We start from the raw sequence: 144179 nt of genomic DNA on the forward strand, positions 1-144179 counted from the left end.
GTGACATAGTTAAAAGTTGACACGATAAAAATATAGCCGATCAGGCTAGGAATGATGTGATGGGGTATAAAGCTTCCCAGTATCATGTATTAGGTGTAATGCCAGAAGGTAAATCAGAGTAGAGGTTGGACGGGGGAAATGATTTGCAGAGGATGAGTAATTTTAACTTACCCAATGGGATCAAGGAGGAAATATGGCCGGGACCATAATTGCAAGGGATCCAATTTACGATACCATAAGAATTCAAATGATTAAATATCCTTGCAAGAAGCTTTCATGATAAGTTTCACACCATGTCCGTGGGCATGAACACAAAGGTTCAGGGTCGACTGCCACTTCTACAATGCATAACCTTTCATTTTACTTCTCGCTCTTGATGAAGTTGTAGTATTGAAATTATATCTGATGAAAAGCCAGTAGAGTAAAATCCGCATAACTTTCGAGTTCACACAAATTAGGGAAGGCATAGGTTCAACCCATCGGGGCATCTTAGGAACATATATCATAAATTTCGAGAATAAATAACACAAGCTCGGTAGTAGAGCATGCTTGAGAAAGCAGAGGATACAATTTACCAAAACCATAATGTATCCAAGGAAAGTCTTACAAGCTTATTGAATATGAAGGACGTTGTCGGATAAAATCTGAAAAAGGGGGAGTCTGGTGGTCCACAAGGGATCTGATGTGAGCCTCAATATCCAATCAGAGGAAGAAAGAATGCAAGGAGATCAGATTATAGAAACAACTGACTAACTCAAAGTTTAATTGCAAAGGAATTATGAATTCCAAGACAAGGGATCAGAAGCAATGCTCTGATTAGGGATGGATAGGTAGAATAGCCTTAGGTTTACAATCGATGGCAATTTGATTGGTCGAGACCCAGCTCATGTTTAAAATGGCGTCTGAGCTGGTGGAAAGAATTCTAAGATTCTTCTGAGGATTGCAAGAAATCGCAACACATTGAATCAATGGACTCAAAATTATAATGAGAATGGATGCCAATAAGATTACCAGACTTATGGGATTAACCATAATGCAGGCAAGCAAGAATTTCAAGAGAAATAGCTTGCTGAGGATTTTTGAAAGATTGAATAGCATTTCGAAGACTTTTGTGAACACATGAACAACTGGGGATAAACAAATCCTCGGGGAGGGTGAGGATTAAGTTGTAGATGTATTCAGGCAACAAGGAACTACAAGGCAGTAAGCACAAAGATTTCTCAGAGCATTAGAGAGGAGTTTGGGGTATCTTGTAATAACAAGATCAACTTGGAATAAAATTAAGAACGACGGGTGTATGTATTTATCCATAGGGGTATTTTAGGGGTAGGGAATCACAAAAGCAACGGGCACAAAGTCTTGAAAGAACATCAGAGAGTATCTTCGGAATCTTCTGGTGCAACAGGCGATCATCTGCAATAAGGGGCTCTCCGGAAGGAAGTAATTACAAGAACCTAGAGTTAGAGTTAGAAAAACCTTTTAACCCGAAAAGAAGAGAGATCAGAGTCCCAGAGTATAGACAAGGCATAAAAGATCCTAATACCACCCAAATGGCGATGTGGGCCCGTAAGGCACACAGGCATGTTAGTAAAAGTTTTTGTAGTGACTAGACTCAACTTCGGCCAAGGAGTTGGAAAGGGGGCTACCTACAGGCAGTGGGCTCTGATACCAACTTGTGACTCCCCCGATTTGACCGTACACTAATCATACATGCAAATGTGTAGGATCAAGATCAAGGACTCACGGGAAGATATCACCACACAACTCTAGACACAAATTAAAACAATACAAGCTTTATATTACAAGCCAGGGGCCTCGAGGGCTCGAATACATAAGCTCAAAAAACACAAGAGTCAGTGGAAGCAACAATATCTGAGTACAAACATGAGTTAGACAAGTTTGCCTTAAGAAGGCTAGCACAAAAGAAACAACGATTGAAAAGGCAAGGCCTCCTGCCTGGGAGCCTCCTAACTACTCCAAGTCGTCAGCGGTCTTCATGTAGTTGTTGGCATCCTCCGGGTAGTAGTAGTCATCAGTGGCGTCATCTGGCTCCTGGGATCCGTCATCTAGTCGCAACAATCGGGTATGGGGGAAAAGAAGTAGCAAAGCAACCGTGAGTACTGATCCAAAGTACTCGCAAGACTTACATCAGATCTAAACTAAGTATGCATCTGTATCAAAGGAAAGGGTTGTATCTGTGGACTAAACTGCAGAATGCCAGAAGGGAAGGGGAAAGCCTAGCCTATCAAAGACTAGCATCTTCTGGAAACCGCCATCTTGCAGCAACAGGAGGGAGTAGAGTAGCATAAAGTAAAGTAGCAGTAATGTCATCAACCTCGGCCAGAGATCCTTTCTCGACTCCCTGCGAGAAAGCAATCCCAGAGCCATACTATCCAGTTATCATCTCATATCCAAGTCTCATCTCCATGTCTCATCTCAAGTATCCAGTTCTAGTTGTATCGATCGGGATACAACTCCAAGTGTCCGTTACCGTAGGACAGGCTATCGATAGATGTTTTCTTCCCTGCAGGGGTGCACCAACTTACCCACCACGCTCGATTAACTCCGGCCTGACATACTTTCCTGGGTCATGCGCGGCCTCGGCCAAACAATACGCCTCAACCCGACCTAGGCTTAATAGAGAGGCCAGCACGCCGGACTAAACCTATGCCCCCAGGGGTCATGGGCCATCTCTTCGGTGTGATAGCCTGGCTTATTAGGGATGATAGACTACTCATATCAATAAGGAATTCCTTCTTTTCCGGGAGCCCATACGGACAAAACTCCAAAGTTAAGTGTGCTCAGCTTGGAGTAGTTTTAGGATGGGTGACCAACCGGGAAGTTGCTCCCGGGTGCGCACGAGTGAGGACAAAGTGCGTAGAAAAGACTAGTATTGATCTGTGGGGCCAGTCTAGATCCCGCCAGGAGTAACGACCACCGGCGGGTGTGTCCGGGGAGTTACAAGTTGGTATCAGAGCCGACCCTCGCGGTTACACGGATGGTTGCGGACAGGTGTGTGGTCATGTTGTTCATGACGTTTGTGACCCGTCGTGGCACACGGCATGGCACATGTACTAGACTGGAAGCACAAACGTATGTGCCAAGAGGGAACGTTCCTGTGGCCCGACGAGGACGTCGGTTCCTCTGAGTGGGGGTGTATGTGATAGCCTGGCTTATTAGGGATGATAGACTACTCATATCAATAAGGAATTCCTTCTTTTCCGGGAGCCCATACGGACAGAACTCCAAAGTTAAGTGTGCTTAGCTTGGAGTAGTTTCAGGATGGGTGACCGACCGGGAAGTTGCTCCCAGGTGCGCACGAGTGAGGACAAAGTGCGCAGAAAAGACTAGTATTGATCTGCGGGGCTAGTCTAGATCCCGCCAGGAGTAACGAACACCGGCGGGTGTGTCCGGGGCGTTACACCCGGGAACTCCTGCACGTTGCGAACGCGGCAGGTGAGCAGACGTAGCTACCTCCTTCAACAAGGTAGGTGCTTTCCAGTCCAACCCGGCGCGCGCCGCTCAATCACTGATGTCTATTACGCTTCGGCTGATGCATACGACGCAGAACCCCCATACTATGCCCATGTGATGGTTAGTGCTATCAGGCCAGAGGCCCCTCGGATCAAATATCCAAATCGTAGTGGATTAGGAACGCGCGGTAACAAGCAGAGACTCATGAAAGATGTGACCCCGTTGCCCCATCTCAAGGACTTGCGACAAGGGCTAGGAATGCCCGACCACGCCTCGTAATTATCTCACGGGCACCCTCCAGGCCAACCCGTCTCCACATCACTCGCAATTAAGCTCGCGCGGGTACTCCTCAGGGTCGACCCTTCTTTCCAAGTAACAGTGGTAAAGTACAAGTATCCGTGTGTCCAAACATCAAGGGGAAAACTCGAGGAATCACCCCCGATGAATTCCACTAGATGTAATTATCAAGGTGTACGTAAGAGCAATCACCCCGAGGTTCACACTTGAGGGGTTGCACGACAGAGTCGTATCAAAAGTGGTTAAGGAGGAAATCACCCTCGATGACCACGACCGAATGACTACACTACAGGGTTAACATCAGAAGTGCTGAAGAGGTTCACCCTCGGTACTCGATGGTAACCCAGTAGTGTCGATCAACTAAGGGGAAGTGATGTGCGGTGTCGGGGCCTGGTCTTCGATCACGTAGATCGAGTCGTCGATGATGAAGCAGGGACAACAAGGACAAGTGGGGGTCACTGATGGATCTCTAACCAACCTATACTAAGCAGTTTAGGATAAGCAAGTAGGTAACAATAGCAGGTTACAATAAACAGGCTATGCAGGAGAATAGGAGCAAACAATAACAGTAGCAAAATCTAACGCAGGCATGAGAGAATGGAATGGGCAATATCGGGATGATCAAAGGGGGGCTTGCCTGGTTGCTCTGGCAAGGAGGGGGTCGTCGTCGACGTAGTCGGTCATAGGGGCGGCATCGGTCTCGAGGTCTACCGGAGAGAAGAGGGGGAAGAAACGGTAAATACATAGCAAACAGAGGTATCACTAAGCATGACATGACGATACGTAGCGCTAGGCATGCTCTAACGCGGTGCTACACGATACCGGTGAAGGGGGAAGTCACCCGGGAATGTTTTCCCGGTTCCGGACCTGTGTCAGACAAATGACCGGAGAGGGAAAGTTCCATGTCCATATAGTTAGGGGCATGTGGCAGACGAACGGATCGCGTATTCGGATTCGTCTCGTCGTTCTGAGTAACCTTCATGTAGAAAACTTTTTCATCCGAGTTACGGATTAATTTATATGATTTTCCAAAGATTTAAACAATATTCTGAAATTATTATTAATTCTAAAATGGGGTTATTGCATTAGCATGACGTTATCAGTCAACGTTGACCATTGACTGGTCAAACAGGGCAGTGGGGCCGTCTGTCATAGACACATTGAAACTAAACAGGGTTAATTAGACTAATATGCAATTTGATTAATTAAACATAATTAATTAGGGTTAATTAACAAGATTAATTAATTAATTAATTAAATTATTATTTTTTATACATATTTCTTTTTGTTCTTTTTTTAAAAAAAAGGGGCGGGCTACACTGTTAAGTGGCCCAGGAGGCCAAGCGGGTTAACGGGCGTAGGGGCGTTGCGGGGCTGCGGGCGATGGCGCATGGGCGCCCGTCCGAACGCAGCACGGCTGTGTGGGCGCGCTGGGGCGCGGGCTGGCCAGTGAGGAGCAGCAGCAGGGGCGAGTGGCGGTGCTCGGCAGCGGGCCAAGGGGCGGCCGCTGGTGAGCGCGAGAGCTGCGGGAGGCGCGGCGCGGCGGTGTGGCACTGGGCACGGGCGAGCGAGGTGGCAGGGCCGCATCGGGGCAGTGCGGGGCTGCACCGGAGCACGGACGTGAGCGGGTGAGGCCGGGAGCGCGTCAAGCAGCAGTACGGGGCGGCGTAGGGGAAGGGGTAGGGGGAGATGGGGTCATACCCCGGTGTAGGGTTTCGTCGGCGAGGCGCGGGGAAGTTCCGTCGGGAAGGGGACGAGGACGCGGTAGGCGACGACGATCTTGGTCGGCGACGGCGAGGTAGAGGCCTCAGGCCGGTGACGCGCAACGGAGCCGACGTGGGAGAGGTGAGGAGGCGAGGCGATGATGGCGGGGCGGCGCGGGATCGAGCCCCTTCCCTGATCCATGACCAGGCGAGTGGGGTTCCGAGGAGGAGGACGAGGCAACAACGGCGAGGAAGGGGGGCGTCTCCGGGCGGCATGGTCGGCAATTGGCGGGTTCAAGGGAATCGCCCCTCGATCCAGAAACGGTGCGGGGAGAGGGAGGAGGAGTGGGGAGTGGGGAACGATGGGAGTGGTGAAAGTGGGGATCGAGTGGGGGTTAGGGTTCGGGGAGGTGGCGTTATACCAGGGCGCCAGGTGGGCCGGTCGGACCTGGTGGGCTGCCTCGGCCATTTGGGCCAAGCCTAGAGGGGGAGGGAGCTTTTCCCTTTTGGTTTTTCTATTTTAATAAAACTGCTACTGTTTCCTATTTAGTATAGATAGTAATTGATTTTTGATTTTTTTTTGTCGGAGTTCAAACTATGAACAAAAATGCTATGCAATATTCTAGGGCTACACAAAAGTTTTTGAGGCAATTGCAAAGGTTGAGAAGATTGCTTAATTGAAAAGGCCCATTTAAATGCCTTTGGACGACTTATTGAATTCTTAGGAATTTATTTGTGAGTCAAATGAAGTTGGATTCAACTTGTCAAAGGTCAGGAGAATTTAGAGAATATTATGAACATTTTAGTTTGAACGTTCGAAAACTATTACCGTTCGACTTGATTTTAAATTTTGAATTCATACAGGATGGAAGCAACGTGAGGTTATTAACAGAAATCATGGTGATGTGGCAACATTAGTGGAAGGTTACTGTAGCTTAAATATCCGGGAGTCATAAAGCAGTCCGGGAAGGACACGAGGGCTCCACGAGGGTGGAGGGCGCGCCCTACCCCCCTGGGTGTGCCCCCCTACCTCGTGGGCACCTCGTGCGCTCTCCGTACTCCGTTTTCTTGCACATTATGTATTTTGGTTGGTAAAAATTCATTATATAATCTCCCGAAGGTTTTGGCCACCGTATCACGCAAAAATCTCCTGCTCTTTTTTCGAGCTATTTTCTGCCAGGGTTGTCAAAGCCAAGCATCATGTCGTCTCCCTCCTCCTCCAACAGTGAGGGCAACGATGCTTGGCTAATGAAGAAAGAGCTGAAGAGAGAAGAACCCATGGAGATCAACAAGGATGAAGGGATCAAGAAGGCTACGGAGGACCAAGTTCCGGCAACAGAAGACATCCTTCAACTTGATCACAATCTTCTTACCCCAACTGAGATCGAAGCTTTCAAGATGATTGAGTTAGCTCGTATACAAAACAAGTATCTCACATGTGAAAATATTTTGTTGAAGGAGCAGATCATCGCACTCAAGGGAATTATCCGCAAGTTGGAAGACCTCCTACGCTCGATGTGCGACTATCCATCATCACCACCATCTTCTTCACCAACAAAGGAGATATAATCACATGGGTATGGGCACTCCCCTTGGCAACTGCCAAGCTTCGGGGAGTGCCCCGGTATCGTATCACCATCACTTTTATCTTTACCGCCTTTCTTAGTTCGATCCTTTTGATAATATTTTGATCTAGTAGAATAAAAGTTCTTAGTATGTTCTAGTTGTGAGTTTTCCTTTATGATCCTTCTATGTAATCGAGTCCGTGAGCTATATATAATAAATATTAGTGTTGAGTCAAGGGCTTGATTATTTTGCCATGATCTTGAGTGAATAAAATAAAAGAGAAATAATAAAAAGAAATAAAAGAGATCATATGGATCTTATGGAGAGTAATGAGCTCACTTATAAAGAGTATGATGATTAAAAGTCGTTGAGAGTTGACAAACATAGTTTTGGTCATCATTGCAATTAATAAGAAGTAATAAAGAAAGATAGGTCTTCACATATAAATACACTATCTTGGACATCTTTTATGATTGTGAGCACTCATTAAAATATGACATGCTAAAGAGTTGATGTTGGACAAGGAAGACAACATAATGGGTTATGTTTTCTTACATCTAAGATAAATTATATTATAATGGATCATCCAACATGATTGAGCTTGCCTTTTCCCCTCATGCTAGCCAAATTCTTTGCACCAAGTAGAGATACTACTTGTGCTTCCAAACACCCTTAAACCAGTTTTGCCATGAGAGTCCACCATACCTACCTATGGATTGAGTAAGATCCCTCAAGTAAGTTGTCATCGGTGCAAGCAATAAAAAAATTGCCCTCTAAATATGTATGACTTATTAGAGTGGGAGAAAATAAGATTTATACGATCGTGTGATATGGAAGAAACAAAAGCGACAGACTACATAATAAAGGTCCATATCACAAGTGGCAATATAAAGTGAGGTTCTTTCGCATTAAGATTTTATGCATCCAACCATAAAAGCGCATGACAACCTCTGCTTCCCTCTGCGAAGGGCCTATCTTTTACTTTTATCTCCTACCTTTCATAAGAGTCATGGTTATCTTCAACCTTCCTTTTTAAATTTTATCTTTTGGCAAGCACAACATGTTGGAAAGATCCTGGTATATCTGGCTAATTGGATGTGAGTTTTCATGAACTATTATTGTTGACATTACCCTTGAGGTAAAATGTTGGGAGGCAAAACTATAAGCCACTACCTTTCTCTGTGTCCGATTAAAACTCCATACCCATAAGTATTGCGTGAGTGTTAGCAATTGTGAAAGACTATATGATAGTTGAGTATGTGGACTTGCTGAAAAGCTCTTATATTGACTCTTTCCTATGTTATGATAAATTGCAATTTCTCCAATGACTGAGATTATAGTTTTTTAGTTTTCAATGAAGCTTATGATTCATACTTGAAATTGTGATTTAATTGTTACTCTAGCATAAGAGATCATATGACAAGAATTATATAAGTTGTTGTTCTAAGAATAATCATGATGCCCCCATGTTCGTATTTTATTTTTATCGACACCTCTATCTCTAAACATGTGGACATATTTTTCGATTTCGACTTTCGCTTGAGGACAAGCGAGGTCTAAGCTTGGGGGAGTTGATACGTCCATTTTGCATCATGCTTTTATATCGATATTTAATGCATTATGGGCTGTTATTACACATTATGCCACAATACTTATGCCTATTATCTCTTATTTTACAAGGTTTACATAAAGAGGGAGAATGTCGGCAGCTGGAATTCTGGGCTGGAAAAGGAGCAAATATTAGAGACCTATTATGCACAGCTCCAAAAGTCCTGAAACTTCACGGAGGTCATTTTCAAAATATATAAAAAATATTGAGCGCAAGAAGTTCCAGAGGGGGCCACACCCTGTCCACGAGGGTGGGGGCGCGCCCTACTCCCCTGGGCGCACCCCTTGCCTTGTGGGCCCCCTAGTGGCCCTCCAATGCCCATCTTCTGCTATATGGAGACTTTCGATGAGAAAAAAAATCATAAGCAAGCTTTTGGGACGAGACTCTGCCGCCACGAGGTGGAACCTTGGCGGAACCAATCTAGGGCTCGGGCGGAGCTGTTTTGCCGGGGAAACTTCCCTCCGGGAGGGGGAAATCATCGCCATCGTCATCACAAACGATCCTCTCATTGGGAGGGGGTCAATCTCCATCAACATCTTCACCAGCACCTTCTCCGCTCAAACCCAAGTTCATCTCTTGTATCCAATTCTTGTCTCCAAGTATGGGATTGGTACCTGTGGGTTGCTAGTTGTGTTAATTACTCCTTGTAGTTGATGCTAGTTGGTTTATTTGGTGGAAGATCATATGTTCAGATCCTATATGCATATTAATACCCCTCTGATTATGAACATGAATATGCTTTTTGAGTAGTTACGTTTGTTCCTGAGGACATGGGAGAAGTCTTGCTATTAGTAGTCATGTGAATTTGGTATTCGTTTGATATTTTGATGAGATGTATGTTGTCTCTCCTCTAGTGGTGTTATGTGAACGTCGACTACATGACACTTCACCATTATTTGGGCCTAGAGGAAGGAATTGGGAAGTAATAAGTAGATGATGGGTTGCTAGAGTGACAGAAGCTTAAACCCTACTTTATGCATTGCTTCATAAGGGGCTGATTTGGATCCATATCTTTCATGCTATGGTTAGGTTTACCTTATTACTTTTATTGTAGTTTCCGATGCTTGCAATAGAGGTTAGTCATAAGTGGGATGCTTATCCAAGTAAGGGCAGTACCCAAGCACCGGTCCACCCACATACCAAATTATCAAAGTACCGAACGTGAATCATATGAACATGATGAAAACTAGCTTGACGATAATTCCCATGTATCCTCGGGAGCGCTTTTCTCTATATAAGAATTTGTCCAGGCTTGTCCTTTGCTACAAAAAGGATTGGGCCACCTTGCTTCACTTTATTTACTTTTGTTACTTGTTACTCGTTACAAATTATCTTATCACAAAACTACCTCTTACCTATAATTTCAGTGCTTGCAGAGAATACCTTGCTGAAAACCGCTTATCATTTCCTTCTGCTCCTCGTTAGGTTCGACACTCTTACTTATCGAAAGAACTATGATAGATCCCCTCTACTTGTGGGTCATCAATTTCCTCTACTGAGTCTTCTCTATCATCCGGGTTCAGTCCGAACCATTCTGGCGGCGCTTCGGCACCATTCTCGTTCAGCATAGGGACGAAGTCACCAGTGTTGGTGTACTCGGTGATCGCTGAGGCACGATTAGTGAGGTCACGCTCCACCGCCACCAGCTCGGCGCCGGCTTCCTACCGAAACGTGGCCAACTGGGCTAGATCTAGCCCAGGATACCACGCCTTGGCAAACTCCAAGGCCCGTAGCGCTCCCGCTCGGGTTACGAAGCCCTTCCACGCCTCAAGACGGTCGGCGGCCACTTCCAACCAGTCGGCGATCTGACTCTGGGTGCGTGGGGCTTGCCTGTCTGGCTAGAGGGCGGCGATCGCCTGAGCCCCAGCATGGTGCAGCCGGCGGAGCATTCGGTGGGCCAGCTGGAGACGAGCTTGAATGCTGAGGAGCTACTCGCCAAGCGTCTAAGGGGCGTCGGCAGCTAACTTCGCGCCGCCAGCCCGTCGTTCCTCACGGTGAGCCTCAATGGCCTCGTTGGCAGCGATGGAATGTCCGGGGAAGAAGTCTGCATAAGCAAACAATAAGTCAGGAGTCAGAAGCTAGAAGCCAGCTCGCTCGGCTGCCAGCAGTTGAGAGAAGAGAAGAAAGCTCACCGTCAACTATATCTTCGATCTGGCCATAACCAGCGGTCAGTGTTGCCTCTGTCTCGGCCCAACCCGAATGCTTGGTCTCGAACTCGGCCAGGATACGGGCTTCGTTGTCCTACGCCTGCTTTAGGGCCGCCTTCTGAAGTTTTGCCTAGTCTGCCAATTCCTTGACCAGGCGATCATGCTCCTGGGCCACCCTGTTGCACTTGTCCTCCTTGGCGCGCAGTGCGGTGTTGGCTTCACCCAGTTGCTGCTGCAAGGAGGCATTGGTTTCTGAAAGAACAAGAGATGAACGATATCAACAATCAAGAAAAACGAGAGGTACTTGCTGGGAGATCCGGCCCGACTGCTCAGCATTCGGCCTGCATGTCGGGGACTATAGCCTGCGGGTGCGCTAACGTGCCCCCACAGAGAGAAGAAGATGGAGTGATTATTCCGGCTTTCCGCCAAGTCAGCGGTCCGTCGGTCCATCTCTCGGACATGGGCATTGAAGCTGGCCGCACGGATGTTGTGGTAGTCCTGCAACAAGGCAACAGAAAGATAAGTAAGTCAGAAGCTTAGGACCCACTATGAAGTTCCAGGCCGCCTGCCCAACAGCCGGCCCAGAACTCGGGGACTACACCAAGTGGGTGCGCTAGCGTGCACCCACCGCAGATTACAGGAAACAGTAACAAGAAGCAAGTCAAGTACCCGAACGGAGGCCCGCGTCTTTACAACACCTTCATCCATTGCGAGAGGGCGGCGGCTTCGGCTCTGAGATCGGCCTGGACATCCTGCGCCGCCATGATCAGGGCGCTCGTCCCGCCTCCGTGCACCCACTCTGTCGGTGCAGCGCTGCTAGCTTCGGCCTCAGGAGCCGACGAGCTGGCGCTCCCAATCTCCATCGGCCTTGCTGCCGACGCCACTTTCTCCACTCGGCGGTGCACTGGAGTACAGGCCGTGGGAGCCGACCCCAACACTAGCTCGCCTCCGGCTGGCGGCACCAATGGGGCAGCCGGCTGGATGCCTTGTGTATCTGCGGCGGGCGGTTGCGGAGGCGCTTCTATCTCCGGCAAGATGGCATCCCCGCCATCCCTCTCCATGACCGGCTGCTCGTCACCAGCTCCTCTAGCTAGCGCCGGGATGTCTGTTGCTGGTGGCGCAGAGCACAGGGGGGATGATGAGTTGGGGGCTCTGATGACGTGCGGCGTCCTCTGCACATTTCTTTGCCGCAGCGTCGGCTTGGGCCTTAGCCGCGGTGTCTGCGTCCGCTTGCGTCGCCTTGTCGGCCTCCGCCTTCTTGGCCGCGGCTTCCTTGTCCTCCCGCACCTCTCGTGCGTTCCTTTCCCGCGCCTCCCGGAGATCGGTGGCCGGGTCTATACGGCTAGTATTGGTGGAGCCCTCCGCCGCCTTGATGACGCAGGCTGAGGTCGACCGCTCAAGAGAGAGCGGGGCCCTGCACCAAAGAAAAGGTAAAAAGGAGATTCAGAAGGAATCGACAAGATAAAAGAGTAGAAGACACGAGGAAGGTTAAGAACTTACGCTGACACCATCGGAGGCTGCTTGGGGGCTTTATGGAACTTGGCCGCCTTCGATGCGGCCTCATGCCGCTTGGTCGCGGCGGTCGTGTTCTTGGCCGCAACGGCCGAGTGTTTGGGCTTCTTGGGGTGGCTGCCAAATAGCAGCGCGCTTCGGTGTTTGGGCCCACCGCCTGGTGCAGTCGGTGCGGCTGAGGAGCTTGGACCCGCCTTGTCGGAAGGCGGCGGACAGCACGACACCTCCTCCTCCTCATCATCATCATCTGGCCAGTCCTCCACAGCGCCTCCTCCTACGGAGTTGCCTGCCTCGCCACCACCTGTGGCGTCGTTCTCTAGGGCGGCCGCCCCCAAGTCAGGGTCCGCCACGTCGCTCACATACCGGTCCGGCTGGTAGTCGATGTTGGCCTCCGGCTAAGATGGGAGGATCTGCATCATGGTCAAACTGGTCAGTCGGCAAAATAGAACCCGGTAGGAGGGAGAGAAAAGAATCAAGAGCTTACCGCAGGCGGTGGATTAGCACGGGAGTATGGCCGCTTACCGAACCGACACTCCTCCTCCTCGAGCTTGAGGTCCAAGATCTCATTCACCAGGAGGGCCACCTTTGCAGTCGGCATCTCCTTGGTGCACATCTGGCACGGGTCGCGATGCCCGCTCATCTGCCTCATCATATGAGGCCGGCCTTGAAGAGGGAGGATCCAGCGCACCACGAAGGCGACAAAAAAGTCGGACGCCTTGAGGCCCTCCGACTCTGTCATCACCTTAAGGCGGGCGATGGCGGCGGAGGCGTCATCCAACAGCGGCTTCGGCTTGAAACCCCAATTGACGCGGGGCACAGTAGGCGGACCTGCCACATAAGGCGGCAGGTTGATGAAGTCGTTCGCCGGGTCGATGTTCTTCACATAGAAGTACGACTTCTGCCACAGCTTCACTGACTGTATGAACTTGATGGCTGGAAAGGTGTTTCCAGAAACCCGGACGCCGCACCGCTATGAAAGCTCCGCATTGGGCTGCCTCCTCCTTGGCGGCGGTGCTGACCTTGGTGTCGAAAAAGGCCCCTCAGAGCTCGATGGTGGGCAGGACGCCAAGATAACCCTCACATAGGGTGACGAAAGCCGGCAGCAGCACCAGCGTGTTTGGTGTGAGGTGGTGCGACTGGAGTCAGTAGAAGGTCAAGAAAGAGCATAGGAAGTCGCTCACCGATAGGACGAAGCCACGGAGGAAGTGGGAGCAGAAGATGACGTGCTCGCCTTCCTCCGGCGCCAGCGAGATCTCGTTGGCAGGCGGCGCGCGCACCCTTACGCGATCTGCACCGGGCAGTCACTGCGTGTCGCGGAGGAACATGAGGTGGTCTTCGTGGACGTTGGAGCCATCCTAGTCGCCGAAGCGCTCCATGACGGCTCGAGCTCGACGAAGGCGAAGGGCGGTGACGAGCGCGTGGGCCCACGATGGAGCAGAGAGAGGGCTCGGGAAGAAGAAGCTCAACAACAACGGCGAGCCGCGTCAGCACTTCAACGGAGCGTGGAGTGCGGCGGCGGCGAAGAAGAAGAAAGGGCAAGAAGAGATGGGGGAGAGGAGGGCGCGCGTGCGTCTGCCACACTCCTCCTCTCCCTACTTATAGCCCCCTGGCTGCGAAGCCGAGGGGACGGGGCATGGGATGGTGGGATTAACTACGCCCACGACCCCATGACCCTGCACTTACCGCACAGTAACGACGCATGGTAAAAGCGTGCGGGATCCCAACTGCCCACCCCGGCCGTAGCAGATCCGCGTGTGTGCCGAGGCCCAGTAGTGGCGGGCCCGGACTGCAGCAACGTCCCATCAAGCGTGGGATGGCAGGCCGGCCCGGCTAGCTGATGCCGCGTGGCGCGCGTGCGGCGGGCGGCGAGCCTAGGCGCCTAGCTAGCGTGCCGCATGGCTCCCACCGTGACGGTTAAAATTTCACAAGTCGGCTTGCTTGACCAGGGCCGACTCCTGCCAATCGGCGTTCCAGAGGACGGGCAAGACAGGCAACCAGGACTTCAAGGAGTAGGAAGCTGCCGGAGCACCCCGCTTTGTCAGCCGCGGTGACCCACAAGCTTCAGGGACTACTGTCGGAGTTATTGGCCATGGGTAGCCTCATCTGCCTCCCATGGCATTTCAAGACATCGGGGCCAACTGTGCCCCTCGAACCTCGAAAGCTTGACCGCTGCCTTCTTGACGTCGGCTGGTCCAAGCGGCCGGCTACCGGAAGGAGGACGACCCTAGAAGACGGCCACGAAGCGGGCTGCCTCCTAGCAGGCGGCCTCTAGAGAGGCCAACTCCTAGCAGGCGGCCCCAAGCGCCCTCAAAGTCTCCTCCCTCTTAAACTCGACGAGACAGGGCATGGCTACAGCAAAGCCTGCCACCCTCGAATCCACGGCGGGTCATGGCCATAGTACACCATATCAACCGGAGATCTCCCGCATGGCGCGGCACTGTGGCCTTTCCACCCATGATATCACCCAAGTAAGAAGGGACCGTGCTCCCACGACGGGCTGTCGGTACGGCCTGCGGGCGGCGGGCCCTACCTACCCGTGAGAAACCAGAAGGCGGTTAGCCTCGGCCAGACGGCCATGGGGGAGGCCGGCACCTAGAAGGCGGCCCTCCCCTTCCAAGGAGTTTGTGCGCCATTAACCAGAAGAGGTGGGGAATGGCTACAGTCAACGCTCGCCAGGCGGCGGGGCTGTAGCCACGCCTTCCCCGACAAAGCAAGTGTCATTAGAAGCACGGCTAGAGTGATGAGCAGCCAGCAAGACCTGCAAGCGGCGGGCGCGGCCTGTCGGCCAAGTGCATGACAACGGGCGGGGCCCACCAGTCGGCAGGGCCCAGTGGTCAGTAGAGTGGCCGGCCACAAGAGACACTGACGGCCTGGGCCTACACCCGGCCAGTTTACCATTGTACCCCTAGGGGGTAGGCCTATATAGACCCCCCAGGGCACCCATGCAAAGGGTTTAGATCTTTAGCAAACACGCCCACACATAGAGAGAGTAGAGAGCTAGCCCTGCCCTTCTTCCTCCTCTAGGAAAACAGCTCAAGGAGCAACTTGTAGCACTTGTTGAGATAGTGATCATGCAGAGACCCCGCAGAGTAGGACTAGGGGTGTTAGCTCCTAGGAGAGTCCTGAACCTGGATAAGATCCGCCGGCGTGCATGTCTTCGCCTCATCCTGTTTCCTGGCACTGACGACGTCTTATTAGCCCCCTCCACGATAAGCCATCCTTTGGCATATGTCGAACGACACCCCCGACAACAATCCTTCAAACAGTCCACCACTCCCTAGCCATGGTTGCATGTTGACTCCGCTAGAGTTGCCGATGTTGAGAGGTAGTAAGATTTCATCCGATGAGCAGGTCAGTCATGGAGTTTGATCATGTAGTACTTAGTTATTCCATTTCCATCTCGTAATTTCTCCGCTGCCCATCGTCTTATATATAGGTCTGGGTCGGTGCCAACGAAAATTAGCTTGCATACCTCCGGCCGGACACCACCATCATTTTGCACAACATCCATAGCAGTGCGGCCATTCTCGTAGACCCCTTCTCAACCATTGGGATCGGCCTTCCAGACTAGCTGCGCTTGAATACGTATGATGATACCTACATGAGATTGAAGAAGATAGCAATTGCGGACCCTCCGACAAAGCGACGCGGCTACAACGATTACTATCTCATCGTGGTGTTCAACATAAGGATTGCCATCAATGCAAGAGGCAGTAACGGTAGAGGCTGGCGCATGTTGGCCGCGACAGATTTGTACCCCTACATGTTCGAAGACGTCGTGCGCCATCTAGGCCGCATCTTCGCGGTGACAAACCAGGTGACTTGTTTCATCTGGTTGCCATCCTACGGTATGGGAGATTACAAACGGAATGCACAAACCATCATTTGCATCCCTACGGTACTCCATTATTTTGCAGGGACTAGTCATCCCCCCATCAAAATAAGATCGTCAATCCTGGATGTGCATTTGCATCCGCGATTTGGTCTAACCTGGAATCTTGTAGCTGACTTTGGCATATTGGGATCAACTATCTTAGCAGTCGTTACACATGGTACCACTGATGTGCAACATGGTCACACAATCTACCACGATCGGACCGTCACCATCTACCCAGGTATTCCATTTAGTATTATATTTTTTAACTCTCTCGCCTTCTCTTTTGTTGTTGTACTGCTTACTTACTAGTACTAGTAGGAGTACTTTTTACCTTGGAGGACGCGTATAGCTAGCTAGGCCCTTGAAGACTTGAACCCACTAGCTGCCACCATTTTCATTTTTCCATGTCTTACTATCTCATCCATGTAACCAAGAGTGGCTATATATAATAAGCCGGTTATTTTACTTCCTCTATACCGGAGTAGTACTATTTGCTGCATAGTATTACTGACCGCCATATTTGAGCACAACATTATTATGCATGGAGCTTGACTGTGTACGTCACCATGTCTCCAGATCTGAGATGCCGCGTGTACCAGATGAACGGCGCCAAGTTCTACCCCCGTGATGCTACGTGGGTGCCGAGGAATACTCTTGGCGAGGACTCGCTTTTCATTGGGGACAGCTAACCCATTTTGAAGCGGATGCCACCATCCGTGCACGACCCTGAAGGCCTGCCGTTCATGAAGCATGGTTGTGTCTTTAGTGCGCACCACCGGATGAACGACGTGTCGGGACATGCTATCCCAGATTTGTGCCGCTTCAGCTTGGATGACTCTCAATCGTGTGGAACCGGACTCGAAAGTTGCGACAATGATTCCCGTTGCCCACCGCTATGGATCGTGCCATCCATGAAGAACACCTACGACTGGAACCTAGAGGAGGACATGTAGCCCATCTATAACGTGTAAGTGGGGTATGGTAAATTATGAACGGTAGCGCTGTGAATATATGTAAACTAGTCGTGCACAAATTTATCACATGAATTGTAGATGAACTTGTGTGGGATACTGTCATTTGTCCTTTAGAATTTATTACTAGTAAATGTGTTATGTGTACGTGCGACTTGTGTGGTTGTTGCAAGGGCTCCAACACGCTCTTTGAGAGAAAAAAGGTGGCACATCTTTGGATATAGGTGACGTGGCGGCATCATACAGTAGCATCGTTCGCTATAGTTGTAATACTCCTACTAGGACGACAACTCCTATAAAACCTTGTACTTGGCTCTTTGCCTCTTCGGGAGGTTCAACAGTTTGTACTCGTGTGAACCTCTTGCACTTGGCTCTTTGCCTCTTCGGAAGGCCCAACAATGATGATACTACAGTACAATATGCTTCTGGCAATCTGACACCGATTGAACGGCTGCACGTCCACCGCGAGGGTGAGCGAGAGGGAGAGGGCGCTGTAGTCAAAACCCTCTCCTCGTCCTGCGAGCCACCGCGCGCGTGGGCGAGGGAGAAACGTAGTAAGCACGCTTCTCTTCCTTCGGTGATTTGACGGGACACATCAAAGCAGTACTAGTATTAGTCCTTTCAGGTTCATATGGCTTAATTTGAAACGAGAAAATACATTGGCGGTCAACGTATGTAACAATACGCTCTTTACGGTCACTATATATTGTTTTGCGGTGATTATACGATCACTAGCTCATCATAGAGCACCATATTGCACCCTACTAACCAGCCACATAGTCAACGTGGCACTTTGTTGACAGGTTAAATTGTCACCTGTTTTCTGGGTCCCACCTGTCAGTTGGCAGAGCAAAGAAATCAGTTAAACAAAACTTTACGCAGGCACGATAGGAGTCCAACTCTTGCGCGCGAACCACCCTGACTGTGTATGTGAGTGCATGCATGTGTACTCCCTCAGTCTTCCAACAAAGAGTGTACATCGGCTAAAAACAAAGAGTGTACATCTACACTTCCAATGCATTTAGCCTTTAATCTAAAATCGATATTGATTGACTGATGCACCAAATTGTGCTCTAGCTATAGCCTACATGTCTATCCTTAATTACAGCATGCAACAACCTTCATTTAATCTTCTTCTCTCAATGGTCACATGCACACATAAGTCTGCTACTTTTGGGCGTTAATTATGCCCTGGTCAATGTGTAAATCTCTAAATGTACAGTCTTTCACGGACATAGGGAGTAGGTTGCTCACTTGAGCATGAGCCTGTGTATTGCATCGTGTGTTGTGTGCCGCATGGGTGCGTGAGTGTTGTGTGTGTCCTTGTGTATGTGTGAGTGTTGCATCTTGCATGCATGCATGCATGAGGCTTTTACTCCCTCCCATTGACATGTTCATATTTCAAGCTTCCTATGTTCCCTACATATGATGATACTCCCTCTGTTCCCAAATACGGAGTAAAAGCCTCCCTCTGTTCCCAGATATGGAGTATTTGTCTTTCTAGAGATTTCAACAAGTGACTACGTACGGAGCAAAATGAGTGAATCTACACTCTAAAATATGTCTACATACATCCGTATGTACAATATTTAGGAATGAAAGGAGTAGCAGATAAACATTAAGTTCTCTTGTTTTTCCCTCCTTGGTCACGGTGCACAACCAAAGATGACTTATTCACCTGGATGGAGGGAGTAGATGGTCAAAGTTTGACACAAAATTAATGCATTGGTAAACATAATTTTTTGAGGAAAATGAGTGCATTAATTGAGTGTTTTTGCAAACTATAAAAATTATTCCACCACTCATCGTCTACCTTGGTTGATGAGATTTTTGAATTGAGCCATATAAACTGGAAAGGAGGTAATACTAGTACTCCCACATTATTGGCACCAGGTGCCTTGGCCTATGTTTCATCTTGTTGGACATGATGAGGCTACTTCCAATGCATCGGTGCTTACATGGGGTGCTAAGCACATTAAAAACTTTAGCAACTAAAGCTCCCGATGCATAGGTTCTTAACTTGTTGATGCTAAGCATCCTTTATTTAATGATTTTGTAACTAAAGTTCTTCATGCATTAGTGGGATTCTTCCATTTTAAGTCTTTTGTCTAGGTTCTCGCGCTTAGTATTTGTAACGCCCTCGATGCGGCTATATCTCCCACGTGTCGAAGCACGACTTAGAGGCATAACCGCATTGAAGGCAATGTCGCAACTGAGGTAATCTTCACACAACCCTAGTAATACACACTACACCACAACACCGATGTAATGGCATGTAATATGCCAGGAGAAAGCCATTAAGAGGGCAGATAAACTGCCGGGTTCTCCCGGCAGATAGAACTGCCACAAGAACGGCTGCCGGGGATTAGTTCTCTCGGCATATAAAATTTTCCTGGCAGTTTATCTGCCAGGACACATGCATTTGCCGGCAGTTAATTTTCTCCCGGCAGACTGGCAGTAGCACATGAACTACTATTACCGGCAGTGGAACTGCCAGCACAAACATGTCTACCCGGCAGTTTGTTTGCCATCACTTTGATTTCACTAGCATTCAATATCCATTCACTATGTTTGTCGTCACTTTGATTTCACTAGCATTCAATATCCATTCACTATGTCAGGAAACCAAGAAAGAACACTCAAATTATACACTTCAATCAAAGTTCCATATATACCTCACCCAAAACCTTAAACTTTCAAAACCATTCACAAACTAAAAGTTCAGTACGAATAAGCTTATTTCCGTACATGTGTTTAGTAGCATCTAGCTACAACGGTTAACAAAATTTACATAAGACGATAAGATTTTGTGTCCTTAGACTGAGCTACACAAATGGTTTAACTTTAGTGCATAGCTGTAGCCATGTCCACGAATACAAGTTGCGTGATTACTCTTTTGTACATTTCTGTTCAAGTTGTTTCTTTGATGGAATTAACATATTCATCTGAATACCAAACTCACACCATCCAATGAAACTGCATTATTCGAAGATGGCCACATGTCTCCAGCAGAAGAGTTACGAATTTGTAATGCTTTTAAGATGTTAATACGAAGAGAAGAAACATCATGTAGAAACATCTTCCAGTGATGATGCCAACCTGAATAGATAAGATGGTTCAAATGCCATGAGCTAATAACTTTGGTAAATGATATGTACTGTAGCACACAAACAAAGGATATAGGCTCAGACAGCAAATACATGCTTGCATAATAATCATTTTGCAAGCAAAAAGCAAACCATAGTGATGTTTTTAAAGCAAGTAGCTTACAACTACATATGGCAGCTGACATGTATTCCTACTGGCGTATTTTCAAGCTTCACATATATATCTATACCAATATTATTGTGGCTTTAGTATTAATTCACAAACATTGATACCTTCCAATATAGTTCAAGCTATGTATAAACATTTGAAAATACTAGAGATGTTTCCTTTCACACAAACAACACAGGTTCAGGCATAATGTGTATATAATTATGAGAGATAGATTATACAGGACCATGAAGAAATTCTGGAAGCAAGATGCAGTTGTTGTACGAATCAAATGAAAAGCAAGGTTATACATTTAATTGAATGAAAGATAGCACAATGTGTGGTGAATTAGGAACAGTAGCTGACAGCACAGGCAAGCATTGTTTCATGTTCATACTCAATAGGATCAAGCAAAAGTAGTTTGATTTTCACATCTGAGTTCTGCTATATAATAATCCTGGAACATTTAGTTGTGAGCCATGACACTAAGAAGTCGAACTTCACAAATTTGTGCAAAATGCTAGAATGTTGAGATTCTGGATTGATTACCCCATGACCAAATTTGTGCGAGAAGCAATGACTCGTAACCAAATTTGTGCAAAAGTTACTGCCTGTTCGGAAGCTCTCCAGATTCTCAACTCCGCTCCGCGCGAGGAGCCGGGTTCGAACTGCTCCGCGCGATTGTGCTGGCACTCCCTCCGCTCCGGGAGCTGCAGTAGGGGAGCGGAGGGGATCCGAATAGGGCCTTAGTTAATGAACAACCCATATAAATATACAATTGAAAAACTGATGTATTATATAAATGATATAAGCTACAAATCTATATCAAACACAACACATGTATTAATCATGTTTGGTTATAGAATATTTTTTATCTAGGAGATACTTCTAATAGTGCAAACTGCAAAACAACTCTACATTGACAAAGTTACTGTAATAACTGAGACAAGTGTTACCACCTGAAGAAAATGCTATCAGGATCAAATTAGGTACAGGTTTTTGGAGTTATCCATTGAACTGAAGCACATTCACAAGCACAGTGTTCGATGAGAATTCATACTAGAAATAGTACGAAAATATTTTGTCCCAATATTCTCTTTTCCTAACAAGCTTGGGAGAAGCTTGAGAACATATCTATGGAGCAAGGAGTGCCCATACAGATTTAAATATTATGCCATGCACAACTAAAAAAATGCCATGCAGATGTACGTAGAGGCAAGACGTGCGTGTATAAGTTAGTGGATTGATTAAAGCGATGCATTAGTGGGGATGTGACGGTCAGATGATTCGCCAGCCTAGTCTTACAAGGACCAAAATGCACGGATCAATACGGTTTTTTTGTAAAGCAGTGACGCATGCATCAGCCTGTATATATATATATATATATATATATATATATATATATATATATATATATATGGCTGAATACCTGCTTATGTACACATACGTATTTGGGTATTTGTGCCACCGGCCGGCATGCATCTTTTGATGCTGGCGTGGACACTGGCACACCCGCGTTTTATATTTTTGTTAGTGTCAAACACAAAGGCTCGAGCGATAGAGAACAAATGATATCTAGATCTTGCAGAAGCTTCTCAGAGTATCTAATTTCCTGTAACAATGTAGCTGCTGAATTGCTTATAAAGTTGAAAATTATACAGAAACTATTATGTATCCGATGGTATGAAAGTTGAAGCATAATTTATGTCACCGATGTAAACTTACATAGCTCCAAGCAAATATTTGAACAAACTAAATGGCGTAAATGCAGTAACAAACTCTGTCTCACCCTTTCACTCATAATTTAAATACAAAAACTAAATATTTGCACTAAACCAATGGCATTGACATCCCACTCCATTGTCTCAATAATAGCATGGTTCATATAGCAATCAAAGGTGCGGCAATGGCAGTACCACTCAATATAAAATGTAGTGTTGCTTTCAAAGCAAGTAGTTTTACTAGCTTGTTTTCAGACTTCAGTGTGTGTGTATATCTATATCAAGATTACTATGGCTGATTATAAATTCACACATGGTGACACTTTACATTCGGGGTGTATAAATAATAATGAATAGTAAAATGCAGGGTCAACCAATTCTTACACACGAGATCCTCCCTTTTTGAAATATCCCCCAGTTAAGAGGAGAAAGTATATATATTTGGAATAAAATTATGCAAAGGATGGCTTCCACACATGTATACCTTTGCTCCCAAGTCCCACCATCAGTCCATTAAAAAGGATTTCCTGAAAGAAATTGAACTGATATAAGTACAGTAAAGTCCACTTGTGTTCCTCAACCATGTATTTCCTAATTAATAGTGTTGAAAATCAGATTATATGTGTGTAGAGAAGTGTTACCACTCATGAAATTTTTTGTCATGAAGCTGTTGTTTCTTTATTCGTTTGCAAGATTGTTGTTTCCTTCTTCTTTCTCCCTGGAGCGCTCTTCACATGTGCTTTGTTGGGACATCAGATTCCTTCTTCTTTTGTAGTTATTCTACTGCCTTCTTGTTTTACAGTCACAAAATAGAAAATCAGTTATAAAAATGTAAGATGGTGAATATTTGCTAAGAAGCAATGTAGCTAAGGTAGGCACAAAAAGCAAATCCTCAGCTCCGCGAGCTCATGGACAGAAAAAAGTCCAGAGGACATGGTCGCTGGCAGTCTGCGGTAGCAGGAAAAGAAAATCGAACAAAGAAGCTGGGCAACCTCACCTCCTCTAAGTAGCAAAGGAGTACATGGGAAAGAGGAGGAGACTCCAGCATGACGGATCTGAGCAGCGTGATGGATCTGAGCACCTCTCGTGCCGTTGGGATGGAGGGAGCTGTGGTGGGGAGCTCACCCGTGCTCGTTACGTTGGAGTGCCATGGAGAAGAGCGCGCCGGTATGGTGGTGGCGATTTTCGCCACGGGATCTGGGGCTGGAGAGGGAGGCGACGTTGACTTCGACCTCGATGCACCGCCATAGTTGACCCGCCCCGGTGGCGGTGCCGAAGGAAGGGGATGACGAGTCGGCGTCGTGAGGCGCGTACGTCGATGGGGGGCGCACTGGTTGGTGGAGGAGGTCGAGGGCGGAGGGCGGCGGCGGCGGCGCTGGTCTGGGAGGAGGACTTGTGGAATAGGGTTCAATTTGGGGCAGATCTGGTTGGGCCGGCGGCTATAATTCATTTGGTGCAAAATTTCCGGCCTTTCGCGCGCTCCCCCTCGTCTGCGCACATTTGGACCCAATAATTTTAGTCTCGCGCCACACCGACTGTCGCGGCAGATAGTGAGCCATGATTTAGTTGTGCCGGCAGATAAAATGACCCAAAAGTTGAAAATAATTGCGGGCAGTGCGTGTGCCCTCCTTGCTCAACTTCTGCCGGCAGTTTCTCTGCCCTTACGTTCTACTACCGGCAGTAACAAGATTCCCGGCAGATAATTTTCCCCTATGCTCCTATTTCTCCCGGCAGTTAATTGCCCCCAGTTAAGTGTTGTGGTGTAGTGACATAAGGGAAAGAGACACATAGTTGGCTTACAATCGCCACTTCACACAGTTACATGAATAAAGCATTACATCATCCAGATACACTCAAGGTCCGACAACGGAACCAAAATAAAAGAAGACTACCCGAAATGCTACACAGATCCCCGATCGTCCCAACTGGGCTCCACTACTGATCAACTAGAAACGGAAAAACATAATGAACGAGATCTTCATCGAGCTCCTCCTTGAGCTTGGCTGCGTCACCTGCACGGTTCAACGGCACCTGCAAGCTGGTTTTGGAAGTATCTGTGAGTCACGGGGACTCAGCAATCTCACACCCTCGCGATCAAGACTATTTAAGCTTATAGGAAGGGTAAAAGGTATGAGGTGGAGCTGCCGCAAGTGACTAGCATATATGGTGGCTAAACATACGCAAATGAGAGCGAGAAGAGAAGGCAAAAGCACGGTCGAGAAACTATGATCAAGAAGTGATCCTAGAACAACCTACGTCAAACATAACTCCAACACCGTGTTCACTTCCCGGACTCCGCCGAGAAGAGACCATCACGGCTACACACGCGGTTGATGTATTTTAATTAAGATTAACTTCAAGTTTTCTACAACCGAACATTAACAAATTTCCATCTGCCCATAACCGCGGGCACGGCTTTCGAAAGTTCAAATCCCTGCAGGGGAGTCCCAACTTAGCCCATCACAAGCTCTCACGGTCAAAGAAGGATATTCCTTCTCCCAAGACAATGCGATCAGGCTCGGCATCCCGGTTACAAGACATCCTCGACAATGGTAAAACAAGTCCAGCAAGACCACCCGTTGTGCCGACAAATCCCAATAGGAGCTGCACATATCTCGTTCTCAAGGCACACCTGATAAGCTAAGCGTACGGGAGCCAACATAACCCAAGTTGCCAAGGGACGGCGCCGCACGGTGCTCTGGGTTGGACCAACACTTAGAGAAGCACTGGCCCGGGGGGGTTAAAATAAAGATGACCCTTGGGCTGACCGACCCAAGGGAAAGAAAAGGCTAGGTGGCAAATGGCAAAATCAATGTTGGGCCTTGCTGGAGGAGTTTTATTCAAGGCGAACTGTCAAGGGGTTCCCATTATAACCCAACTGTGTAAGGAACGCAAAATCCGGAAACATAACACCGATATGACGGAAACTAGGGCGGCAAGAGTGGAACAAAACACCAGGCATAAGGCCGAGCCTTCCACCCTTTACCAAGTATATAGATGCATTAATTAAATAAGAGATATTGTGATATCCCAACAAATATCCATGTTCCAAACATGGAACAAGTTCCAATCTTCACCTGCAACTAACAACGCTATAAGAGGGGCTGAGCAAAGTGGTAACATAGCCAAACAACGGTTTGCTAGGACAAGGTGGTTAGAGGCTTGGTTTAACAATACGGGAGGCATGATAAGCAAATGGTAGGTATCGCAGCATAGGCATAGCAAAAGAGCGAGCAACTAGCAAGCAAAGATAGAAGTGATTTCGAGGGTATGGTCATCTTGCCTGAAATCCCGCAAGGAACAAGAACGAGTCCATGAAGAAGACAAATGGACATAGTCGAACGGGTCCTCACAGACGGGACGTTACCTGAACCAACCCGAAGAAGCAACACCGGAAAGAAGCACACATCATAGTAAACAACCAACACATGAACATGGCATTATATGCGAGATGTGGTATGCGATGCATATGCATGATTTGGACATGAATGATTGAACCTGGCCTCAACTTGGAAATCCAAGAGTGCCACTGGAAAGGGGAGGTGATTTCGGTTGAAATCGATATAGAGATCACCAGAATTGGCTGCATGGTTTGGAAATGGCAAGCAAAACAAATATGGCACCGGTCTGCGATAAACAGCAAGTAGCCATCTAAATGCATCAAGATAAATATGCTACAACACTCAAACATGGCAACAAAATACATGGCAGGAATCCACTCACGATGCTTGACAAAAGATGAACACTGAGCTACGGCTAATTCATCCATTAAGAGGTTCAAACAAGCATGGCAAAAGTGCAAATGATAACAGGTTTCAGACTTTGTGAACTTAACACAAGTCTGGAATTTAACATCAGGAAGCAATCTTTAGAGCATGAAAACTACATGCTACAGGAACATATCATGGCAAAGAAAGGCATAGCATGAAGCTACTCAAAGCATTTAACAAAAGTCCCTTAGTGACCATGAGCCAAAAGGGATCAGAGAAAACAATTGCAAGCATGTGAACATAGCAAAAATATAAACAGACTCAAACTTTGTGAAAAACTGGAGCATGGCAAAACAGATTAACAAGTAGGCATGTTTACGAGCTCGATGCAGTCACTACAAAGCATGGCATGACAAACTAAGCATACACACATCAAGAAGACATGGCATAGAAGCTAGACATGGCAAGAACAACAACATAGCATGCAAGGATCAATAGCAACATCCTCGGCAAAATCGCTAAACATGTTAACAATCTGCCAGGAACACTTTATAGCAAAAGTAGAGCTCGATTGAGTCAAGCTAGGGTGCTCCATAAATGCAAACAAAGACATGGATGGGTAGAGCACCACAATATTAACAAAACATCCTCATTTATCATCCTCAAAAGAGGCACGGATCACTAGGAATCAACATGAACATATGGCATAAAAATAATGACAGGGCAAGGACTTAGTGAAATTTTAAGTCCCTGAAAACAGCATCACGGAGTAAGCTACTTTGCATGCTTGTGCTAGTCACCACAAAGATCACAAAAATACGTGGCATACACCCTTGTAAAAATTTCATGGCATATAACAAAACACATGTAGAGCTCAGGATCATAGCATGCACACAATAATCATGGCAAAAATGACAAAAGGCCATTTGCTGAAACAGATCTGACATAATCATCACATAGCACTCTTCCAGCAACATTTCGGGTATCAAGATGAGCTCAAATAAAAATGATACAATGAGATGAAATGATGTGATCATCGAGACGAACATTTTGATATGCTACACGCACGAATCGGAGCTACGGATGCAGAGTTATGATGCGATGAAAATGCCCAAAAAATACTGGAATCTGGGGGGACTTAGTGAAATTTTAGACCTCTCGGGAAAGTCAACGGGACTGAGGGATCCGGGACGACGAGATCCGGGACGCGGGGCGGTGCTTGGTTCAACTCCCGGTGGATCTGATCCCACGCGATCCAGATCCGGAGCGGACTGGGTCCGGCGACGGCGAGGAGGCCGGAGGCGGGGGAGATGATGGCGGATGTCGACTCCGGCGAGGAGGTCCTCCGGCGCGGCCGCGGGCGGCGTTCGGTGGTGAGGCAGCAGGGACGGCGGAGTAGTTTGCCGGCGGCGAACTTGGATGGCGGGCGAAGCGCGCGGCGGGGCGACGAAGCCGGCGAGGCATGCGGCGAGCGGAGGCGCCGGCAGAGACAAACAGCGCGGTGGAGGCGGGCGTTCCGGCGAGGCGGCGGCGAAGTCCGGCGAGCGGAGCGCTCGTCAGCGGTGGGCGTGAGGCGCGGGGAAGGGCGCGAGCGGCGGCGGCCCAAACTGGCCCGGGGCGGGCCCGATCTGGGCTCCCTCGGGCCCGGCGGCGGGGAGGGGACCGGGGGGCGACGTGTCGCCTCCTGGTTGGTCGCGGGAGGCGGCGGAGCTGATGTGTTGCCTCGCCATTGGCCGGGTGACGTGGCGGCGGGGTGGACGCGTCCGCCGGTGAGACGGACTTGTCTGGCGGCGCTGAGGGAGGAGTTTTAGGGTTTCGGGGAAAAGATCCGAAAATGAAAATGAAGGGGTCTATTTATAGAGGTAGAGGGAGCTAGGAAGCTCCAAATGAGGTGCGGTTTTCGGCCAGGCGATCGTGATCGAACGACCGAGATGATGGAGAGGGTTTAGGTGGGTTTTGGGCCAAATTGGAAAGGTGTTGGGATGCAACACACACGAGGCCTTTTCGGTCCCTCGGTTAACCGTTGGAGTATCAAACAAAGTCCAAATGGCACGAAACTTGACAGGCGGTCTACCGGTAGTAAACCAAGGCCGCATGACAAGTCTCGGTCCAAACCGGAAATGTTTAATACCCGCACAGGAAAATAGGTAGAAAGGGACACCGGGTGACATAGGAGCGCCGGATTGCAAAACGGACAACGGGGAAAATGCTCGGATGCATGAGACGAACATGTATGCAAATGAAATGCACATGATGACATGATATGGAATGCATGACACGCAAGCAATGACGAGGTAACAACAACAAATAACTGGAGGACACCTGGCACATCGGTCTCGGGGCGTTACAGTACTGGGGTCACCACACTTATCTCTCTCCTCTTAATTACCTTGCCACATCAGACTTTTTGCCTACATGGCAGCTTTAGCACCTGTACAAGGCGGACGACTGGGAGTTGCCTAAGCATACAGGCATAGGGATACTGTAGATAGGAAGTCTTCGCGATCCATTATTCCCCATCTTGGACAGAGAGAACTATTCAACTAGTCTTCACAGTGAAGTGACAACACAAGTTGCAGCAAATGGGACACTTAATTAATAAGCTGAACCAGCGTGTTGGTATTACTAAATCAGCCTTACCCAGTACTGCTATCATGTTTGCTAGTGGAGCACGCTTCCACAAATACGACCACGCACGTCTCTCCTCCATTAACTAACATATGGGTCCTCTTGAGGTAGACCCACATGTCATCGACGTAACTATTTACACTCCAAAGGACGGTATATCCTGGTAGTAGTACTAGTAGAATTGAGATTTAATGCACTTTCTTACCCGTGTTTCACTCTTCTTCCTCCTCTCTTCTTCTTCCTCCTCTCTTCCCCATCGTCGGCCGCACACCATTTCCCCCCGCTCACTGCTCGCCCGCCCGCGCCATCTTCCTTGGTAGCGCGCGCGTACCATATACCCCTGCTCACAGCTTGGCCATACACGCCATCTTCTTTGCTCGCCCGCCCAAATCCACTTCCCCGCTGGCTCGCAGGCCCCCAAAACCCCAGTCACTCAGCACCCAAAAAAACTCTATGGAAGAACCGACTGACATGCAGAGCCGCGATTGGAATTCCCTCCCCGATGTTCTCTTGGAGCAGATCTGTAATCGTATGGACCTCCTCCGCACCGTCCGTCTGGCGGCATGCTCGGTGTCTTTGTACCGTCTACTCGTGTGCAACTGGTCGGCTCTTTTCAAGACACCCTGCTTGCTAATGTCTGATCCTCGCAGGTGGCCCAAACACCGACTTGACGATCCTACAGAGGTTGTCGTGGTGCCCCTCGACATGCTACCACTACAGTCTACATGTCCTTCATGCGCGACCACTACTGGGCGGGCATGAAGGCCAACTGGATCGTCCTCATCCGCCAATCCGGTAGTCCGTGGCATCTCGTGGATATCTACACCCAGCGAGAGATCACCTTCCATCATTGGATACCGCCGCTATCGAGCCTCGCGGCCTGCCGGACACTCGTGCCTACTACGCACGAGATGCGTCGAGCTTTTGGCTCAACCTCTGTTTGCTGAAGGTTGTGATCTGCGAAGTGCCCACACCATCAGAAGGCTACATGGATTACAAGCACATTGCCATGTTCAACATGGGATTAGTCTATCTGGTCTCCATACATGGTTATGGCTCATCATCAATCCTCTTCAGCCAACATTTATGTCTGATGCTATAGTACACGATGGCATCGTTTACGCGGTCGACGCATAGATTGGCTGTCTATACTGGTGGAATCTATCGTCGTGTAATTGTTCTATCTCATATCATCTTTACCTTATGAATACGACTTCATGTTCATTGTTACAAATTTAGAATATATAGGCATGTTCGGTAATTCTCCCGCTCCGTGAAATCTGAGAATATGTAGAGCGCCTCCTTCCCCACTCCGTAATTTTAAACTATGGCTCCTCCAGCTCCCGGAGCGGAGTTGTGGAGGAGGAGGGAATCCGAACAAGTCTATAGTATGTCTATAACCACATCATTGCTATATGTTCCTCACATTTCCTAGATTTTTATGACCACACATGTTATTGTTAGAGTAGATATGAGAACAATTGGCATCTAATGATTGTTAGAATAGATATTATGAGTATAACCTCATGATTGCTATATGTTACTCTCATTTCTAGGATTTTTATAACAACGCATGTTATTGCTTAGAGTTGATATGATAATTGTAGTAAGTGCTATGGTAGAATATGAGTAGGCCATGTCATATCGGTTTTCCTCTCATTGTTACATGATGTTTGAACCATGATATATTGCTAGAATATGAAAGCCATTGGCTTATTTTTTTAACTTGGAGTATGATTATGACCACGGCATTACAATTCTCTGTCTATGATATGTGTCACTGTTATAATAATCTTAATTCCACACATACTCTGAACATGATTATTTATTTTTGTCCTTTTGGTCTCCAATTGGAATTGTTGCAGCAAACGCAAATGCGCTGACCTTCATGATTCCAGGACCTGGAATCATACCAGCCGATGGGTGGTGGTTTATCGCTTGTTCAGCTGATGGCGGTCATTTAATGCTCATTTTCACGTAAAAAATTGACCAAACCATTTCATCAAACCACATCCAGTACAATGCCTGGGGCATTCGTGACATTGACGGCTATGGCTGCTTCGTGTTCGGGAAAGATCCCGACTCCGTTGGGCCAGGCGTATTCAACTAGAGGTGGGTTTACAGCCTCCGCAACCACTCCATGTTCATCGGGCTAAATTATTTGATCATCCAACCAATCATCGATCATATCACCGGTGATGATTACCGTGCTATGCAACTTCCATTCGCCTGGGGGAACTGTGTTCACACATTATACCATGGGTTTCATGAATCACCATATCCAGGGATTCATCGACACAGCTTGTTGCCAGATAATCTTCAGTGTGTGAAAGGCATCAAGCTTCCATGAGATGGATGGCTTTTGCAAACCCGACATGCGGTGATGTGGTTCATGCCAACAACAAATATGCACAACTTGATTCATACTGATATCTAGACTAAGCCATGTATCCTGCTGTTGTAGCATGACCCTCTTTTGTTGGATATTATGTACTGTTGTTAGTCCGAAGCGCTCCTCTGGTTTGAAGGATAGATACCTTTCTGGGATCAAGTGCATCCTAACTCACCTATGTAGGATGTACTGATAATGATGATGGAGATGTTATGTAGAAGCCATATATATATACACACATATATATAGGGTGGGTCTATTATGATAACACCCTTAAGACTCTTATTCTAATAACACCGAAGCCTTATTCTGATAACACCCCCAACCCACCCACCGACCGACATGAAATAAAAAATAAATAGGTCAACCCACCCACCACCACTCCTCCCACATCTCCTCGTACCCACCCACCACCACCGCACCACCTTCTCCCCCCACCCCCACAACCGCGCCGATCTCCTGCACCCCGCCCCACCCGCGACCTTCCTCCACTCGCCGGCGAGACAACCCAACCCCGACCACCTCCCTTCCCCCGCGCGACGCCTCACCACCGGAGTCAGGGGCGGCGCCCTCCCCGCAACGCACCGCTGCCACCACCACGCCGGCAACCTGCTCCACACCGAGCTAGGATCTGGTAGCACCAGGTCGTTCACCACCGGATCTAGGCCCTCCACCACCCTCCTTCGTTGTTCCCGCGCCGGTCACCCCACCCATAGGTGCGAGGCGTCGTCGGCCGGCTATGCAGCTCCTCCAACCCCCGCCGATCTACTAGGAACCAGCGACCCCATCCTGCCAAGATCCGTCGCCGCCTCCTTCTTCTGGCCGGCGACGAGGTCAGCCCTCTCCTATGTTCCCTTCCTCCACCTCACCTCCTCCGCCGGTAGCTGCAGCTCCCTTCCCTACACCCACTCCTCTTACACCTCCCCTCCTCTATCCCAGAAGCACTGCCGACAGCGCTGCATCGGGCCCCGTGCTTTAGCCTACTCCACTACTCCACTGGGAGGACACCGCTGCCTACCACCACAGCGTGCAGTTCGCTAGTGCCGGGCCCGTGGTGCGGTTGCGCGGGCGTTGCAGTGCTCGGCTCCTCCCATGACGATTTGTAGGGCATCTTCCCCCGACGATGCGGCCACCCTCTGCCCTGACCCCCTCTCTAGCTCTCCTCCTCCCCCGCAGTGCACAAGAAGAGCCCCGGACGGTCCCAGATGAGTCCCTCTCTCTGTTCGACTTCATCCGCCGTGGAGCAGTGCCTACAACAGCCTGATTGCAGTTCATTTTGATTTTTTGAAGCTCTCTAAGTTTTGTTTAGCAGTTCGCCATGAGATCCATGGCGCTGGCCATGCTGTGCCTTCTCCTGTTGCTCTATCTGAGGCTAGGACGGGCTCTGCCACGCTGGGAACCAGGGTGTGGCGTGACACCGGCGATTATGCGCGTCGTGGTTCTCTAATTCCCCTACAGAAGAAGTTGCGGTGGGAGTTCAGGCGTAAAATTGTTGCTTTCCCGTGGGTCTGCAGTCCACCGGCGAATCGTAGATAGGTTCCTGCAACGCAATTCGTTTTGGTTGCTGTCGATGCCATCCCCACTGCAGTACAGTGTGCTCATGACGGTTTTGAGTGTATGTGTGTGTTTTGCGTGGCAGCCGGTCGGGGCTATGTTCCTGTACAATGCAAAATAGCATGAAAATGAAGTGCACTACTGTTGTATCCAAGTTTCAGTTCCTCCTCAAAATACATTGGACATGCAAAAAAATATGCCTAGAGGTTCACTTTTGTCCACAGAGAGGTCCGATTTTATTGTGTGGAGAGGTTCACTTCACTATGCTATGCACTTTTTTATTTTTAGAGGTTCGCTCCACTGTACTATGCATTTCTTTTCATTTTAAACAATAACAAAAAGAATCGCATGCAATCCTCTGTGATGACATTGCAGTGCGTTTTCCCGCATGATGCAGCACACTAACATTGAAAAATATGGTCCACTTAACCCTGTGAAACAAGTTAGAAAAAGACAACGAAAAATTATACGGTACACTTAGACTTGTGTCTCGGTCCATTTTTCGCTTGATGTGGTTCACTTGTCCGTATCTCTGCGGTCCACTCTCGTTCATAAAAAAGGTTAAAAAAGAAAGACAACAAAAACTCGTCTGAGAAAAATTACGTCCGACAAAAGAAATTATGCAGCTTGCTTGCCTGTCCGATGCAGTGCGGTTTTCATTATGAAAGCAGTGCGGTCGACCGGATGATGTTGTTCATCCCGTAATGCAAAAAAATTGTTACGGAAGCAAAAAAAAGTAATGCGGTTCACTTCTTGACAGTGTTGTGGTTCATTTACACCCGATGTGAAGTGCACTCTACTTTCTCGTCCTTGAAAAAAATTATGTTTGAATAAAAGAAACCATGCAGTTCTCTTGCCCATCTGATGCAGTGCGGTTTTCAGTCGGATGAAGTACCCACGTCGATTTGGGTGTCGCGAAAAACAAAGTGTCCGCATTTCGGTAAATTTAAAACTGCTCTTAAACCGTAAGGAATTAGAGAGAGTTTTCTATATGAAAAATTTGTGTCTCGTCGATATATTTCCAACGGCATATCATTTGAATCATTTCGACGACTGGTTTGTAAAAATTTCGCAGAAAACGGCCGCTGCCATTTGTCATCTACCACATGATTTTCAAAATTAACTTAAAACTATAAGGAATCTCAAAACCATTTCTACATGTGAAAGTTGCGCCTTGTCCATAGCTTTCCAACGACATATTACACGCCTCATTTCGACAAATGGTTAGAAAACTAGAGCGAAAACAGTGCTGAAAATTTGAAAAAAATTTGAAAAACCGAATTCCGCGATTTAGTAAATTTGAAACTGCTCTTAAACCGTAACGAATTAGAGAAAGAAATAAATATGGAAAAGATGCGTCTCGACGATATCTATCCAACGGTGTATCATTTGCTTCATTTCGACGAACGATTTAGAAAAAAATGCGAAAAAATGCTCGCTGCCACTCGTTGTGGGCCGCACCATTTTCAAAACTGCTCTTAAACCGTGAGGAGTCTCGAAAAGTGTTCAACATAGCGAAATTGCGTCTAATCCATAGATTTTCAACAATATATTACATGCCTCTTTCTGACAAACGGTTAAAAACTAGAGTGAAAACAGTACCAGAAAAAACACTGCATGCAGTTTTTTGCCACGGGAAGTTCACTCGCCTCAGTACTGTAGCACACTTGGTTCAAACAATGACGTGCACTTGCATTGAGCATGCATTGCGGAAGTGTTATCAGAATAACTATTTTGATAATATTATCAAAATAGACCGGCTGTATATATATATATTGTTGGTGAAAGTGTTGTCCAATGGGAATTATATTTTGTATTACTCATGTAGCCTACAAAGTCTGTCGCACAACCTTGTAACTTCTTACCCCATTTCTAAATTTGTACTAGTCCTCTATACCGTATATTGCGCTACTCGTACTACTACCTCCCTCTTGGTTTACTGGTCCCCTACGTAATTTGTGTCAAATATTGACCATAAATTTCACTAACTAAATGTTAATGCATGTCACAAAAAATTATATCGTTTTATTCGTATTTGAACATAGTTTCCAATGGAAAAACTTTCGGTGACATGCATTGACATTTTGTTAGTTAAACCTATGGTTAAAATGTGACACTAAATACGACTAGTAAGTAGTACAGTAGCAGTACTAGTATACGTCGGTTAACTTATTCATTATGTCCTCACATTGAATTGACGTGACAACATGCAGCGCATGAGGTGACACAAGCCCGGCAGTGTGTTCGGGTATTGTGGACATCAGATTTGGAGTACTACCACTTATCTATCAAAATCTTTCATCATTCCCTTAAAACAGTCGATTCATCATACATTGAGTACCATATAACTGGAATTAACCGATGCAACTCCAAGAAGGATTGGCCGGTGCTGCCGGCTGGCATAAAGTTTGATCCCACGGATCAGGAGCTGATCGAGCACCTTGAGGCCAAAGTGAGTGCTGACAGCACGAGATAACACCCTCTCATCGATTTGTTCATACCAACCATCGACAGCGAGCACGGCATATGCTACACCCATCCCGAGAAACTTCCAGGTAAGACACCGATCGGCCGTCTACTTGCACAAACATATTCCTTTGTTTATAGCTCTATTTTTCTTTTTAGACATAGACGTAGTGAAGCAATTACAATTTGACAGTTAATAAAGAGTGAAACAAGTGACTGCAACATGCCAAAGATGTTATGAAAATGCCAACTACGTACACTAAAACATGTATTTGACAATACTGCAGGTATCACACTGAGTGTCCTAAGCAAGCATTTCTTCCAGCGCAATTCCAGGGCGTTCAAAATGGGCACGTGGACACATCACAAGATACAGTGGGAGTGCGGTCAGCAAAAAGGTTCTGGTGCTACACACCAACGAGAACTTCGGCCATTCCCGCAAAAAAAGAACTTCGACCAGAAGAGGACCAATTGGGTGATGCACCAGTACCAGCTCGGGGATCTGGAGCAAAATAAGGAGCGGGAGCTGGACTTTTGCAAGATTTTCTACCAGACGAACACTAGGGCCAAGACTAAAAAGATTATAAGTTAGTTTGGTATTGGTACTTGTACTACCTTGTCGTCCGCAAGTTGATCTTGCTGTTAATGATCTTTCGGTATGAACTTGGCAATTGCTTCCAACCATCATGCTGAGGGTCCACGTGGATATAAATTTGAATTATTTGTTTTGAAATGAATTTTCAGGCACCTGATTTTTATTTGATGGGTAGCATAAGCACCTGCCATTTGAATTCTCAGTTCTCCAAATTTTTTGAAACAAGTGCATGCACTTATTATCACGATGAAAAAACAATATACTTGTTGCATCCCAGTTATCAGTCTGTACTTATAGAATTCTCTCATTTATTGAGCAGGTATATTGTTTTTTCATGTCAAGCAAGTTACAACTGGGCTGTAGACTGCCCAGGCTTGGTTTTGTTTTTAACAGGCCTAGCCCATGATGACAACGGGGCACAAAGATCCAGCAAGTATCTACTGGCCTCTGGCCCGCCAGCGTTAGTTATATTTTGTCTTACAACATCCACAGGCAGTTTTTTTTACTGAATCAAACACACAGCCCAGTTCTATTTTCCTCTTGAAATGCCATGTCCTACTTCCGTTTTCTAATCTCTACCTATAGTTTTACTAGTACATATACACGTATCATTATATTGAAAATACAAAAGTTCCCTTTTCGTATTTACATCCTTATTTTTGTTATTGTTTTCCCTCCTAGCGTTGATTTTTTTTACCACTGGTTTTCCCTTAAACCAACTCAATTGTCCCACGTCTTGTTTTCTTACAAAAACAGAATGCTTTTTTTGGCAAATCAATAAGTGCTTAAAAATGTTTATCATTTCGGGATTACAAAAATTTGGACTCCACCAAAATATGCAAAATAAGGTTGAACTTTTTGACCGTGGTCCTGGGCAGAAAATGGGTTGTAATAAATTACTTTAGAGTTAGCAAATGGGATGCAAATTATTAATGAAATAGCAAATGGGCTCTATGTTGTCTGCTACAGATTTGGAGGCTGACTTGTGGGCCTACTAAGTTCATGCGTACACAAGGTATATCAAAAAAGAAACTTAGTCAACAATCGACTCTGCCAGCATCAGACCGTTAGATGTCATTCTAACGGCAACCGTGCTTCTTCAGTCTCTGATCTTCCTACTCCAGCCGCCCAAACCAGCGCCAGCGGAACCGCCTGCTCCCGCCTCCCATGGCCGGCTGTGCTGCTGGGCAGGCCTCACGGCCCCACCATACTCGCATCCCTGGCCTGGCTATCCCTCTACTCACCAACACCTCCTATTATTTTCCGGCAACGGCAGCCGAACCAGTCAACCCTCGTACTCCCCACCGCGTGGTCAGCCACTGCCGTGTCTTCCCTTGCTCTGTGTCATTCCCTTCCTTGGCCTCTCCATCGTCCACCACCGTGGTGCTCTTGGCGCGCCATGTTCAACGTGGTCAATGAGCGACATCCATCGGACATGGACTTTACATGGAGAGGCTGACAGCTGGGTCCACGGCCGCACACAAGGAAATGCCTCCTTATTACGCGCAAAATAATGATTCCTCCACCTGACATCTAGGACCCACTAGAAGGGCCTCTGTATTTCGTGAAAAAAATGTTCCCCCCACTGACAGGTCGGACCCACCAGCTATATCTTCGCACGCAAGGAAGTGCCTCCTTATTACGCACAAAAAAATGAATACTCCCCCTGCTAGCTGGGACACAACATTGTGAGAGGCTGACATGTGGGCCTACTAAGTTGACGGGGACGGAGGGCTTTGTAAACTTAGTCAATATGAATGATTCTAGCTCCAGTGACCGTATGATGTCCATCCAACGGCCATAGTGCTTCTTCCACCTATGGTATTCTTGCTCCAGCCGCCCAAAGCAGTGTCGGTCGTGCCGCCTACTCCTGCCTCCCGTGGCCGACTGTGCTGCCGTGGAGGCCTCACCGGCCCCTACTACTCCCACCGCTGGCTAGGCCCTGCGTCGACGGTAGGCTCACATTGCAGCCGAACCGGTGAACCCTCGTACTCCTCTCCGCGTGGGCATCCACTGCCGCGTCTTCCCCGGCTCCGCGTCACCGGCTGTGGAACAATGGTTCCTTCGGCTCCATTATCGTCGCCTTCCCCACGTCCACCTTCTGGTCGCCGATGGTGTACAATATGGTGCATGGGGTTTCGTCGGCCTACAAAGAAAAGTCTGCGACGTGAGACATCCGAAAGGTAATGAAAACGGGAGATTATACATTTATATTGAAGGGGGCCGGTGTGACAGATACCGTGAGGGCGTCGAGCTCAGCCAAAGACGACGCACCGCCTAGCACGTCCGGTGCGGGAGCCGGTGCGGGAGCAGGTGCAGCTGCAGGTGCAACGCTAGTCGAGCTACTCCCCGCCAAGAAGTCAGCAAGGGGAAAGTTCGCTGCATTTTTTCTGCATTTTGCCTGGTCCAATTGAAAACGGCCGGAACCAAGGTAGTAGAAATATCTACAGCCACCTGTTTTGCGGCAGCTACCGCTATTGCGACTGTCTGAGTTGATTTCTTCTCAACCGCAATCTCAACCCTCTTGTCGATGTTTTCTTCATTAAACTCCGTCTTTCCTTTCTCTCCTCCGTGGTCTCACGGTAGTACTTCTTCCACGTGGCGCCGTCTCGGACACCGTGCACACGTCCATACGACGGTCGAGTATCCACCGGTTGTCGTTTCAATATGTTCAATGCCCGGTTGAATGGAGTGTCCCACTTGGGCCTCGCCAATGCCTCAGACGGCGAGTCGCTTTCGGCCGCAATCCTGTGCGGCTCTCTCTGCAAAAGGCACAATGATCGTTTACAAATATGACTAACGTGTGCAGTCGAATTGATCAGAAACTAAAATTACCAGAAGTCTTATGAACTCTGTAATGACCGGTGTTGTCTCGTAAACCTTTTTCACTGGGTCCCAACGGTGCTGGGCCCTGAGGACGTCACGCTCCTGCTGGACGGTGAACTCCGCCAAGGGGTCTGCGATGCCCAGACTCGCGGCTTCCGCGTCCTCCTTGGCCCATTTGGACCTAGTTCCGCCGTAACCACGGCTTCCGAGGTGATGGCTCCCAAAGTTCCTCTCTTGAAGCCCCTTCATGTACTTAGACTTTTTTTGGCATCTTCGGCCTTGCAAGCCTCCTTGAATATTTGAAACTGCTCTTCCGTGATTGTCGGATTATCCTTTACAATCTCGGAGTAGGGTAACTTCTTGTCGATGATCCTTGCTTTCACTCAATTTTTCCAGGCGGCCAACGTGTCGCTAAACTTGGTCATGGCGTGTTTGTTTATCTTCTTCATTGCCGGTTCCTCATCTGGATCTTTATAATCATTCTCATTCCGGCCCGAGAACAAGAATATCTGGTGAAACTTCTTTAGGAGGGAGCTCCTCATATTTTCTATCTTCTGTAGTTTCTCATCGTTGATGGTGGCGATTGTCCGTACGATGTAGCCTATTTGATTGCCGTAGCATCGACGCGCTTCCTCGGGCGCCGTTGGCTCAAAATTGCCGTCGTCCACCTTCGTGACCACCACTCTAGTAGTCCTGAGTTTGTTAGGAACCCGTTGCCTCTTTGCTTTCGGTTCTACACCGGCTCCGCTCCCCGAGGCAGCGCCGGTCTCAGTCTCAGCGCCAATCTCAATGCCGGTCTAAGTCTGAGCGCCGGTCTCAGTCTCAACACCGGTCTGCGTGTCGGTCTCAGTCCCCGATGCCACCAGTGGGCCCAGCAATAACATCGGTTGATCGTCGGTAAGGCTAAAAAAATCGTCTGCCGCCGGTAGGCGTCGTCGCAATCACCAAAACCCTGTCCTTCATCGTTGCTAGGCATGTTTCCTATGATTAAATCTAGTCAATTAATTCTACACCTAATAAAATGAATAATGACATAAAAAGGCCTATTGTTTTGCAGGAATGTTGACTCCTTCCTGGTGCGGCAAATCACGGGCACTCGATATGTCCTAGTTTGTAGCACAAGTCATGCCGAAACTCACGAAAAAATTCGGCATGACCTTTGCTAAAAAGTGAAAAAATCGAGAACCTGAAATTTGCCGGAAAATAAATGAATCAACATTCCGGCAAAACATAGGCCACTAAGTAGCATTCGCTGGAAACAGTGTCCAAATATACACGAGCAACCACATGTCCAAATTTCGCAAGCTAATTCAAAAACAAAGTGTAGAAGAAAATTCATTTAACTACTAATAGAACAAAATTCAGTTAACTTTAGTGCTCTATAATGATGAAAGGAAAAAAATTCAGTTAACTACTAATTTCAATCATTTAGGTTATTCATTTAACATCACCTAATTAACCTACCGTACCACTACTACTAGCAGCACTACTAACCTAATTAACCTAGCAAAACTCTAGTGCCCTAACTAAAAAACATCTAATTAACATCTACTAGTACCACTATTGCCCTAGCCTAATTAACATCTACTAGTATCACTATATACTATACAGGCAGCATCTACACTAATTAAACACTACTGCCCTAACTAACTTTTGCTCTACTAATTTTTTCTCTAAAATGCAGAGAGAGATGAGTGGGGGGAGGGGTGGGGGACTTACAGAGAGGGGAGAGAGGGCGGGCTCGGGCACGGGCAACGGCGGTCCTGGGCGGGCTCGGGCGGCGGTGAGGTGGAGGGCGCCGACGGTGACGTCGAGGGCGGCCTCGGGCGGCGGCGGTGAGGCTGAGGGCGGCCTCGGGCGGCGGCGGTGAGGATGACGGCGGCCTCGGGGGGAGACGGTGAGGTTGCGGGCATCCATGCCGGCAGGAGAAGGCGGCGAAGGGGGCGACGGCGAATTGGGGAGACGGCGGCGAGGGCGAGGGATTTGGGGAAGAAGTGGTGGCCGGGGGCGGGGGGGGGGGGGAACCGTTGTTTAAGTGAAACTTAATGGTAGCGAGTTCCCAGGAACGCGCTATAGCTATGTTAGCTATAGCGCGTTTACTGAAACTCGCTACTGCTATTCCTTTCTCCTTTTTTCCTTTTTTCTTTTATTTTTCTTTACATTTTATTTTTTCCTTTCTCCTTTTTCTATTTCTTTCATTTTCATTTACTTTTCTACTTGTTTTTAACTTTATTTTATTTCCGTTAGCAGCAGCGCCTTACACGTAAGCGCGCTACAGCTAAGGAGCGTAGCAGTAGCGTTGGGCCAGTATATGTGCTACTGCTAGGTTGGCTAGCCATGTGCGCCCAGTTCAAACATAGCAGCAGCGCTTTTCGCCAGTACGCGCTACTGCAATAGTCATAGCAGTAGCGCGGTTTATTTACGCGCGCTGCTACTAATTAGCAGTAGCGTTTGATTTTGTACAGCGCTACTGGTAACATTCTGTGTATAAGGTTTTCCCTAGTAGTGAATACTTATGGGTATGGAGTTTTAATCGGACACAGCGAAAGATAGGGGCTTGTAGTTTTGCCTCCCAATGTTTTACCTCAAGGGTAATGTCAAACGGTAATAGTTCATGAAAACTCACATCCAATTAGCCATATATACCAGGATCTTTCCAACATATTGTGCTTGCCAAAGGATAAAATGTAAAAAAGGAAGTGTGAAGATCACCATGACTCTTATGCAATGTAGGAGATAAAAGTAAAAGACAGGCCCTTCGCAGAGGGAAGCAGAGGTTGTCATGCGCTTTTATGGTTGGATGCACAAAATCTTAATGCAAAAGAACGTCACTTTATATTGCCACTTGTGATATGGACCTTTATTATTGCTTGCACCGATGACAACTTACTTGATGGATCTTACTCAATCCATAGGTAGATATGGTGGACTCTTATGGCAAGACTGGTTTAAGGGTATTTGGAAGCACAAGTAGTATCTCTACTTGGTGCAATGAATTTGGCTAGCATGAGGGGGAAAGGCAAGCTCATCATGTTGGAAGATCCAAGACAATATAATTCATCTCAAATGTAAGAAAACATAACCCATTACGTTGTCTTGCTTGTCCAATGTCAACTCTTTAGCATGTCATATTTTAATGAGTGCTCACAATCATAAAAGATGTCCAAGATAGTATATTTATATGTGAAGACCTCTCTTTCTTTATTACTTCCTATTAATTGCAACGATGACCAAAACTGTGTTTGTCAACCCTCAACAACTTTTATTCATCATACTCTTTCTATGAGAGCTCATTACTCTCCATAAGACTCACATGATCTCTTTGTTTCTTTTTATTTGTTTCTCTTTTATTTTATTACCTTAGGATCATGGAAAAATAATCAAGCCCTTGACTCAACACTAATCTTTATTATATAGCTCACGGACTCGATTACATAGAAGGATAATAAAGCAAAACTCACGACTAGATCATACTAAGAACTTTTATTCTACTACATCAAGATATTACCAAAAGGATCGAACTAAGAAAAATGGTAAAGATAAAAGTGATGGTGATACGATACCGGGGCACTCTCCCAAGCTTGGCAGTTGCCAAGTGGAGTGCCCATACCCATGTGATTATGTCTCTCTTTTCGGGGATGGTGATGTGATGTTCTTGGCGATGATGCCCCTCAAGATACGATTCTCCTCCTCAAGCTTGTTGACTTGCTGCTTGAGGTCCATTATTTCCTTTCGGAGTTTTCCTGTAACAGCCAAAGCTCCCTGCACCCAAGGGTGCTGCATAGCTGCGGGAGAACCAGTGACACTCTTTTTCATATACTCATAAGAAATAAATCTAACATTGGAAGGGATAACCGAGTTTGGAATAGCTGTGCTCTGCAGTTCTCCCATTGTCAATCCAGCTTGGAGGCGGGAATTGACTTCTTGATCCTCTTCCATGGCATTTATCCTCTTCAAATCAGCCTCCATCTCTTCCTCCGTTGATGGCCCAAAGGGGTCAACATGATTGCCTGTCGTTGACCTCGGTGCCAGATGAGACACCCGGCTCTCCCCGACTGACTCTTGCAAAGACATCCTGCTCTTATCTGCAGCAGCAATAGCTCAAAACACAAACATGAGATAATTGCGTGATACGGGAGTCAAAACCTCTGGGAGATTATATAATGAATTTTTACCGACCAAAATAATGTCGTGTATGAAAACGGAGTCCGGAGAGCACACGAGGTGCCCACGAGGTAGGGGGGCGTGCCCAGTAGGGTAGGGCGCGCCCTCCACCCTCTTGGAGCCGTCGTGTCCTTCCCGGACTGCTGCTTATTTTTCTATTTTTCTAAATATTCCAAAATGGAGAAACATTGCCTTAAAAACTGTTTTGGATTCGGTTTACTTACCATACCACATACCTATTCCTTTTCGGAGCCTAAAACGTTCCGGAAAGTGTCCCTTATGTATTCCTCCGGGGTTACGGTTTCAATAACATTGGTTCCAACATTTATGGGATTACCTGAGATATAGTGTTTGATTCTTTTACCGTTCACCACCTTCAGATTGGTGCCTTCGAAATTATTGATTTTTATGGCACCGGAACTGTCAGGGATATACCCCGCGGTGTAAACCGGCCGGAAGTTAACCCGTCTGGACTTGGCGGTTTATCTGAAGACCCCTCTAACACTTGGCGAGTTACTGGCGACCCACCCTGACCTGGCGGTTTACAAACAACCCACCTGGTCATTATGACTCACTGGTGATCCGGCGTGCGGGACAGACGGATGACAAGGCCCAAGACCCAGAAGGCCGGTTCACGTTTAATGGTGGGCCGGTTTAAGAGGAAAGGCATGAGGAATATTTACCTTACAAGGAGTTAAGACTAGGACTTGTATTCGGTTTGTATTAGAGATAGATTAGTCCTAATCCTAATAGGACTCCACATGTAAACCGCCCCTTCAACATATATAAGGAGGGGCAGGGCTCCCCAAAGAGGGGGAAGCTACAAGCAAGAAGAAACAATCTTAGGGCTAGACACAAAGAGGAGAGCCGGTTTACGGCGACTCCCTCGTGATGATAATGAGACCTAGCCTCAAACAACATGTAGGGTTGTTACCGGATGATGTTTCCCGGGGCCCGAAGCTGTCTAAATCCTTGTCTTGCGTGTTGATCCGCCCTGCGTCTCTCGTCCCACTCAACCCCTCTCAAGATACCACATAGATGCGTTGGCCTCGCGACTAAGTCCTGACACTAAGGACATCTGCCGTGACAAACCCATGACAGTTGGCGCCCACCGTGGGGCTTGCGCATGGTGGTGATGAGTTCTTGGAGGGATCTTTTTAGGGTTCGAGAAGCTCGCGATTCGTTAGATGAAAAAGCGCCAGCATGGAAGCATACAGGGTAATCAGGCGCGGGACAACCTCGGTGAAGACATCACATGGGGAGTCGTCGCGGAAATTGTCTCACATGGAGTATTCAAACAGATATTAAGGAATTACTTAAGGGAAGAATCCGGTGCTAAAGCATCCAAATTGTGCCACTACATGACCAGCACAGAGAACAAGAATTGATTGCTACTCCACGTGATATCCAGATTTTTTTTGGAACAACTTGAGATGTGGGCATACGTGGGGTAAACCGATAAGAGGAGTACTCGGTCGACCTTGTGATGGCCGCCTGCAATTCTCTGGCTGAGCCGATTCAACAATCAGATTTGATGGCTACTATGTAATACACCAGCTCATGGCGGATCGAGCCCCGAAGCGTTCAGTCGGGCGTCACACTTTTTCATGTTTCCAATCGACCTAAGGACAAACTACATCAGGATCGGGCTGCAGCTGCTACCTCTCATCGAAACCAACTGCGACCCGGACATGGATAAGTCAAATTAGCCACGAGGGCCTGGCCAAGTCACTTCCACCACCCGTGCCCGGGGCGCCGCTAACCTATAGCTTTTTGTACACATGCAAACTGCCAAGATGCATCCGCCGGGCTGCCGCCGTGTGACCTATCCTTTGAGAAATAGTTCAAGGCTGAATCGGTTTACACACAGGAGCCGAGGCGATTTAAGCTTTATGGCTACTGCTGCCACTTCCGAGCGGCAGGGTATCATTTAGTACCAAACAAAGTTACTGCTGCAGCTCCATGTCAACTCAGAAGGTTCCAAGTCCCGAGGTGAAAGTAAAATCAAGTCCCGATGCAAATAGTGTTAAAAAAATTAATTAAGAGAAGGCTATGTGAGGCAAAAGCCACGTCGGATCAGATAGAGGCTAATCAGTGTCCACGTACAGATCATCTGTCGTTCACAAAACATCAGGTGATATCCAGCTAAATTTATCTTATTAACACTTATTGTTTTTTGTCAAAGAACAATTACTTTGCCCTGTAATATTTTTACACAGGATAAACTTTTTATGCCATTATATCATGGATACGGAGTACATGCACTAGCATTCGTCCATGTCACGCTACTCGAGAGGCATGCGTGCAAGCTGCCGTTCCCGTGATCCAGACCGCGTCAACTCGTCAGGACCGCGTGAATGACCCAATAAGCATGCCCCGCAGTCCGGTTTACATCAATTAGCTAGGACCGTGCCCGTGATTGACTCGCCGTCCGCACGGCTTACTGCACTTATGATTGATTTTTCTGTCTGCACCATTTGCAATGCCGCGGCTGACTGTACCTACTGGCAGATTTTTATGGTCGCCTTATTATCACAACTGGATCGACCTCCAACAAAAACCAGGTGCTATTTACCTTATTTTTAAGCACATATTAATTCATCCAAGCAAAGCTCCTTTGCCCTGTTGTATTTCATATGCAGGAAAATTATCCATCACAAAGTGGCATTCCACCGCGGAGATGAAGACACGCCAAACATTATTTGGCACAGGTGGTTGTCCTTACTCAATGGATTCCTGCACCGGATTACCACGCCGTGGCCGTCTCTCGCGACTGCGCCGGCTTACAACCCTGTGGCCGTCTCTCGTGTCCGCGCCGGCTTACAACAAGGAGGACAACTTGCTCGTCTGCACCACCTTAGAACACCACGGACGACTCGCCCGTCCGCCATGGCCACCGGTTCATGCGTCCACGCATGCGGCCGACTCATTGTCCGTGCCAGTTTACAAACATCACGGCCGACTCACCCGTCCGCACCAGTTTACCACACTGTGGCCGGTTCACCCATGATTAATTTCAGCTTCATACAGTTATCATCAACTTCATGGCGGGTTATTTCTGTCCTAAACACATCAGGTGATACCCATATGAAATATATTTTATGAGCACATATTATTTTTATCAAAGAGCAGTTTATCTTTGCCTTGGTCTGCAATACTGTTTATGCAGGAAAATTGTTCATTACAAATGAGGCGCTATGTTACGGGCACGGAGCACGCGCTAGCAACGTTCTGCACTGGCATTTCGTCCATGTCCTACCACCCGATGAATGGACATGAGAAGGTCGCCGTCCCTGTGGCCCGGTTTACATTAGCTTGCCGGGACCGCGCCCGCGATTAACTCGCCCGTCCGAGCCGGTTTACGACACCGGTGCCGATCTTCCCCGTCCGCACCAGCTTACAATGCTGCGGCCGACTCATCTGTCTGAGCTGCCTCTGATGTTGCGGTCGTCCTTGTTGTCCGTCTCTCGTGGCCTGGTCTACATCAACATACCAGGCCGCACCTGTCTGCATGAGCTGTTTATTGAGTATGAGCAAGTCATAGCTTGTGTAGCCCAGTTTTCTTTCAACAAAATGGGGGAAAATCATCATATACTATCAACCGCCGTCTGCACTGGGGGGTTCAATGGGCAGGTGCACAAATCACCACCACTACAGTTTGGTTAACTTCAAATCACCAGTTGGAAGGAACCATTGGCCGAGTTGCTGACACGGCTCATACGGGATCATTTACAACCCGCCGTAGTTACCTCAACATTCTGTGGATTCACATCGTGCTATCAACACCAATGATATACAAGTTATGCCGGTTTATATCACGGTCAAATATGGAGAATCTCAAGCCAACTCCTCGAGTCACCTTGAGACTTGGGGGCTACAATGATATGACTTAGCAAACGTTGCCGGTTTTCAGTGAAGTCAAGAACCCCAATATGTTGGAGGGAAAGATAACCCCGTCCCGGATTCACATCGTGCTGTCAAAAGATTTCCGGATTAGAAAGTATATGACAGTTATAAAATCCCGGCTCGATGAAGAAGTTCTAGGTCATCAGAAATGACTCCGGTTTAGAATCCGGCTCAAGAGACATCTTTCTCCCACAAAGCTCTGAAGCGCTCAAATCCGGTTTAACAATGTCCAGTTCAAAAAGGAATTAACTTCTCGCAAGTTCGAGTTTAAAGGCCGTCAGAAAATTTCTGGCTGAAAATGAAGATTCTGGTTTAAAATCTGGTTCAAGGGAAAGATATCTCCCACAAAGCTTTGAAGCTCTCTATATTTGGTTTAACATCCGGTTCAAGAAGGATTTATCTCTTGCAAAAAAATAAAAATTGCCGAAGAGGACCTGCTGCCACGATGCGCGGTTCAAACATGGGTATCCCGCCTTACTGGCCTGACATATTATTGATCACATGGGGGCGTCTACTTCATAAAGCGGGGTCTCTGTTCTTTTACATCATGCGTGGTTACACGGAGTTGTTCTGTTTTAAAGCGGCCTCCGGTTTACCCCTTGAAAATTTTATAAACATCACTTGGGGGCTTGGTCGTGTCCGAACCAATGCAATACCTCTTGATAGGCGAGAGCTACCAGATCACTTTGGGACTTGGTCACGTCTGAACCAGTCATGCCTCTTGATCGGCCTAAGGCCACAGAATCACTTGGGGGCCTGGTCGAACCCGAACCATTGCCATGCCACTTGATCGGCATAAATGCCACGGTTTCATTTGGGGACCTGGCTGACTTGAACCATAGCTACACCTATCGGGAGCTTGGTCGTGTTCGACCATGGTAACGCCATCTGATCAGCTCAAATAAGCCTCTTTTGCAAATGGTTTTATCATTGCCTTTGCTTCAATATTTTCCTTGATAACTGTTTCTTTTATTTTTGTTGCATTTTTAAACTGACAAAGTTTTAAACGGGCCCAAACTGTCAATTACAAATTGACGGAACACGGTCAAATCTTAATCCGGAGACTATCTGCCCGGTTTGATTTTCTGTTACCATCCTATTATGGAGTAAACCGGTGTTTATCACAGCCCGACACGGTTTTATCATAAACCGGCACAATATGGAAGGAGTTATCAGTACTCAAGATTGGGGTTATCACCTTTACTACAAAAAGTTGGTAAAACCAACAATGTGATTCAATGTCATAGGTATGATCTATTTCACATTTGATTATTCTTAAGGGCAGCCTTGGTTATAAACCCGGGTTATATGTTGGGCATTATGACCCGTCCGGCGGTAAACCGCCAGGACACTTTAAACTTGTTGTATGTAGAAACAGGTTTGTTAAACCGGCCTGGCTTTGGACTATAAGTCGCCAGTATATATATATTTGGATTGCGCCATTGGAATCATGCACTTATAAATCATTGGGTCATATTATTCAAATAGCCAAACTTGGTTGAATTTTCATTATGATATTGAATGAATAAGGTTTTCATACCGGATTATATTATCTTGAATAGCCAACATGGCTGGATTTTTTATATTAATAACCGGTATTATTAAGTTTTCAAAGTCGCTTTAGCGCAATGGCTATTATTTTATCAAAGGATATGATTTATTCTACAATGAAATGAATAGTCCCGAGTCGTTGCAGACTTACAACCCGGCATTTGGGGGCTACATTATTCAAATTGAGATTATATGCAAGTCTCATGTCGCTGCAAGCATGCACCATGACACTTGGGGGCTAATGCAAAGTCATTTTTACTAGTTTTATTGAAGACCCGACTCATGATATTATAATGAGCCGGCCCTTGGGGGCTACCAATTGCTCCTGTCAACAATTCAAGGTACACAAGTTTTCGTCCATAATATTGAAGAATCCATTGCTCAGTCGGTAAAGCACAAAGCTATTAACCTTGTGGACGTGGGTTCAAGCCCTATGATGGAAGCTACATTATAATATGTTATTTTCATTAAAGTATATATATCAAGTCCCGGTTCAGTATTATCTTACTACGCCGGCCCTTGGGGGCTACATGTTGCTGTTCAAAGTTTACAAGATTATATTTACAAAGTCCCTGCTCATTATTGCATAATGACCCGGCCCTTGGGGGCTACACTGGTAGAAGTTTTTATGAGCATCAAGCAATTACAAGTCCCAGGTTGCTGCAAACATGACAACCCGACACTTGGGGGCTACATATATGGAGTATTCAGTTTTGAGATGAACAAACCGGATTTCTTCAAGGTTGAAACACTTATTGGAACAAGTCTTAAGTTATCACTATGTTCTCCTCTTAAGACTTGGGGGCTACAGGTATTATGCGTATAAAGGAGGAATATCTTCATTTTATCAGTTTTGAGCAAATCAGGAAGATCAATTACATAACCCGGTGTTGACAACAATTATGACCTGGTGCCATCAATATTTATAAACCGGCCATTTTGGTAATATTAAACCGGCAAGTTTTACATCTTCAAACCGGCTGAATATCAGATAAGTATTTTCAGACCCATATTTCTTAAGCCGGCGCTTTGGGAGCTGAGTCAAAGGAGTTATTCTTCACAATATTTCTCGGTGACAAACCAATGTCGGCAAATTGATTATGAAGCTCGTCTGTTGACCCGGATTTCCCAGAAGGAGGAAATAACAAGGACTTAAGGATGATCAGGTACCGGTTTACAAAGAATTCTTAACCCGGAGCATAACCTGTCAAATTTGTTCTTGTGTTTATTTTGCAGCATAAGTTTACCATGGATAAATCCAAGCTAAACTTGGGGCCTAATGTCGGGGATATACCCCGCGGCGTAAACCGGCTGGAAATATAACCCGGTCGGACTTGGCGGTTTACTTGAGGCCCGGCTGAGACTTGACGATTCACTGGTGACCCGTTTGGACCTGGCGATTTATGATTCATTGGTAATCCGGTAGGCGGGTCAGAGGAGCGACAAGACCCGGTGGCCCAACGGGTGGTGCATGAAGGTCAGTTCATACTATGGTGGGCCGGTTTAAGAGGAAAGGCAAGTGGAATATTTACCTTACAAGGAGTTACGACCAGGACTTGTATCCGGTTTGTATTAGAGATAGACCAGTCCTAATCCTAATAGGACTCTACATGTAACCGCCCCTCCAACATATATAAGGAGGGGCAGGGCTCCCCAAAAGGGACGAGATGGACAAGTTCCACAAGTTGGACAAGTTAGGTTTAGACAATAGCTCTCGAGATAGAGCACTCTTGTAACCGTGATCATCACCATCAATATCAATGAAGCAGGATGTAGGCTTTTACCTCCACCATGAGGGGCCAAACCTGGGTAAAACATCGCGTTTCTCGTCCCGCTCAACCCCTCTCAAGCTACCACATAGATGCGTTGGCCTCGCGACTAAGTCCTGACACTAAGGACATCTGCCGTGACAATTCCACGACAGGAACAGTAGACCTCCTCGATAACGTAAGGACCTTCCCATTTAGAGAGAAGCTTTCCTGCAAAGAATCTTAAACGAGAGTTGTGTAGCAATACATAATCACCTACATTAAACTCACGCTTTTGTTTCCTTTTGTCATGCCATCTTTTAACCTTTTCTTTAAACAACTTGGCATTTTTGTTGGCTTGGGTTCTCCATTCATCAAGTGAGCTAATATAAAATAACCTCTTCTCACCGGCAAGTTTAAAATCATAATTAAGTTCTTTAATAGCCCAATAAGCCTTGTGTTCTAGTTCAAGAGGTAAGTGACATGCTTTTCCATAGACCATTTTATACGGAGACATACCCATAGGATTTTTATATGCAGTTCTATAGGCCCATAATGCATCATCAAGTTTCTTAGTCCAATTCTTTCTAGACCTATTAACAGTCTTTTACAAAATGAATTTGAGTTCTCTATTACTCAATTCTACTTGACCACTAGACTGAGGGTGATAAGGAGATGCAATTATATGATTAACATCATATTTAGCAAGCATTTTACGAAAAGCATCATGAATAAAATGTGAACCACCCCCAGTCATTAAATATTTAGGGACTCCAATTCTTGGAAAAATAACTTCTTTAAGCGTTTTAATAGAGGTGTTATGATTAGCACTACTAGTTGGAATAGCTTCTACCAACTTAGTAACATAATCAACAACAACTAAAATATGTGTATAACCATTAGAGGAAGGAAAAGGTCCCATATAGTCAAATCCCCAAACATCAAATGGTTAAATAACAAGTGAATAATTCATAGGCATTTCTTGACGTCTACTAATATTACCAATTCTTTGACATTAATAACAAGATAAGACAAACTTACGGGCATCCTTGAAGAGAGTAGGCCAATAGAAACCAGATTGCAGTACCTTATGTGCAGTCCTATCTCCAGCATGGTGTCCCCCATAAGCTTCGGAGTGACACTTGCGTAGGATCTGTTCCTGTTCATGCTCATCCACACAACGTCTAATAACACCATCTACTCTTTCTTTATAAAGATGTGGGTCATCCCAAAAGTAATGCCTCAAATCATAGAAGAACTTTTTCTTTTGCTAGTATGTGAAACTAGGTGGTATAAACTTAGCAACAATGTAATTAGCATAATCAGCATACCATGGAGCAGTATGAGAAGCATTTATGACATTTAGTTGCTCATCAGGAAAGCTATCATCAATAGGTAGTGGGTCATCAACACATTTTCTAACTTAGACAAGTTGTCTGCAACGGGGTTCTGAGCTCCTTTTCTATCAACAATATGCAAATCAAATTCTTGTAGCAAGAGAACCCATCTAATAAGTCTAGGTTTAACATCTTTCTTTTCCATAAGATATTTAATAGCAGCATGATCAGTGTGAATAGTTACTTTAGAATCAACAATATAAGGTCTAAACTTATCACAAGCAAATACAACTGCTAAGAATTCTTTTTCAGTAGTAGCATAATTTCTTTGAGCATTGTCTAGGGTTTTACTAGCATATTGAATAACATTTAGTTTCTTATCAACTCTTTGTCCTAGAACAACACCTACAGCATAATCACTAGCATCACACATAATTTCAAAGGGTAAATTCCAATCAGGTGGCTGAACAATAGGTGTAGAAATCAATGCTTTCTTAAGTATGTAATAAATTAGTCAGAGGCCGAGAAATTTTTGAGAAGTCCTTAATGAACCTCCTATAAAAACTGGCATGACCAAGGAAACTTCTTATACCTTTGATGTCCTTGGGACATGGCATCTTTTCAATAGCATCAACCTTGGATTTATCAACTTCAATAACTCTTTCAGAAACTTTATGCCCCAAGACAATACCTTCTTTAACCATAAAGTGGCACTTTTCCCAATTCAAGACAAGATTAGTTTCTTCACATCTCTGCAAAACTCGATCAAGGTTGCTCAAGAAATCATCAAAAGAAGATCCATAGACGGAAAAGTCGTCCATGAAAACCTCACAAATCTTTTCACAAAAGTCAGAGAATATAGCCGTCATGCATATTTGAAAGGTAGCAGGTGCATTACATAAACCAAAAGGCATACGTCTATAAGCAAAAGTACCAAAAGGGCATGTAAAAGTAGTATTTGATTGATCTTTGGCTGACGCAAGTATTTGAGAGAAACCAGAATAACCATGTAGAAAGCAAAAATGTGTATGTTTAGATAATCTTTCTAGCATTTGATCGATAAAAGGTAAGGGGCAATGATCTTTTTTAGCAGCCTTATTTAATTTGCGGAAATCAATTACCATTGAGGGAGTCCTGGATTAGGGGGCTCCGGACAGCAGGACTATATCCTTTGGCCGGACTGTTGGACTATGAAGATACAAGATTGAAGACTTCGTCTCGTGTCCAGATAGGACTCTACTTGGCATGGTAGGCAAGCTAGGCAATACAGATATGTATGTCTTCACCTTTGTAACCGACCTTGTGTAACCCTAGCCCCCTCCGATTTCTATATAAACTGGAGGGTTTTAGTCCGTAGGACAATAGACAATCAGACCATAGGCTAGCTTCTAGGGTTTAGCCTCTCCGATCTCGTGGTAGATCAACTCTTGTAATACTCATATCATCAAGAATAAATCAAGCAGGGCGTAGGGTTTTACCTCCATCAAGAGCGCCCGAACCTGGGTAAAACATCGTGTCCCCTGCCTCCTGTTACCATCCGCCTTAGACGCACAGTTCGGGACCCCCTACCCGAGATCCGCCAGTTTTGACACCGACATTGGTGCTTTCATTGAGAGTTCCTCTATGTCGTCGCTGTTAGGCTTGATGGCTCCTACGATCATCGATAGCGATGCAGTCCAGGGTGAGACTTTTATCCTCGGACAGATCTTTGTGTTCGGCAGCTTCGCACTATGGGCCAACTCGCTTGGCCATCTGGAGCAGATCAAAAGTTACGCCCCTGGCCACCAGGTCAGGTTTGGAAGCTTAAACTACACGGCCGATATCTGCAGAGACTTGATCTTCGACGGATTCGAGCCCCTGCCTTGTGCGCCACGCGGTCACGATGAGTACGATTTAGCTCTACCATCGGACCGTATTTAGGAGATCGCACCAGCAGCCGCTCCAGCCTCAATTCAGAGCCAGTTGCGCCATCCATGGACGGGTGGATAGACCCCATCACGGAGGCCGTATCCTCATCGGCGATCGAGCCGAATATCGACCTTACCCTTCACGAGAGCCGTGTTGCCAAACTATTGGATCCTTCTCCGGCCACGGACTCCAAACCGCCTGCGCCCGTTCCTGTCGAATCCAATTGGGCGCCGATCATGGTGTTTACCTCCATGGATATTTTTCAGCACTCGCCTTTTGGTGACATACTGAACTCATTAAGGTCTCTCTCCTTGTCAGGAGAGGCCTGGCCGAACTACGTCCGGCAGGATTGGGATGCGGATGACGAAGAAATTAGCCGCCCACCCACCACCCACTTAGTAGCCACTGTCGATGACTTAACCAACATGCTCGACTTCGACTCCGAAGACATCGACGGTATGGACGACGATGCGGGAGTCGAAGAGGAACCACTGCCCACAGGGCACTGGACAACCACCTCATCATACGATATATACATGGTGGACACACCCAAAGAAGGCAATGGCGATGAGACAACGGAGGATGACCCCTCCAAGAAGCAACCCAAGCGCCGGCGTCAGCGGCGCCTCTCTAAGTCCCGCCAAGGAAAAAGTGGTGATACCGGCACCGGAGATAATAGCACTCCGGACAGTGCCGAAGACAACAACAATCCCCTCCAGCAAGATTTAGAGCAGGAGGATGAAGGAGCCAGCCCTCCTGAGAGAGCGGCAGATGGAGAGGCGGAGGATGATAATTACATGCCTCCCTCCGAAGACGCGGCAAGCCTCGACGATGACGAATTCGTCGTGCCAGAGGATCCCATCGAACAAGAGCGCTTCAAGCGCCGGCCTATAGCCACGGCAAATAGCCTCAAGAAAAAGCACCAGCAGCTTCAAGCTGATCAAGATTTGCTGGCTGATAGATGGACTGAAGTCCTGGCGGCCGAGGAATATAAACTCGAACGCCCCTCCAAGAGTTACCCAAAGTGCAGGTTGCTACCCCGACTGGAGGAGGAAGCACCGAAACCTACATCCCCGGCGTATGACACGGCTGATCGACCACCTCGTGGCCGCGACAGAGAGGCATTCCCGCCAAAAGCTCAGCCCACACCCCGACGCCATTCAAATAAAAAGGCATGGGGAAATACGCCAGACCTGTGAGACGTATTGGAGGACAAAGCAAAACATGCAAGATCGATCTACGGATCACGAGGGCGTGCCACTATGCGAGACGATAATCGTCACGCTGGATACAGTAAAAGTAAGTCCGGTTGGGCCGAACACAGCGGGCAAGACTCATTCGAGTTGCGTCATGATATAGTCCAGTACAGAGGCGCCGCACACCCCTTATGCTCCACAGACGAAGTAATGGATCATCAAATCCCAAAAGGTTTCAAACCCGTAAATATTGAATCATACGACGGCACAACAGATCCTGCGGTATGGATCGAGGATTTCCTCCTACACATCCACATGGCCCGCGGTGATGACCTACACGCCATCAAATACCTCCCCTAAAACTCAAAGGACCAGCTCGGCATTGGCTCAACAGCTTGCCAGCAGATCTGGAAGCCGCATTCCTCGACAACTTTCAAGGCACTTATGTGCGACCACCAGATGCCGATGACTTAAGCCACATAATTCAGCAGCCAGATGAATTGGCCAGGCAATTCTGGACATAGTTCCTAACAAAGAAAAATCAAATCGTCGACTGTCCGGATGCAGAGGCCCTAGCAGCTTTCAAGCACAACATCCGCGATGAGCGGCTAGCCTGACACCTTGGTCAGGAAAAGCCGAAATATATGGCAGCCCTCACGACACTCAGGACCCGCTTTTACGCGGGAGAAGACAGCTGGCTGGCTTGCAGTAATAACATATCAAAGAACCATGGTACTTCGGATACCAAGGACGGCAACGACAGGTCACGTCGCAACAAACATAAGCGCCACATTAACAGCGACAATACCGAGGATACGGCAGTCAATGCCGGATTCAAAGGCTCTAAACCCGGTCGGCGGATAAAGCCATTCAAAAGAAGCACTCCGGGCCCGTCCAGTTTGGACCGTATACTCGATCGCTCGTGCCAAATACACGGCACCCCCGACAAGCTAGCCAACCACACCAACAGGGATTGTTGGGTGTTCAAGCAGGCCGGCAAGTTAAATGCCGGAAACAAAGACAAGGGGTCACATAGAGATGACGAGGAGGAGCCCCGGCAGCCAAACACCGGAGGACAGAAGAGGTTCCCCCCATAAGTGCGGACGGTGAACATGATATACGCAACCCACATCCCCAAGAAGGAGCGGAAGCATGCGCTCAGGGATGTATATGCGTTGGAGCCAGTCGCCCCAAAGTTCAACCCATGGTCCTCCTATCCAATCACCTTCGATCACAGGAACCACCCCACTAGTATCCGTCATGGAGGATTCGCCGCACTGGTCCTAGAGCCAATCATTGACGGATTTCACCTCACTCGAGTCCTTATGGATGGCGGCAGCAGCCTAAACCTGCTTTATCAGGACACAGTGCGCAAAATGGGTATAGACCGCTCAAGGATCAAACCCACAAAAACGACCTTTAAAGGTGTCATACCAGGTGTAGAGGCCCATTGCACAGGCTCAGTCACACTGGAAATGGTCTTGGGATCCCCAGATAATTTCCGAAGCAAAGAGTTAATCTTCGACATAGTCCCGTTCCGCAGTGGCTACCACGCACTGCTCGGGCGAACCGCATTTGCAAGATTCAATACGGTACCGCATTATGCATATCTCAAGCTCAAGATGCCAGGACCTCGGGGGGTCATCACAGTCAATGGAAACATAAAGCGCTCTCTCCGCATGGAGGAGCACACTGCGGCCCTCGCAGGAGAAGCACAAAGCAGCCTCTTAAGGCAATCCACTAGTTCGGCGATTAAGGACCCGGACAACTTCAAGTGCGCCTGGAGTAATCGACAACTGGACCGCCTGGCACGTTCCGAGCTCGCATAGCAATGCGCCCCCACCTCGGTCCCAGCCAAACGGCGAAATCCATGCCACGCGTACATAATTACGCATTAAAAATACCATGGGTACAAGCGGGGAGGGGGGCACAACGACGGCATGCCCTAATACACGGCTTAAACCGCACTAGGGGCTTCCCGCTCTGTTATTTTTCTCTTTCAGGACTTTAATCTCTGGAAACCTTGTCCGGCATCATGATTGCCGAACACATGATGCAGCAACGAAGGAGGTAGAGAGCTACGTCACACCACGGAACTCCCAGGTGGATTACGATAATGAGTAAAATGCTTGCTTTAATTCTACTCCTCAGCTCGCCCTTGGATGGGACATGTCAGATAGTCCTATTTTTTGCTTATCGCACTACTTGTATCATTCTGCTTTAACGCACCTTTTTGAATAAACAATGCATAGCATTAAGACTATTATTGCATTCTTCCTTTTTATAGATATGTTCATTAATGACATCTAGCACCCATACACTCTGGTACAGCCAATACGCTAGGGGCTTAAGCATACCCCATAATACGGTGTGAGAAGTCCGAACACTTTCGATCGTGCGACACCCCAAACTTATAGCATTATATGCATCAGCTCCGAATCATGTCTTGGGTCAATAGTTGGGTTTGCCCGGCTCCCATGTTTTGGTACCTTACGTTCCGCTATATCGGCTAAGGTAGCACTGGGAGAACTACTGCGATTGTGCCCCGGTTCTGCTAGGCTAAGCACCTCAGTAGAGAAAGCTAAAACTGACTATCATGATAAGGCGAGAGACTGGTCGCTGTTCGAGAGGTTTCAAGTCCCCAAGACTTATGCCGCTTAGAGCGAGGAGTCAGCCCTGTCCGGCTTAAGGCGTGTATCGCGCCCCGAATTCGGCCTTCTGAATACTAGGGGCTTCGCTAAAATTTAAAATTATAGAATTCTATGGCTAAGTGAGAGTGATAACACATTATAGTCCGATTGCCTTGTTCGTTGTGCTGAGCACCTCCCTCGAAGGACCCAACAATGGGAACAAGAGTGCTCAGGTTTATCCCGAACACCCCAGCACTCGTAGCATGGGGGCAGAAGCCGACGACTAGCCATCTCTCAGATTTTGATAAACAGCCTAACAGAAGGTAATATTTTAAATTCAGACAAGCGTTGCATAGCGCATATGAACAAGTTTTCATAGTACAGGATTACACGAGTAAGTTCATTCAAATATTACATCTTTTGCACACTCGTCCGCTACGAGACGGGCACCCTTCAGGACACCCTCATAGTACATCTCGGGGTGGCGATGCTCCTTGCCCTGCGGCGGCCCTTCCTTCACCATCTTCACGGCGTCCATCTTGGCCCATTGCACCTTCACACGGGCGAAAGCCCGGCGTGCACCTTCGATGCAGACGGACCGCTTGATGACTTCCAGCCGTGGGCAGGCATCCACAAGATGCCTCACCAGGCCGAAGTAGCTATTGGGAAGGGCGTCGCCAGGCCACATCCGGACTATAAAGCCCTTCATGGCCTGTTCGGCCGCCTTGTGGAGCTCGACCAGTTGCTTCAGCTGGTCGCTTAGAGGCATCGGGTGTTCGGTCCCAGTATACTGAGACTAGAACAGCTTCTCCGTTAAGCTTCCCTCCTCGGCCTGGTAAAACTGTGTGGCATCCGACATGCTGCGGGGCAAATCTACGAATGCTCCTGGAGACCTCCGGATTCGGGTAAGTAACAAGTAATTTACTTTCACATGCTTGCTTTGCATATAGAATGCCTTACCCGCCGCTATCTTCTTCATCGCATCAATCTCCTGGAGGGCCTTTTGGGCTTCGGCCTTGGCACTCTTTGCACTCTCCAGGGCCGTGGCAAGCTCAGACTCTTGCGTCTTCAAGTCAAGCTCCAACGCCTCGTGCTTCGTCACGAGAGTGTGGAACTCTTGCTGCACCTCGCCCACCCGTGCCTCATGCCTTTCCCGCTCGGTGTGCTCCTTGGATGCTTTGTTTTCGGCCTCGAATAGCGCTTGCTTCAGGGTCGCCACCTCGGTCGTGGCCCCTGGTAAATTTACGACGATCCTGTCATTTTGCAATCGCATTCTTTTTATATATATCCATAGACTAGGTATTACTTACCTTTGTTCTCCTCGAGCTGCCTCTTGGGAAGGCCGAGCTCTTCTTTGGACCCTTCGAGGTCCTTCTTCAGTGCGGCGACCTCTGCAGTCAGTGCGGCAGAGGCCAGCAGCGAAGCCTGCATATGCATATAGACATACTTATATTAGACTCCTACGATATTGTTTGATCCTCTGTTCGGCTTTTCTTTGTGAACACCGAACAGAGCATCAGGGGCTACTGTCTATGCGGTAATATTTTTCCTATATTTCAAATACTTACCTCAAAGCCTATCAGAAGGCTGGCACAGGCTTCAGTCAGTCCGCTCTTGGCGGACTGAACCTTCTGGATCACCGCACTCATAACAGTGCGATGCTCTTCGTCAATGGAAGCGCTGCGAAGCGCTCCCAGCAAAGTGTCCGGTGCCTCTGGATGGACAGAGGTCACCGGCACAGGCGTCTTGCCCCTTTTGGAAGGAGGCCGCCTGCCTGAGTTCGGAACCACTGGAGGTTCCGGCGCGGTGTTCGGCTGAGGGCTGAACTCGGAGCCCTCGGGAGCCTTGCTCCCTCTGCTACCGGAATCCGGAAGGTCGCCTCGAGGTGCCTCCGGGACTGTCTCCCCTTGACCCAGTGCCTCTTGAGACAATACCTCGGCATTGTCCGTAGGGCAAGGGGAGGTGGCGGTCGGAAGTGGATCGCTATCCATATCCGACGAGCCCAGGGAGCCATCCGGCGATACGTCGATACGGGCTCATGGCGGTCTGCATAATCATAATTCGGCGTTAGGAGGAGCAGTGCTACAAAGGTATGCTATGAATTACTCTGGCATCTGAATACTTACGACTTTGCCAGGGGCTTGGCCCTGAGCAGCCACTCGTCTTCGCCTTCGGCGGCGGTGGTGGAGTAGTCCAGAAGGAGAGTCCTTCCCTTCTTGGACCCTTCGGCCCCCCTAGTTGGGGCAGCCTTCCTTTTCTTGTCTCCCCCGACTGGAGGGGGAGCATCTTCATCTTCCTCCTCGTCTTCAGGGGAGGAGTGTGTCGCGGAGTTATCGGACGATGAGTCCGATAACACCTAGCGTCGGGAACTCTTTCGGGTTCGCTTGGCCTTCTTGGTCTTCTCCGGCACCTTGTAAGGAGCCGGAGTCAGCATCTCCGTCAGGAGAGCGTCCGCAGTGTCTTCGGGCAGAGGGGCCGGACAGTTAATCTGCCCCAACGTCTCCACCCAGTCCTGTCAAAGGCATGGAGCTCAGACCCCGCACATGATTAAGCTAGGGGAAATAAAATATCCTACCGGATGAATAGAACTCACCGAATGCGCTGGGCGCTTCGCGCTTAGCCCGCGGTCCTCAGTGAGAAAGGGAGGGACCTCGGCGCTCTTGAACAGCATCCTCCAGACGTCCTTATGCGTCATGTCGAAGAGCTCACTCAGAGTTTGGTGCTGGGCCGGGTCGAACTCCCACAAATTGAAGTCCCGTTGTTGACACGGGAGGATCCAGTGGATGAGCACGACCTGGACTATGTTGACAAGCTTGAGCTTTTTGCTTGCCATATTCCGGATACATTTCTGGAGTCCGTCCAGCTCCATCGATGAACCCCAAGACCGGCCCTTCTCTTTCCAGGAGGTGAGCCGTGTGGGGATGCCGGATCAAAACTCGGGGACCGCCACCTAGTTGGTGTCGCGCGGCTCGGTGATGTAGAACCACGCCGATTGCCACCCCTTTATGGTCTCCATGAAGGAGCCTTTGAGCCATATAACATTGGGCGTCTTGCCCACCATGGCTCCACCGCATTCTGCTTGTTGGCCTCCCACCACCTTCGGCTTGATATTGAAGGTCTTCAGCCACAGACCAAAGTGGGGCCGGATGCAGAGGAAAGCCTCACACACGACGATGAACGCCGAAATGTTGAGGATGAAGTTCGGGGCCAGATCATGGAAGTCCAACCCGTAGTTGAACATGAGACCACGGACGAATGGATGGAGGGGAAACCCCAGTCCGTGGAGGAAGTGGTGGAGGAAAACTACCCTCTCGTGAGGTTTCGGGGTAGGGACGATCTGCCCCGCGGCGGGTAGCCGATGCGCGATATTCGCGGCTAAGTATCCGGCTCCACGTAGCTTCTTGATGTGTCCCTCCGTAACGGAGGAAGCCATCCATTTTCCTCCCGCTCCGGACATGTTTGGAGAAGGATGAGGGGAAGGATGTGGACTTGGGTGTTGGAGCTCAAGTGCGCAAGAATGGATGAGCAAGGAAGAAGAAGGCATGGGTAGAGAATGGTTAAACCTTGTCCCTTTATAAGGGCGGCCGAATCTATGCGCCCCCACTAGCCTGGTAAACTCGCTTATCCCCCAACCGCTGTAATCTATGGCACGGTTGGGTTACCCACACCCATATTGATGAGAATCCCATAATAAGGGTGACACGATCTCTGCTTTGACAAGACATGTCAAGAAACTTGCCCGCGTTATGTGTGGGGCTAGTTAAAGGAAACGGTTCGAATAATCACCCGGCCATGGCATAATGTCATGTTGCCAAAACGTGTCAGCAGATTTGATTTGTGGAAATATTATTCTCTCTACGGTGGTATGTGGAACTTATTTTGCAGGGTCAGCGAGGGAGTCCTGGATTAGGGGGTGTCCGGATGGCCGGACTATACCTTCAGTCGGACTCATGGACTATGAAGATACAAGATTGAAGACTCCTTCCCGTGTCCGGAAGGGACTTTCCTTGGCGTGGAAGGCAAGCTTGGCGATATGGATATGTAGAACTCTTACCATTGTAACCGACTTTGTGTAACCCTAAACCTCTCCGGTGTCTATATAAACCGGAGGGTTTTAGTCGGTAGGACAACATACACAACAACAATCATACCATAGGCTAGCTTCTAGGGTTTAGCCTCTTCGATCTCGTGGTAGATCTACTCTTGTACTACCCATATCATCAATGTTAATCAAGCAGGACGTAGGGTTTTACCTCCATCGAGAGGGCCCGAACCTGGGTAAAACTTCGTGTCCCTTGCCTCCTGTTACCATCCGGCCTAGACGCACAGTTCGGGACCCCCTACCCGAGATCCGCCGATTTTGACACTGACATTGGTGCTTTCATTGAGAGTTCCTCTGTGTCGTCGCCATCAGGAAGGATGCCTCGCCCCGTCTTTAAAGATGGCACCGTTGCTAAGGGAGCTTTGGCTGTCGGCCAAACCCTCCGGCTAGGTGGTTTTCTTATGACCGCCTGTTCGGCTTCTGCGCCGATGATGACCTCTCGAGCCATCGAAAACAATCTTCATGTCAGCTCGGAACTCGCCGAGCAGTTAGATCCAATGGAGCTCTCCTCCATAAACGAGCTCTTGGATCGCTTCGCCGCCTTGGGAGTCGCTACGGATTACGACCAGATTGGGCCTAAACCCGATCTAAGAGAGATTAACTCTCCCCAAGTCACCCATCATGTTTTCCATGGTAGAGGGACAGTGCGGCGACCCTTCATCTATCTTAAGGACTCATTACGTCCGGATTCCCGATCCCTCCAAGCTGGATACCCGCCAAGGGGAGGATATCACTCAAGACCTAAACTTAGAGTCAGGCGACAGGCTGGATTCATTGGACAACATCCAGGAATCCAAATTTTCGAGTTTGGAAATTCCTCGGCCTCTGAGTCCCCCGAACCACACCAAGGAAAGTCCCTTCCGGACACGGGACGAAGTCTTCAATCTTGTATCTTCATGTGTTGGATACTCCAGCAGGTGGCCAAAATTGGCGAAAATCTCCTAATTCCGGAGGCCACAGAAAGCCACGCCAGAGACACCAATACTGTATTAACAGTCTTCGAGACTTTTGCATCAAATAATATGCAAAAAAGGACACTCCGCAGCCTTGCCGAAGTCTACCAAGTAGCAACAATAAACCCATGGAGTGACACGGCTATTACCTTTAACGCCAGTGATGAACCTAAATTCCAAACAGCCCGAGCACCAGCCGCATTGGTCCTCAGTCCAATAGTGGACGACTTTCGTCTTACCAAGGTACTCATGGACGGTGGCAGTGGATTGAACCTCATTTATGAGGAAACCCTTCAAAAAATGGAAATAGACTAGAACCGCATTGAGCGAAGCAGCACAACCTTTAGAGGAATAATCCCCAGTCGAGAAGCGCGTTGTACAGGAAAAATCACACTAGATGTGATGTTCGGCACACCGGATAATTACAGGTCCGAAGAGGTCACGTTCCATGTGGCTCCGTTCAGCAGCGGTTATCACGCTCTGCTAGGGCGGGAAGCATTTACAATCTTCCAAGCAATACCCCATTACGGGTACATGAAGCTCAAGATGCCCAGGCCTAACGGGATCATCACTCTCGCTAGTGATCTGGACATAGCACTCCGTGCCGAAAACAAGACAGCCGCACTGGCCCTCGAGGCACTATCCGAAGCCCTAGCGGCTGAGGAACTGACTGCGCTACGCTCTACGGTGAATAGGGACAATGTGGTACTCGACAAAAGATCCAAGTTCACCTCCTTTAAACCGGCAGATGAAATAGTCAAATTCCAAGTCCATCCAACGGACCCCAATAAAACAGCTTCCATCGGGGCACAGTTAAACCCTGATGTGGACGCCGCACTGCGAGAGTTCCTACGTGAGAACTGGGACATTTTCGCCTGGCACCCTTCAGACATGCCAGGAATCCCACGCAGGCTGGCCGAGCATAGCTTAAATATCCAAACAGGATTCAAACCTGTCAAATAGGCTCTTCGGCGTTTTTCCGAACCTAAGAGACAGGCCATGGGAGAGGAGCTAGCAAAGCTATTGGAGGCCGGATTCATCAGAGATATAAAACATCCGGACTGGCTAGCAAACCTGGTGATGGTACCAAAGAAGGACAAATCCTGGTGCCTGTGTGTTGATTTTAAAGACCTTAATAAGGCTTGCCCAAAGGATCGCTTCCCCCTCCCCTGCATCGATCAAATTATCGATGCTACCGCAGGACACGATTCGTTGTGTTTCCTCGACGCATATTCCGGCTACCATCAAATCAAGATGGCAGAACCAGACCAAGCCGCAATGGCATTTATCACACCATACGACCCATTCTGCTTCAACACGATGCCCTTCGGGCTCAAAAACGCCGGCGCAACATATCAGCGCATGATTCAGACATGTCTGGCAAACCAGATCGGCAAAACAGTGGAGGCATATGTAGATGATGTGGTCGTCAAAACAAGACATGTTGAATCTCTAGTGGATGACTTGAGGCTCACATCTAATAACCTCCGAACATACGACATCAAGCTCAACCCGGAAAAATGCGTTTTCGGCGTTCCAGCCGGAAAGCTCTTGGGCTTCATTGTATTTGGTAGAGGAAATGAAGCAAATCCAGCCAAGATCCGAGCTCTGTCGCAACTGGATATCCCAAAGGACCTCAAACAAATACAAAATTTAACCGGATGTGTGGCGGCTCTAAGCCTCTTTATCTCCTGCTTGGGAGAAAAGGCCCTACCCCTTTACCGCCTCCTTCGGCGCACCGAACACTTCAAAAGGACGGATGCAACCACGGCCGGACTCGACGAAATAAAAGCCATACTGGCAACAAACCCAGTCCTGGCCGCGCCAAACATTGGCGAACCAATGCTATTATACATTGCAGCAACACGTCAGGTTGTAAGCGCAGTGCTCGTCGTCGAACAAGAAGCGGACGGACACAAATTCCCCCTTCAAAAGCCGGTCTATTATGTGTCCACTGTCCTCACTCCCTGCAAATCACGATACCCGCATTATCAAAAGATTGCGTACGCGGTATTCATGGCATCCCGGAAGCTACGACACTACTTTCAAGAGTGTTCAATAATAGTAGCCTCGGAAGTACCACTTAACGATATTATGAACAACCGTGACGCAATGGGCCGGATTGCAAAATGGGCAATTGAGCTCCTCCCGATCGACATAACTTATAAGCCACAGCAAGCCATCAAGTCACAAGTCTTGGCCGACTTCGTCGCAGAATGGACGGAGGCCGAACTCCCTAAAGAGTACGGCACATATTCAAATTGGATCATGCATTTCGACGGCTCCAAGATGTTGGCCGGACTGGGGGCCGGCGTCGTTTTGACGTCCCCCACAAGAGACACAGTTCAATACATACTCCAGATTATGTACATGGACTCCAACAATGCAGCCGAATATGAGGCCCTTTTACATGGTCTCCGGATGGCAGTATCCATGGGCATTCAACGCCTAGAGGTGCGCGGGGACTCGAACCTCGCAATATCCCAAATAAATGGAGACTTCGATGCCAAGGATCCAAAAATGGTTGCTTACCGCAACACCGTCCTAAAAATGTCAGCTCGGTTCGAGGGGCTTGAATTTCACCATATAGCCCGGGAAAAATAATCTGGCGGCAGATGTCCTGGCACGCATCGGCGCAAAACACAATGTAGTCCCCCCCAACATCTTCTTGGAAAGGCTGTTCAAGCCATCCGTAGTATGGGAAGGGGAGCCGAACAATAACAACCCGGACCCAACCGCACTGCCCGACAACGAACATCCTGACACAATCGGAGGCTCTGCCAATGAAATAACACCTTCAGCCCATGTAATAATGGCGGTCATCGCCCCGTGGACAGAACCATTCCTCGCCTACCTTACTAGGCAGGAACTCCCCGAGGACCAAAATGAGGCACGCTGCATAGTGCGGCGATCCAAAGCCTACAGAGTCCACGAGGGAGAGCTTTATACGAAAAGCACTACCGGAGTGCTTCAAAGGTGCATCTTCGAAGAGGAGGGGTGGAACCTCCTGGCTGAAATTCATGCCGGACTCGGCGGTCATCACACTGCAGCTCGGTCCCTTGTAAGCAAGGCCTTCCGTACGGGCTTTGATTGGCCGACGGCCCGGGCAGACGCTCAAGACTTAGTCCAACGATGCACCGGTTGCCAGCTCTTTGCAAACCAAAGCCATATGCCACCCACCACCCTCCAAACTATCCCCGTTACTTGGCCCTTCGCGGTCTGGGGGCTTGACATGGTTGGACCCCTTAAAGGCGGAACCCACAAGAAAAAATACTTACTGGTCATGGTGGATAAGTTCACCAAATGGATAGAAGCCAAGCCTGTTAAGACGGTCGAATCCGGACCGATGATAGACTTTATATCCGGGGTTGTACACTGTTACAGCATCCCCCACAGCATCATCACTGATAATGGCACGAACTTCACGGCCAACGAGGTAAAACTCTGGTGCAAAAACATGGGCATCAAGCTCGATTATGCTTCTGTCTATCACCCACAAACTAACGGCCAGGTCGAACGTGCAAATGGTCTTATCATGAGCGGCATCAAACCCAGATTAGTGCGTTCCCTCAAGGAATCTAACACGCACTGGGTAGAGGAGCTCGACTCCGTACTCTGGGGGCTGCGGACCACGCCGAATCGCACCACCTAATACACACCATTCTTTATGGTGTACGGCGTAGAGGCAGTTTTGCCTTGCGACATAATTCATGACTCACCTCGAGTGCGCATGTACAAAGAAAGAGAAGCCGAGCTCGATCGGCAGGACAGCTTGGACGCATTGGAGGAGGAGCGTGACGTGGCAAAAGCCCGTTCCGCATTCTATCAACAGCAGGCTCAAAGATACCAAAGCAGAGAAGTACGGGCCAAAAATTACAACGTTGGCGAATTAGTTCTACGACTACCGGACAAGAAAAAGGACAAACTCAAGCCCAAGTGGGAAGGTCCCTTCATAATTGACCATGTCCTGACTGGTGGAGCGTACCGCCTGCGGGATGCATCGGATAACCGACTCGAGCCGAACCCATGGAACGCAGCCCATCTCCGAAGATTCTATGCCTAGTGCCGGACTCTGTGTTCGTCTCCTTCCTCTGTCCATTTTTTATATATTTTCTGTCTTACATTTCTCTTCTTCTTCTCTCTCTCTCTTATAGCCTTTAAAGGCTCATAAAGTGACGCGCTAACCGCGCTCATTAAACCTGGGGGCTTCTTTAAACAGAAGCTTATTCATACGGGCTTCATGCCCAACACATGTGTCACACTTCCGCATGTACCTTTTATTCACCATTATATGCATCGATATGACTTAAGTTTTGGCCAAGCTGGGTTGCCTGGCTCCTGTGCTTACCCCTATGTTCTCGATTGTTCGGCTAGGTGGTAAAGGGAGCACCTCTGCGATTGTTACTGCCGGGTCAGCCAGACATGTACCTCAGACTGGGTGAAGCCGAAAGCTAGTGTTCTTAAGGGAATATTCGGTCGATGAACTAAAGATGATCTTTTTTATTTTTATCTATACGCCCCAGATGTTTTTCCTGCGTTTCTTTTCGTAGCATGGACATGCACCTTAGGGCATGCCTCCCAGGGAAAGGAACCCCTAACGAAACTATTCTCCCTGGAAGATGTTTCTTACTAACCATGTAATATAACATAACTAGTCGGGCACTTGTCTGTTCACGCACTAATGACCCCTACGCCTGGTCTCCATGCATTCCCCAATTCCTATATAACTGCATGGGAATTCGGACACACTCCGGACCGTCAGGTCCCGAGGCTGAAGCGAAAAGGTCGGCCATGACAAATGATCTACAATCCGGCTAGAAGGCATTATAAATGTCAATTAAATTACATAGTCATTTTGACTGATTGTATTCCTCTTCAATACCATCTAACAAGCTGTCTAATTTACAGTCCTGCTGGGAATACTTTGCGGCCAACTCTACTTGGCCGTATACTAAGCTTACAGGGATCTCCTTCCCATCGGGCCCTACAGGACCGACCTCGGCCATGTGGTTGGGGTCAGCCTTTGCGTACCACGTCTTCACCATGGCCTAGGCCTCCCTAGCGCCATGACGGCAGGCCGATATCTTCCACAATCGGAAGCGCCACTGTGCTCCCTTTAGCTTCTCCGCAAGCTCTCCAAGACCTTCGGGCATGGAGACGGATGGCCACAGGGCCTGGGCGACGCCTTGCATCGCCTGCCGAACTCGATCGAGCAGTTGCAAGAGCTCGAGAAGAAGGTCACCCGTAGAATCGGGCATCTCCTCTGCAGGACGACCTGTTAGCACACCTACAAACATTGCTCTGTTAGTCGACTTCCCCACCGAACTTTCTTTCAAAGGTTCGTTCAAGCACTTACTAAATATGCCGTGCCGAAGCCGTTGATTCTCCTTCACGGAGTCTGACAGCTGGGCACGAACATCTTTCAGCTCGACGCCCAGCTTGGTGTTGGCATCTTGGAGATCATTCTTATCCTGCCTCACCTTTGTCAGCACCTTCTCACCAGCCTTTAGCTGGCGTAGGATGTGTTGCCTTTCCGGATTCAATCCAGTGCCATCTGCAATTTCATTTGTCAGATTCGCACCCAGGTCGTGCTTCGCAAAATACTTATCTTTCGAAGTGTATATTACCAGAGGGGGTCTCCTTGGGCTCCCCTGCCGCCGCTAGTGCGGCCTCAAGTTGGGCTTTGCACTCTTCCAGCTCCTTGGACAGTAGGGAATTCTTTTCTATAAGAACCTGCATAACAAATGATCCTTAAATCAGTTATTCTAACTGTTTCAAGTCTCGGGGGCTACTGGTATATATATAATTACCAAAAATTTCTTACCCGTATGTCTTTTACATATTGCTCCGTGGCTCTGGCTAGACCATTTTGAGCGGCACGGAGGTACGCATCTCCCGAGTTGAAGGCATCTAACGCCCCTTGGGAGAAACAAGCGTCGCGAAGAATTGTCCGGCGACGCCTGTGGTTCATGGCACTCTCCACCTTAGAGTTGGTGGCAGACAACCCGTCCACATCCTCCGTCGGAGGAGCGTCTGGCGCGCGCCTTGCGTTCGCCTCTACCTCCGGACCAAGCTTTGGAGCCTGGCAGGTGGAGGCGCGATTGGCAGCCTCTCTGGGTATAGTCCGGCGAGGTCTCTTTGTCTTGAAGAGAGCACGAGTGTCAATGTGCCTCGAAGGTATAACACCTGGGATAAGGGGGCGCGCCATACCTTTGCGCTGACGCCTCGGTTAGGAATGCACTTCTTTTCTGCCCACGGGGCCCTGCGGCCCCTTGTTGGCTTGTCACCGCAAGTTCGGCCTCCACAGATATGTCCGGATCCTCTTGAGAGCCCGGGTCGAGGGACCGTCGTGGGTCCTCGGATTGTGGAGGAGGGCTGCTTATTTCCTTAACAGCCCGGCGTAGTTCCTGCGTTGAAGTCGTCAGACTGAATATTTAACAATGGGAATACAAAACGGATGGGCAAGTAAATACGACCGCTTACCCAGCTTGGGGGATTGTGCATAGAGAATCCACCCTGTGGGTTGACCCGAAGAAATTCCTCCTCTTCTCCCTTATACAAAGTGGACAAGATCTTTAGTAGAGCGGCAGCTGAATCCGGCCCCTTATAGCCGTAGCGGGTGGCGTCGTCCTCCCCGTTCAAGTCCCACATGGGGTGGCTTCTATACTGAAGTGGTTGCACCCCCCGCATAATGCATGCGGCCATAACCCCGATCATGGTTAGTCCGGAATGGGCTAACAATCTTATTCGGCCCATCAGGTAAATGATGTCCCTGTAACTTTCCCTCTGAGGGCTCCGTGGATGCCAGCTTAGGCGCTTCTTTAAGGGAGCACTATCGAATTCAGGGAAGCCGATCCGGACAGGATCCGGCAGCGGGACGTCTTCTATATAAAACCAGTATGAGGGCCAGTCTTCGGACGCCTTCTTTGGGGTTCCCGACAGATATCCGGTCCCGGCGATGCGCGACACTTCGGCTCCGCCCACTTGATACATTGACCCCTCCTTAGAGCGGGGCACAAGGCAGAATAACCTTTTCCATAGCCTGAAATGAGCCTCGATACCCAAAAACAGCTCGCAGAGGGCTACGAAGCCCGCGATATGCAATACGGAGGCAGGCGTGAGATTGTGTAGCTGGAGGCCATAGAACTCCAGGAGCCCCGGGAGAAATGGATGGATTGGAAATCCGAGCCCCCTTATTAAATAAGGGACGAGGCACACTCGCTCTCCTTTGGAGGGATTAGGGGCACTCTCCGCTTGCTCTGCGCCATTATAGATGGCAAGGCCGGCTCGAACCGGGACCATATAGGCCGGGGGGAGAAATCCCTTGTTCTGGAGCGTCACTAGCTCGCTATGCGGGATGGAGCATCTCTCCCAGTATCCAGGCTGAGGGCTGGAAGGGCGAGAGGAGGAGTCGCGACGGCTGGCCATGGTGGAATGGACCTTTGTCGGATGCGCTCTGATGAACACTCGCGAAGGAGGGAAGATGTGGTTTGGATCTAAATCCTCGTCCCCTTAAATAGGTCAGCTCATTTACGCGTCTAGGGGTGTGAATGTAAAAACACTCAGACTTTTCATATTCGTTTGACACATGGGAAGCAATGATTATTGGGCGTAGAAGCCAAGGAGCGCAACATCTACAAGAAACCGGACTTTATTCAACTGGTACACGGAATTTGGAGGAGAACCCGCCTTTCAATGCCGAAGACAATCTGCGTGCCGGACTCATCGTCATTGAAGCCTGGTTCGGGGGCTACTGAGGGAGTCCTGGATAAGGGGGTGTCCGGATGGTCGGACTATACCTTCAGCCAGACTCCTGGACTATGAACATACAAGATTGAAGACTCCGTCCCGTGTCCGGAAGGGACTTTCCTTGGCATGGAAGGCAAGCTTGGCGATACGGATATGTAGATCTCCTACCATTGTAAACGACTTTGTGTAACCTAACCCTCTCCTTTGTCTATATAAACCGGAGGGTTTTAGTCCGTAGGACAACATACACAACAACAATCATACCATAGGCTAGCTTCTAGGGTTTAGCCTCTTCGATCTCGTGGTAGATCTACTCTTGTACTACCCATATCATCAATATTAATCAAGCAGGAGTAGGGTTTTACCTCTATCGAGAGGGCCCGAACCTGGGTAAAACTTCGTGTCCCTTGCCTCCTGTTACCATCCGGCCTAGACGCACAGTTTGGGACCCCCTACCCTAGATCCGCCGGTTTTGACACCGACAGTCGGACACTATCCTTGTATTCAAATTCTTCCGTGGTGTATTCGGAGGAGGAACCCGCCTTGCAATGCCGAAGACAATACTGCGCGCCGGACTCATCGTTATTGAAGCCTGGTTCAGGGGCTACTGAGGTAGTCCTGGATTATGGGGTCTTCGGACAACCGGACTGTTGGACTATGAAGATACAAGATTGAAGACTTCGTCTCGTGTTCGGATAGGACCCTACTTGGCATGGAAGGCAAGCAAGGCAATACGGATATGTATATCTCCACCTTTGCAACCGACCTTGTGTAACCCTAGCCCCCTCCGGTGTCTATATAAACCGTAGGGTTTTAGTCCGTAGGACAACAAACAATCAGACCATAGGCTAGCTTCTAGGGTTTAGCCTCTCCGATCTCGTGGTAGATCAACTCTTGTAATACTCATATCATCAAGAATAAATCAAGCAGGACGTAGGGCTTTACCTCCATCAAGAGGGCCCGAACCTGGGTAAAACATCGTGTCCCCTACCTCCTATTACCATCCGCCTTAGACGCACAGTTCGGGACCCCCTACCCGAGATCCACCGGTTTTGACACCGACAACCATCCTATAACATGTAATAATTCTTTGAGGAATCAATTCATCTTTATCATTAGGAACAACCGTAATACCTCCCTTCTTAGGGACATAATGGACCGGGCTTACCCATTGACTATCAGCAACGGGATAAATTATACCTGCCTCAAGGAGCTTTAGTATCTCCTTTCTTACCACTTCTTTCATTTTAGGATTCAGCCGGCGTTGATGATCACAAACTGGTTTAGCATCTTCTTCCAAATTAATTTTATGTTGACATAGAGTGGGACTAATGCCCTTAAGATCATCAAGAGTATACCCAATAGTAGCACAGTGCTTCTTCAGAGTTTTCAATAATCTCTCTTCTTCATGTTCTAAAAGGTTAGCACTAATAATAATAGGATATATCTTTTTCTCATCAAGATAAGCATATTTAAGAGTATCAGGTAACGGTTTAAGCTCAAATACGGGATCACCCTTTGGTGGAGGAGGATCCCCTAGGATTTCAACAGGTAAATTGTGTTTAAGAATAGGTTCCTGTTTAAAGAATACTTCATCTAATTCCCTTCTTTCATTCATAAACATGTCATTTTCATGGTCTAGCAAATATTGTTCTAAAGGATCACTAGGAGGTATGGCAATAGAATAAAGACCAATAATTTCATCCTTACTAGGTAATTTTTCTTCACGGTGTTGTCTACTAAATTTAGAAAAATTAAATTCATGAGTCATATCATCTAAACCGATAGTAACAACATCAATTTTGCAATCTATGGTAGCATTAACAGTATTTAGGAAGGGTCTACCAAATATAATGGGACAAAAGCTATCTTGTGGGGAACCAAGAATAAGAAAATCAATAGGATATTTAGTTTTCCCACACAAGACTTCAACATCTCTAACAATTCCCATTGGTGAAATAGTATCTCTATTGGCAAGTTTAATTGTGACATCAATATCTTCCAACTCAGCAGGTGCAATATCATGCATAAATTCTTTGTATAAGGAATAAGGTATTCCACTAGCACTAGCACCCATATCACATAAGCCATGATAACAATGATCTCCTATTTTAACAGAAATAACAGGCATGCCTACCACAGCTCTAGGTTTATCTTTATCACGGGGTTTAGCAATTCTAGCAGTTTCATTACAGAAATAAATAACATGCCCATCTATATTATCAGCCAAGATAATCTTTAACAATAGCAATATTAGGTTCAACTTTAACTTGCTCAGGGGGTGCATAATTTCTAATATTATTTTTACGAACCACAGTTGAAGCTTTAGAATGATCCTTTATTCTAACAGGGAAAGGTGGTTTCTCAACATAAGCAGTACGAACAATAGGATCATTATAAGTGATAGTCTTTTCTTCAACTTTAATAGGTGCAACTACTTTTACTTCAATGGGAGGATTATATTTAAACCACTTCTACTTAGGGAGATCAACATGAGTAGCAAAGGATTCACAGAAAGAAGCTACTGTCTCAGAGTCAAGTCCATATTTAGTGCTAAATTTACGAAAAACATCGGTATCCATAAAAGATTTAACACAATCACACTTAGGTGTTATACCTGACTCCTTACCTTCGTCGAGATCCCAATCTTCAAAGTTGCATTTAATTCTCTCCAATAAATTCCATTTGAATTCAATAGTCTTCATCATAAAAGAGCCAGCACAAGAAGTATCAAGCATGGTGCGATTGTTACCAGAAAGCCGAGCATAAAATTTTTGAATAATCATTTCCCTTGAGAGCGCATGATTGGGGCATGAATATAACATTGATTTAAGCCTCCCCAAGCTTGAGCGATGCTTTCTCCTTCGCGAGGCCAAAAATTATTTATATAATTGCGATCACGATGAACAAGATGCATAGGATTAAACTTCTGATGAAATTCCAATTTCGATTGTTTGTAATTCCAAGACCTCATATCATCACATAGCCTATACCATGTCGATGCATCTTCCCTCAAAGATAAAGGGAAGACCTTCTTCTTAACAACATCTCCGGGTACACCTGCAAGCTTAAATAATCCACAAACTTCATCCACATATATCAGATGTTCATCAGGATGTTTTGTTCCATCTCCTAAAAAAGGATTAGCTAGCAGTTTTTCTACCATACCCGAAGGAACTTCAAAGCAAGCATTTTCATTTTCATTTTCATTTTCAGTAGGTTTAGTAGGTTGAGGAGCAACTCTTTGCTTTACTGGTCGGGGTGAAGATACCCCGAACAAGCCCCTGAGAGGATTACTTTCCATGGTAACAAGTGACAATAAATTTCAGCACACTATATAAATTTTTCCTTACCAAATTCTACCTATCAAAGGTGCTTCACTCCCCAGCAACGGTGCCAGAAAAGAGTCTTGATGACCCACAAGTATAGGGGATCTATCGTAGTCCTTTTGATAAGTAAGAGTGTCGAACCCAACGAGGAGCAGAAGGAAATGATAAGCGGTTTCCATCAAGGTATTCTCTGCAAGTACTGAAATAAGTGGTAACATATAGTTTTGTGATAAGATAATTTGTAACGAGCAACAAGTAGCAAAAGTAAATAAAGTGCATTAAGGTGGCCCAATCCTTTTTGTAGCAAAGGACAAGCCTGGACAAACTCTTATATGATGTAAAGCGCTCCCGAGGACACATGGGAATATTGTCAAGCTAGTTTTCATCATGTTCATATGATTCGCGTTCAGTACTTTGATAATTTGGTATGTGGGTGGACTGGTGCTTGGGTACTGTCCTTACTTGGACAAGCATCCAACTTATGATTAACCTCTATTGCAAGCATTTGCAACTACAACAAAAGTATCAAGGTAAACCTAACCATAACATGAAACATATGGATCCAAAACAGCCCCTTACGAAGCAACTCATAAACTAGGGTTTAAGCTTCTGTCACTCTAGCAACCCATCATCTACTTATTACTTCCCAATGCCCTCCTCTAGGCCCAAATAATGGTGAAGTGTCATCTAGTCGACGTTCACATAACACCACTAGAGGAGAGACAACATACATCTCATCAAAATATCGAACAAATACTAAATTCACATGACTACTAATAGCAAGACTTCTCCCATGTCCTCAGGAACAAAAGTAACTACTCACAAAGCATAAACATGTTCATAATCAGAGGGGTATTAATATGCATATAGGATCTGAACATATGATCTTCCACCAATTAAACCAACTAGCATCAACTACAAGGAGTAATTAACACTACTAGCAACCTACTAGCACCAATCCCGGACTTGGAGACAAGAATTGGATATAAGAGATGAACTAGGGTTTTGAGATGAGATGGTGCTGATGAAGATGTTGATGGAGATTGCCCTCTCCCAATGAGAGGAGCGTTGGTGATGACGATGTCGATGATTTCCCCCTCCGGGAGGGAAGTTTCCCCGGCAGAACAGCTCCGCCAGAGCCCTAGATTGGTTCCGCCAAGGTTCCGCCTTGTGGCGGTGGAGTTTCGTCCGAGAAGATGGCTTATGATTTTTTTCCCATCGAAAGACTCCATATAGCAGAAGATGGCCACCGGAGGGCCACCAGGGGGCCCACGAGGTAGGGGGCGCGCCCCCCACCCTCGTGGGCAGGGTGTTGCCCCCCTGGTGAGGTTCTTGCTCTCAGTATTTTTTATATATTTGGAAAACAACTTCCATGAAGTTTCAGGACTTTTGGAGCTGTGCAGAATAGGTCTCTAATATTTGCTCCTTTTCCAGCCCAGAATCCCAGCTGCCGGCATTCTCCCTCTTTATGTAAACCTTGTAAAATAAGAGAGAATAGGCATAAGTATTGTGACATAATGTGTAATAACATCCCATAATGCAATAAATATTGATATAAAAGCATGATGCAAAATGGACATATCACCTAGCCCCCTTAATACAAGCGCAGGCTTATGGTCCAACCCGGCGTGTGCTGCTCAGTCGCTGACGTCAAGAAGGCTTCGGCTGATACCATGACATCGAGTGCCCATAACTGTTCCCACATAGTTTGTTAGTGCGTATAGGCCAGTGGCCAGACTCAGATCAAATACCAAGATCTCGTTAAGCGTGTTAATTGATGTAACCACAGACGCCGACCAGGGCCAGGCCCACCTCTCACCTAGGTGGTCTCAACCTGCTCTATCGCTCTGCCACAAAGGTCCGCTCAGAGGGCCGTCAGGACAAACGTCCTTTCGGTCCCAATCCGTGAATCACTCGCGGGTACTCTACGAGCCGACCCGACTTTAGTCACCACATGTATCATATACAATGTATATAAGTATATACCCGTGATCACCTCCCGAGTGATCACGGCCCGATAGTATAGCATGGCAGACGGACAAGAATGTAGGGCCACTGATGGAATACTAGCATCCTATACTAAGCATTTATGATTGCAGGTAAAGATAACAACAATAGTAGCCAAGACAGGCTCTGCATCTGAATAGGATTAATGGAAAGCAGTAACATGCTACACTACTCGAATGCAAGCAGTAGAGAGAAGAATAGGCGATGTCGGGTTGATCAAGGGGGGGCTTGCCTGGAAGCTCAGCCAATAAGGAGGGGTCGTCGTCGATGTAGTCGATCACGGGGGTATCGGCAGCGGTCTCGGGGTCTATCGGAAAGAAGTAACAGAGTAGAACACAATAAATAACAGAGCAATCAAGCATCACAAACTATAGCATGGCAATAAGCGGTGCTAGGGGTGACATAACGCAGTACTAGGTGCTACTGGCGAAGGGGGAAAACATTCAGGAAAGTATCCCGGTGTTAGGCATTTTCAGACAGATGGATCGGAGGGGGAAAGTTGCATGTTCGCTATGCTAGGGACGTGTGGTGGACAAACCCTCCGCATATTCGAATTCCCCTCATCGTTCTGAGCAACTTTCATGTATAAAGTATTTCCATCCTTGGTATGGTTTATTTTATATTAATTTTCAAAGGTTTATTCAATTTATAGATTTATTTATATTCTAAATTTAATTAGTAAATACTTTTGCCACATAATGTAGTGCCAGCTAGAGTGTATGATGGGTGGGGTCAGGGTCAAAGTCAATAGTCCATTACTAGGTCAACGTTGATTGGTCAAACTGGCTGGTGGGACCCAGCTGTCATAGAGACAGGGTAAATTAATAGTTTAATTAAGTTAACAGATTAAGTGGGGGCCACATGTCATTGACTAAGATAGTTTTAAACAGGATTTTAAATGAAATGGGTCCACATGTCATTTTCAATTATTCAACTAAATAGTTTTATTAGGTTCTAGTTAGGTGGTTAAGGGAATGGTTAAACCGGTCGGGCCCACACGTCAGTGGTTCAACCCAGTGTTAGAACGTGCATGCGCATGAGTTCAGAGGACGGCGGCGCACGCAGAGCCAGCGGCTCCGGCAACCAAAAGGGCCAGCCCGGGCGTCAAACGGATAAGCGCGATGCGCCGTGTGGAGTCGTGCCTTTGTCTGGAGCTAGGAGGGGCTGAAACAGCACGGGGGGCAATGGAAGGCTGCGACAACAACGGAGCTAGCGTCAAACAGCACAGGAGGGAACAGGAAGGAGAGAGGAGATGCCAAGCGGAGCCGAATGCTCACATCGTTGCAGAGGAGGGCTCAGGGAGGCCGGATGGACCCTGCCGGTGAGGTCCGGCGGTCGGACGGGCCGGCAGGCGCGAAGCAGAGCAGAGGCTTGGGGAGGCGTGGTGCGGGGATGGCGGTGAAGCTGTAGGGAGGAGGCGGTAGCCCTCGCGCGTGGGCATGCTCGCCGGGGCCGCGGGGATCCACTGCGGACACGACCAAGACAACGAGGCGCCGGCACGGCAGTGGTGGTAGAGGCAGGCGCCGGTCGACGTGGGGACTTCGGCGCGGGGGGCCGTATCCGCGACGGGGCCTCTGGGATTCGTCCCTCTCCAACGAGGAGGTGGCTTGGTGCAGCACGGGCGTGGTGGACCAGGAAGGTGCAGCCATGGCAGGAGCTTCCGCGTGTCGGTGGCGCGAGGACGACGATAGGCGGCGAATCCCTAGTGAGGGAGTCCTGGACTAAGGGGTCCTCGGGCGTCCGGCCTGTTGGACATGGGCCAGACTGGTGGGCTACGAAGATACAAGACCGAAGACTCTCACCCGTGTCCGGATGGGACTCTCCTTGGCGTGGATGGCAAGCTTGGCCTTCGGATATGAAGATTCCTTTCTCTGTAACCGACCTTGTATAACCCTAGTCCCCTCCGGTGTCTATATAAACCAGAGGGTTTAGTCCGTAGGGATAATCATAATCACATAGGCTAGACTTTTAGGTATGTAGCCATTACGATCTCGAGGTAGATCAACTCTTGTAGTACTCATATTCATCAAGATGAATCAAGCAGGAAGTAGGGTATTACCTCGATAGAGAGGGCCCGAACCTAGGTAAACATCGTGTCCCCTGTCTCCTATTACCATCAACCTTAGACGCACAGTTCGGGACCCCCTACCCGAGATCCGCCGGTTTTAACACCGACATTGGTGCTTTCATTGAGTGTTCTGCTATGTTGTCGTCAGAAGGTTCGATGGCCCCATCCATCATCTACAACAATGCTGCCAGGGGGATGTCTTTCTCCCTGGCCAGATCTTCATATTCGGTGGCTTCGCACTGCGGGCCAACTCACTTGGCCATCTAGAGCAGATCGACAGCTACACCATTGGCCGTCAAGTCATGTTTGGAAGCTTGAACTACATTGCTGATATCCGCAGAGACTTGATCGTCAACGGATTTGAGCCCATGGCAGCCTCTCCCTGCCACCACGATGAACATGACCTAAATCTGTCATCGGACCATACACAAGAGATTGCGCCTGTAAGCGCTCTAGCCCTGGATTCGGAGCAGCTTGCGCCATCCGAAGACGGAAAGCTTAACCCCGCCATAGAATCCGTAGACTCAGTAGCATTGGAGCCGCACACAGACCCAACTTCGAGCGAGGTCTGCATCACCGGACCCCCGGATTCATCTCCGATTACTGGTTCTGAACAACGTGCATCCGCGTCCGACGAGCCTTACCAGGCGCCGATCGTCGAATTCAGTTCCGCGGACATCTTCCGGCACTCACCTTTAGGCGATGTAACACCCATGATGCGGCTATATCTCCCACGTGTCGGAGCACGACTTAGAGGCATAACCGCATTGTAGGCATGTCACAAGAGGGATAATCTTTACACATCCCATGTACTGTATAAGAAAGAGATAAAGAGTTGGCTTACAATCGCCACTTCACACAATACATAAAATATAGCATTACATCATCCAAAATACAATCAAGGTCTGACTGCGGAACCAAAATAAAAGAAGATAACCCCTAATGCTATAGATTCCCGATCGCCCTGACTGGGCTCCACTACTGATCAACCGGAAACGAAACAAGACAACGAACACGATCTTCATCGAGCTCCCACTCGAGCTCAGTTGCGCCACCTGCACTGGTATCATCGGCACCTACAACTGTTTGAAGTAATCTGTGAGCCACGAGGACTCAGCAATCTCACACCCGCGAGATCAAGACTGTTTAAGCTTATGGGTAGGAAAAGATAGTGAGGTGGAGCTGCAGCAAGCACTAGCATAAATGGTGGCTAACTTACGCAAATGAGAGCGAGAAGAGAAGCAAAGCACGGTCGTGAACTAGAAGTGATCAAGAAGTGATCCTGAAACTACTTACGTTCAAGCATAACACGAGAACCGTGTTCACTTCCCGGACTTCGTCGAGAAGAGATCATCACAGCTAGACACGCGGTTGATGCATTTTAATTAAGTTAAGTGTCAAGTTCTCTACAACCGGACATTAACAAATTCCCATCTGCCCATAACCGTGGGCACGGCTTTCGAAAGTTCAAACCCTGCAGGGGTGTCCCAACTTAGCCCATCACAAGCTCTCACGGTCAATGAAGGATATTCCTTCTCCCAGGAAGACCCGATCAGGCTCGGAATCACGGTTACAAGACATTTCGACAATGGTAAAACAAAACTAGCAAAGCCGCCCGATGCGCCGACATCCTAATAGGAGTTGCACATATCTCGCTCTTAGGGCAACACCGGATGAGCGCTCCATACAACTAAAACCAGCCCTCGAGTTTCCCCGAGGTGGCACTGCAAAGGACTCTAGTTCAGACCAAGACTTAGAGAAGCACTGGCCTAGGGGGGTTAAAATAAAGATGACACTTGAGTCTGCAGAACCCAAGGAAAGGTGATAGGTTGTTAGTGCAAATGTAAAACCAAGGTTGGGCCTTGCTGGAGGAGTTTATTCAAAGCAAACTGTCAAGGGGTTCCCATTATAACCCGACCGCATAAGGAATGCAAAATCAGGGAACATAACACCAGTATGACGGAAACTAGGGCGGCTAGAGTGGAACAAAACACCAGGCATAAGGCCGAGCCTTCCACCCTTTACCAAGTATATAGGTGCATTAATTAAATAAGAGATATTGTGATATCCCAACAATAATCATGTTCCAACAAGGAACAAACTCCATCTTCACCTGCAACTAACAACGCTATAAGAGGGGCTGAGCAAAGCGGTAACATAGCCAAACAACGATTTGCTAGGACAAGGTGGGTTAGAGGCTTAACATGGCAAAATGGGAGGCATGATAAAGCATGTGGTAGGTATCATGGCATAGCACAGAGCGAGCATCTAGCAAACAAAGATAGAAGTGATTTCGAGGGTATGGTCATCTTGCCTGAGATCCCGCAAGGAAGAAGAACGAGTCCATGAAGAAGACAAACGGACAAAATCGAACGGATCCTCACAAACGTGACGTTATCGTAACTAACCCGAAGAAGCAACACCTAAAAGAAGCAAACAACATAATAAACAACCATCACATCAACATGGCATGATGCACAACCAAGTATGATGCATGTCCGGTTTAACGAGTTGCATATTGATGAAACACCACAGCACTTATTTAGTTCTCTCTCGTTTAGGTACCCAACAATATTAAATGTTGATTAACATGGCAAGAGGTGAGCATAACAAAACTATACCATCTAAACCATTTAAATGGGGCCGGATATAACCAACAACAAATCCAGTAAATCCCCATACGCATTTAGCAAAATAATGCAAACAACAATTTAAACACTCTTGATGTTATCATGATGTGGATGACGTGTGCAAGTCTATGCAATTTTTATTAAAAGTTGACAAGAGCATTATGAAGCATTTTTCACCGTGGCGGAAACGAAAGGGGTGCCACGGCAATGAATCCGAAAATGATGCCACGGCAACATATCGGTTCCGGTAGCTCACGGAGATAGCGGTGCAAAAGGTGGTGCGGCGTGAGCGGAAAAACTAGAGATGGTGGGGTGATCCCGGTTACCGGGTGTCCCACGAGACGACGGTATGGCAACGGGGAACATGCAAGAAACACGTCGGGCATGGTGTAAACGCGAGCATTTCATACAACACACAACATTCGTTCACGGGCGTCGTCTCGATGGTTATACCTTTGAAGCTTGCAATTTTGGAACGGATCAAGTTGGAGTAGAGGAAGTAGTGGAAGTCGACGTTCTCGCGACGGTAGTGGATTCACGCGACGGTAGTTGAACTTGACGCTTGCGTTACACGAGTCTTCGGCAATGGTCGTCGTACATGGTTCGGAGTGGTACTTGCATCTTCGGACTTGTCGGTCTCGATTCTTGCGACGGTAGTAGTACATGTTTCGTTTTCGGAGAGGTACTTAAAGAATCCAACGTCCTCGGGGCGACGGTAGTTGTACACGGTTCATAGACGTTCATAGTCATGGTGAGGAACTTGACGAAACTCAAGGTAAACATAGTTGTACACGGTCCACGAGTCGTCGATCGTTTGAGTTCCGACTTGCGGGTCTTGCTGACATGAAGGGGTACTTGGCGTTTTTGTGTAGCCAAACTTGAGGGGCACCAACATCGTGGTACTTGGCGTCCATGGGTACTTGACAAAGACGAAACGAAACACAAGGTTGTAGTGGTACATGGCGTCCAGGGGCTTCGCGGGTCATTATGTACTTTGTCGTTCGGAGTGGTGGTCGTTCGTGTGCCGTAAGTCATGGTACTTGCCGATCTTGGTGAATCCAAGTGTCTTGGTGGCGGCCATGGTACTCCCTGATGGCACCGAGGTGGTCTAGCAGCAGCAGCAAGGGCGTCGGGGAGGTGATGGCCGTTGCGGGGCTGCTCGAGGTAGCAGCAGAAGATGGCCATCTTGCTGGACTCCTCGTTCATGAAACGGGGAACCGAGCAGCCGAAGGAAGGAAGCAGCGGCGCTGGAGGGTACTGGCCGGTGGAGGACGATGTGGAGGAGGCGACGGGGATGGACGTCTCTGGCCGAAGCCAAAGCCATGACGAGGCGACCTGGGATGCGGCAGAGGAGCAGCCACGCGGGTCGAGCGAAGGGGCGCCGGCTGGCATTGGACTTGGCGGCCTGCAGGTCAGGAGGAGATGGCGGCCTTGACGAAGGGGAGAGGAGGAGAACGCAGGTGATCTGGACGAACGCAGCTCCTACCCCTGGCGCTGGCTTCACAGGCACCAGGCGGGGGAGGAACAGGGGCGCGCCAGGGGAAGGCTCGGTTGTCGTCGGCTGTGCTGGAGGAGATTGGGCGCGGGGCTCCTCCCCTGGCTCAAGGTGGAAGGGAGGAAAGGGAGACGAGCGGAGGAAGAGCGAGGGAGATCGGGACGAGCAGAGCGCTGGAGGGAGATGGGGATCGAGATCCCCTCTTGATAACGCTGGTGAACATGATATATGCTACCCATATCCCCAAGAGGGAGCGCAAGCGTGCACTCAGGGGCGTCTATCCGATAGAGGCAGTCGCCCCAAAATTCAACCCATGGTCGTCATGCCTGATCACCTTTGATCGCAGGGACCATCTGACCAGTATCCGTCATGGCAGTTCAGCCGCACTGGTCCTCGACCCAATAATTAATGGATTCCACCTCACACGAGTCCTCATGGACGGTGGCAGTAGCCTAAACCTGCTCTATCAGGATACAGTGCGCAAAATGGGCATCGATCCATCAGGGATCAAGCCCACCAAATTTACGTTTAAAGGAGTTATACCAGGTGTAGAGGCCCATGGCTCGGGCTCAATCACATTGGAGGTCGTCTTCAGATCTCGGGACAACTTCTGAAGTGAAGAGTTAATCTTCGATATCGTCCCCTTCCGCAGCGGCTATCACGCACTGCTGGGACGGACCGTGTTTGCCCGATTCAACGCGGTGCCGCACTATGCTTATGTCAAGCTCAAGATGCCCGGACCACGCGGTGTCATAACAGTCAATGGAAACACAGAGCGCTCCCTCCGTACCGAGGAGCACAATGCTGCCCTGGCAGCAGAGGTACAGAGCGTCCTTCACAAGAAGAACCTTAATTCGGCGGCCATGCTCCCGCACACTGTCAAACGAGTCCGGACTACTCTGCGGCAGGACAGTCTAGCTTGTCAGGAGCTCGATTAGCAATTCGACCTCCGTCTCAGTCCCAACCAAGTGGCGGCATACGTACCATGCGTACATAACTATGCACTAAAAATACCATGGGCAGAGACGGAGGCATAACCATACCCGCGCGGCCCATCCGCTAGCGCCGCCGCTCGACCGCGCCAGCGCCTCGTCGACCCCCGCGCCGGCGCAACTCCGCCACCACCGCGCCGCATCGGCTCACCGGCTCCGCCCCGCCGCCGCCACCCTTCGCCGCGTCGCCGGCCGCCTCTTCGCCGCCGCCGCCTCGGCTCCGCCTCGCCGCGCCGCCCCGGATCCGCTCCTTCCCGACTCTGGTGAGCTCCCTCCGCTCCGGCCGGCCATCTCCCTCCTCTCCGGCCACCACCCCCGCCAACCAAACGTCGTCCCGCGTCCCGATCCACTCCGTCCCGGTACCCCTTCGTCCTGCATTGACTTTCACGGAGGTGAAATTTCGTCTAAGTCCTTTCCCTGCAATATTTTCATGTCATGTTCATCGCATCATATCTCGGTGACCGTGACTCCGATTCATGCATATGATATGTCAAATTGTTTGCCTCGTTGAGCTCTCAATGTTAGAAGCATTTCCATGCATGATACTATAAATTGTGATGCTATTTTCGTTGATGCAAGTGTGCTATAAAATGTTAGGAGCTGGTACTTATCAGATTATGGGGATTTGTCTTTTTTGTTGCATTTGATGTGTGCATCATATGCGCATGAGGTCTACATATGTTTTGAACTAAAGCATGCCATCTTTACAGAGGTGCTTGTCTTGTATTTTTATGATCTATGTGGTGACTAGCACAAGCATGCAAACTAGGCTCTGTGATGTTTCTGTTTTCAGGGACTTAGGATTTTGCTAAGTCCTTTTCCTGCTGTTATTTTGATGCCATGGAAACTTGATGCTACATAGTGATCCATGCTTATTTTGAGATGCTTCATTAAGGATGTTTTGAACATGTGGTGATGCTCTATCCATCCATGCCCCTATTTGCAATGATGGAGTTGTCTAGCATGTCTTCTTCTTCCTCCACTTTTGCTATAAAATGTTCCTGGTAGATTGTTTACATGTTAATCAATTTTGCCATGGTTGTTGCTAGTGAGCCATGCATCCTATGAACTTGCTCTTGCCATGATTAGCTTCATGAAAATGTCATATTGCTATTGGTATGATTATATTTTCATGCAATGCTTTGTGGTGAGTGGCATGATCTTGCAAAGTTGCCTTCATAAATCTGTTTATGCCATGCTCTGTTTTTCTGCCAAGTCTGAAACTGTTAGTAAAACTTGCTATGTTTACATGGGTGCCATCATATCTTCTGTGCCTTTTTGTCTCATGTCCAGTAAGGGACTTTTGTTCTATGCATTTGATGTCATGCGTTGTTTTGCTATGATATGTTCTTGTAGCATGTTGTTTGCTTGCTCTAAACATTGCTTTCTGATGCTGTTTATGCCATGTTAGTATTGTCACTAAGTCTGTGAGACTGATATCTTTTGCACTTTTGCCATGCTTGTTTGAACCTGTTCTATTGTGTTTTAGCCATAGCTCAGTATTCATGTTTTGTCAAGAATCTCTTGTAAACCACTTCCATATACTTTGTTGCTATGTTGGAGTGCAGTAGCTTAGTTTCTTGTTGCATTCTAAGTGCCATCGTGCTATTAATTGCAATTTTGCACCATCCTTGTTTTGCTTGCCATTTGCAAACTGTGCATCCGTTTCCGGTGATCTTTATATCGATTTCAACCGAAATCATCTCATCTTTCCAGCGGCATACTAGGTTTGCCAAGTTGATGCCTTGATCATTCTTTTACTTCCGGAGCATGCATATGCATTGCATATCACATCTCGCATATCATGCCATGTATTGCATCATGTTGCTTGTGCATTGCACCGTGATTGATTGTTGGTCCTTTGCTTGTGTTCTTGCTTTGGGTAGAGCCGGGAGACGAGTATGTGACCGAGGAACCTGTTGAGTACGCTAACGAGGATCAAGCTTTCGACAACTATGAGAACTTTGCAGGCAAGATTACCATACCCTCGAAATCACTTCTATCTTTGCTTTGCTAGTTGTTCGTTCTATCGCTATGTCGCGCTACCTACCACTTGCTATATCATGCCTCCCACACTCACTACAACAAACCTGTTAATACATGACGGATTTCCCATGACGTCTTAAGAATCCGTCATGAACTGGTCGTGTACAACCACCAAGCCCGCTGAAGCCCACACAAGCCCACCTGACCCATTCCATGTATAAAAGCTAACCCTAGGTCACTCCCTGCCCCAATCTCTTTCTCCCTCCGCCGCCGCCCATCATCTTCTCCCTCTCCCCAATCCCTTCGTCTCCCACCTCCGTCGTCCCCCTCACCCCACCACTCTGATAGTGTATCCTTCCTCCACCCCATCCCCACCTCCACGGCTGCATCCTATTTCATCCCCGTCCTCTCTCATCCTCAATACCATGGCCTCGGTCTGCTTCTGCATATCTGGCTCGCACAGATCGACACGGAGCTCAACCCCGACGTAGGCCTCGTCCGACCGGGGTGACCGTGGGGTGGCCGGTCTACCACCATTTCTCCCCGGAGGCCGCAGTGTACCCTAGTCACCACTGGTTTGTGTTGTTGCTCCTGCCCCTCCTTTTGGCTTACTCGATACCATGGCCTCATTGCTGCTGCGACGACCGGTTCATTTTTCCTACACTAGTAGCCATACCAGCCGTTCGTGGGCAAGGTTGGAAGGCTAAGGCTGGTGCGTGGCCTCCATCTTCAGTCGATTTCCTAATCGTGACTACTTCCTTCTCCAAGTCGCAGGGTGTGTAGTATGTGCGTGCTGACATAGCGGCGGCAGTGGCAATTGAGTGCTCCAGCGTGTCTACGAGTGAGATGTGCGCGCGAGCAGCAGCTCGTGTGTTGTGTGTGCGTGCTTCCTCTCTGAATATTTTAGCACTGAATTTTCTTTGTATCTTGTACACTGCAGGGTATGAAGTAGAGATAAACTGCACATGTTCGTCAACTGGCTGCAAATGTGACGTTCTATCAAGATCTAATTCTGTTAGTTCTCTACCAAATCTAATTCAGTTTAGATTTTCTAACAGTTTGGTGTACCTCTGTTCTCTAAATCAATCAATATAATAAGTGTTCAATATGCATTGAGTTTATTTTCTGTCGAAATACCGGTTTAGTGAATCAATGTAACCAAGGGTGGTGAATAATTTCATCAAATAGGTCTTGGAGACATCATTTCTGCTAATGTATTAATGTGACGACATGTTCTGTTTAGTGTTTTCTCCATAGATATTTCCCTTTTGTCCTTGTTGTCCCCTGTAGCTTGGTGAATATATATACCAGAATTAGTTTAATTTGTATCTAAGAAGAAAATTACATTATCTGTGGTATGAACTTCATTACTGCATTGATGTCTTGTTCAAACCTAACTTTGTAATAGAGTTGTATAAATAATCATTTCATTTTCCCTTCTTCCATTGGTTTGCAAGCTACTAGTTTAATTGATGCTGAGTTTTTCCCCTTATTACAGCAGAGGTGATGGATCTGTACCACATAATTGCAATCTCAAGGAGCAGTGGAAATGAAGATTGCGTGCTTTTCTTTAAGATTACTAATAGATGGTATATTATTTTTGTTTATGATTTATGAGTGTATGATATGCTACAAGTGCATTTCTTCAGTCTCGAAATTTCAATGCTATTACAAGCATATTCTCTATTTTTCGGTATTATTCACACCATGTCACTGGTAAAAGTTTACTGGAAAGAAAAATTAATCAATGGTGTGCTACATTAAACTAAAATGTTATGTGTACGACCAGAACTAAAGGAAAAAAGATATAGTTATATTACCTTGAATTATTGACTTTATACATTTTATATGAGGGATCTTTACAGAAAGCAACTCAGGTTCATTTAGAAAATCATGTCAATATATTTTTTGCATATCATTAACAATGTTTACATTGTTAATAATGTTTACATTGTTAACATTATATAAGTTTAGTCGGTTCATTGTCATGTACCCTTTTTATAAAACTTTTCCTTTTATACATTTTATTGTAAAGACAATAATAAGGAAGTGGCATGTATAAAATATCATGTGCCAATGCTACAACATCAAAATTTCAAACAATTGAGGCTCAAAGTCTAGAGACAATAGGTTTCATAATTTATTGTCCCTAAGTAAAGGTTGACTACGGAAAATATGTAGTCGAATTAGGAGAGTTAGAAAAGCACGCTAACCATATGTTTCGTATATATGTTATGATACGTCTGCTCTGTCTCAACTCTTTATGTTATTTCATGTCAATTCAACACTAGCAGCCCTTTGTGATTTTTGAACTTTGAGGGTATGAACTGACTTTTTTGGATCGAGATAATTGTGTGACTTGTATCCCATCTCATATTCAAGTGCGGGCTAAGAAAATATGCACTTTGTATGCCATGAAGTCTAATCAGTAAATGGGAGAATGCATGCTTTTTTTCTTCCAACATATGTTATTGTTCTTCATAATTCCTGGGTGTGGTTAATTTAGATGTAAAGGTTAAGTCTGAAAGCATCAAACTAATTCTGAACCATTTGGTTCAGCTTTGTTCTGAAGTGCTTAACTGAAGTTTTTTTTATGCTCGTGAATAGTTGGCCTTTGTAAAAGTTATACTGTTAACATAATAAGATAACTAAGTGGATCATTTAAGTGCCTATAATGGTCTCCTTCCGGTGTTTTTACTTATGCAAAAAGCATGTTTTTGGAAAGAATTAGCTTTAATTGATGAACAAAGTATAGTACATTTTTAAAACTTGTATCTGGTATGATTTTTTTAGTTTGTGTTGCCCACATTTTCGTGGCACCTTAGTATAGTAGTGGTGTCTAATTAGATGATTACTTGGAAAATCAACCAATGTAATTACTCTAGATTCACTTTGGAGTTGGCTGTTATAAATTATTATAATTATAATTTTTTATTTGTTTTGGATTCTATGCAGGTTTGGCAGCTCGTCCGTGTTAGTGGAGATTGAAGTTTTTTAGCAGGAATTACTTGGATCCGTATAACTTCCCGAAAGCAGTGGCTTAGTGCTGGAGATTAAAATCAGCTAGTAGTGCATTTTTTCATGGAAGTCATGTGTCTTATAGAGCTTTCTAGATATACTTGTGAGGTTTTCATATAAAGCTCTGTTTTTTGAAATCAGACCAGATGTTCTTTGTATTGTCATGTGAACAGATGCTATTTTCTGAATGAATATAGTTTGGTTGTCGTGTTGTAAAGAGTGCTACATCGAGAAAATATGATGTACTAAAAAAGGGGCTAATGGGTTGGACTAAAAAACAGGTTGGCTAATGCGCAGGAACAAAATAAACAGCTAATTGGTTGGATTGGAATGAAATTATTGGGCCAAAATCCAAATCCTAATTGGGCTGGTTACCACATGGGCCATGTTGGCCTCCATGTCAGATCCACGTAGATGCCACGTCGCTTCCACGTCATGTAAATCGGTGACAGTTAGTTCCTTCATAGCCTAGTTTGGGCTTGGCGGGCCTAGGGAAAATCCATGACGGACAAGAACTGTCAAGGAAGGCAAGATGTCAAATTATGACCTGATATACATGACGGATTCCAGATCCATCATGGACAGGCACACATGACAGTTTTGGGCTGATTGGTGACAGACAAGGACCGTCATGTATTAACAAATTTCTTGTAGTGACTGCCATGTCAAGCATCTAACCCGCCTTCCTAGCAAACCGTTGTCTGGCTATGTTACCGCTTTTGCTCAGCCCCACTTATAGCGTTGCTAGTTGTAGGTGAAGATGAAGCTTGTTCCATGTTGGGATATTATTATACTATCTTATTTACTTTAATGCATGACGGTCCTTATGCTTGGTGGAAGGCTCAGCCTTATGCTTGGTGTTTTGTTCCACTCTTGCCGCCCTAGTTTCCGTCATACCGGTGTTATGTTCCTTGATTTTGCGTTCCTTATGCGGTTGGGTGTTATGGGAACCCCTTGACAGTTCGCCTTGAATAAAACTCCTCCAGCAAGGGCCAACCTTGGTTTTACCATTTGCCTACTTACCACCATATACCTTTCCCTTGGGTTCTACAGACTCAAGGGTCATCTTTATTTTAGACCCCCCCCGGGCCAGTGCTCCTCTGAGTGTTGGTCTGAAATGAGCTGCCTGCGGGGCCACCTCGAGGAAACTTGAGGATTGGTTTTAATCATAGCTAGTCTCATCTGGTGTGCCCTGAGAACGAGATACATGCGACTCCTATCGGGATTTGTCGGCACATCGGGCGGCTTTGCTAGTTATTTTTACCATTGTCAAAATGTCTTGTAACCGGGATTCCGAGATTGATCGGGTCTTCCCGGGAGAAGTAATATCCTTCGTTGACCATGAGAGCTTGTGATGGGCAAAGTTGGGACATCCCTGCAGGGTATAAACTTTCGAGAGCCGTGCGCGCGGTTATGTGGTAGATGGGAATTTGTTAATATTCGGTTGTAGAGAACTTGACACCTAACTTAATTAAAATGAATCAACCGCGTGTGTAGCCGTGATGGTCTCTTTTCGGCGGAGTCTGGGAAGTGAACATGGCCTTGTGTTATGCTTGAACGTAAGTAGTTTCGGATCACTTCTTGATCACTTCTAGCTTCTCGAACGTTGTGTTGCTTCTCTTCTCGCTCTCATTTGCGTATGCTAGCCACCATATATGCTAGTGCTTGCTGCAGCTCCACCTCACTACCCTTTCCTACCCATAAGCTTAAATAGTTTTGATCTCACGAGTGTGAGATTGCTGAGTCCCCGTGACTCACGGATACTTCCAAACAGTAGCAGGTGCCAAGGATACTAGTGCAAGCGATGCTACCGGACTCAAGTGGGAGTTCGATGAGGATTCGGGCATGTACTATGTTTCTTTTCCTGATGATCAGTAGTGGAGCCCAGTTGGGACGATTGGGGATCTAGCATTTGGGGTTGTCTTCCTTTATTTTGGTTCCGTAGTCGGACCTATGATTGTACCTTGGATGATGTATGGATTATTTTATGTATTGTGTGAAGTGGCGATTGTAAGCCAACTCTTTATCCCTTTCTTATTCAGTACATGGGATGTTTGAAGATTACCCCTCTTGCGACAAGCCTACCATGCGTCTATGCCTCTAAGTCGTGCCCCGACACGTGGGAGATATAGCCACATTGTGGGTGTAACATGTTCCTCGACGATGGAAGCACTTTGCAGCGTTTCCAGCAGAGTATCCGGTGCCTCTGGTTGGACAGAGGTCACCAGCGGAATAGGCATACCTTCTTCTTTTGAAGGAGGCTGCTTGCCGGACTCTGGAGCCATATAGGTCTCCGGAGCCATAGCCGGCTGGGGGCCGAATTGGACATGGCCCCCATCGCCAGTCTCCATGGGGATCTGCTCCCCCATGTGTCCGGCAGCCGAGGTCTCGCCCTCTGGCCCTGCCTTGACAGCCTCCTGCGTCTCTCCCTGGCCTGGGATCCTTCGGGACAACACCTCAGTGTCATCGATTGCCCTGGGAGAGGAGGCCGCCGGAAGGGACCCGCTGTCCATCACCTTCGGGTCAAGTGAGTTCCCCAAAGTCGAGGATCGCTCGAGGGCAGAACGAGCCGGACTGCAAATGGATGATTCAACATGTTAGAACTATGAATTAAAAGAGGCTGATATATAAATGCGTCGGGGTCTTTGAATACTCACGAGTCGGCCAGGGGCTTGTCTCGGGGGCGCCGTTCCGGGCTGCTACCGATGCCCCACGCGGAGTTATCTGCAAGGGAGACCTTTGAGGGAGTCCAGGACTAAGGGGTCCTCGGGCGTCCGGCCTGTTATCCATGGGCCGGACTGATGGGCTGTGAAGACATGAAGGCCGAAGACTGCATCGTGTCCGGATTGGGCTCTACTTGGCGTGGAAGGCAAGCTTGGCGACCGAAGATTCCTTCTTATGCAACCGACTCCATGTAAACCCTAGATTCCCTCGGTGTCTATATAAACCGAGGGGGATAGTCCGGAAAGGACACCACATATACTCATTACCATACCCCACATAGGCTAGACTTCTAGGGTTTAGCCATTACGATCTCGTGGTAGCTCAACTCTTGTAATACTCATATTCATCAAGATCAATCAAGCAGGAAGTAGGATATTACCTCCATAGAGAGGGCCCGAACCTGGGTAAACATCGTGTTCCCCGTCTCCTGTTACCATCGATCCTAGACGCACAGTTCGGGACCCCCTACCCGAGATCCGCCAGTTTTGACACCGACATTAGTGCTTTCATTGAGAGTTCCACTTTGCCGTCGATGAAAGGCTTGATGGCTTGCCTTGTCATTAAAGACAACATTACCGCAGGGGTAGTTTTGGCCTCGAGCCAAACCCTTTGGCTGTGTGACTTTACTATGATCACTCGTTCGGCTGCGGAGCCAACGATGACCTCTCGGGCCAACGAAAATCCCCTTCGCATCGACTCCGAGCACTCCAAGTAGATGGATCCGGTTGAGTTTTCATCCTTAAACGAGCTCCTAGATCGCATCGCTGCTTTGAGAATCGTCACAGATTACGATCAGATCTGGCCTAAAACGGATCAGGGAGAAACCGAAACTCCACCGGTCACCCACCAGATCGTGGCAGTCCTGGAGCAGGACGGCGAGTCTTCTTCTATATTTAAGATGGACTTTTTTCGGGTCGCCGTTCATGAAGAGCTGGATACTCACCTGCGAAAGGACGCAACCAGCCCTCCGAACATAGCATCAGACGACGGTTCCAAACAATCAGAAGATATTCCGAAACCTGGAATGTCTAGTCCGGAAGGTCGTCGGACTCCGCACAACCGGTTAGGTCGGGGTTCGGATTTAATTCCGCCCACCCACACGGACATAGAGGCTCTCATGAGCATAAAATAGCAATCTCAGGAGAAGGTCCACCACTTTTGGGCCAGATTCCTCCTTGTCAAGGACAAAGTAAAAGATTGCCGTGACGAGGACGCAATATCAGCGTTCTACAAAAACTGTGCGGACGAAGGAATCCTCAACGCCATCAATCACCGCCTCATACTAAAATTTGCTGACTTAGCAACCATCGTAGAAAAATACTACGCGATGGAAAGCGCTTGGGAAATTCGAGCAGCTCGCTGGGAACCACCTGCCCCAACCCAACTTCCCCTACCAGCGAAAAGGGCGTACCCTCATGGCACGCCCAATCCAACAGTCAAAAAACACAAAGCCACTATACGGCACGGCACTGTTCTGGAAGTGTGGCTTGATGGCCCATGAAAAATACATACAACAACACATACGGTGGCAACCCACAACCTTAGAGCATGTTGGATACTACGACAGGTAGCCAAGAGCGGTGAGGACATCCTTATCAAGGACGCCCCAGAATAACACCCCCAGAAGACGACAACCCAAGAGTATTGACAGTCTTCGAGACATTCGCTTCAAATAACAAGCGCAAAAGGGCACTTCGCGATCTCAACGAAGTCTGCCAAATCGATGTAATAAACCCATGGAACGACACGACTGTAACATTCAACACCGGTGACGAACCAAAGTACAGAACAGTACGAGCACCAGCCGTGTTAGTCCTCAGCCCCGTCGTGGATGGGTTTCGACTCACCAAGGTCCTCATGGATGGCGGCAGCGGATTAAATCTCATTTATGAGGACACACTCCATAAATTGGAACTAGACAGGAGCCGCATCAAACAAAGTTACACAACCTTCCGGGGAATTTTTCCTAGTCGGGAGGCGCAGTGCACGGGCGAAATCACACTTGACGTGGTATTCGGATCGCCGGAGAACTATTGGTCCTAAGAAATAACCTTCCAAGTAGCCCCTTTCAGCGGCGGATATCACGCCCTGTTGGGGCGGGATGCTTTTAGATGCTTCCAAGCTATACCTCACTACAGATATATGAAGCTCAAAATGCCCAGACCAAACGGTATAATCACTCTCGTCAGTGATCCGGACATAACACTCCGCGCTGAAAAAAAACCGCATCCCTGGCCCTGGAGGTGCTATCCAAAGCCCTCATGGCCGAAGAATTAACCGCACTATGCTCCACAATGGACAGGGACGATGTGATCCTCGACAAACGCCCCAAATCCACCTCGTTCAAACCGGCAGAAGAAATAACCAAATTCCAGGTCCACCCAATAGACCCCAAGAAGACAACATCCATCGGAGCTCAGCTGAACCCAACAGTTGACGCCGCACTATGAGAATTCCTGCGCGAAAACTGGGACATATTTGCCTGGCACCCTTCGGATATGCCAGGGATCCCACCCAAGTTGGCCGAACATAGCCTCAACATATTAAAGGGATTTAAACCAGTCAAGCAAACACTCCGGCGCTTTTCCGAACCTAAGCAACAAGGCATGGGGGAGGAGCTGGCCAAGCTCATCGAGGCCGAACTCATTAGAGAAATCAATCATCGGGACTGGCTGGCAAACCTGGTAATGGTACCAAAGAAAGATAAATCCTGGCGCCTATGTGTCGATTTCAAGGATCTCAACAAGGCCTGCCCTAAGGACCCTTTTCCCCTTCCCCGCGTTGATCAAATCATTGACGCCACCGCAGGACACGACTCACTGTGTTTCCTCGATGCATACTCCGGATACCATCAAATCAAAATGAAGGAATCCGATCAAGCGGCAACAGCATTTATTACCCCATACGGGCCATTCTGCTTTAATACCACGCCCTTCGGGCTCAAGAATGCCGGCGCCACATATCAACGCATGATCCAAACATGCCTGGAGAAATAGATTGGCAAAACAGTAGAAGCTTATGTTGATGACGTTGTCATCAAAACCAGGCACGTGGAAACACTAATAGACGACTTACGTCTTACATTCGACAACCTCAGGGCGTATGAGATCAAGCTCAACCCAGAAAAGTGTGTCTTCGGCGTCCCAGCTGGAAAACTGCTGGGCTTCATCATCTCCAATAGGGGAATCGAAGAAAACCCAGCCAAAATCCGAGCTTTGTCACAATTGGCTAAGCCAACAGACCTTAAACAAGTACAAAAACTTGCAGGTTGCGTGGCAGCTCTAAGCCGCTTTATCTCCAGATTAGGAGAAAAGGCACTGCCACTCTATCGCCTTCTACGGCGAACCGACCACTTCGAGTGGACGGATGCGGCAACAGCCAGACTGGAAGAAATAAAAACCCTTCTTGTGAGCAATCCAATCCTGGCTGCACCAAACACCGGTGAACCGATGTTATTATACATATCGGCAACACATCAGGTTGTGAGCACCGTACTCTTCATTGAACGAGAATAGGACAGAAACAAATTCCCTCTTCAGAAGCCAGTATACTAAGTATCTACTGTCCTTACACCATGCAAATCCCGGTACCCTCATTATCAAAAAATAGCATACGCGGTCTTCATGGCATCCCGAAGGCTCCGTCACTACTTCCAGGAGTGTTCGATCACGGTTGCCTCCGAAGTACCACTCAATGACATTATAAACAACCGTGATGCTATGGGCCAGTTTGCCAAATGGGCCATTGAGCTTCTGCCATTTGACATTATATATAAACCAGGTCGAGCTATCAAATCCCAAGTACTGGCCGACTTCATCGCCGAATGGACAGAGGCCGAACTCCCTAAAGAGTACGGCACATACTCCAATTGGGTCATGCACTTTAACGGCTCCAAAATGCTGGCAGGGTTAGGAGTGTGTGTCGTTTTAACGTCCCCTACCGAAGACATCGTCCAGTACGTTCTCCAAATACTATACACAGACACCAATAATGCAGCCGAATACGAGGCCTTATTGCATGGTCTCCGGCTGGGTGTCTCCATGGGCATACAACGCCTAGAAGTGCGTGGGGACTCAAACCTTGCAATATCTCAAATAAATGGAGATTTCGACGCTAAAGATCCAAAGATGGCAGCGTATCGTAACGCAGTCAAAAAAATGGCGGCCCGGTTCGAGGGGCTCGAGTTCCATCATGTGGCTCGAGGAAGTAATCAAGCGGCGGATGTTCTTGCTCGTATTGGCGCTAAGAGCGACCCCGTCCCACCTAATATCTTCCTGGTAAGGCTCTTTAAGCCATCCGTGGTGTGGCAGGGGGAAAACGGCAATACTAGTCCAGACCGAAACATAACCCCAGATCCCGGAAACACCGACATAACACCGTTGGCGCATCTCATCATGGCAGTCATTGCCCCATGGACCGAACCCTTCCTATCCTACCTTAATAGGAAGGAGCTTCCTGAGGACCAGAATGAGGCCCGCTGCATTATCCGGCGCTCAAAGGCCTACAAGGTTCATGAGGGAGAATGTACAAGAAAAGCGCCACCAGAGTCCTTCAATGATGTATATCCGAGGAAGAGGGGCGGCAGCTCTTGGCTGAAATTCATGCCAGACTCGGCGGCCACCACGCCGCAGATCGGGCCCTTTTTAGCAAGGCCTTCCGTATAGGGTTTTATTGGCCGACGTCCTGAGCGGATGCACATGATCTTGTCCAATGTTGCGTCGGATGCCAACTCTTCGCCAATCAAAGCCATAAGCCCCCCACTTCCCTACAAACAATACCCATCACTTGGCCTTTTGCAGTCTGGGGACTCGACATGGTTGGACCCCTTAAAGGGGGAAGCCACAAGAAAAAAAATCTGCTGGTTATGGTGGACAAATTCACTAAGTGGATAGAGGCTAAACCGGTCAAAACGGTTGAGTCCGGCCCGGTAATAGACTTCATATCCGATGTTGTGCACCGTTATTGTGTTCCACACAGCATCATCACTGACAACGGCTCCAATTTTACAGCCGATGAGGTAAAAACCTGCTGTACTAATCTGGGCATTAAACTAGATTACGCCTCCGTCTACCACCAACAAAACAACGGTCAAGTCAAACGCACCAACGATCTTATTATGAGCGGTATCAAGCCTAGACTAGTGCGGTCTTTGAAAGAATCAGACAAGCACTGGGTTGAGGAGTTCGACACCATACTTTGGGGCCTACGGACCACGCCCAATCGTACTACCGGGTACACACCTTTCTTCATGGTGTATGGTGCAGAGGCCGTATTGCCCTGCGATATTATTCACGACTCACCTAGAGTGCGTATGTACGAAGAGAGAGAAGCCGAGCTCGATCGGCAGGACAACCTAGATGCCCTGGAGGAGGAACGCGATGTCACAAAAGCCCGTTCAGCAGTTTACCAACAGCAGGCTCGAAGATATCAAAGCAGAGAAGTACGGGCCAAGACTTACAACATTGGCGAACTTGTTCTATGCCTCCCAGAGAAGAAAAAGGACAAACTCAAGCCCAAATGGGAGGGTCCCTTCATAATTGACGAATTTCTCACCGGAGGAGCGTACCGTCTTCGCGATGCATCAGACAATCGCCTCGAGCCGAACCCCTGGAACGCAGCCAGACTCCGGAGATTCTACGCCTAGCGCTAAACCCCTTGTTCGTCTCCTCCTCCCCTGTAGTTTCCATTATTTTCTCTCTCTCTTCTGATCACTTTCTGCTTTCTCGCTTTAAAGCTTTGGTGCGGCTAGACCGCACACCAACGGCACATACATATTTAAACATGTACGCCACTAGTACCTGGGGGCTTCTCGGACAGAAGTTCTTGTCATTCCTTGAGCATCAAGCTCCTCACATATGAGTTTTTCCATATGTACCTTTTCTTTGCCATTATATGCATCGATATGACTTAAGTATTGGCCAAGCTGGGTTGCCTGGCTCCTGTGATTATGCCCTACATTCCCGTTAGTTCGGCTAGGGCATAAAGGGAGCACCTATGCAATTGTTACTGCCGGGTCATCCAGATGTGTACCTTAGACTGGGTGAAGCCGAAAGCTAGCATTCTTAAGGGAATATTCGGTCGGTGAATTAATGATGTTTTTTAAAAACTCACTCCATTGTGCACCCCCAGAAGTTATACAAACCGTGGTGCTCACACCACAATTCCGACATGCGCATTAAATGCATGCACACCCAGGGAAAGGAACCCTTAACAGAACTATTCTCTATGGAAGATGTTTCTTACAATATCAATGTAATATAACATAGCTAGCCAGATACAACTTGTCTGTTCAAGCAACTATGATCCCTACGCCTAGTTTTCCAGGCATAACCCGGCCTATTCGGCTGCGATGGTATTCGAAAACACTCCGCACCTTCGGGACTGGAGGACGAAGCGAAAAGATCTGCCATGACAAATGATATACAATTCGGCTAGATGAGTAAAGTAACACAGTCACTTGGACTAGAAAACCTCCTCTTCTACACCTTCCAACAGGCAGTCTAACTTACAATCCTGTTGGGAATATTTGGCGGCCACCTTTACTTGGTCATACACTAAACTAACGGGAATTTCTTCCCGATTCGACCCTAGTGGTCTGACACGAGCCATGTGATTAGGATCCAGCTTGGTATATCGCGTCTTCACCATGGCCCAGGCCACTCGCACACCCTCTCGGCATGCCGATATCTTCCACAGCCGGATATGCCGGCGTGCTCCCTTGAACAGCTCTACCAGCTTCTCCATGCTCCCTGGAGGGGGGTCGGATGGCCATAAAGCCTTGGCTACACTCCACATCGCCTACTGAGCTAGCTCGTGCAACTGCCACAGCCCTTTCAGAAGATCACTCGATGATCCGGACACCTCCTCTTCGGGGCGGTTCGTCAAGACACCTGCAATTACAGCTATATCAGCTATCGTTACCTCCAAAACTGTTATAAAACAAAAGTGGCCACATACTGAATATGCCGCCTCGCAGCTTCTTGTTCTCCTTCACAGAGTGAGATAGCTGAGCTCGCACATCTTTCAGTTATTCACCCTGTTTGGAGTTCGAGTCCTGGAGTTTCTTTTTCTCTTGAACGACTTTTGTCAATACACGCTCGCCCTCCACTAGTAGCTTTTTGGCTCTGTGTTCTTCGCCTTGAGTGGCGTCTAGCTGCTCTCGTACTTGGTCTAACGGCCGAACACAAAGATTAGCACCCAGATTCGCACTATCGGTGTATCATTATGAATTTTCGATAGAAGGAAATTTTACCGGGAGATGCCTTGTATTCTCCAGTTCGACATTGGCAGCAAGCAGCCGGCGCTGACACTTTTCCAGCTCCTGAACTTGCTGGGTGTTCTTCTCCGTAAGCACTTGGTCATACATTGATCCTTAAATCAGTTTTTTCAACTCCTTTAAGTCTCGGGGGCTACTGGCATATGGTTATCGTAGTCAGACAAAATAAATATACCTGCACATCTTTCAAATGTTGCTTTGTGGCCCTGTTAATCCCATCTCGAACAGCTTGAATGTACGCATCGACCGAGTTGAGGCATTAAACGACTCTTCTGAAAGCCATGGTCTTGTAAATTGGCCCGGCGGCGCCGATGATTCATCGCACTCTCCACTTCCGAGTTGGTGACGGATACATCATCCGAGTCCTAGGCCGAAGGATAGTCCGGCTGCGCCTCCGCATCAGCCCCCGTCTTCATGGCAGGATTTGAATCCTGGCTGTGGGAAGTACGGCCGCTCGAACCTCTGGATACAGTTCGGGGCATCTTTCTCCTGACACATGGATAACAGGAATGTCACGGGTGGATGTGACTGCTCAGGTGCAGGTTGGTGAATTCATACCTCTTCGATGACGGCACGGCCGTATCTTCGTTTGCTTTCCTCTTGGAAGGCTCACCCGGAGTGGGGGACGCTCTCTTCGGAGGTACCCTTGGTGTAGTACGGCACGCCGAACCCTTCCCCTTTTGATCAAAAGACAGTGAGTTGGGTTAGAAGGAAGGAGAGATCTCTTTTGAATAAGGGGTGTTCGGGTCACTTACGTGTGAAGCTGGAAGAAGACTGGGGTAATCAGCAATGATGGCCACTTCTGTGCCATCGTAGCTCATCTAGTAAAACACCCCCTCCGCAAGCACCACAAATATGTCCGGATCCTCTTTGAACCCGGGATCGAGCTCCCGGTTGTGGTCCTCCAGCTGTGGGGCGGGACTATAAAATCCCTCGGTGACCTTTCGCCAGTGTTGTCATAAGAAAACAAGCTATAAGTTTCTGAGAGGCAATTTGGAGATGGAAGGAGTAAACACAGAGGGGTCGGGCCTTACCCAGCTGAGAGGATTATACATAGAATACCCGTCCCTAAATTTAATGCGGAGAAATTCCTTTTCCTCGCCTTTGAACAATTAGGCTAATATCTTAGCCAAAGCGGCAGGGGTATCCGGACCTTTCCCGCCGCAGCGAGAGGCGTCGTCCTCCCCATTGTAGTGCCACGTTGGAAGCCCTCTGTATTGGAGCGGATGAACCCCTCGCACTATGGAAATCTCCATAACCTTGATTACTGTAAGTCCGGACTGAGTGAGCTCTTTTATCTTGCCCATCAGCTGACGAACCTCCGCGCCATCTTCCTCTTCAAGACTCCGGGGACGCCAAGTGTGGCGTTTCTTTAGCGGGACGCACGCAAATTCAGGAAGACCCTTTCGAATCGGGTCGGGAAGCGCAACATCCTCTATATAAAACCATTCGGAGGGCCATTCATCGGGTGCCTTCCTTGGTGTGCCGGATGGATATCCGGTATCGGCAACGCACCATACTTCAGCTCCGCCCACTTCAAATATTGACCCTTCGTGATTGCGCGGGACGAGACAGAATAGCTTCCTCCACAATTCGAAATAAGCCTCAACACCCAGGAAAAGTTCACATAAAGCAACGTAACCCGCAATATGCAGAATAGAGGCCGGAGTGAAGTTGTGTAGCTGGAGGCCGTAGTATTCCAGAAGCCCTCAGAGGAACGGATGGATTGGAAATCCAACGTCTCTTAGCCGGTAGGGGACAAAACACACTCGCTCTCCCCCGGACGGATTGGGTAAGTCCTCTGCCTAAGTCCCCTCATTGAAGAAAGCTAGCCTCGATCGAACAGGGACTAGATCTGCATGGGGAAGGAATCCCTGCATTTGCAACTTCATCAATCGGCTATGAGACACGGAACACCTCTCCCAATCGCCTTTCTCTTGGCCAGGACGAGCGGAGGAGATGGGAGCACTAGCCATGCTGGAATGGTTTCTCCTAAGCAGTCTCGGGGGATTTCTTCTGCGTAGCGCTAAATAGATCTGAAACCAATCTCTTTAAGTAGGCGTTCTTCCTCGCATGGATGGGGTGTTATTAGCAAAAATACCCTGACTTTCCACATTCACTCGACACGTGGAGGACAAAGATTATTCAATGTGCAGAAGCCATGGAGGCGACATTAGATCAATGGCCGAATACATTACTTGGAGATCATTGAAGGGGGAACCCGCCTTGCAATGTCGAAGACAATATGTGTGCCGAGCACCTCGTTATTGAAGACTGGTTCGGGGGCTACTGAGGGAGTCCTGGACTAAGGGGTCCTCGGGCGTCCGGCCTGTTATCCATGGACCGGACTAATGGGCTGTGAAGACATGAAGGCCGAAGACTACAACGTGTCCGGATTGGGCTCTACTTGGCGTGGAAGGCAAGCTTGGCGACCGAAGATTCCTTCTTATGCGACCGACTCCATGTAAACCCTAGATTCCCTCGGTGTCTATATAAACCGAGGGGATAGTCTGGAAAGGACACCACATATACTCAGTACCATACCCACATGGGCTAGACTTCTAGGGTTTAGCCATTACGATCTCGTGGTAGATCAACTCTTGTAATACTCATATTCATCAAGATCAATCAAGCAGGAAGTAGGGTATTACCTCCATAGAGAGGGCCCGAACCTAGGTAAACATCGTGTCCCCCGTCTCCTGTTACCGCCGATCCTAGACGCACAGTTCGGGACCCCCTACCCGAGATCCGCCAGTTTTGACACCGACAACCTTCCCCTTCTTGGACGCCTCCACCTCTATATCTGTGGAGGCCACCTTCTTCTTTCCCCCTCGGGGATGGGGGAGTTGCTTTCTTCTTCCTCTTCCTCCTCCTCGTCATCTTCGGCGACGGAGGAGTGAATTTCGGCGTCTTCGGATGCCATGTCCGAAGTACCCTTGGGACGGAGGCCTCCTCTGGTCCCCTTGGCCTTCTTCTTGGCCTTCTTCTCCGGTGCCACAGAGCCCCGGAACCAGCATCTTCGTCAAAAGCGGGATGGCTAGTTCCTCGGGTAGTGGAGCCGAACACCGAATCCGCTCTGCCTTCTTTGTCCAACCCTGAAGAAGCAAATAGTGAAGTTAGGACATCCTCCTTGAGCAAGCAAGAAAGGGATACACCTTGAAGCACGGAAAACTTACCGAACTAGGGGGATGGGCCAGATCGTGCCCGCAGTCCTCGGTTGTCTCCGGCCACGTCTCGTTGGCCTTGAAGAGCACCTTCTAGATATCTTCGTGCGTAGTTCCGAAGAATTGTCGCAAGGTCTTGTGCTCGGCCGGACCGAACTCCCATAGATGGCAAGCCCGGTTCTGGCATGGAAGGATCCGGTGAATTAGCATCACCTGAATCACATGGACAAGCTTGATGTTCTTGTCCATCATGCTCCTGATGTGTGTGTGAAGCGTTGTCAGCTCGTCTGACGAAGACCAATCTAGGCCCTCCTCTTGCCAGGAGGTAATCCGCATTGGGGCCCCGGATTTGAATTCGGGAGCCGCGACCCAGGCAGCGTCGCGGGGCTCTGTGACGTAGAACCACAGCTTCTGCCACCCCTTGACGGTCTCCAAGAAGGTGCCTTTGGGCCACGGGACATTGGACATTTTGCTCACCATGGCGCCTCCGCACTCTGCGTGTTGGCTGCCCACCACCTTCGGTTTTACATTGAAGGTCTTCAACCATAATCTGAAGTGGGGTGGGATGCGGAGGAAAGCCTCGCACACGACAATAAATGCCAATATATTGAGGAAGGAGTTGGGGGCTAGATCGTGGAAATCCAGCCCGTAGTAGATCATGAGTCCGTGGACGAATGGGTGGAGAGTAAATCCCAGCCCGTGGACGAAGTGAGGGATGAACACGACCCTCTCATGGGGCTCTGGAGTGGGGATGATCTGTCCCTTAGTAGGAAGCCGATGGGCGATTTCCTTGGCCAAATATCCAGCCTCCCGAAGTTGGACGATATCCTTCTCCTTGACGGTGGAGGCCATCCACTTGCCCTGCGCTCCAGACATGATTGGAGTGCTTTCTTGAGGCGGAAAGGATGAGAACTTGGGCGATGGAGCTCGAGAGTGGGTAGGTGGGAAGATAGAAGGAGTGGGTGAAAGATGTGAAACCTTATCTCCTTATAAAGGCAGTGAATATCAAGCACCTCCCCACTCGCCATAAAGGCTGATGGCACATTTGGATTACCCATACCCATATTGATGAGAATCCCGCAATAGGGGGATACGATCTCTGCTTTGACAAGATGTGCCAATAAAGCCGCATCTCGAAATATGGAGCGGCAAGCCGAAAAACGGTTCGAAATAATGACCGGGTGGCGATGTAGTATCACATCGCAAAAAGTTGTCAGCAGATTGGACTCGTGAAATATTATACTCTCTGCGGTGGTGTACGAAACTTGTTTCGTAGAGCCGGACACGTTCCTTGTGTTTGAAGGCTATTTTGGAGCATTCGGGGGAGGAACCCGCCTTGCAATGCCGAAGACAATCTGCACGCCGGACACCTCGTCATTGAAGCCTAGTTCAGGGGCTACTGAGGGAGTCCTGGACTAAGGGGTCCTCGGGCGTCCGGCCTGTTGGACATGGGCCGGACTGATGGGCTATGAAGATACAAGACCGAAGACTCTCACCCGTGTCCGGATGGGCCTCTCCTTGGCATGGATGGCAAGCTTGGCGTTCGGATATGAAGATTCCTTTCTCTGTAACCGACCTTGTATAACCCTAGTCCCCTCCGGTGTCTATATAAACCGAAGGGTTTAGTCCGTAGGGACAATCATAATCACATAGGCTAGACTTTTATGGTTTTAGCCATTACGATCTCGAGGTAGATCAACTCTTGTAATACTCATATTCATCAAGATTAATCAAGCAGGAAGTAGGGTATTACCTCCATAGAGAGGGTCCGAACCTAGGTAAACATCATGTCCCCTATCTCCAGTTACCATCAACCTTAGACGCACAGTTCGGGACCCGCTACCCGAGATCCGCCGATTTTAACACCGACACCCAGGTACGGGCACAACGGGGGGTGGGGGTGGGTCTCCGGCGCGCAGGGGATGGGGTGCAGGGCCTGTCTGCCCTGGCGCTGGGGGTGTTGGGTGTGTGGCGGCGCTGGGAGTGGGAGGGTGGGAGATGGGGATCGTGGGCGCAACCAGGGGGTAGTGGGCTAGGGTTGCGGGATGGGGGTTATGCAAGGGCGCGGCTGGGCCAGCCTAGTGGCCTGGTGCCCTGCTGGGCCAGGCCCAGTTCAGGGCGGGGCGTTGGTTTCTCCTTTTTTCTTTTTTTCTTTTTACGTTTATTAGTCTTCTAATTTATTTTTAATTAATTAAAAATATAATAAAATAGTTTCTACATTAGTATAACTAATTATACTACTGCAATATATAATTTGGCACTAAATAAATTAGTTGTTTACTCTATAATTTATAAAAGGTATTTAATAAATTGTTATAGACATTGTTTTTATTTATTTTAGAGCATTTAAACACTTTATAAAAATGTGTTGTCTCCACCATTATTACTTATGAATTATGTGACACGACCCGAACATTTTAGTTTTAATGTTTGAAAACTTTTATTTTTTGACTTTAATTTAAATTTGAATTTGGATCGGTTCTAAAGTAACGTGAGGTTAGCAACAGTAATCGAGGTGACATGGAATCAATAGCAGAGGGTTACTATAGCTTAATTATCCGGGCGTCACAATTCTCCTCCACTACGAGAAATCTCGTCCCGAGATTTAAGAGGTAGAGTTAAGGGGAAGGAACTGGTTAAGAAATTCTAACGAGTCCTCTCACTCTTGGTTGCTCTTCTCGAAGTGGTCGATCCATTACGTTGATGTCTTCATTTCTCTACTTCAGGGCATCATGACAAAATTGTCATTCTTCCTTCAGGATCTCCATCATACTTATGGAAAGATAAGGGGAAAACTCGGGAAGGTCGGAGCTCAACACATGTTAGGTACCTGAGGGCTGAAGGAAATATGCCCTAGAGGCAATAATAAAGTTGTTATTTATATTTCCTTATATCATTATAATTTTTTATTATTCATACTAGAATTGTATTAACCGGAATCATAGTACATGTGTGAATACATAGACAAACGGAGAGTCCCTAGTGTGCCTCTACTTGACTAGCTCGTTAATCAAAGATGGTTAAGTTTCCTAGCCATGGACATGTGTTGTCATTTGATGAACGAGATCACATCATTAGAGAATGATGTGATGGACAAGACCCATCCGTTAGCTTAGCACTATGATTATTTAGTTTATTGCTATTGCTTTCTTCATGACTTATACATATTCCTATAACTATGAGATTATGCAACTCCCGAATACCGGAGGAACACTTAGTGTGCTATCAAATGTCACAACGTAACTGGGTGATTATAAAGATTCTCTAAGGTGTCTCCGATGGTTTTTGTTGAGCTGGCATAGATCGAGATTAGGATTTGTCACTCCGTGTATCGGAGAGGTATCTCTGGGCTCTCTCGGTAATGATCATCACTATAAGCCTTGCAAGCAATGTGACTAATGAGTTAGTTGCGGGATGATGCATTACGGAACGAGTAAAGAGACTTGCTGGTAACGAGATTGAACTAGGTATGAGGATACCGACGATCGAATCTCGGGCAAGTAACATACCGATGACAAAGGGAACAACGTATGTTGTTATGCGGTTCAATCGATAAAGATCTTCGTAGAATATGTAGGAGCCAATATGGGCATCCAGGTTCCGCTATTGGTTATTGACTAGAGAGATGTCTCGGTCATGTCTACATAGTTCTCGAACCCGTAGGGTCCGCACGCTTAATGTTTGTTGACAATATAGTATTATATGAGTTATGTATGTTGGTGACCGAATGTTGTTCAGAGTCCCGGATGAGATCACGGACATGACGAGGAGCTCTAGAATGGTTCGGAGGTAAAGATTGATATATAGGATGATATGGTTCATGATAACCCACAAGTATAGGGGATCGCAACAGTTTTCGAGGGTAGAGTGTTCAACCGAAATTTATTGATTCGACACAAGGCGAGCCAAAGAATATTCTCAAGTATTAGCAGCTGAGTTGTCAATTCAACAACACCTGGAAACTTAATATCTGCAGCAAAGTATTTAGTAGCAAAGTAATATGATAGTGGTGATAATGGTAACAAAAGGTAACAGTAGTAAAAGTAATGTTTTTGGTATTTTGTAGTGATGATAGCAATAGCAACGGGAAAGTAAATAAGCGAAGAACAATATATGGAAAGCTCGTAGGCAATGGTTCGGCGATGGAGAATTATGCCGGATGCGTTTCATCATGTAACAGTCATAACATAGGGTGACACAGAACTAGCTCCAGTTCATTGATATAGTGTAGGCATGTATTCCGAACATAGTCATACGTGCTTATGGAAAAGAACTTGCATGACATCTTTTGTCCTACCCTCCCGTGGCAGCGGGGTCCTTACAGAAACTAAGGGATATTAAGGCCTCCTTTTTAATAGAGAACCAGAACAAAGCATTAACACATAGTGAATACATGAACTCCTCAAACTACGGTCATCACCGGTAAGTATCCCGATTATTGTCACTTCGGTGTTAACGGATCGTAACACATAATAGGTGACTATAGACTTGCAAGATAGGATCAAGAACACTCATATATTAATGAAAACATAATAGGTTCAGATCTGAAATCATGGCACTCGGGCCCTAGTGACAAGCATTAAGCATAGCAAAGTCATAGCAACATCAATCTCAGAACATAGTGGACACTAGGGATCAAACCCTAACAAAACTAACTCGATTACATGATAGATCCCATCCAACCCATCACCGTCCAGCAACCCTACAATGGAATTACTCACGCACGGCGGTGAGCATCATGAAATCGGTGATGGAGGATGGTTATAACGCCCTCGATGCGGCTATATCTCCCACGTGACGAACCACGACTTAGAGGCATAACCGCATTGAAAGAAATGTCGCAAGTGAGGTAATCTTCACACAACCCATATAATACATAAGGGAAAAGATACATAGTTGGCTTACAATCACAACTTCACACAATTACATGAATATAACATTACATCAACCAGATACACACAAGGTCCGACTACGGAACCCAAAATAAAAGAAGACTACCCCAAATGCTACACAGATCCCCGATCGACCCCAACTGGGCTCCACTACTGATCGACTAGAAAGAAACAACACAAAGGACAAGATCTTCAACGAGCTCCTCCTTGAGCTCAGTTGCATCATCTGCACGATATCCTCGGCACCTGCAAGCTGGTTTTGGAAGTATCTGTGAGTCACAGGGACTCAACAATCTCACACCCCGCGATCAAGACTATTTAAGCTTATAGGAAAGGTAGGGTAATATGTGGAGCTGCAGCAAGCGACTAGCATATATGGTGGCTAACCTGTTCGCAAAAGAGAGCGAGAAGAGAAGGCAAAGCACGAACGAAGAACTAGAGAATAACCTACGGCAAACATTACTCCAACACCGTGTTCACTTCCCGGACTCCGCCAAGAAGAGACCATCACGGTTACACACGCAGTAGATTCATTTTAATTAGATTAAGGTTCAAGTTATCTACAACTTAACAAATTCCCATCTGCACATAACCGCGGGCACGGTTTTGAAAGTTCAAATCCCTGCAGGGGAGTCCCAACTTAGCCCATCACAAGCTCTCGTGGTCAACGAAGGATAAACCTTCTCCCGAGACATTCCGATCAGACTCGGCATCCCGGTTCTACAAGACAACTTCGACAAAGATAAAACAAGTCCAGCAACACTGCCCGAATGTGCCGACAAATCCCGATAGGAGCTGCACATATCTCGTTCTCAGGGCACACTCAGATTGTCTCAACTTCCGGTAGGCCAGCCCAGAGTTGCCCCTGGTGGCCACCGGCGGCTGACGAGGTGGACCAACACTCAGAGGAGCACTGGCCCGGGGGGTTTAGCATAAGATGACCCTTGAGTCCACGGAACCCAAGGGAAAAATAGGCTAGGTGGTGAATGGTAAAACCAAAGTTGGGCATTGCTGGAAGAGTTTTATTCAAGGCAAACTATCAAGGGGTTCCCATTATTACCCAACCGCGTAAGGAACGCAAAATCCGGGAACATAACACCGATATGACGGAAACTAGGGCGGCAAGAGTAGAACAAAACACTAGGCAAAAAGGCAGAGCCTTCCACCCTTTACCAAGTATATAGATGCATTAATTAAATAAGATATATTGTGATATCCCAACAAGTAAACATGTTCCAACAAGGAACAACATCTCCATGTTCCAACAAGGAACAAACTTCAATCTTCACCTGCAACTAACAACGCTATAAGAGGGGCTGAGCAAAGCGGTAACATAGCCAAACAATGGTTTGCTAGGACAAGGTGGTTTAGAGGCTTGGTTCAACAATATGGGAGGCATGATAAGCAAGTGGTAGGTATCGCAGCATAGGCATAGCAAAAGAGCGAGCAACTAGCAAGCAAAGATAGAAGTGATTTCGAGGGTATGATCATCTTGCCTGAAATCCCACAAGGAAGAAGAACGAGTCCATGAAGAAGACAAACAGACGTAGACGAACATATCCTCACAAACGCAACGTTACCGGATTACCGAGAAGAAGTACACCGGAAAGAAACAAACAACATAGTAAACAACCACGACAACAACATGGCATGATGCACAACAAGTATGATGCATGTCCGGTTTAAAGAGGGCATGGCATGGCAAAGAGCACAAGCAATTCTACAAATTAAGTGGAGGTCAATATGCAACTCCATTGCATATCGACGAAACACCACATTCAAGTTATTTTGTTCGATCTCGTTTATGTACCCAACAACATTAAATGTTGTTAAACATGGCAAGAGGGTGAAGCAAATGAAAACTACCTATCTAGGCAAGATTAAAATGAGGCCGAAACAACAAACCACAAGTCCGGAAACTCCTCATGTGCATGTTTTTTAAGGTTTGGTACTGTTCTGCCCTGAACCATATTTTATGGTTATTAAACATGCAAGATGATGCCACCATGTTAAACTAGGCAAAATTCTACCCCATTTACATATAAAGTTTATTAAAATCCGAGTTACGGTTATTTAGTTATGAATTAAAGCATTTTAACATGGCATAGGGGCAAATTATATGCAAACAACATTTAAACATTCTAAACATGGATGAAAAAGACATATTATGAAACTAGAGGAAAAACTAAGAATATTTCATATATAATTCATTTTAATCCGATGCACGAATTGTGAGTTATTATATGCATGTTGTGCAAGGGTTTTCTGTAAATCTGCGTTCTCTGGAAAATTAGCTAAAACGTTCTGCGGAAAAAAACATGTAACTTGCCAAAACTGGTCAGCCCAACAAAAGGAAAAAAGGAGGCGTCGGGGGTTCTTCACCTAGTGGGCCTTGGCCCGGCTTGGCAGAGGAGGCCAGCGACACTGGGCCTTGCGCTGCATAGGGGAGCGGCTGGGGCGGCTGGACCACGCGTGGTGTAGATCTGGCGATTAATTGGACCGGGTCAACGAAGACGATTAGGAGCGGGGTCAATCGAGCTCCTCTGCTTGATGCGTGCAGAGCGAACAAAGGTCGCCGGCGGCTGCTTGAACTTGGCGAAGGACGACGCGATGGGCAGTGGCGGCGGACCAAGGCGAAGTAGGGGAGGTCCGGCAGAGGATGCAGAACCCGGGCGGCGCGATGTGAGACTCCCAGTGGTGGCTGGTGCTGCAAGGGGACGGGTGTCCATGGAGCTCGCTCCTTCTGGTTCGGTGAGGTACGACAAGGCGGCGTGGTTCAAAGACTTGCGACGCAGACGTGTTCTGGCCGGTCGGGATCCCACTGGAATGCGGTAGGGCAAGGTTGGAGCTCCTGGACGGCGAGGATTTGGCATTCGAATCCACCGGATCGAGACGAGGCGAGGGCGGTGCTATGGTGTTGGTTCTTCTGCGAGGAACACGGGGAAGAGAGGTTAGAGACCAGAGGCAAGAAGAATGGGAGGAAGGAGGGCGCGAGGAGGCCTGGCCTGGATCTGGCGGTGCACGAGGAGGTCCTGTTGGCACTGCTGCTCATCACCGGCGGGGACGGCTGGCTCCAAGGAAGACCCGAGAGGGAGGGGATCCAGGCGCGGTTCCTACCGATCCAAAAAGTGAGGGAGGCTGCGAACGGTTGGGTGGATCGATGGATCGAGGGGAGATGGCTGGTGGTTGGTGCAAGGGGAATGAGAGGATCCCGAGGTGGGGAATGAGTGCGGCGAAGGCTAGGAGGATCCCTAGAAATTAGGGATTTGGTCTGAAATTAGACTAGGGGTGGACTATATATATACATCACGGATTAGGTTAGGGGCGCATTCGGTCCGTCCGATCGTAATCGGGCGGTCGGGAATAAATCGGTTAGGAAGTCCAAATAACAAAACGGAGACGTTTTGTAGATGTTTGGGGATGATCCGGATCCAACGGTGACAACTGTCCGAGTCGGGTCCGGGACAGCTTTCGGGCGCGCGCGAGGAGGGTCGCGGGCTGACGAGAGAGGTTAGGTAGGGCCTGGCGGTGAGTAGTGGGTTGTGTAGACGGTCTCGAGCTGAGAGAAGAGAGAGAGAGACCCGGCGACTATTTCCGGAGACCGAAAACGTCCGACGTTAGACCGACTATAATGTCGCTATAGTTTAACAGTTGGGCTATCAAACGAACTCCGAATGCGATGAAACTTGACAGGCGGTCCATCTACACTATAGTGAGACCACGCGCCAACTTTCATCCCATTCAGAGAACATTTTCTGGCCACTTATAAAACACTATTTCGGACATGCCGCGGGCGCGTGCAAGTGTGTCTGGGCTCAGGACGGACAACGAGAGAACGAGGAGAACCCGGATGAATGCAAGTTTTAAAACATGATGATGCAATGCACATGATGACATGACAAGATGCAACACGCAAGCAAATGGCATGGCAACGACGGCGAATAACTAGAAGACACCTGGCACATCGGTCTCTGGGCGTCACAACACTCCACCACTACGGGAGGATCTCGTCCCGAGATCTAGAATGGCACCGGAGGGCAAACGGAAGAGAAAGAGAAAGGTAAAATTAAGTTGCTTCTTTGACAAACGAGTGAGACCAAAGAACCTTGAAAAGGTTAAGCCAATTGAGAGAAGCATACAACGGAGATGACGAAGCTGAAAACACTCCGTTAGAAAAGAGGAACAAGGGAGAACAACTTCGGGCAGCACTCCGATTGAAAGAAAAGGAATTGAATAAGAACTTGATAAGATGAGAAGATACTTGAAGAAATCACAAAACACTGCCTCCGTAACTATTGAATGAATGGAACAAGGGGTAAGAACGATCTCGGACAGCACTCCAGTTTAAAAGAGAAGAAAAACTTGATAAAATGAAAGAGCTTGAGAAAAAGGGACACAATACTCCGGTTAAAAGGATAAGCTTGATATGGTCTTATGGAATACATCTCAAATTATGAGGTGACAACCTGCCACTAGCAAAACCAAAGATTGGATTGATATCAACAAGGAGACGAGAAACTTATTCACCGGGAGGATAATTGAAGAACTTGGGTCATTATAAGCACCATAAATAGCCACAATCCTTCGGGAAGGCTTTAGGTGAAATATAACCCAAGATACTCCAACGAAGAGGTTGATGGATTTAAAATACCCCATTCTTAACAACCTGTGAATCATGAATCATGAACTCAAATTATCAAGAGTGGCATAATACCACCTCCAATGATATGGAAGAAAGAATTGCACTCCGGATAGCAAGATGAAGAATGCTTGAACTCCTCTGAAAAGAAACTTGATGAACACTTTGAGAAGGAAGTAAATCCTTGATGAACCATCATGTAGAACCTCCATGAAGAACTCTGGTAACAAAAGGATAACGAAAAGAAAGCGACGTTGAAAACACAAGGTGAAACCTTGTAATGATTTAGATGGATCTCCGTGATAATTAGAGCTTGGGTCTCCGAGAAAGAAAAGATGATCAAAAGAAAATCAAGAATTTTTATGAACCTCAGGAGTAAGGAATTAATCACTTGGATAAAACAAGAATAGAATTACCTTATGCTCATCCTTCACCAATTAAATTGATGACAAACAATGGATTTGGCATACTACTCATTCTCGTAGAAGGGATTAAGAAGATATAACATAAACTTAAGAAGGTCTTTGACGAACTACCGGTAGAATTAGGAAACAACGAATGAATTGATATGATAAGAAAGAAGAAAAATCTTGAACGAACCACCATAAGCATTGACAAAGAACGAAGTAAAGGGATAAATCACCGGAAAGGATTAGGGAACGAATGAAAATACTTGAGGGAAATTAGATCCACGAGAACAAAAGATCACGAGCTGATTAGAGAATATACTTGAATGATGCACCGGTAAAATTGGAGAACGAGAGCTGAAAGCTGAGAATGAATAATTCTGAGATGATGGACTCCGGATGATCAAACTGAAAAGACTCCTGAATTGCTCCGGATAGGTGAAAAGAATTCCCACAATCAAACAATTTATGAGAGGATGGCCTCGAACTAGAACCACGAATCTCTGAGAGAACATATAAGATATGGAGGTAAAGCTCTTCTTCGGTCTTCAAATGTTGAGAGTCTTCAAATGTTGAGAGTGACGACGAGAAACGCCACCGTGAATTGTTTAGACACTCCGAAAGAATCAAAAGCGAAGAGGTTGAGCCAATGATGAAAAGAAAATTGAGAGATCTTCGAGAAACACATCTGACTGAAGAAAATCATTCTTACGTCAAACTTTAGAAAAGCATTTGAGAAGCTCCTGAAAAAATAATAAGAGTCGGGTAAGATCCTGGGAAAAAAACCTGTCGGTTAGGGCCCACTCAAGAGAAAACACCGTTAGAATGTTTAAAAAGAGAGATTTCACCGGTTGAATTAAAAGGCTTGAATGAGAGAACATCCTCGAGAGATCTTGAACGAATGCAGAGTGGAAACACGAGTCTTCGAGATATCTTAAGCATTCCGGATCAGATGAATAGCAAGCGGGGAATGATTATGAGGTGAACCGACAAGAGCAAACATTTGAAACGAGGAAAGGATATGATCTTCAATGCTTGAATTGGTTCCACCGGAGAAGATAAAAGAACAAAGAATGATAAACTAGAAGCTCCGTTAGAATCTTCATGACAATCACCGGATAAGAACATTCAAAGACAAGAATGAAGAGTCTTCACATGAATAAAATGATACTTGATTGAGATATATGAGTCCTTGGAGAAAAGCAAGGGAGGGAGGGCGGGAAAAACAAAGGCAAGTTGGGACGGATACAACAAACACCGCTGAGAAGAACTGATAATTTATCTTGCGGATGTTGAAATGATCGGATCCACTTGAAGAGAATCACGCCGGTAAAAAAGGATTAACATGACAAACTCGATGATCGAGAAGGATTAGTATTCACATAGGAGTATGAGAACACCGTTTAGAGAAGGTATGGAATCAACATTTGACTTCGAAGCAACTCGAATACCACAACTCAAAACAAAACAAAGGATTGGCTCGCAGAATAAGCCGGAACAAACATATGATAGAGATTTCGTCTGAAGTTTTCATGGTGGGGCCTACACTGGCTTGATCGTACACCACCATCATGTACAAGGCAGTGCACATGACATACGAAGCGTCCCCGAGTCGGCATAGCAAAGGACTCTTTAAGACATAACGAGACCACTGTAAAACCGACCGTGAATAGGCGGACCACTAGACGTCGAACCCCAATTCCATATCATACATCTGTCGGAAAGATATCCTAGGAGCTACTTGAATTCCCACTCATAAACTCCCAAAATTTTCCGGTTATGCAATCAGGTGTTGGGGATACAGGGGAAGCATAACATCTCACCCAAAACTAGCAAATCCTACATCCAGCTGTATCCATCCTTCAACACATAACCAAGAAACCTTCGGAAATCATCTACCTCAACCTTCGAAAAGCATCTGTTATACGAGTTATGGCAATACTCCCGAACTCCTGCCCCAGTACTGGGTGGCGTCGAGGTTATCTCACCAACAACTGCATAAAAGAGATTTTCGATGTCGGCGAAACTAATCTCAGGTATTCCAGAACTGCAACGATAAAATTGTGATGACAACACCTCGGAGCTCAACTCCCCGGGACACTGCCACAACCCCTAAATGACAGGAGGTACCAAGAACAATGTTCTCGTCACAAAACCATCGGAACGATTCCAAGATACCCGCGTGGTCCTAAATTTTTTTTAGTGAAATTTGAGATGAGAAGAGTCAAAACTCTACGTCAGGATGCCTTACCAGAGCGATGAAGGGACTGGGGAGTAAAAAGAATTCCTAAACTCTCCGATATATAATTCCTAAATGACTCAAAACATTTTCTAGACTCAACAACGCCAACTATTCGATCAGGCAGGGGGCTCCTAAGGTCGGGGAAGGCTCTGATACCAACTTGTAACGCCCTCGATGCGGCTATATCTCCCACATGTCGAAGCACGACTTAGAGGCATAACCGCATTGAAAGCAATGTCGCAAGTGAGGTAATCTTCACACAACCCATATAATACATAAGGGAAAAGATACATAGTTGGCTTACAATCACAACTTCACACAATTACATGAATATAACATTACATCAACCAGATACACACAAGGTCCGACTACGGAACCCAAAATAAAATAAGACTACCCCAAATGCTACACAGATCCCCGATCGACCCCAACTGGGCTCCACTACTGATCGACTAGAAAGAAACAACACAAAGGACAAGATCTTCAACGAGCTCCTCCTTGAGCTCGGTTGCGTCATCTGCACGATATCCTCGGCACCTGCAAGCTGGTTTTGGAAGTATCTGTGAGTCACGGGGACTCAGCAATCTCACACCCTCGCGATCAAGACTATTTAAGCTTATAGGAAAGGCAGGGTAATATGTGGAGCTGCAGCATGCGACTAGCATATATGGTGGCTAACCTATTCGCAAAAGAGGGCGAGAAGAGAAGGCAAAGCACGAACGAAGAACTAGAGAACAACCTATGGCAAACATTGCTCCAACACCGTGTTCACTTCCCAGACTCCGCCGAGAAGAGACCATCACGGTTACACACGCAGTAGATTCATTTTAATTAGGTTAAGGTTCAAGTTATCTACAACCGGACATTAACAAATTCCTATCTGCCCATAACCGCGGGCACAGCTTTCGAAAGTTCAAATCCTTGCAGGGGAGTCCCAACTTAGCCCATCACAAGCTCTCATGGTCAACGAAGGATAAACCTTCTCCCGAGACATTCCGACCAGACTCGGCATCCCGGTTCTACAAGACAACTTCAACAAAGATAAAACAAGTCTAGCAACACCGCCCGAATGTGCCGACAAATGCCGATAGGAGCTGCACATATCTCGTTCTTAGGGCACACTCAGATTGTCTAAACTTTCGGTAGGCCAGCCCAGAGTTGCCCCTGGTGGCCACCGGTGGCTGACGAGGTGGACCAACACTCAGAGGAGCACTGGCCCAGGGGGGTTTAAAATAAGATGACCCTTGAGTCCGCGGAACCCAATGGAAAAAGAGGCTAGGCGGCGAATGGTAAAACCAAAGTTGGGCATTGCTGGAAGAGTATTATTCAAGGCGAACTGTCAAGGGGTTCCCATTATTACCCAACCGCGTAAGGAACACAAAATCCGGGAACATAACACCGATATGACGGAAACTAGGGCGGCAAGAGTGGAACAAAACACTAGGCAAAAAGGCCGAGCCTTCCACCCTTTACCAAGTATATAGATGCATTAATTAAATAAGATATATTGTGATATCCCAACAAGTAAACATGTTCCAACAAGGAACAACATCTCCATGTTCCAACAAGGAACAAACTTCAATCTTCACCTGCAACTAACAACGCTATAAGAGGGGCTGAGCAAAGCGGTAACATAGCCAAACAACGGTTTGCTAGGACAAGGTGGGTTAGAGGCTTGGTTCAACAATATGGGAGGCATGATAAGCAAGTGGTAGGTATCGCAGCATAGGCATAGCAAAAGAGCGAGCAACTAGCAAGCAAAGATAGAAGTGATTTCGAGGGTATGATCATCTTGCCTGAAATCCCGCAAGGAAGAAGAACGAGTCCATGAAGAAGACAAACGGACGTAGACGAACGTATCCTCACAAACGCAACGTTACCGGATTACGAAGAAGTACACCAGAAAGAAACAAACAACATAGTAAACAACCACGACAACAACATGGCATGATGCACAACAAGTATGATGCATGTCCGGTTAAAAGAGGGTATGGCATGGCAAAGAGCACAAGAAATTCTACAAATTAAGTGGAGGTCAATATGCAACTCCATTGCATATCGACGAAACACCACATTCAAGTTATTTTGTTCGATCTCGTTTATGTACCCAACAACATTAAATGTTTTTAAACATGGCAAGAGGGTGAAGCAAATGAAAACTACCAATCTAGGCAAGATTAAAATGAGGCCGGAACAACAAACCACAAGTCCGGAAACTCCTCATGTGCATGTTTTAAGGTTTGGTACTGTTCTGCCCTAAACCATATTTTATGGTTATTAAACATGCAAGATGATGCCACCATGTTAAACTAGGAAAAATTCTACCCCATTTACATATAAAGTTTATTAAAATCCGAGTTACGGTTATTTAGTTATGAATTAAAGCATTTTAACATGGCATAGGGGAAAATTATATGCAAACAACATTTAAACATTCTAAACATGGATGAAAAAGACATATTATGAAACTAGAGGAAAAACTAAGCATATTTCATATATAATTCATTTTAATCCGATGCACGAATTGTGAGTTATTATATGCATGTTGTGCAAGGGGTTTTCTGTAAATCTGCGTTCTTTGGAAAATTAGCTAAAACGTTCTGTGGAAAAAACATGTAACAGGCCAAAATTGGTCAGCCCAACAGAAGGAAAAAAAGGAGGCGCGGGGGTTCTTCACCTAGTGGGCCTCGGCCCGGCTTGGCAGAGGAGGCCAGCGACATTGGGCCTTGCGCTGCACAGGGGAGCGGCTGGGGCGGCTGGACCACGCACGGTGTAGATTTGGCGATTAACTGGACCGGGTCAACGAAGACGATTAGGAGCGGGGTCAATCGAGCTCCTCTGCTTGATGCGTGCAGAGCGAACAGAGGTCGCTGGCGGCTGCTTAAACTTGGCAAAGGACGACGCGATGGGCAATGGCGGCGGACCAAGGCGAAGTAGGGGAGGTCCGGCAGAGGATGCAGAACCCGGGCGGCGCGATGTGAGACTCCCAACCGTGGCTGGTGCTGCAAGGGGACGGGTGTCCATGGAGCTCGCTCCTTCTGGTTCGGTGAGGTATGACAAGGCGGCGTGGTTCAAAGACTTGCGACGCAGACGAGTTCCAGCCGGTCGGGAACCCATTGGAATGCGGTAGGGCAAGGTTGGAGCTCCTGGACGGCGAGGACTTGGCGTTCGAATCCACCGGATCGAGATGAGGCGAGGGAGGTGCTATGGCATTGGTTCTTCTGCGAGGAACATGGGGAAGAGAGGTTTGAGACCATAGGCAAGAAGAACGGGAGGAAGGAGGGCGCGAGGAGGCCCGGCCTGGATCTGGCGGTGCACAGGGAGGTCCTATTGGCGCTGCTACTCATCACCGGCAGGGACGTATGGCTCCAAGGAAGACCCGAGAGGGAGGGGCTCCAGGCGCGGTTCCTACCGATCCACAAAGTGAGGGAGGCCGCGAACGGTTGGGTGGATCGATGGATCGAGGGGAGATGGCTGGTGGTTGGTGCAGGGGGAATGAGAGGATCCCGAGGTGGGGAATGAGTGCGGCAGCAGCTAGGAGGATCCCTAGAAATTAGGGATTTGTCTGAAATTAGACTAGGGGTGGACTATATATATACATCACGGATTAGGTTAGGGGCGCATTCGGTCCGTTCGATCGTAATCGGGCGGTCGAGAATAAATCGGTTAGGGAGTCCAAATAACAAAACGGAGACATTTTGTAGATGTTTGGGGATGATCCAGATCCAACAGTGACAACTATCCGAGTCAGGTCCGGGACAGCTTTCGGGCGCGCGCGAGGAGGGTCGCGGGCTGACGAGAGAGGTTAGTTAGGCCTGGCGGTGAGTAGTGGGCTGTGTAGACGGTGTCGAGCTGAGAGAAGAGAGAGAGAGACCCGGCGACTATTTCCGGAGACCGAAAACGTCCGACGTTAGACCGATTATAATGTCGCTATAGTTTAACGGTTGGGCTATCAAACGAACTCCGAATGCGATGAAACTTGACAGACGGTCCATCTACACTATAATAAGACCACACGCCAACTTTCATCCCATTCCAAGAACATTTTCCAGCCACTTATAAACACTATTTCGGACATGCCTTGGGCACGTGCAAGTGTCTGGGCTCAGAACGAACAACGGAGAGAACGAGGAGAACCCAGACGAATGCAAGTTTTAAAACATGTTGATGCAATGCACATGATGACATGATGAGATGCAACACGCAAGCAAATGACATGGCAACGACGGCGAATAACTGGAAGACACCTGGCACATCGGTCTTGGGGCATCACAATGGTTCATGATGACGATGGCGAAGGATTCCCCTCTCCGGAGCCCCGAACGGACTCCAGATCAGCCCTCCCGAGAGGTTTTAGGGCTTTGCGGCGGCTCCGTATCGTGAAACGTGATGATTTCTTCTCCTTGATTTTTTTCTACCTGAAACTCAATATATGGAGGTGGAGTTGGAGTTGGAGAGGCAACAGGGGGCCCACGAGGTAGGGGGCGCGCCCTGGGGGGGCATGCGCGCCCCCACCCTCGTGGCAAGGTGGTGGGCCCCCTGGCCTTCATATTTGGAAGGTATTTTTCTTATTTTCTAAAGTGTCTCCGTGAAGTTTCAGGTCATTCTGAGAACGTTTGCTCCTGCACATAAATAACACCATGGTAATTCTGCTGAAAACAACGTTAGTCCGGGTTAGTTCCATTCAAATCATGGAACTTAGAGTCCAAAACAAGGGCAAAAGTGTTTGGAAAAGTAGATACGTTGGAGACGTATCAACTCCCCCAAGCTTAAACCTTTGCTTGTCCTCAAGCAATTCAGTTGACAAACTAAAAGTGATAAAGAAAAACTTTTTCAAACTCTGTTTTCTCTTGTTGTTGTAAATATGTAAAGCCAACATTCAAGTTTTCAGCAAAGATTATAACTAACCACATTCGCAATAACGCATAGGTCTCAAGTTTACTCATATCAATAGCATAATCAACTAGCGAGCCATAATAATAAAACTCGGATGACAACACTTTCTCAAAACAATCATAATATGATATAACAGGATGGTTTCTCGCTAGCCCTTTCTGAGACCGCAAAACATAAATGCAGAACACCTTTAAAGACCAAAGACTGACTAGACATTGTAATTCATGGTAAAAGAGATCCAGTCAAGTCATACTCAATGTAAACTAAGAGTAATGAATGCAAATGACAGCGGTGCTCTCCAACTGGTGCTTTTTAATAAGAGGATGACGACTCAGCATAAAAGTAAATAGATAGGCCCTTCGCAGAGGGAAGCAGGGATTTATAGAGGTGCCAGAGCTCGATTTTGAAACAGAGGTGAATAATATTTTGAGCAGTATACTTTCATTGTCAACATAACAACCAAGAGATGGCGATATGTTCCATGCTACACACATTATAGGCAGTTCCCAAATAGAATGGTAAAGTTTATACTCCCCATTCCACCACAAGCATCAATCCATGGCTTGCTCGAAACAACGAGTGCCTCCAACTAACAAGAGTCCCAGGGGGAGTTTTGTTTGCAATTATTTTGATTTAGTTTGCATAAAGCATGGGACTGGGCATCCCGGTGACCAGCCATTTATCTCGTGAGTGAGGAGCGGAGTCCACTCCTCTTGAGAATAACCCGCCTAACATGGAAGATACGGACAGCCCTAGTTGATACATGAGCTATTAGAGCATACAAAACATGATATTTATTTGAAGTTTTAGAGTTTGGCACATACAAATTTACTTGGAACGGCAGGTAGATACCGTATATAGGTAGGTATAGTGGACTCATGTGGAATAACTTTGGGGTTTAAGGGATTGGATGCACAAGCAGTATTCCCGCTTAGTACAGGTGAAGGCTAGCAAAAGACTGGGAAGCGACCAGCTAGAGAGCGACAACAGTCATGAACATGCATTAAAATTAATCAACACCGAATGCAAGCATGAGTAGGATATAATCCACCATGAACATAAATATCGTGAAGGCTATGTTCATTTTGTTTCAACTACATGCGTGAACATATGCCAAGTCAAGTCACTTAAATCATTCACAAGAGGATACCACCCTATCATACCACATCATAACCATTTTAATAGCATGTTGGCACGCAAGGTAAACCATTATAACTCATAGCTAATCAAGCATGGCACATGAAACTATGATCTCTAGTTGTCATTGCAAACATGTTTATTCATAATAGGCTGAATCAGGAACGATGAACTAATCATATTTACAAAAACAAAAGAGGTCGAGTTCATACCAGCTTTTCTCATCTCAGCCAGTCCATCATATATCATCATAATTGCCTTTCACTTGCACGACTGAATAGTGTGAATAATAATAATAGTGCACGTGCATTGGACTAAGCTGGAATCTGCAAGCATTCAATAAACAGGAGAAGACAAGGCAATATGGGCTCTTTTGTCAGATCAACAATAATGCATATAAGAGCCACTTCAACAATTTAATCATGGTCTTCTCCTATCGAACCCCAAAGAAAAGAGAAGAAATAAAACTATTTACACGGGAAAGCTCCCAACAATCAAAAGAAGAACAAGAAATATTTTTGGGTTTTCTTTTTAATTACTACTACAAGCATGGAAATTAAAATGATTAAGAGCTACAACTAATTTTTTTGGTTTTTCTTAAGGTTTATTAAACACACAAGAAGAAAGCATAAAAAAGGAAAGTAAACTAGCATGGATGATACAATGAAAAAGTATGAGCACCGACATCTAGCAATGAGTGTGTGAGCATAAATGTAATGTCGGTGAGAAATACGTACTCCCCAAGCTCAGGCTTTTGGCCTAAGTTGGTCTATGGCCACGGCTGGCCTGCCAGATATCCATAATAATAGTTGGGGTCGTACTGTGATGCAGAAGAGGAAGACTCCGATTGCCACTGGCTGACAATCATCTCCAGATCCCACTGATAATTAGACTGTCATGAAGGATCAAATTGTGGTTCCGGCTCTGGCTCCTCGGCTGGAGCAGGGTTCCGGTAGGCATGGATAGCCGTCAACAGAACAAGGTACGTGCCTATAGTCAAATCAAACAAAGAAGGAGCAAGCAAGGTAATAGTCTCAGGATGATGTTTATTAAATAACAATTGATATTTAAGCTCTCCTTCCCTATTCTTAACAATAAAATCATGTTCTACCATACTTTTATAATCTAAATAAACACGAGGCAGCACCTTTTCTTCCTTCTCATAATGCCTAATAGGTATGTTAAAATGTGCAGCTAGGCGTGTAGCATAGATGCCTCCAAAGATGGGGCCCTTGGTATGGTTTAGACTTAACCGTTTGGCAATAATGCCACCCATACTAAAAGAGTTATCACCATATAAACCGTGGTGCAAAATAATAATATCAGGGATACTCGGGTTTCCACAGTTTCCGCGACCAATTAAGCAATGACTAGCAAGTAATGCAAAATAACGTAAAACAGGAAAGTGTATGATAGTGATTTGTGCATCGGAAGCCTTCCTTGTTTCCCCTACAGTGATAGTGTCAATAAATCCCTCCACATCATCACGATGTGGTTCTTCTGTATTGCCCTCAAAAGGGACTAAACAAATCCGATAGAAATCATAAAGTGACATCTCCTTATGCTGATCATATAAATAAAACTCCACCATAGGTGGTGAGCTCCTAGAATGGAAATGAAAGTTTTGCACAAAGATATTTGTGAGCAAGAGATACTGATCGCATTGGTCATGGAGGAAAGCGGTAAGGCCTGCAGTCTGAGCCAATTCATGAAAATCTTCATAAATCCCGGCTGCTCTTAAGAAATCCTCGGAAGGCCATTGACACTCCCGAACCTCCATGTTGCGAGGCAGATTAGACTTAGGCTTCGGTGCCTTTTCCTTCGAGCTTTGGCTCGATGAGCCCCTCAAGAGTCTCCTCATCATTTTCTGAAAAATTCTGAAATTTTTAGTAACTTCAAAATAAAAGTAAACCAAACTCTATATTGATAGCAACTACTCCTACAAGTGCCTAGGGCCTATATCATGCATCAAAACTACTTTTGACCATATAAATTTGACATGCAAGCTCAAGAACAGGGTCACCTAAGCAGCAAAAATTTGCAATGAATAAAGCACTAGAACAAAAACTAATTGGACCAATTAATGGAGTAGTCACATACCAAGGAACAATCTCCCCAAGCAGTTTTGTGAGAGGTGCTTTGAGCAAGGAGATCGAAAATGGCAGCAAAACGAGCTTGGACTCGGGTTTGAGCTAGTTATTCGCGTTTGGGGGAGGAAGAAGGAGTGTATGGGTGAAAGGATAAGTGGAGGAGGGCCACCATGGGCCCACGAGCAGGGGTGCGCCCTCCACCCTCGTGGGCAGGTGGTTGGCCCCCCTGGTGTGTTCTTAGTTCCATAAATCCTCAAATATTCTAGAAAAAATCATATTTAATTTTCAGGGCATTTGGAGAACTTTTATTTTCGAGGTATTTTTATATTGCATGGATAATCAGATAATAGACAAACAAATATTTATTTTTATTTTATTTAACATAAATAACAGAAAGTAAAAGTGGGATACATAAGGTTGTGCCTTCTAGTTTCATCCATCTCATGGTCATCAAAAGGAATCCACTAACAAGGTTGATCAAGTCTTGTTAACGAACTCATTCCGAATAACATGGAACCGGAGAAATTTCGAATAACACTATATTACCTCAACGGGGATATGCACATCCCCAATAATAAGAATATCATATTTCTTCATGACAGTAGGAAGAGGAAATTCAAAACCTCCAAATATAATCGATGGAATTTTTCCAATAGAATTGATACTATGAACTTGAGGTTGTTTCCTCGGAAAGTGTACCGTGTGCTCATTACCATTAACATGAAAAGTGACATTGCCTTTAGTGCAATCAATAACAGCCCCTGCAGTATTCAAAAAGGGTCTTCCAAGAATAATAGACATACTATCGTCCTCGGGAATATCAAGAATAACAAAGTCCGTTAAAATAGTAACATTTGCAACTACAACAGGCACATCCTCACAAATACCGACAGGTATAGCAGTTGATTTATCAGCCATTTGCAAAGATATTTCAGTAGGTGTCAACTTATTCAAATCAAGTCTACGATATAAAGAGAGAGGCATAACACTAACACCGGCTCCAAGATCACATAAAGCAGTTTTAACATAATTTATTTTAATAGAGCATGGTATAGTGGGTACTCCTGGATCTCCTAGTTTCTTTAGTATTCCACCCTTAAAAGTGTAATTAGCAAGCATGGTGGAAATTTCAGCTTCCGGTATCTTTCTTTTATTTGTAATAATATCTTTCATATACTTAGCATAAGGATTGGTTTCAATTAATCGCATACGCAAAAAGATAGGTCTAATCATTTCAGCAAAGCGCTCAAAATCCTCATCATCCTTTTTCTTGGTTCAATTTCTATATCATTATCATTACTAGGTTGAGCATCATCATGAACATTATCATTAACATTATCACTAGTTTCAGTTTCATTACCAGGTTGTGTTGCAGCATCAGAAATAGAAATATCATTTGGATTCTCATGTGTTTCAACAATAGGATCACTAGAAGCATGCAAAGTCCTATCATTTTTCTTTTTCTTCTTTTTAGAAGAACTAGGTGCATCTATATTATTTCTCTGAGAATCTTGCTCAATTCTCTTAGGGTGGCCTTCAGGATACAAAGGTTCCTGAGTCATTCTACCAGTTCTAGTAGCCACTCTAATAGCATAATCATTATCTTTACTATTCAATTCATTGAGCAAATCATTTTGAGCTTTAAGTGCTTGTTCTACTTGAGTGGTAACCATAGAAGCATGTTTACTAACAAGTTTAAGTTCACCTTTAACATTAGCCATATAATCACCCAAGTGTCCAAGCATATTTGAATTTTATTTTAATTGTCTACCAAAATAAGCATTAAAATCTTCTTGCTTAGCCATAAATTTATCAAACTCATCTAAGCATGGGCTAGCAATTTTAGTAAATGGGATTACAGATTTAGCATATCTATAGAGAGAATTTACCTTTACTACCTGTGTCAGGTTATCAAGACCATGAGTTTCTTCAATAGGTAAAGGATTTGGATTATATGTTTCTTCAACAGGCGGTAAATTAAGACCATGTATTTCTTCAATAGGAGGTAAATTCTTAACATCTTCAGCTTTAATACCCTTTTCTTTCATAGATTTCTTTGCCTCTTACATATCTTCAGGACTGAGAAATAGAATACACCTCTTCTTCGGAGTTGGTTTAGGAATAGGCTCAGGAATAGGCTCCGGAGGTATCCAATTATTTTCATTTGTCAACATATTATTCAATAGAATTTCAGCTTCATCCGGTGTTCTTTCCCTGAAAACAGAACCAACATAACTATCCAGGTAATCTCTAGAGGCATTGGTTAGTCCATTATAAAAGATATCAAGTATTTCATTTTTCTTAAGAGGATGATCAGGCAAAGCATTAAGTAATTGGAGAAGCCTCCCCCAAGCTTTTGGGAGACTCTCTTCTTCAATTTGCACAAAATTATATATATCCCTTAAAGCAGCTTGTTTCTTATGAGCAGGGAAATATTTAGCAGAGAAGTAATAAATCATATACTAGGGACTACACACATGACCAGGATCAAGAGAATTAAACCATATCTTAGCATCACCCTTTAACGAGAACGGAAATATTTTAAGGATATAAAAGTAGCGAGTTCTCTCATCTTTAGTAAACAGGGTAGCTATATCATTCAATTTAGTAAGATGTGCCACAACAATTTCAGATTCATAACCATGAAAAGGATCAGATTCAACCAAAGTAATTATATCAAGATCAACAGAGAATTCATAATCCTTATCAGTAACAAAGATAGGTGAAGTACCAAAAGCAGGGTCAGGTTTCATTCTAGCATTTAGAGATTGCTTACTCCATTTAGCTAATAATCTTTTAAGTTCAGTTCTATTTCTGCAAGCTAAAATGGCTAAAGAAGCATCTTGATCAAAAACATAACCCTTAGGAATAGCAAGTGGTTCTTCATCATCAATTTCATCAGTATCATCAGATTCAATATTTTCAATTTCTCTAGCCCTATCAAGTTGTTCATCAAGAAAATCACTAAGTGGCATAGTAGTATCAGGCATAGAGGTAGTTTCATCATAAGTATCATGCATAACAGAAGTGGCATCATCAATAACATGCGACATATCAGAACGAATAGCAGAAGCAAGTGTAGGTGTCGCAAACTTACTCAAAATAGAAGGTGAATCAAGTGCAGAGCTAGATGGTAGTTCCTTACCTCCCCTCGTAGTTGAGGGATAGATCTTGGTTTTTGGATCTCTCAAGTTCTTCATAATGATAAGCAGATATATATCCCAAGTTACTCAAAGAATAGAGCTATGCTCCCCGGCAACGGCGTTAGAAAATAGTCTTGATAACCCACAAGTATAGGGGATCGCAACAGTTTTCGAGGCTAGAGTATTCAACCCAAATTTATTGATTCGACACAAGGGGAGCCAAAGAATATTCTCAAGTATTAGCAGCTGAGTTGTCAATTCAACCACACCTGGAAACTTAATATCTGCAACAAAGTATTTAGTAGCAAAGTAATATGATAGTGGTGATAACGGTAACAGTAGTAAAAGTAATGTTTTTGGTATTTTGTAGTGATGATAGCAATAGCAACGGGAAAGTAAATAAGCGAAGAACAATATATGGAAAGCTCGTAGGCAATGGATCGGTGATGGAGAATTATGCCGGATGCGGTTCATCATGTAACAGTCATAACCTAGGGTGACACAGAACTAGCTCCAGTTCATTGATATAATGTAGGCATGTATTCCGAACATAGTCATACGTGCTTATAGAAAAGAACTTGCATGACATCTTTTGTCCTACCCTCCCGTGGCAGCAGGGTCCTTACGGAAACTAAGGGATATTAAGGCCTCCTTTTAATAGAGGACTGGAACAAAGCATTAACACATAGTGAATACATGAACTCCTCAAACTACGGTCATCACCGGTAAGTATCCCGATTATTGTCACTTCGGGGTTAACGGGTCATAACACATAATAGGTGACTATAGACTTGCAAGATAGGATCAAGAACACTCATATATTGATGAAAACATAATAGGTTCAGATCTGAAATCATGGCACTTGGGCCCTAGTGAAAAGCATTAAGCATAGAAAAGTCATAGCAACATCAATCTCAGAACATAGTGGACACTAGGGATCAAACCCTAACAAAACTAACTCGATTACATGATAGATCCCATCCAACCCATCACCGTCCAGCAAGCCTACGATGGAATTACTCACGCACGGCGGTGAGCATCATGAAATCGGTGATGGAGGATGGTTGATGATGACGATGGCGACGGATTCCCCTCTCCGGAGCCCCGAACGGACTCCAGATCAGCCCTCCCGAGAGGTTTTAGGGCTTGGTGGTGGCTCCATATCGTAAAACGCGATGATTTCTTCTCCTTGATTTTTTTCTCCCCAAAACTCAATATATGGAGGTGGAGTTGGAGTCGGAGAGGCAATAGGGGGCCCACGAGGTAGGGGAGCGCGCCCTGGGGGGCAGGCGCGCCCCCACCCTCGTGGCAAGGTGGTGGGCCCCCTGGCCTTCATCTTTGGCAGGTATTTTTCTTATTTTCTGAAAAGTGTCTCCGTGAAGTTTCAGGTCATTCTGAGAACGTTTGCTACTGCACATAAATAACACCATGGTAATTCTGCTGAAAACAGTGTCAGTCCGGGTTAGTTCCATTCAAATCATGCAAGTTAGAGTCCAAAACAAGGGCAAAACTGTTTGGAAAAGTAGATACGTTGGAGACGTATCAGTTCAGCCAACGGGTGAAGCCCACGAGGCTTTAGGTCGGTGCAAAAGGAGTTTTGCGGAGGCCATGGGGCCAAACACTGGAGACCCTGGTGTCTGGACCTTGGCTAGACACCAAGGATTGTGGCATTTGTGTGACGCCCGGATAGTTACGCTACAGTGACCCTCCGCTAATGATGCCATGTCACCTCGATTACTGTGGCTAATCTCGCATTAGTTCAAAACCGATTTGAATTCAATTTAAAAATCAGGAACACAATAGAAGTGTTCAAATAATAAAACCAAATTGTTCGGGTTGTGCCAAATAATGCATAAGTAATTCTAGTGGTGAAACCAAGCTTTTATAAACTGTTTAAAGGCTCTAAAATAAAGAAAACAGCAGCAAAACATTTAATTAAATACCTTTTTCAAAATTTTATAATATTAGGCTATTTTATTTAGCTGTCCAAATTAATGTGACAGTGTTGTATTTATTAATACTAATTTAGGTATTGAAATTAATTTCTCTACAGAAACTAAAATTAAAACAAATAATAACTAAAGAAATAAAACAGAAAATGAAAATAAATAAAAAGTAAAGAGAAGACAGAAAAAAGAGGAAGCACCCCCCCACTAGGCTCCGGCCCAGCTGGCCTACCCAACTGGGCCAAGGCCCACCCCCACTCCATAACCACCCACTCCTCCCGTACCCCGAACCCCACCCACACCCACTCCCCCCCCTCTCGAAATATCTCCCTCCCCCCTCTGTCCCGATTGGATCGGGAGGGGGGAAACCGGCCGCCGCTCGCCGCCCGGTGCCGGCTCGCTGCGACACCGCCGCCTCCACCTCGCCGGACTGCTCCTCTCCATCGCACCGTCTCCGTCCTCCTCCTCGCCCCCCGTTGCCCCGGTCCCTAATCCCGTGTGAGCTCCCACTCCCTCCTCTCTGTCGTGGCCATGCCCTCTCCCCCGCGCTCGGCTCCACCGCCCGACGTCGCTCGCGAACAGGCCCGCGTCGGCCGCGTCCTACCGCCCCGCCGCTTGCCACACGCGCACGCGCGCGCTTCGTGCCATCCCGCTCGCCGCCTCGCTCGTGCGCCGTCCGACCGCGGCCACCGTGACCCACAGCTGCGTCACACTGCACCTCGCTCCACTCCCGCCGCTGCCTTCCCAACGCCCGCTCCTGGATGCGCGCGCTATTGGCCGTGCCATGACCATGTCAGGCCATGCTAGAGCCGCACCAGGGCTGCGCCTTCCGCCACGACCGCGGCTCCACCTCTCGCGGCCCACATGCCCGCCTACGCCTGCGCGCCTCCTCCTTTCTCCCTTGCCGCGCCGCCCGCGCCCTGCTCCTCTGCTGCCCGCGCCATCGCCACTCCTCGCGCCGCAGCCGCTCGTCGCCCGCTCGCCCGTGGCCTGCTCCCCCACCGCCAAGCCCGCCTTCGCTGACGCCTGCAGGATCGCGCGCCCGCGCGCCGCTGCCAGTGCCGCCGTGGCCGCCCCGTGCTCGCCTTCCCCCCAACAGAAACTTGTTCATGATTTGTGTTGTACCTTGATTTCCTTGCTATCTAGCTTAGGTTATGTTCTACCTTGTAGTATTACTTTCTTCTATATCAAGAATGTTGTGAGGATTGCTCCACCTCTTAGAATTCTTGAAATAGTGATACTTCTCACCATCACCATTCTTTCTTGGTTCCCGTGTTGATTCTAACCCAGATACCAACAAGTGAACGGTGCTGTTTGGATTCTGTACTTCTAGCAACCCTATTGCTTTGAAGTAATGAATGATAGTTTCATTCTTTGTGTATTGGTTATCAGATCACCATACTAACATTGATCATGCTACCTAAGGCCCTACTTTGGGCACCCTTTTCCACTAATGTTTAATTGTGTATGTTTTTCCTTGAGCATACATCATTATATCATTTGATCCGACAAATGTTATCTCCTTGTTCACATAACTGTGGAAATCCATCTTTTTGGATACCTCGTTGTATTATCCCTGAGTCCATCAGCCACCTCCTCATCCTCTCCTTGGCTTAATGATGAATCCCTTCGTGTATCCAGAGTCTGACCTTTGATTGAAGACCATGCAATGCTATCTCGAAGCATGTCTATGGTACTCTGATTTTCAGCAAGAACATTTGAAGCCCCATGCTAATTGTTTCTTGCTCTATTGTCCAAACACCGTTGTATGGTTAATGTCATGAAATTTTTCTCCCCTTACCTAAAGAGTTTTCTACATTATATCCTGTCATTGATAATATGTTCTGCTTGTCCATGGGAAGGATATACCCCTGAATCATGTGTTTAAACACACTTTTCCTTTCCATTGTTCTGTTTAAACCTGATAATCACTTTTCCTTTCCATTGGTTTGTTTAAAAATCCTTGTGGACTATATTATATAAGCAGTAATATTTCCCTGCTTATGTAAACACCTCGTTGTACCACTCTGTCAGTAAGACCCTGTTACCTTTGTTGATGGCATTCCGGTAACCACCGATGGACGAGAATCTTGCCTACTGGTCCGCCTCGTTCAACAAGTAGGAAGATGGTTCTCTTCGTCCCTCGCCCTTGGTACTGATGTGTTGCCGACATGACCGACAGACTATCCTCTGACAAGCCTTGCTTACATGATCGTGCAAGATGTCACCGACCTTCCTACTTTTAACCACATGGAGGGCCCATAACCCACAGTTCCACAGGATCGAAACCTAACTCTCATGTACACCTTGTTAAGAAAGTTATCCCTTGCTCTTGGTTTCATAGGTAATTCACGAGCCACCTTCCTAGTGCTCCATTCTGGTATCAGACACAATACTTACTCTCGCTGCTCTGAACCCTTTCTCACTATGGTTCAGACTGTGAGCAACTATCTATCCGCTTGGAACCTCTTATTGTACCTTCGTACCTTACTCTCGATGTACTTTATATGTTCAACTCGAGAGATAATCTTATGCTCATTTCATAGGTTAACCCCAGATTGTTTCCCTCAAAAGCATTCTGTCGTAGCTGAGCTGCCCCTTACCTATTTGTAAGTACGTTGAAGTTCTTGAAGAAAAGGACGACTTCACCATGATGACCTAGAGCAGAGAAATGAAGACGTCAATGTAATGGATCGACCTGTTCGAGAAGAGCAACCAAGACCGAGAAGATCCGTTAGATATTCGTAACCAAATCTTTCCCCCTTATTCCACCTCTTAAATCTCGGGACGAGATTTCTTGTAGTGGAGGAGAATTGTGACGCCCGGATAGTTACGCTATAGTAACCCTCCGCCAATGATGCCACGTCACCTCGATTACTGTGGCCAATCTCGCATTAGTTCGAAACCGATTTGAATTCAATTTAAAAATCAGGAACACAATAAAAGTTTTCAAACAATAAAACCAAATTGTTCGGGTTGTGCCAAATAATGCATAAGTAATTCTGGTGGTGAAACCAAGCTATTATAAACTGTTTAAAGGCTCTAAAATAAATAAATCAACAGCAAAACAGTTAATTAAATACCTTTTTCAAAATTTTACAATATTAGGCTATTTTATTTAGCTGTCCAAATTAATGTGACAGTGTTGTATTTCTAAATACTAATTTAGGTGTTGAAATTAATTTCTCTACAAAAACTAAAATTAAAACAAATAATAACTAAAGAAATAAAACAGAAAATGAAAATAAATAAAAATTTAAGAGAAGACAAAAAAAGAGGAAGCACCCCCCCACTGGGCTCCGGCCCAGCTGGCCTACCTAACTGGGCCAAGGCCCACCCCCACTCCATAACCACCCACTCCTCCCGTACCCCGAACCCCACCCACACCCACTCTCCCCCCTCTTGAAATATCTCCCTCCCCCTCTATCCCGATTGGATCGGGAGGGGGGGGGGAACCGGCCGCCGCTTGTCGCCCGGTGCCGGCTCGCTGCGACACCACCGCCTCCACCTCGCCGAACTGCTCCTCTTCGTCGCACCGTCTCCGTCCTCCTCCCCCCCGTTGCCCCGGTTCCTACTCCTCTGTGAGCTCCCACTCCCTCCTCTCTGCCGTGGCCACGCCCTCTCCCCCGCGCTCGGCTCCGCCGCCCGACGTCGCTCGTGAACAGCCCCGCGCCGGCCGCGTCCTACCGCCCCGCCGCTTGCCGCACGCGCATGCGCGTGCTTCGCGCCATCCCGCTCGCCGCCTCGCTCGTGCGCCGTCCGACCGCGGCCACCGTGACCCCCAGCCGCATCACGCTGCACCCCGCCCCACTCCCGCCGCTGCCTTCCCAACGCCCGCTCCTGGACGCGCGCTGTTGGCCGCGCCGAGACCATGTCCAGCCATGCCAGAGCCGCACCAGGGCTGCGCCTTCCGCCGTGACCGCGGCTCCACCTCCCGCGCCCCACATGCCCGCCTGCGCCTGCGCGCCTCCTCCTTTCTCCCTTGCCGCGCCGCCCGCGCCCTGCTCCTCTGCTGCCCTCGCCATCGCCACTCCTCGCCCCACAGCCGCTCGTCACCCTCTCGCCCGTGGCCTGCTCCCCCACCGCCAAGCCCGCCTTCGCTGACGCCTGCAAGACCGCGCGCCCGCACGCCGCTGCCAGCACCGCCGTGGCCGCCCCGTGCTCGCCCGCCCGCCCGTGGCCTCGCCGGGGCCGCGCCTGCCGCTGGAGACCCTCGACCGCGTCGGGACCTTGCCGGCATACACAAGCACGCACGCGCGTGATTAAACAGCGGTTGACCGCTGTCTTATGGGCCCACCTTGCCTAATTAGCCATTAAAAAAAGAATATGCCCTAAACAGACTCTGCCAATGGGCCCCTCATCTTATTAACCTAAATTAGATTAGTTTAAATGAATAGTTAATACTGTGTCCATGACACATGGGACCCATGCTCCCTGTTTGAGTGGATAAGGCTGAACCAGTCAGCCTCTGTTGATTGGGCTGTTGACCCAGTCAACAGTGGCCCACCAGTCAGTCCCTGAGTGGCCTGGCTGGGTACACTTCTGTGTATATATAGCATTTTTGCTATTAAATTCGGATTAATAATATTTCAGAAAATGATTTAAAACTTTAAAGATTAATATAAAATAAACTGTAACTCGGATGGAAAAACTTTGTATCTGAAAGTTGCTCAGAACGACGAGACGAATCCAGATACGCAGCCCATTCATCTGCCACGCATCCCTAGCATAGCGAACACGCAACTTTCCCCCTCTGGTTCAACATCCGAAAATGCGAAACACCGGGGATATTTTCCTGGATGTTCCCCCCCTTCGCCGGTATCACCTACTACTGCGTTAGGTCACCCCTAGCACCACGTATCACCATGTTATGCTTTGTGTTGCTTTGTTTGCCTTGTTATTTATTATGTTCCCCCTCCGTTACTTCTTTCCGGTAGACTCCAAGACTACTGCCGATGTCCATGTGATTGACTACATTGAAGATGACCCCTCCTTGCCAGAGCAACCAGGCAAGCCCCCCCTTTGATCACCAGATATCGCCTACGCTTCTCTCTACTGCTTGCATTAGAGTAGTGTAGCATGTTACTGCTTTTCGTTAATCCTATTCTGATGCATAGCCTGTCCTTGCTACTACTGTTGTTACCTTTACCTGCAATCCTAATGCTTAGTATAGGATGCTAGTTTATCATCAGTGGCCCTACATTCTTGTCCATCTGCCATGCTATACTATCGGGCCGTGATCACTCGGGAGGTGATCACGGGTATATACTATATACTTTATACATGATACATGTGATGACTAAAGTCGGGTTGGCTCGAGGAGTACCTGCGGTTGATTCATGAATTGGGGGCTGGAAGGACATACTTTCCTGACGGCCCTCTGTGTGGATCTTTGTGGCGAAGCGACAGGGTAGGTTGAGACCACCTAGGAGAGAGGTGGGCCTGGCCCTGGTCGGCGTTCGCGGATACTTAACATGCTTAACGAGATCTTGGTATTTGATCTGAGTCTGGCTACTGGCCTATATGTACTAACCATCTACGTGGGGACAGTTATGGGCACTCGATGTCGTGGTATCAGTCGAAGCCTTCGTGATGTCAGCGACTGAGCGACGCGCGCCGGATTGGACTGGAACGCCTGCTAGGCTAGGTCTGCTTTCGGCCGCCCTCGCAACGTGCAGGTGTGCAATGGGCGATGGGCCCAGACCCCTGCGCCATAGGATTTAGACCGGCGTGCTGACATCTCTGTTGTTGCTAGGTAGGGCTGCGACGTGTTGATATTCCGAGGCCGGGCATGACCCAGGAAAGTGTGTCCGGCCAAATGGGATCGAGCGTGTTGGGTTATGTGGTGCACCCCTGCAGGGAAGTTAATCTATTCGAATAGCCGTGATCTTCGGTAACAGGACGACTTGGAGTTGTACCTTGACCTTATGACAACTAGAACCGGATACTTAATAAAACACACTCTTCCAAGTGCCAGATACAACCGGTGGTCGCTCTCTCACAGGGCGACGAGGGGAGGATCATCGGTTAGGATTATGCTACACGATGCTACTTGGTTAACTAGCCATCTACTCTCTTCTCCTGCTGCAAGATGGAGGTTACCAGAAGCGTAGTCTTCGAAAGGACTAGCTATCCCCCTCATATTCCAGCATTCTGCATTTCAGTCCACATATGATACCCTTATTCCATTTGATACCAATGCATACATATGTAGCATAGCTCCTTGCTTGCGAGTACTTTGGATGAGTACTAATGGTTGCTTTGCTCCCTCTTTTCCCCTTTTCTATACTCGATTGCTGCGACTAGATGTTGGAGCCCAGGAGCCAGACGCCATCGTCGACGACGACTACTACTACTCGGGAGGTGCCTACTACTACGTGCAGCCCGCTGACGACGACCAGGAGTAGTTTAGGAGGATCCCTGGCAAGAGGCCTTCGCCTCTTTCGATCTGTATCCCAGTTTGTGCTATCCTTCTTAAGGCAAACTTGTTTAGCTTATGTCTGTACTCAGATATTGTTGCTTCCGCTGACTCGTCTATGATCGAGCTCTTGTATTCAAGCCCTCGAGGCCCTTGGCTTGTAATATGATGCTTGTATGACTTATTTTATTTGTAGAGTTGTGTTGTGATATCTTGCCATGAGTCCCTGATCTTGATCGTACACGTTTGCGTGTATGATTAGTGTACGATTGAATCGGGGGCGTCACAATTTGGTCCTGGAGTCCGAGTGGGACTCTTTCCTTTCGGGAAAAACCGACTTTGAGGAGGCTCTTGCTCGAAGTTTCGACCCTAGGGCTCAACATATAAATAGAAGGGTAGGGCTAGCACCAAAGACACATCAAGAAACACCAAGCTGTGTGCCGGCAACCCCGTCCCCTCTGGTTTATCCTCTATCATGGTTTTCGTAGTGCTTAGGCGAAGCCCTGCAGAGTTTGTTCTTCACCAAAGCCCTGCGGAGATTGTTCTTCACCAACACTGTCACCACGCATTCGTGTTGCCGGAACTCATCTACCACGCATTCGTGTTGCCGGAACTCATCTACTACTTCGCCCCTCTTGCTAGATCAAGAAGGCGATGACGTCATCGAGCTGAACGTGTGCTGAACGTGGAGGTGCCGTATGTTTGGTACTTGATCGGGACGGATCGTGAAGGTGTACGACTACATCAACCGCGTTGATAAATGCTTCCGCTTTCGTAGACACTCTCTCCCCTCTCGTTTCTATGCATCTCCTAGATAGATCTTGCGTGATTGTAGGATTTTTTTTGAAATACTGCGTTCCCCAACAAGGGCTATCTCGATGAACAAGGCATAGGGGCTTCTCTCGAGTTTAAATTCAAGAAAGTCATTGTCGGTGTCAAAACCGGCGGATCTCGGGTAGGGGGTCCCGAACTGTGCGTCTAAGGCGGATGGTAACAGGAGGCAGGGAACACGAGGTTTTACCCAGGTTCGGGCCCTCTTGATGGAGGTAAAACCCTACATCCTCCTTGATTTATTCTTGATGATATGAGTATTACAAGAGTTGATCTACCACGAGATCGGAGAGGCTAAACCCTAGAAGCTAGCCTATGGTATGATTGTTGTTGTCCTACGGACCTAAACCCTCCGGTTTATATAGACACCAGAGGGGGCTAGGGTTACACAAGGTCGGTTACAAAGGAGGAGATATACATATCCGTATTGCCTAGCTTGCCTTCCACGCCAAGTAGAGTCCCATCCGGACACGGGACGAAGTCTTCAATCTTGTATCTTCATAGTCCAACAGTCTGGCCGAAGGATATAATCCGGCTGTCCGAATACCCCCTAATCCTGGACTCCCTCAGTAGCCCCCGAACCACGCTTCAATGACGATGAGTCCGGCGCGCAGTATTGTCTTCGGCATTGCAAGGCGGGTTCTTCTCCAATTTCCAAGTGTTTGTAAGCAGTGTCCGGCCCCATAAATGTTGAACCTCTTGGCTTCTGTGCCCAATAAGGGCTATCTCCCATGCGTCGAATGAATACGAGGCGCCAGGGCATTTTTACATTTGCCCCCTAGCCAGATAAATAAATTGTCTATTAAAGGGATAGGGATTCTTATATCCGATCCACACCATCCTCCCCTTAGCGAGAATCCATCAGAGCGCATTTCGGAAAGATCCATTCCAGCATGGCCGACCTCCGCAGCTCCTCCTCCCGCCCCCGTAGCCCTAAGCCCGGTGATTGGGAGAGGTGTTCAGTACCACACAGTCGATTGGTCGAACTGCAGACCAAGGGATTTCTCCCTCCGGCGTATATGGTGCCCGTTCGAGCCGGGCTTGCCACCTACAATGGCGGGGAGCAAGCGGAGAGCTTTCCATGTCCCTCCATGGGGGAACGGGTCTGCCTTGTTCCTTATTTACTAGGGGACTTGGATTTCCAATTCATCTGTTCCTCCACGGGATCCTGGAGTTCTACGGCCTCCAATTACACAATTTCACCCCTGCCTCCATTCTACATATCGCCGGCTATGTTGCTCTCTGCGAGTTGTTCCTGGGCTGCGAGGCTCACTTCGAGCTGTGGAAAAGGCTATTTTGCCTCGTCCCTCGCACATAGAGGGATCACTTTATCAAGTGGGCGGAGCCGAAATATGGCACATCGCCGATACCGGATACCTGTCCGATACCCCGAAGAAGTCGTCCGAAGACTGGCCTTCAGAATGGTTTTATATGGAGGATGTTCCCCTTCCGGACCCTGTTCGGCGGGGTCTTCCTGAGTTCAACAATGCTCCTCTGAAGAAGCGCCGAAGTTGGCGCCCACGGAGCCCCCAGGTGGAAGACAACAGAGAAGTCCTCTATATGATGAACCAGATCAAAGCACTAGCTCAATCAGGATTGACAATAATCGAAGTTATGTCGATTTGCATAATGCGTGGAGTGCAACCACTTCAATACCGTGGGCACCCCTTGTGGTGTTTCAACAGGGTGGATGACGCTACCCGTTACGGGCGTAAGGGTCCGGGCGACGCTGCCGCTTTAGCAAAAATTCTGTCTGAATTGTTCAAGGGAGAGGAGGAGGAGTTCACCCGCATCAAGCCACGGGATGGATTCTCCATGTACAATCCTCGAAGCTGGGTAAGTTATATCTCCCTGCTCCCATTTTTCTTGCATTCTTTGTTGTAAGTATTCACCTTGCCACTTTGCGGCAGGAACTGCGAAAAGCCATAAAGGAGGTCAGCATCCCTTCTCCACAACCAGAGGACCCTGACCGGGCCCTTGACTCCGGACTTGAAGAAGATTCGGTTATATTCATGGAGCTGATAGACCGGCAGCTCAATTAGTTAAGCTGCGACGATGCCATGGTGGCCATTACGACCGACTATCCCGGATTTCTCCCTGCATCGCACGTAAGAAAAATCAAAAATCCCAACTCCAAAACTAGGATCGCCTTTTAGACACTTCACCCACCATATACACATGGCATTTTTTACAGGGAAGGCATTCAGGACGCCCTGCCGAACCCGCAGCAATGCGCCAACAGGAGGCACCGAGGCCGGGTAGGCCAAAAAGGAAGGCGGTCCGGACGGAGACGCCGGTGCAAAGGTATAACAAACCTCGCTCCGAGGTTGTCGTCTTTCTCAAAATATAATGACGCCCGTGTTTCTTTAACAGAAAAAACGCTTGCCGGAATATGTCCGGCGATGTTACTAATCACACTTCCACCAGCCGGGTGCCAGGACCGGACATAGAGGCGGAAGCCGATATGGGGCGGGCGCCAGATAATCCCCCTACAGTGGATGTAGATAGATTATCCACTACAAACTCAGAGGTGGAAAGTGCCATGAATCATAGGCGCCGTCGGGCCATACTCCGTGACGCTTGTTTCTCACCAGAGGCATTTGATGCCTTCAATTCTGGAGAGGCGTACCTCCGAGCTGCTCAAGATGGTCTAGCCAGAGCCACGCATCAGTATGTAAAGGATGTACGGGTAAGTAAATCTGACGATTTATATGTATCAGTAGCCCCTGAGACTTGAAACAGTTAGCAGAACTGATTTAAGGATCATCTTTATTGTGCAGGTTCTTATAGAGAAGAATACTAGGCTGTCACAGGAGCTAGGGGAATGCAAGACCCAACTGCGGGCTGCTGTGGCCACATTGCAGGAACCGAAAAAGTCACCTACTGATAACATTTACTTTAAAGAATGATGGTTACCATATAATGTGCGGCATGGCTGCAGTTCTAACAACAGATGTTGCAGATGAATCTGGAGAAAATCCGGAGGACCAGCATGTCGTGCGACAGCTAGAGGCTGGCAAACGCGTGCTGACTGAGGTTAGGCGGGAGAAAAACAATCTCCAAGATGCCAATGTCAAGCTGAGCGTAGAACTAAAAGATGTTCAAGCCCAGCTTGCAGACTCCGAGAAGGAGAAAAAGCGGCTTCGGCGCGGCACTTTCAGTAAGTGCTTGAATGAATCCTTTTGAAGGAGTTTGGCAAACAAGCCGACTAGTAGCGTTATGTCTGTAGGTATGCTGACGGGTCGTCCTGCGGAGGAAATGCCCGGGTCTGCAGGTGATCTTCTATCCGAGCTCTCGCATCTGCACGAACAAGTTTGACAGGTGATGCAAGGTGTTGCCCAGGCCTTGTGGCCATCCGCCTCCCTACCAGAAGGCGTTGTAGAGCTTACGGAGAATCTCAAGGGAGCACGGCGGCGCTTCCGATTATGGAAGATATCGGCCTACCGAGAAGGTTCCGGAGAAGCCTGGGCCATGGTGAAGACGCGGTACACCAAGGCTGACCCAAATCACATGGCCGAGGTTGGACCTGTGGGGCCCGACGGAAAAGAGATCCCCGTTAGCTTAGTTTATGGGCAAGTAGAATTAGCCGCAAAGTATTCCCAACAGGATTGTAGGCTAGACCGCCTGTTAGATGGTATAAAGGAGGAATTTAGTCAGTCTGCATGACTATGTAATTAAAGTGACATGTATAATGCCTTCTAGCCGGATTGTAGATCATTTTTCATGGCGGACCTTTTCGCTTCAACCTCGGGACCCGATAGTCCGGAGTGTATCCGAATACCCGCTCAGTTATATAAGAACCGGGGTGTGCGTGGATACCAGGCGTAGGGGTCATTGGTGCTTGAACAGACAAGTGCCCAACTAGTTATGTTATATTACATGGGTAGTAAGAAACATCTTCTAGGGAGAATAGTTCCGGTAAGGGTTCCATTCCCTGGGTAAGCATGCCCTAAAGTGCATGTCCGGACTGTGATAGGAAACGCAGGAAAAAACATCTAGGGCAGATGTGGAAAATAAATAAAAATTATCTTTTGTTCACCGACCGAATATTCCCTTAAGAAAGCTAGCTTTCGGCTTCACCCAGTCTGAGGTGCACATCCGGCTGACCCGGCAGTAACAATCGCAGAGGTGCTCCCCTTATGCCCTAGCCGAATTAACGGGAGCGTAGGGCATAAATACAAGAGCCAGGAAACCCAGCTTGGCCAAAACTTAAGTCATATCGATGCATATAATGGCGAAAAAAGGTACATGTGGAAGCATAACACATGTGCGGGGCACGAGGCCCAAATAAATAATCAAGCTTCTGTGAAAGAAGCCCCCCAGGTATAATGAGTGCGGCTAGCGCACCTGTAATGTGCCAACGAGGCGCAAGTTGACCTTTGAAGGCCTGGAGAAAGAATAAAAGAAAGAAAGAAAAACAAGACAGATAATGTATAAAAAATGGACAGAGGAAGGGGACGAACACAGGGTCCGGCGCTAGGCGTAGAATCTTCGGAGCCTGGCCGCGTTCCATGGGTTCGGCTCAAGTCCATTAGTCGATGCATCCCGTAGTCGGTACGCTCCATCGGTCAGAACTTGGTCAATAATGAAGGGACCTTCCCATTTGGGCTCGAGCTTGTTCTTTTTCTTATCCGGCAGACGTAGAACTAGTTCGCCAACGTTATAAGTTTTGGCCCGTACTTCTCTGCTTTGGTATCTGCGGGCCTGTTGCTGACAAAATGCGGAACGGGCTTTTGCCACGTTGCGCTCCTCCTCCAAGGTGTCCAGACTATCCTGCCGACCAAGCTCGGCTTCTCTTTCTTCGTACATGCGCACTCGAGGTGAGTCATGAATTATGTCACAAGGCAAGACTGCCTCTGCGCCGTACACCATAAAGAAGGGTGTATATCCGGTACTACAGTTCGGCGTGGTCCGCAGCCCCCAGAGTACAGAGTCGAGCTCCTCTACCCAGTGCGTGTTAGACTCCGTTAAGGACCACACTAGCCCGGGTTTAATGCCGCTCATTATAAGACCGTTCGCGCGCTCCACTTGACCATTGGTTTGTGGGTGATAGACTGAAGCATAATCGAGCCTGATGCCCATTTTGCTGCACCAGAGTTTTACCTCATCGACAGTAAAGTTCGTGCCGTTGTCAGTGATGATGCTGTGAGGGACGCCATAACGGTGTATGACCCCGGATATGAAGTCTATCACCGGTCCGGATTCGGCTGTTTTAAAAGGTTTGGCCTCTATCCATTTGGTGAATTTATCCACCATGACCAGTAAGTATTTTTTCTTATGGGTTCCCCCTTTAAGGGGTCCAACCATGTCAAGCCCCCAGACCGCGAAGGGCCACGTAATGGGGATTGTTTGGAGGGCGGTGGGTGGCATGTGGCTTTGATTTGCAAAGAGCTGGCAACCGGCGCAACGTTGGACCAAGTCCTGTGCATCTGCCCGGGCCGTTGGTCAATAGAATCCTGTACGGAAGGCCTTGCTGACAAGAGCCCGGGCTGCGGCATGGTGACCGCCGAGTCTGGTGTGAATTTCTGCCAAAAGGTTCCGTCCTTCCTCTTTGGAGATACACCTTTGAAGGACTCCGGTAGTGCTTTTTTATACAATTCTCCTCATGGACCCTGTAGGCCTTAGATCGCCGCACAATGCAGCGTGCCTCATTTTGGTCCTCCAGAAGTTCCTGCCTAGTTAAGTACGCCAGGAATGGTTCTGTCCATAGGGCTATGATGGCCATTATTACATGGGCCGAAGATGTTATTTCGGTGGCAGAGCCTCCGATTGTGTCAGAGTGTTCGGTATCGGGTATTTTGGCCGGGTCCGGATTATTGTTACCGGTGTCCCCTTCCCATACTACGGATGGCTTGAACAGCCTCTCCAGAGAGATGTTGGGGGGGGACCGCATCGCGCTTTGCGCCGATGCGGGCAAGGATATCTGCCGCCTGATTCTTTTCCCGAGCCACATGGTGAAATTCGAGCCCCTCGAACCGAGCTGACATTTTTAGGACAGCGTTTCGGTAGGCCGCCATTTTCGGATCCTTGGCGTCAAAATCTCCATTTATATGGGATATTGCAAGGTTTGAATCCCCACACACCTCCAGGCGTTGAATTCCCATGGAGACTGCCATCCGAAGACCATGCAATAGGGCTTCGGATTCGGCTGCGTTGTTGGAGTCTATGTACAATATTTGCCGTACGTACTGAACGGTATATCCGGTTGGGGACGTCAGGACGTCGCCAGCCCCTAGACCAGCCAGCATTTTAGAACCGTCGAAGTGCATGATCCAATTGGAGTATGCACCGTACTCTTTAGGGAGTTCGGCCTCCGTCCATTCGGTGACAAAGTCGGCCAATACTTGCGACTTAATGGCTCGTCGAGGTTTGTATGTTATGTCGAACAGGAGGAGCTCAATAGCCCATTTGGCAGTCCGGCCCGTAGCGTCGCGGTTGTTTATAATATCATTAAGTGGCACTTCCGAGGCTACTGTAATCGAACAATCTTGAAAGTAGTGTCGCAGCTTCCGGGATGCCATGAATACCGCGTAGGCTATCTTTTGATAATGTGGGTACCGTGATTTGCATGGAGTGAGGACAGTGGATACATAGTATACCGTCTTTTGAAGAGGGAATTTATGTCCATCAGCTTCTCGTTCGACGACGAGCATTGTGCTTACAACTTGATGGGTTGCCGCAATGTACAGCATTGGTTCGCCGATGTTTGGCGCAGCCAGGATTGGGTTGGTTGCCAAAATGGCCTTTATTTCTTCCAATCCGGGTGTGGCAGCGTCCGTCCACTCAAAGTGTTCGGTGCGCCGGAGGAGGCGATAAAGGGGTAAAGCCTTTTCTCCTAAGCGGGAGATAAAGCGGCTTAGAGCCGCCACGCATCCTGTTAACTTTTGGATTTGTTTGAGGTTGGTTCGGGTAGCCAACTGTGACAAAGCTCAGATTTTGGCCGGGTTAGCTTCAATACCTCTACTGGAGACAATGAAACCCAGGAGCTTTCCGGCTGGTACGCTGAAAATGCATTTTTCCGGATTGAGCTTAATGTCGTATGTTCGGAGGTTGTCGAATGTGAGCCTCAAGTCGTCTATAAAAGAGTCGACGTGTTTGGTTTTGACGACCACATCGTCTATGTATGCCTCTATTGTTTTGCCGATTTGTTTCTCCAGACATGTCTGAATCATGCGCTGATATGTTGCGCCAGCGTTTTTGAGCCCAAAAGGCATTGTGTTGAAACAGAAGGGACCGTATGGTGTGATGAATGCCGTTGCGGCTTGGTCGGACTCCGCCATGTTCATTTGGTGGTAACCGGAGTATGCGTCGAGGAAACACAATGACTCGTGTCATGCGGTAGCATCGATAATTTGGTCGATGCGGGGGAGGGGGGAGGGATCCTTTGGGCAAGCTTTATTGAGGTCCTTGAAATCGACACAAAGGTGCCAGGATTTATCCTTCTTTGGTACCATCACCAGGTTTGCTAGCCAGTCCGGGTGTTTTATCTCTCTGATGAATCCGGCCTCCAATAACTTGGCTAGTTCCTCTCCCATGGCATGTCTCTTAGGTTCGGAGAAACGCCGAAGAGCTTGCTTGACCGGCTTGAATCCCTTTATGATATTGAGGCTATGCTCGGCCAGCCTGCGTGGGATTCCTGGCATGTCTGAGGGGTGCCAGGCGAATATGTCCCAATTCTCGCGCAGGAACTCTCGTAGTGCGGCGTCCACGACGGGTTTTAACTGTTCCCCGATGGAGGCTGTTTTTGTAGGGTCCATTGGGTGGACTTGGAATTTGACTGTTTCATCCGCTGGTTTAAAAGAGGTGGACTTGGATCTCTTATCGAGTATCACGTCATCCCTGTCCACTGTGGAGCGTAGCGTGGTTAGCTCCTCGGCCAAGAGGGCTTCGGATAATGCCTCGAGGGCCAGTGCGGCTGTTTTGTTTTCGGCGCGGAGTGCTATGTCCGGATCACTAGCAAGAGTGATAATTCCGTTGGGCCCGGGCATTTTGAGCTTCATGTACCCGTAATGGGGTATGGCTTGGAAGATTGTGAACGCCTCCTGCCCTAACAGGGCGTGGTAACCGCTACTGAACGGGGCCACTTGGAATGTAATCTCTTCGGACCTATAATTCTCGGGTGTGCCGAACACCACATCTAGTGTGATTTTGCCTGTATAGCACGCTTCCCGACTGGGGATTATTCCTCTAAAGGTTGTGCTGCTTCGCTCGATGCGGTTCCAGTCTATTTCCATTTTTTGAAGGGTTTCCTCATAGATGAGGTTTAATCCGCTGCCGCCGTCCATGAGTAACTTGGTGAATTGAAAGCCGTCCACAATTGGATTGAGGACCAATGCGGCTGATGCTCGGGCTGTTCGGAATTTAGGTTCGTCACTGGCATTGAAAGTAATAGCCGTGTCACTCCATGGGTTTATTGTCGCCACGTGGTAGATTTCGGCAAGGCTGCGGAGTGTTCGCTTTCGCCTATTATTTGATGCGAAGGTCTCGAAGACCGTTAATACCGTACTGGTATTTCTGGGATGGTGCTCTGTGGCTTCTTGAATTAGGAGATCCTCGCCACTTTTGGCTACCTGCCGGAGTATCCAACATGCTCTAAGGCTATGTGTTGGTATGGCGCTCTCTGTACTATGAATTTTACAGGGTCCATTGAGCCATCCCTCCAGTACAGTTCCATGCCCTATAGAGGGTTTTTGCTTTTTGGTAGTTGACCCGGGTGTATTTTGATAGTGCACCCTTTATTTCGTACTGGGTTCGTATTTAGGGCCGGATTATCCCAAAAGTTTGTTTCGGTTTTCCAGGCACTTTCCATCGCACAGTACTTTCGTACTATGGACACCAAGTCAGCGAAGCGTGATATCTCACGGCGATTTATGGCGTTAAGAATTCCCTTGTCCATGCAATTATTGCAGAAAAATAAGATTGCGTCTTCCTCGCGACAGTCCTTGACCTTGTTCATCGCAAGGAGGAATCTGGCCCAATAGTGATGTACTGTTTCCTGGGGCTCTTGCCTGATGTGGGAAAGATTGCTTATGTTTGGGTGGGTGGGTGGAATTGAATCTGAACCCTTACCCGATCTGGGATCCAGGGGCCGAGGAATTTCCAATTTTAGAAATTCTGGTTCCAGGGTGTTACCCGATAATCCTGGCCCGCTGCCTGAATCTAAGTTCAGGGATTGGATGTTGTCCTCCCGCGAACGGTTATTCGGCTCGGAGAGCTCAGGAATCCGGACATAGTTGGTCCTCAATATGGAGGAGAGGTCGCCGCATTGTTCCTCCACCACTGCAATATGATGGGTGACCGACAGAGAGTTAATCTCCCTTTGATCGGGTTTAAGCCCAATCCGATCATAGTCCGTAGCGACTCCCAGGGCGGCGATGCGATCCAAGAGCTCGTTTAGGGAGGCGAGCTCCATTGGATCCATCTGTTCGGCGAGTGCCGATTTGACGTGGAGGTTGTTTTCGATGAACCGGGAAGTCATCGTCGGCGCGGCGGCCGAACAGGTGGTCATGATGAAACCGCCTAGCCGGAGAGTTTCGCCGACAGCCAAAGCTCCCCCAACAGTAGTACCGTCTTTAAAGACGAGACGAGACATCATTCCTTCTGGCGACGGCACAGTGGAACTCTCAATGAAAGCACCAATGTCGGTGTCAAAACCGGCGGATCTCGGGTAGGGGGTCTCGAACTGTGCGTCTAAGGCGGATGGTAACAGCAGGCAGGGAACACGATGTTTTACCCAGGTTCGGGCCCTCATGATGGAGGTAAAACCCTACGTCCTGCTTGATTTATTCTTGATGATATGAGTATTACAAGAGTTGATCTACCACGAGATCGAAGAGGCTAAACCCTAGAAGCTAGCCTATGGTATGATTGTTGTTGTCCTACGGACCTAAACCCTCCGGTTTATATAGACACCGGAGGGGGCTAGGGTTACACAAGGTTGGTTACAAAGGAGGAGATATACATATCCGTATTGCCTAGCTTGCCTTCCACGCCAAGTAGAGTCCCATCCGGACATGGGACGAAGCCTTCAATCTTGTATCTTCATAGTCCAATAGTCCGGCCGAAGGATATAATCCGGCTGTCCGGATACCCCCTAATCCTGGACTCCCTCAGTCATCGAGAGCAAAGTAAGAAGTTTCAAGTGGATAGGCAATTGTTCTATGATTGAAATAGAGTGTGAAAGGAGTCCAAAGCAATGTGAATAAGTGTTGAATCTGATACCAGAATTGATGACCTCTCGGAAGTGGCTCGTGAATTACATACGAGGCCATGCGCGAGGAATAGCTTTGGGAACAAGGGGGTGCACAAGATAGTCAGGTTTCAATCCTGTGGAACTGTGCGTTATGGGCCCACCATGTGGGTTAAAAGTAGAAGGAACAGTGACATCTTGCATAGTCATGGTGGCAAGACGCGTCAGAGGATAGCCTGTCAGTTATGCTGGCAAGAATGTTGGTACCAAGGGCGAGGGATGGAGAGTACCATTTTCCTGCTCATTGAGACAAGGCGGACCAGTAGGCAAAGTTCTCGTCCATCGGTGGTTGCCGGAATGTCATCAACAAAAGTAACAGGGTCTTTCTGACAGAATTGTACACCGAGGTGGTTACATATGCAGGGAATTATTACTGCTTAGATCATATTGATCACAAGAAAGGTTAAACAAAACAATGGAAAGGCAAATGTGTTTATCTGATTAACAGAACAATGGAAAGTAAAATGTGTTTAAACACATATTTCTGTGGTATATCCTTCCCAAGGATAAGCAGAGCATGATATCCATGACAGGATAGAAAGTAGAAAACCATTTAGGTAAGGGGAGAGGATTTCATGACATAACCCACACAAGGGTGATTGAAATTGATAAAGAAAATTTAGCATTGTCCTTCAAATGTTTTTATTGAAAATCGTTGTACCAAAGACATGCTTCGAGATAGCATTGACATGGTCATTGGGTAAAGTTCAGACTTTGAATACACAAAGGATCCATCAAGAACAACTTATAGGATAAGTTTTACAACTTCCTCATGGGAGAATGGCTAACCTTGATAAAATGGAACTATAACAATAGATCCTTTGGCTAGGTGTGCTAGGCAAGACATCACCTTACCGGGTCATAAAAGACCAGTGTTATAACTATTGGAATTATGTTCCAACCATCCTATCCGGCCGAGATTCGGATATGATTGGGGTCAGGATACCTCAGACTCAGGATGCCTGAGAAGAAAAATGTGTGACACAAATTGATGTGAAGACATCGTAAGATTCACAGGAAATGAACTATGGAAGCGAGTTCCGAAACAAGAAT

General features: G+C 47.4%; 1 long non-coding RNA gene across 2 annotated transcripts; it reads right to left on the reverse strand.

Annotated features, from left to right (window-relative positions):
* Positions 1 to 19867: 19867 nt before the first annotated feature.
* On the reverse strand, positions 19868 to 23622 carry LOC125551541. Of its 2 annotated transcripts, none has more exons than XR_007302778.1 (5): positions 23130 to 23622; positions 22774 to 22919; positions 22617 to 22659; positions 20961 to 21156; positions 19868 to 20255 (listed from the first exon to the last, which is right to left on the reverse strand). It is a non-coding gene; the product is annotated as an uncharacterized LOC125551541 (long non-coding RNA). The 2 variants fall into 2 exon arrangements; XR_007302777.1 differs by having other exon boundaries at positions 20961 to 21121; positions 23130 to 23618.
* Positions 23623 to 144179: the final 120557 nt, after the last annotated feature.

The sequence above is a fragment of the Triticum urartu genome, chromosome 4 (assembly GCF_003073215.2).
Source record: "Triticum urartu cultivar G1812 chromosome 4, Tu2.1, whole genome shotgun sequence".
In the NCBI taxonomy this organism is placed as follows: Eukaryota; Viridiplantae; Streptophyta; class Magnoliopsida; order Poales; family Poaceae; genus Triticum; species Triticum urartu.